The sequence below is a fragment of the Calidris pugnax genome, unplaced genomic scaffold, assembly GCF_001431845.1.
Source record: "Calidris pugnax isolate Ruff unplaced genomic scaffold, ASM143184v1 scaffold231, whole genome shotgun sequence".
Lineage (NCBI taxonomy): Eukaryota > Metazoa > Chordata > Aves > Charadriiformes > Scolopacidae > Calidris > Calidris pugnax.
In genome coordinates, this window is record NW_015090996.1 from 34316 (window position 1) to 178494 (window position 144179).

The following is a 144179-nucleotide window of genomic DNA, read 5'->3' on the forward strand; positions in this document are numbered from 1 at the left end:
AGTCAAAAATATAATTCAGCAAAGAGAAGGGTCAGGGGAGTACCCCTGCATCAGGTCTGGGGGGGGGTCCCAGGGAGGTTTTGGTGGTCAGGATGGGCTGACACCCTTCAGCATCTCTCCTCCCACTGCTGCTTCTGAGGGCAGGGGTTTTCAGCAACGCGGCACAAGTGTTGATTTCCTATCCCAAATAAACACGCAAGGAAAGGAAAGAAGAAGGAAGAAATGATTGCCCCATTCCTGGAGATGTTCAAGGCCAGCCTGGATGGGGATTTTAGCAACCTGGTCAAGCGGGAGGTGTCTCTGCCCATGGGCAGAGGGGTTGGAACTCGATGATCTTTAAGATCCCTTCCAACCCAACCCATTCTATGACTTCATGCATCCAGAAGGGAAATGGAAGACTACTTGTAAAGTCAAAAATATAATTCAGCAAAGAGAAGGGTCAGGGGAATCTGCCTTGTGGGCACCCTAAAGAAAGGGAACTGGAGGTGAGGTGGTTACGGGTGCAAAACCAACCGAATAGATGCCCAGCCTTGCTGCGGGACAGAAGCTGATGGTGGAGAGGTTCCACAACACCTTTTGCCACAACTTCACCTTCAGTAACATAACGCTATTAACACTTCTCAGTGGTCAGGATCAGGAAACTGCCTGGCACAGTATGACACGATATTCTTTTTCAAAGGAAAAAGCAAGATTAGTAAGTTTGATCTCCAGGCAGGGTACACCATAACCTTATTCTCCTATGTCGTCCTTCTGAGATGTTTGAATGCAAAAACTAGATGGAAGAGAGAGGTAAACACCTAAGACCAGTCTGTTGCAATTCTACATTCCCCTCTTTTGAGGAACTTAAAGGGAATGTAGTTAAAATCTTCAGATTAATGTTAAATATTAATTATTGTAATCAATAATAAGCATATTCAGACTGTCATAGCAAATGGTCAAATGGAATTTTATAAACAGAGATAAAGCAAAAAAAAAAAGTATTGGTACAACATTATTTCATTCTGTTTTCTGTCCAAAAGATAGATTTCTCCTAAGAGTCACCATAAATGGCAATAAATACCACAGGTCATACCTTAAGCACTCTATGCTAAAAATCACCATTAAAACATGAAGAATAAATAGCATTGAAGTGAGGACCTTTTTGGAAGCTTTAACCCAAGCAGTTGGAGAGTTGGTATGCAAGTTATGTGAGTTCATTTGGAAATAAATTTGCAAACAAACAGAGCTAAATGCTGGTATACTTTTTAATGCTGCCTGAGGTGGTAGACAGCACAGCAGCCCAATGTGGAATATCTCCTTTCCCCTGGCTGATATCCAGAGGACTGGATAGCACTTCTCATTTATCAAGTTAGTGTGCTAAAGATACTTGGTCCTTCCACTTGTTGCTCAGGACACGTGTATTGAAGAACTGTTGCTTCCATGTCTAATGGCTAAATATTGGTGAGATGCACTTGGACTCAAAATAACCAGTGGAATGAAGGTAAACAAAGCACTAAAGTGATTCAAATCTGTTATAGTCAGACTGTGGTTGAGAGAGGCGGGTTGGTCTCTTCTCCCAAGTCACAGGTGATAGGACAAGAGGAAATGGCCTCAAGTTGCACCAGGGGAAGTTCAGGTTGGATATTAGGAAATTTTTTTACATGGCAAAGGTTATTAAGCCTTGGAATGGGCTGCCCAGGGAAGTGGTTGAGGCACCATCCCTGGAGGTATTCAAATGATGGGTTGACATAGTGCTTAGTGACATGGTTTAGTGATGGTTTTTATCAGAGTTAGGTTGATGGTTGGACTAGATGATCTTGAAGGTCCCTTCCAATCTAGACAATTCTATGATTATATGATTCTGTGACTGTTCACTCTAAAGCAGTAATGAATTGGAAGTTTTTTTACATGGTGGATTTATTGAAAATGACCGTATAGCTTTGACTTAAAAGTTCTAGAGTATGTTCCCTCAGTGATTTATTGAAGCAATTCAATGTTGGTATAATTGCACAACACACTTCATCTCCACTCTGTAATATTTTTTCTGAGATGGTAAATCAGCAACAGATCTGGAACCTTCTTGATCAGTATCCATGCCCACCAACCCCTGGTAAAGGATAAAACTTTGAGGCAATTGAAAAAGAAAATGCAGCAAAATATAGAAATAACAGCAGTAATTAAAAGATCTTTTTTCTTTAAATTTTGGAAAAAAATTTCAAATATCTTAGTTAATTTTTTCTGCTCAAAATAATGGCAATTCTGCTTTTAAAGACCTTGCTGATATTCCAGTTCCTTTCCATTTCCAGAAAACAGAAAATATTTCTATGTCTAACTATTTTGTAACTGTAAAAGGGGAACCCAGTGTTTTGAAACAAGCTGATCAGTGAGTCTGGCTACATTCTTGGCAGCAGCTGACCTGCAGCCCCCCCCGGATGATTTCCACTTACATCTTATAACGTTTTGGAGTTTCACAGCCTGTGACATCCCTCCTGCCCTTCATCAGCACGCCCAGGGTCTAGACTATCCAAAGCCCCAGGGCTGTGCCCATCTGCCCTGCAGCGAGGTATATTCTCAATTCAAACAGATGCTGGAGCAATGCAAGAGCTGAGATTTGAAGCAGGTTCAGCTGAAGGGGCACAATAAAGCAGATTAGTGCAAGAACAAGGTTGCACCCATAACTGTAAGATGAACCAAATAATGGAAAAAGTCCAAATAAGACAGGGGAAAGCAGAACGTGCCAGTACTGGTAGGCACATTTCTAACATCAGGGATCATAAATGTTTATTTCCTGAGGCATGCATTTTAGAAGGACCTTTCCTAGCAATACTTTCGTGGGTGGATAAGAGTTGGAAAATACCTTTTTCTGTTGCAACAACATGCTCTGAAGTGTTACAGTGCTGCAGCTCATGGCTCAACTCACAGAGGAGAATGAATAAAACCAAGGCATATTTACTTATGGAAATAAAAGCTGTAGGTTTCTCCCTTCCCCCTCCCCTCCACCCCCATCCCCACCCCCACTGACAGTGCCAAGTCCTTGCACTGTTCAGTCTCATCCTTAAGCCTTAAAAGCAAACTTGGGGATGAAAAGTGTGCCTTTGTTCCCTGAAGTATCAAAGGAACTATGATGTTCCTTTCTCATGCCAATCATTATAACAATCATTAAGTCAGCACAATAGATGCCGGGCTTTCATGTCCTTAGGGTTGATGGCACATGCACAAAATATTACTGTTATTGTTTTTATTGCTATTTTTAGGCATATTCTTGTTAAGACTACAGCAAGCCTAAGAAAACAGCAGACGTTCAGTCGGTGGCTGTGGCTGCTGAAAGGTCTCTCTTGGGAATCTCCTGTGAAGATCCACGTGAGAGGGGTTAGGAGAGGCAGAAGTACCAGGTGAGAGTCCCCAGCAGGAAAGGAAGAAGCCAGATCAGCTTCATTCTGGTCCCGCTTCCACCGGGCTTGTGCTACAGAGGGGCCCTGTTGGCTTTGGTGGGACAAGAATCAAGCATCATCTAGCCTCTCAGTGTAACATACTTGGTGCTAAATTCTGCCAAGGAAAAGATCTGGCAGCTGTAACTTTCTTTTAAATATATTTAGCTGTTGTTGCAATTGAAAAGAAAATACTGTAAACAAGATTACCAAAACATATTGACTCATTCTCAGGTGTTTTGGGAAAAGAGGGGCAGATTTCTTTAGCGTAGTGGCAAACCAAAAAGCTTATCTCAACTGGATTTTGCTTTAATCTGATTTAATTTTTGTTTGTGTTTTTATTATTGGCATGAGGGAAATTGTAGATCTGGAACCTTCAAGGTGTTCTGGAGGGTGTTAAGTTTGAAGATAGATGCTTATGATTATTCATACAGCACAACTAAATCCTCAGATCTAGTCAACCCAAATCACCAGTAACAAAAATTACTCTATCAAGTGCATGTCCCACTCCTTTAGATTTATCTCATTTTACAAATGGAGAAACTGCAGTCCACTGTGGCTAAAAGATGCCAATAGTTGCAAAAGAAACCAATGGGGAATATAAATCAATTGTTTCAGGTTCTAGCTTGAAACATAATGCTTCCTCTTAAACACACACAAAAAAAACACCCCCAGCTTGTGAAAAGCAAGAGATCATAAAGTTCAAATGACTGAGCCCCAAGTTAGTAATACACACTCTCTAATTGCCACATGTACATGATTGCACTGGATTAATCTGGGCAGTGAGGTCTGCACATTGCAATACCTTGGCTGATCACATAATTTAGTTCCCAAAAGCCTGACATTGCAAATCCTTTGTTGACATCACAGAGCATCCAATCTGTGTAATCCCTGAGGGATAAAAAACAGTGGAAGCAGGTATTCCAATGTACCTTGTGAAAGTCAAGCCTCTGAGGTTAAGTGAAGGTCAATAAAAGTATGGGAAAAGGCAAAAGTAAGACAAAAGAAAGATTTACCCAGATGTGCATCTCTGGAAGACCTGACTGAAATGTCTTAAAGACTTTTCTCGTGGTCCTTGCTAGAGGTTTGGCACGGGCCTGAGGAATCCGTCCCTGTTTTTTAAATAAACCTCAATGCTTGTTGTTACAGGAGCCCACGTGTGCGTGTGGTCGCTGCCACAGATGTTTAGAAATTCAGACAGGGTGGATGACTTGAGGAGAGTTATTTGTTCTTTATGTTCGTCATTAAGTACTGCCGTATTAATCTGCGGTACCTCGTAGTCTGTGATAGAACATGTAATTTGACCAAGTATTTTTTCACTCCCCCACGTATGCCAGACATTCCTAGCCAGAACTTTCTACTTCCAAACATTATTTCCATACTCCACTCTATCTTGTACTGCTTTGGTAAGTGGTCATTGGCTGAACATAACAGAACAGTGGTGCCTGCCAAGCATAACCTCCCTGACCAGAAATGAAGGCAGCGCTCAGCTATCACCGACTGTTAAGTCATAAATCAGTTGACATGAGTCTGGAACACCGATGGATGATTTAATGTCTCAAATTTTGCAAATGCTTTGCCTCACGTAGTGTAAGTGATCTGGGTATGGTAAAGTAATACTGATTTAGAAAATCAAGATAACTTAATGTTGATTCTTTTAAAAAATTACCTATACAGGACACATTTAACCACAAAACTGTAACACATGACCGGCAGCTCTTTCTGGAAGAATTGCAGAACTAAAACAACCATAGGGTGAGCACTGAAGCAGCAGCATAAGGTGTAGCTGGTTGAATATTCACCCATTTAATCCATCATATACGTTTACAACGCAATTTAACAGCTACTCATGTTGATAAATACCACAAATGACATTTCACCAGAACATTGTCAAACTAGGCAAATCTCACATACTGAATGTTAGGTTCCTATGTCTCCTCATGTAATTATGTTGATTTCCCCCCACTCCTCCAGATACAAAAAGAAAAGGAAAAAGAATAAAACCCCTGCTTTGTCAGCGTACCTCTTATTCTGATGACCTTCTGCATCTCATCTGACAATGGAGTAGGGCGGAAGCCACGGAGAAGGAGAGCATTCTTGCTGGACCTTGCTACGCTTTGTCAGTGTAGCTCTTATTCTGATGACCTCCTGCATCTAACAATGAAGTAGGGCAGAAGCCACAGAGAAGGAGAGCATTCTTGCTGGACCTTGCTCAGAACATTGTCAAACTAGGCAAATCTCACATACTGAATGTTAGGTTCCTATGTCTCCTCATGTAATTATGTTGATTTCCCCCCACTTCTCCAGTTACAAAAAGAAAAGGAAAAAGAATAAAACCCACGCTTTGTCAGTGTAGCTCTTATTCTGATGACCTCCTGCATCTAACAATGAAGTAGGGCAGAAGCCACAGAGAAGGAGAGCATTCTTGCTGGACCTTGCTGGGTATTCCCAAGACAAGTTGTAGCTTAGTGTTACTCAGTCCCCATAAAACCTCACAGAAGCACTTTCCCATCCAGTCACTTAGAATCATAGAATCATGGAGTCATAAATTATTAGAATTGGAAGGGACCTTAAAGATCATCTGGTTCCACACCCCCTGCCCTGGGCAGGGACACCTCCCACCAGACCAGGTTACTCCAAGCCCCATCCAGCCTGGCCTTGAACCCCTTCAGGGATGGGGCAGCCACAGCTTCTCTGGGCAACCTCTTCCAGTGTCTCACCACCCTCACAGCAAAGAATTACTTTCTAGTACCTAATCTAAGTGTCACCCCTCGTCCTACCTCCCCTCCCTGATGAAGAGTCCCTCCCCATCTCTCCTGTAGCCCCCTTCAGGTACTTGATATACTGCAGAAACACAGCAACACAAAAGAAAATACATGGAGTCTTAAATGTCTCAGAAAGGAGATAAACAAATTGTTTATCACTTTTTGGCCATGGCTGCTCACTGGCCTGTAAGCAGCAGTAGGATGTAGGACAATACGCTTCCGGTGAATAGTAGCAGGTATCATTTTTTTAATGTATCAAATGGCACCCAATAGACATATCTTGCATAAAAGATGGAGCAGAAAAGAGTTGCCCCAACATTTGCTCAGAGTTTGCACATTTGGCTATTTCTTTGCCAGCTTCAGGTCTTTGACTCCCTGCAAAGCAGCTACAAATCACTCCAGGTCGTTACACAGAGAGCTACAGCTCCTCAGCAAGGACTTTAAGACACAGAGAGGTTCACAGGCAGAGGTTGCTTTAGAGCTGCCTTTGGTATAGGTTGCAGGCAGACAACATATGATCCCCTACCCCTGCCCTTACCTGACCAAATCTTCTACCCAGTCCCATGAGGACGTTCCTCATAAACTGCTTCACTCCACATCAGCAGGAACTTTCCTAGCTCAACCCTCCCGTGCTTCCCTCTGCTTCTCTCAAACCACGTGAAGCAGACCAGAAATGTCAGGCTTTGTGTTTTGATCATACAATTTAGCCTAACTTTTCCCATTGATTGATGGAGTAAATATGCATTTGTGTTGCCAGTATATGAAGAGTGTCTTGAAACATGTAGTCTTAGAGAGCTGGTACAATGCTCTCTAAGACTACATGCTGGTACAATGCTGGTACGATGCTGCAGTTCCTACTTCACAGAGTGCACAGAGAAAATAAAGCCCAGGTCTCCCAGAGTATGGAGAAACCTAACCTTTATTGATTTCCTTTGAGTCACACAGGAAGCTGCTGCTAAAAGAGAGGATCCAGAACCCAGGATAGCATCTTAATCACCATCGTCTTGCAGTTAATCCAATTATCCTTCCTATTTATACAGTACTTTTCAGTTGATCGCATACAGTGGAATGCTAGAATGTAATTTTGGGAGCTCAGCAGCCAATTGCCAGGCTATATCCACATTCACGGAGACCTATCAAGCTATTAAAATGCATTTTTGGAAATTGGAGACTGCCCTAGAAAAGGCTGCGCTGCAATTTCCATGCACTGTCAGAGTAGATCGATCAAGAGCAGCAGCTCGGGATCCTGGCCTACCACGAGGGACAAAGGAATAACCAGTTGTCCCTCTTTGCTAATCAGCTACCCCTCCACAGGCAGCTGGCAATGCAAGCAGGGTACCTAAGGGCAACCTGCAAAAAGATTATTTAATATTAATGAAATTCAGTAGCCTCTGAGGTAAACAAGTGCTCCTCAGAGGAAGGCCCTGGAGTCAAGCCCCTTGTTGCCATTTGGGACTCATTAAGCAAAGAAATAATCCAGTGGAAATGGCTGCTTGTACAAAACTGAAACAGTCTCCTCTCCCTGAGACAGATTTTGAAAGCCAGACAGATATTTCCCATGACTTTATGTGATTTATTGCAGCATGCTGGCACTAAGCAAGGGGGTTTGACGCCGCGTACATCTGATCCAAATTCTTCTCATAGAAATGATTTTTGATCTGTCGTGTCTATCTCCTAAGTTCAGAGGTCCCTGGGAGAATGACTTTGTTCAATGCAAATAGAAACAGTATGGAAATGAAACCCTTCCTCTTGTAAACTCTTCTGCAGGTTGAGACCCTCACACCGACTCATAGATCTCTAGTGTCAGACCTGCTTTCACATGCTGCTTAAGCATCACTCTTTACGAACTAGCACTGTGTTCAATATAAGGCACAATTTATCAGCTGACAGGTGGCATTAATTTGATGACGCCGTGAGAATGCTTAAAAAATTAAATTATTCTCAGCATTGGTTAAGAGAAAAAGAATACAGACAAATAGGCCACGGTAGAGACAACATGCATGAGGGAGAAGTTTCCCCCAACTTTTCTCAAGAAAAGAAGCCTACAGCATTGCAGGAAGTTACCCCTGCTCTCTTTGGGTTAAATGAAATACAAATATAATTATGGGGGTGAAGGCTGCAATGGAGAATTTTGATATTTTGTACTGGGAGCAATGTTTAATGGCCCAGTAAAGCTGTAATAACATACAGAGCCATTCATCTCCAGGCCTCTGGGACGAAAATAGTCCAGACGCAGCCACCACGAGGTTGTTATCTGGTGAACATCCAGTAAGACAGAAGCTGGACGTGTTCCAGACACTTCCAAATGAGCCCTGTGTGTAAAGCTGGTAGTTATAAAACTATTTTCAGTTTCTGTCCAGAAAGGTAACAAGGTGAAAGAGAAGTTCAAAGATCTTGCCTGTGGTCTTGGCAGACCCAGCGAGGGCTGCAGAGAAGATTGACTGTGGAAGTGGAGAATTTGGGTTGGAGGGATACCAAGAGTGTTTGTCTTGGGTCCCTCACACACCAACACGATTTAAACTTTATGGAGCACAACAAGCCTGGCACTGGAGCCAGGTTTATGCAGCTTCTACACAGGGTGACACGCAGCCCCAGAAGCACAGCTGGTGTCTGGCAAGACTGTGTGACAAGATGCACAAACAACTGCAAAAAATTTTAAGAAGCTATGACAAAGAAAAGGACCTTCTTACAAGCCACTCATTTTACACTTTTCTTGTAAACTTAAAAACCTGCAAGAATCGCACTTTGACCTTAAAAGTTGTAATCTCTGTTCCAGGGTGTTTTCTAGCTGGGATATTATAGCTACAACTCAGACTGGTCTGTTTGCCCAGAGGAAACACTGTCAGCAAAATGCTTCTCCAACAACTATACCAGATTGTCCTGCAACAACTACACTGTGTGTCCTTTCCCTCGCCATCGGCGCACAAATCAACACAAGCAACCCAGGGAGCAGGAGGGATTTATTTTGTAGCTGTTAGGACTTGCCTCTCACATGAAGGAGATAATCTCCCAAGATTTACTCCTACGATGGGATATTCCAATCATTCCATGGATTTCAGGATTAGTCATGTCTGAGGTACAATTTTTTTCTTTTTTTTTTTTTAAGCTGTTTTGAAATGTCAGGAGTGAGAGCTCTCAAAATTAACCGCTTGTGGGGCCAGTTGTGAAAGAGTTGAACTCAGTCAATACTTTCCCATGCTGTTGCACAACAAAAAGCAGTGGGACGGGCCTCTTATCCCATTTGGAAGCATCATCAGAAAAGTGCTGGGATGGGGCAAATCAACTTTGAATTTTGCAATGCACTTCAAGGCCTAGCCGAACATCCACAAGGAAAGATCTGGTGGTCGTTTCACCACGGGCTTCACCAAAAAAAAAGTGGGATAACATTTTCTAATTCTTTGTCTCTTCCAAACATAAGGGCCGCTTGGTGGGAGGGTGTTGTGTGCTTTGGTTTCCTGTCAGGCCATGGAGGGCCGGCTGAAGAAGCAGGATAAAGCATTTTCCTTTTGCCTCCAAGAACTTTGTGTTCACATCCTGGGTATTGTCTGAAGTGACATAAGGCCAAAGAGATTTTCTATTGACACATATGTTCCTTGTATCAAACCAGTGAACAAAACCCACCACAATACAACTGAGCCAACAGGCCACATCATTTTATTTTTTTTTTAAATAGGAGACAGTAACAAAACCAGGTGATCCACTTAAAAATCTGACTGAAGCTGGTCACAGACTTCTAGTTAGGTATTTCAAAGTAAAACATGAGAAACCAAGCAGCTTGACCTCACCTCAACAAATTTTACACCAAAACAGTTTGATTGTCCTCAGTCTAAGATATGGTGCAAATCTAATACACAGTTCACCCCCTAAGCTAAGTTCAAGGGGGAAAAGGGGTAGAAGAAAACAGGGAAAGGATCTAAAACCCCCCCAAAAGTACTCAAACCTGTTTTTTCAATTTTGTTTGTGTTTTTTTTTATTAATAGGTAGGTTTTAAAATGACAGTTGCTGAAAATATCTGGAGAGATTTATTTCCCTGTCTTCAGACAAGAACCTGTCTCCTTAGTTTGACAAACTTGACCCGGGAGGGTTCCCTCCTGCAACTATTTGCGTAGGAAACCGTGTCGAGGAGTCACCCCACGTGTTCAGGGAGAGGTTTGATTTTACTCAAATGATTCATGAAGTTACAGTGTTGTGTTCTCTTTGGATGTTTGATGTTCGTGCTGACGTAATTTTCATGTTTTGAAGTGTCATATCTTTTGTTTCTCCTTCTACCTGCTTGCTTTTGGGGTAGTCATCAGACAATGAAAATATTCCTCTAAAGGAGTACTCTGTGTTCTCATTAAAAAATACTCTAATTGTCCAGGCACTTGCACAGCCCAGCCCTGTTTATAAGAACCTCAGGACCAACCTCTGTGCCAGAAATAGTTTACGAGGGAAACTGGAAGTGTTTAAGCCACTCTATAACTTGCACAAGGTGAATGTAAACATTCCACCTGGGCAAACAGCAGGGGAGGAATTGCCGTTACAACTCTTGAACAAGTGACGCCAGAGAAAACAGCTGAATCCAGGAGAGAACAGTGTGACAGACTCCAAAGATTTCTAAAACTAAGCATTTAGGAAGATGCCCTAAATTCAAGGCAGCCAGATGCCTCTGACTGACACAAACCCTACTTTTTTAGACCCCACCTTGATGCTCCAGCTTTGCACTGCTGGTACTCCCCACACAGCCCCTGTCTCTATCCTGCAGCAGGACCCGTGGTGCCAAGATGGGGTCTTCAGGAGAAGCATGACCCAAGGCTGTGACAGAGAAGTCCAAGTATGCAGGAGAAGCTACAGCGCAAGCTGCAACAAAGCCAGGGTCCCAGGTCACCCTGGAGGATGTGTTCCCTGGTGTCACAACTTCTCCCCATCTTGCCACCTTTCGCTTTGGCCTCCCCAGCATATTTGATGCTCCCAGAGACATCAGAACTTAAGCATTTTAGACTGCTGGTCTACTTCACACATCCATACTATTGAAACAGCACATTAATCCAGGCCAATCCCCCGATTCTGCACAAGCAGAGATTGAAATCAATTCCCTTCAACCATTTTCACAAACAACATTTGTTTCAAAAAGCCAGTTTTCAGTTTGAAATTGAAACATGTGGGTGAGCTTCTTCCAAACCCTGGATCTGATTAAAAGCGCAGCTCTCCTTCTGCATCTCTTTAGTTTAGGTGAAGTAAAGTTGCTTTCTCATACTTCAGATCTCTTAGTTTTTCCCCTCTCTCTCTCAAATTTTATCAGTGCCAATATTGCTTTCCAATGCTGTTTTGGCAGTGGTGAAATGGTATATGCTAACAAAAATATTCGTTCATAATTTATTCATAAGTATTCCAACCAAACTTTCGCCTTCAGCCAAGGTAAAGAAATGGACAAACATATTCAGGCTTCAGTTTTCAAACATTTTATTCACTGCACTTGGAATCAGCTGTACTTCGCTTTTCTGAAAACATTCATACCCTCCATTTCTGGCAGGTGCTGCACCTTTGGATCACTGCAGTAGAGCATTAGAAATAATTCAGGAATATCCTCAGAAAGCAGGATGACATTTCTTTGCTCCATGACCTCTTCCAGTTCGTCTCCACCTTTGCAGATTTTTTTCCAGTGTTATAATCAGAAAAAAGAAAAGGTACTTCTGTTAGAAACAGCTGCATCTAGTCTTAGCATCATGGGCAGTGATGTGACATGCACAGATTTTGTACCCAGGTTTTGTAGAAAGACCTAAAAACAAAGCCAGAATCATTGTCAAAGTCGTTATTTACTCATCAGCCCAACTTTTCTGCGCTATTAGCTTTTGCTGGTTGCGTGTGCTTCTTTTCCAAGCCTGTCACATGCTTCCTACAGTGAAAGTAAGAGACCCAGGTTGCACCCCAAGGCTTCAAAAGGTATGTGTGCTTTGTGTCCAAGTATTGTCTATCTCACAATGGAGCTATTCCGAGGAAGCAGCAGAGCAGCCGCTTCTCTCCCCCTCCAGCCTTTGTAGAACAAAGCACAGAGCTCCTCAGGAGTCAACTTTGTTGTTTTGCCCTTGTACAACGAGCTGTCATCCGGCCACAGGCGCCAGTGGCTGTGGCCCCCCCTTACCAGAGCCAACAGTTCAAAAGCAGGGCTGGGTTTATGCAGTTTAATTTGATGTGTCAAGTGTCTTTATTGCAAGCCATCTTGCAATGTTTGCTGTTAACACTCAGAAAAGAACATGTACCCAATCCAGGGAGGACACGGGGAGGGATAGAAGACAGCTCTGGCAGCACCTATCCCTTGCTCTGACAGAGATTTTCAGGCCCAGCATGCAAACTACCAAGAGAATATTTCAGCATGCTCTAATATTGATCTTCTCTGAAGATCAGATGGGATTCCAACCAGAAGTGTTTGCCATCAGCAATCCAGTCTTTGCCCCTTCTTTATATGCTTGGCAGTCACTTCCAAGGAGAGAAGAAAAACCTGTTTGCAGATAAACAATTTGTGGCCAAATAAGTCAGGCCAGATGTGAGTTAAACTTACAGGAATCATGAGGGGCTTATACTCTCTCTCCAGGTGGCTGTTTACCTCCCATTCGGACTCTTGGGAACAGTATGACACAACGTCCCGTGCAGTAAATGCTCAGTAGAATTCCCTCTGCCAGAGATAACAAACTGCAAACATTACCGTGTTCAATAATCTCAGCATAGGAAGAGACGCAGCTCATTGGTGTATTCAAGGAACCAGAGTGAAAAGGAAAAAAAGTCTGGAGTCACAACAAAAAGCATTTGCTGACAGTTAGACCAAACCCTTCTGGAAACCTGTCAGCGTTTTCTTCTGCCATCTATTGCGCAGGCACCACGGTAATAAGTGATTCAGATGTATTCCTGATTAAATCCAAGAAAGATGACATACTTCATAATCACGATAAGCAAATGGACAGCATGATTTAAAAAGTAGCCTGTTCTTTCCTGTTTCTCACAATACCTCTACAGGTTTTGATTCACAGCTTAAAGCTCCCGGCTCCAGCTAATCCTTTCAGAAATAAAATTGACACACCAGGCGATAAGAGTCTTCATATAAAGGAAAAAGCTTTTCTTTTCCGTGAACCCATTGACTCACTCATCTTTCAAGTCTCCACTCCAAACACGTTTCTTACAGCAAACCCTCTGCCACTAACATTCATGTGTGAACTGTCTGTCACAACTACCAACAAGAACAGAATGAAAGCAAGCTGCTTGTTTGTACAGGAGAGAGAATGGTCCTGTGGTTAAAATACTTTGCCTGTGACTGAAGACATATGGATTCTCTCCTTTAAAAAGAGCCGTGATTTCTGTGTGAGTTTGTACCAACCATTTACCTCACCTCAATTTTCCTTCCCTCAAAGAGAGCATTATGATAACAGGGCTTTCAAACCACCCTGGGTCAATGTAAGTGTTTGCTTCATTTTGACAGCAGAAAACACTTTCAGTAGTTTTAGTTGCACATGTGAGCAATCAGGTTACCATAAAGAGCCATATGTTGCAATTATCCATCTACACCAACTTTCTTAACCAAACTTTCCCTAAAGTCTATATGTATGCTAAGAGAGTTGGGCAAGCAAACACCAGCTGAGCAAGAAGACCAAGCCTTGTTATGGTAAGCAGATAGACACCACCCAAGGAAGGTAGCCCAAGGCAATGGGCAGCTGGATAGAAAACAAAGAGAATTTCTTCTTCATAAATGAGCTCCTCCCCAGCAGCACACAGACAGGCCCAAACTGGCTCTCTACAGTTCAAAAAAAAACGCCCCAACCTTCCAGTCTTTTCTACCTGGCAACAGGCTCCCTTGCAGGGATTACACACTCCAACACGAGCCTCTGTGCCACCGTGTGATGATTCCCCCTTTTTCCTTCAAAAGACTAAGGCAAAAATCCCTAGTGAGCATTTAAAAGAGTACACCTTGCATCTTGTTATACCACCTCCTAACAGCGGCACACCGTTACCAGAGCACTGCCCAATCAGTTATTACATAAAATATGTCCTTCCCAGTACCAAGTGGAAAACAGGCTCCAGTGACCAAGCTCTTGGAATCCTTTCCAGCAAATATGCTTTGTCCAGCCTGATGGCCCTCCGTAAAACGGTGTGACTGTGACAAAACGGGGTTCATGGTCGGTAAAAGAGAAGGAAAAGGGGTTTGAGGTCTCTACCCCCAGATTGGGAGCACTTCACCTGACCCCACGTTACACATTTAAAAGGTAAGCAAAGCACTCTTCAGAGAGCTGCTCTGCCTGCTTATCGGAGCACCAATCTCACCCACCATATTTTTAATCACTCTGATGTCTGCAACCACGTGCTGCATGCCCCTGGGCTCAGGAGCCTTATCATATTGTCCATCTGTATAGAACCGTGCACACTCTCTATCTATAAATAACAGAGGTAATTATTACTAGTAAATAATATATACTAGCTCATTTAAAATGAATCATGTTCTCCAGTCGCCCTGGAGAATGAATAACATAGGCAAAGCTACAAGGCATCGCTTTAAAATACTCCTTATATAATTATTATGAAATTGCATTAGGCTATGACTCATTCCTGCAAATGCAGGGTTCATTGAGGGTAATTAAAATAAGTCACTCTCTCTTCAAGGTGGTGACTCATAGGCTGCTGCCCATAACGGAGTGCAGAGTGAAGTCAGAGAGAAGCTCCTCTTTCCCCACTGAAAAAGCAATAGCACTTTATTAAAGCAGTGGGTTTGGTCCATTTAGCCAGCAGGTGTGGATTTTTTTCCCTATCCAAGAAATTAAATCAACTACGTATTAACTAAGTGTCTTACTAGACTGTAGGGGAAAATAAGGGGGCTAAACACAACTAGGGTATACTCACACACTGTTTTGCTAAATAATTACAGAATCACAGAATGATAAGGGGTAGGATGGGACCTCTGGAAGATGATCTAGTTCAACCTCCCTACCAAACAGGTCCTCCTAGATCAGGTTGCACAAGAAATTGTCCAGGGGGCGTTTGAATGTCTCCAGAGACAGAGACTCCACCACCTCCCTGGGCAGCCTCTTCCAGGGCTCTGCCACCCTCAAAGGAAAGAAGTTCCTCCTCATGTTTAGGTGGAACTTCTTATGTTCAAGTTTGTGCCCATTTCCTCTTGTCCTGTCACTGGGCACCACTGAGAAAAGACCAGTCCCGTCCTCCTGACACCCTCCCTTTAAGTATTTATAGACTTTGATCAGATCCCACCTCAGCCTTCTCTTCTCCACACTAAAAAGACCCAAGTCCCTCAGCTGTTCCTCATCAGAGAGATATTGTAGGCCCCTCATCATCTTTGCTATACCCTCTTCAGCAGTTCCCTGTCCTTCTTGAACTGGGGAGCCCAGAACTGAACACAGTGCTCCAGATGCGGCCTCACCAGGCAGAGTAGAGGGGCAGGATTTAAAACAATTATGTCTGTATGTAGTGTTGTAGCTGTTATCTAATGAAAGCTGCTAACAGTAAGGTTCCATACTTAGTAGGTATATATGGACCTTATCACGTCCAAGTCAAGTTGCAGATGAGATTGAATTAAGCTCACCCAAGAGCTAAGAAAAGGAAATTCAGTGTCTTGTTCCTTTGATGCTATGGAAGGAATTACAGCAAGACAGGATATGTCAGCCTCTGCACCCAGGTATATCTGCACAATAGCTGACAAGACTTTATTTCAAAAAATCCACACCTTAGCCGAGTCAGGTTGGAATAATTCGTATAGTTTGGGAATTTGGTTGCCAAAATACAAAGCTACTGAAAAAAATGAGTACAAAAGACAGTAGAATGTAGCTGCACCGCTCTCCCACACTCCAGCACTAATGACAGCTCATAAGTAGTTCTTTGTTTATCTCTGCCATGCGTTTCTGTGCTCTACAGTTACTGTCCTGTCTTTTCTAGTATGCTTTGCTAAATGCATTTTATTTTTTAGGAGTATCATCTTTTCATGAGCTTTTCAGCTCTTTTGATGTGGGAAAAATCAGACATTCAATAATTTTCATTGGTATTCTTAACTATATTTCATATCAGGAGATTGCTGTCCACATGATGAGAATTAACTTAGGGAAAAGAGTACGCTTTCAATATATAAATTAATCTAAAATCTACCAATGCTGGGAAATTTATTTCTTGGGAATATATGATTAAGCTGATAGCATGTTAAAAGAATGCTTTCTCATTATAAACCCCTTTGTAATAACATAGATCATAATTGTAGGAGTCTGTGATGGTTCAGTATTAATTAACTAGTTTCTTTTCCTTAAAGCTTAGCATCCTCGCTAAAGCTTGCGAAAAGTTGTGGAATATCAATAATGGAGGACCAGCTGGCTGCTTTATAAACCCAATCAGAATGAATTTTTTAAGCAAGCTGACAGAAATACTGAAGGAGTTGCAGAGTTGATGATGTCCAAGCCAGGTCAACTTAAAACAGTGCTTTAAATACTTACCTTCTCTTCCAGGCTTGACTTGCACATCCCACGTAGTGAGTGGTTGCTTCAAGGAGTACCAAGGGGGACACTAATGCACCATCTCAACAAAATCCATTTGAATACAAAGCATGATATTGTACATTGGCCATAGACCCTAAAAGGGAGAGTGTAATTCATTTAGTAAGCTGGTTTTCAAAGAGGTTTAACTGCCAGTTTATTTGTTTTCCTGGTTGGGATCTGAGATTGTAATTGATAAAAGCAATTTGCTTTGGAATTTGTACCCAGGTTTGCAAATATTCATGATATATCACTGGATATAAGCCCACTTGTATAAAAAAAAAAAAAATGTGTAAATTTACATTTTCATAATTGTACTGAATCTGTCTGGGATGGAGTTAACTTTCCTCATTATACAAGCCCACTTGTATTAAAAAAAAAAAAAAAAAGTGTAAATTTACATTTTTATAATTGTACTGGATCTGTCTGGGATGGAGTTAACTTTCCTCATGAAAGCCCATATAGACCTGTGCTTTGCATTTGTGGCTTGAGTGGTGTTGGTAACACACCAGTGTTTTGGCCATTGCTTCACACACCATCAAGGATGTCTCTCCAGCCATCCTCACCATGAAAGCCCATATAGACCTGTGCTTTGCATTTGTGGCTTGAGTGGTGTTGGTAACACACCAGTGTTTTGGCCATTGCTTCACACACCATCAAGGATGTCTCTCCAGCCATCCTCACCAAAGGCCAATAGGGGGTGGACAAGAGATTGGGAGGGAACACAGGTGGGCAGCTGACCCCAACTGACCAAAGGGATACTCTGTACCATATGATGTTGTTCTCAGCAATGAAAGTTGAGAGAAGGGGTGTCAGGAGTGGGGGGACAGTCAACGTATTTGTCTTCCAAAGCAACCACTACACATCCTGAGGGCCTGCTTCCCATGAAGTGGCTGGACATCACCTACTGGTGGGAAGTAGAGAAAACATCTGCCCATTTCCCTTTGCTTCTGACTTCAGCCTTTGCTTTTCTCATTAAACAGCCTTTATCTCAATCCATGAGCTTGCCCGTCCTATTTTCTCACCCTGACCTATTAAGTGAGAGAGGAACTTGTAGGGGAGAGGTGTCTGGCAGCCAGCAAATGTCAAGGCACCACAATAATATTCTCTGACTTTTAACCTCCCATACTTTGACATGCCAGAACTTTCAGTTCAGGTAGGAAGAACTGGAAGGTCTTCAATAGTTCATGATTGCATCTGTCTATTCTTCGTGCCTCGTTCATACACTTTCTTATTCTTGTGGTTCAGGTCTTCATGTGATGGAAGCTCACACCATTCATTAGGTGTTGCACAGGTCTGTGAAACAGAAACATCACATGTTAACTTTGTGCCAGACCACTTTGCACAGTGGTTCTCTTGTATGAAACGAGTATTTCGATTCAAAGCTGTGAGTCATGGACACACAGCAGCAGTCTGAAAAGCAACATCACAATGAATAAATCTTGTGGACTCTTTCAGAGACAGGTGATAATTTTGTGATACAGAAATCCAGAAGATCACGCTATAATCCTCAGCTGACCCGCTTGGTCAATTGTTACGATATTTATCAGTGTTCTGGCAACTCTATCCAATGTCTCCTTCATATAAAATTAGTCCACTCCCTTTTTCCCTCTGAAATCTTTTAAAAGCACAATTGGACAGAGCAAAGCAGCTTACTAAAACATTCTCTGCTCTGTCCTCTTCTTGCAGGCAGGTGCTCAAGCACTCTGGAAAAGAATTCAACATTTTTCACTAAAATGAGTTCTAAATAGAGAAAAATCCATATTAGGGAACATCAGTCACCTAATAAGGAGGAAACCTTTGAAATACGCTCTGTATTTCTAAAAGAAATAGTCCGAATTCCAGATTCTTGGCTTTCCTGAAATATGCTGGATTTCCCTCCTCTCATTCACGTCCTTCATAAAAAACTCCCATTGTTTTGTCTCACCAGTGGAATTTCATTAGTATAGAAGAAGCACCAAAGCCATTATTGTGTATGAAATGTGTATGAATTATATATGCTTGTGCTCCAGGACCAAATGTGTATGAATTATATATGCTTGTGCTCTAAAGAACTCTATGAGATTGCTTTTATTATAGCCATTATCCTGTCTTTCCCACTCCTTTATTCCTATTTATGGTTCTGATTTGTCTCAATATCAGCTCTGAAGTTAGAGGCCGTGTCCCTGTGACACCTATGGCACTAGTGGATGGCACTAGAACAACAGTGACTGCAATGCCATTGCTTATAATGCTCATCCAGAAGACCTGGCAGCAAACCAAGCCTTACTCATCACAAGTACAAAATCAGCTAGGATTGACATAAGCAAAAAGTAAATTCCTTTTATCAATATATCACTTTTATTGGGCAAAACCGGACACTCAGCTGTCTGAATTGTGTCTGATGACTGCATTTAGTGCTGTTCTTCATGTTAACTAGTGTTACACTGAATATTAGGGCATGTTGGTCAATCTATATATGTCAACTTCCAAGACAAAGTGTTTTGCTTCCAGCAGCAAAAGAAGACTCAAGGCTAGAGCCTGCCCAAATCAACACAAATGCAATTTATGGAGGAGGATAACCTTTGAATTACTTGTACTACTTCAGGACAAACTGAAAACAGAAATTAGAGTTACTCTTGATTATATATGCTTTATTTAATCCAATGAGTTAAAGGCAGAAGTAACCTGTTCCCACTCTGAGTTGACATAACAATGGCTTTTGATTGGAATCAAGCTTTTATTTTCTCCTAGCTATGTTTATATAGCATGGCCAATGTTTTAATTGTTGTCATTGTGAAGCGTTGGCTTGATTTTCAGTGTAGTATCATGGGTATTGCTGTGCCTCAGACACTTGGGAAGGCATTCACAAACTCAGTGGTTCATTTATTTAAAGGTTGTGCTTTAAAATGTTTCTGTGTTACAGGAAATATTTACAGCTGTAATTTCAAATGATGCAAGGAATGTTTGAAAGTCAGGTACACGAGCACTGAGGCACGTAATTAGGTTTGGTCCTGGAGTTTTCAGGCAGTAGAGTTGCAACCCTCATTGTCACTTGGAAACACGTGCCCAGGCCCACGTGAGGCTGAGATGGTTTATCACTTCTCTCTTTCTCTTGCTCTGTGTCCCTTTTGGGTTTTTTTGATAATCAGAAAGATTCAAGGTGGGGAAAAAGTATTTTCTGATATAAGTGATTGGTTTGGCACAAGGATAGCTGAGTAGGCTGGGACTCTTCAGCTCGGGAAAGAGGCAACTCATGACAACAAATGATAGAAGTCTGCAATATTACAAGTGTCTTTGGGGAGACTGAAGAGGCATCAGGTTTTCACCCCCACTTAATAAAAAACCTAGTGCACATCAAGTGAAGGTGGTAGGAGCAAGGTTCATAACAATGAACAATGACAATGGTTCTTTGAACAGCAGGCGCTACAACTATGAAATTCACTGTGCAAAGAAGTCACAAAAACTCCAGTTTAGCTGAGGTCTCCAGGAAAACGGATGAGTACATGGAAAAAAACCCTTTTATTCTGAGGGCCCTGTCAAAGAAGTTTATATTTTTATTGCTGTTCCTGAAGAACTTACTTATGTCCAGTGTTGAAGAAAAGGTACAGAGCTAGATGGATCTTTTGTCTGATCTTTTTATAACTTTTAATACTTTTCTGCTATATGTTCTTGGGACTGGACTTCCTAGGAATCAAGACAAAAGCTCCTGTGCCACTCAACTGGTAGAGTCCTTAAAAACGCTTTGGAAGCTGTTCATCAGCTTCAGCCAAAGCTGACAGCAGGGACAAAGTTTCTGAATTAGTAATAGTGTACATGTTTTTTTTTTAAATCAGTGGCAGGAAGAAGAAACTGATCCAAATTATTCACGGAATCACAGAATGGTTGAGGTGGGAAGGGACCTCTGGAGGTCAAGCGGGGCCTCCTAAAGCCAGTTGCCCGGGCTTCAGGAAAAGAGGAAAAGACACCAGAGGAACAGTACAGAAGAGACAGAAGAAGAAAGATTTGATAGATTTTACAGCTCATGGAACTCAGTTCTTACTGCAGAAATTTTACACTGAAATATTTTGGGGAACAGAGGTGACAGGCAGTACAGAAGAGATACAAGAAGGAAGATTTGATAGATTTTACAGCTCATGGAACTCATTTCTTACTGCAGAAATTTTACACTGAAATATTTTGGGGAACAGAGGTGACAGGAATTGTACTTTCAAAATCTGAATTTGACTTTATCAAGCTGAGTAGCTCTTAATGTTCATATTTATCTCATTTCCTTGGCATAATTGCACTATGGCCTATGACTACGATGTTATAAATAAACTCCAGCTATAAATGACTCATAGCTCTCAAATATAATATATAATATCGAATTATGAATGTAATACAAACACAATGCATTAATATTGCAGCCGCATCCAAATAATTGCTGTGTTTTGAGTATATCTAAAAATACACAGATCTGACCACAAAATCCATTCCCATTGTGATAGTGCAAAATGGCATGATGAACTTTAAATAATCCTTATTGTCAGCTGCATGTGGAGCTTTCAAAGACAAGACATCTGCCTTGGCCCACAAATTCTCTTTTTGCAAAGAAAGCAGAAGCCTTTCTCTCTGTTGCTATGTCCAGGATGTTGATGGTTACCTAATACCCATTCAGCTTTTCTTCGTCATAATTTAGAATTTTACTTTAAGAAGTGCCCAGGGTTATTTCAGGTATGAAGGGAACAATTTAAAAATCTCATTTTTACTCTCTGCCATGCCACAGGGCAAAAGTAATAGCCTTATGCAATGTTGCACCACGTTGCACAGGCTGATGTGATATTACACAACATGTGGTAGGTACTGAAAGAAGCAAATGTTTTCAACATACACACAAAAAGCCCTAAACGCAGGGGGCCTTTCAGTGCCCTGAATGAACACAACAATATAGACCCTGCGAGCAACAAATCTGCCTTTCAGCTGAACTCATTCAGGCAGAGATGTAGGACCAGGGCTCCTGTTGCGTTCCCTTTGCCCAAAAGCAACCAGGAAATATTTTGTTAAATCTCCCAGCAAAAGCAACTGGATCTAACATTGTAAAGTGATGGGTTTTTGTTGTTTTTTTTTTTTCCATCAAGAATTACAATGTTCGTGAGTCCACACACCCTTTGATGATCATTTTTTTAATCTGCTATTTCTATTTCAGTCATGAAATTGGAATGGAAATTCAACGTCTGTCTACACTCCTGTGGAAAAAGAAAGGATGATCAAGAAGGAAGCTGTAATCTCTAAGAATAAAAGGCCAATTCCAAACATCTGCACAATGTTCCCTGCATGGGTTAACTCACTGCTGATCAAGCAGGACAGTCTGAGCTTCAGAGAATGACTTAACAATATTTAACTAAATTTGACCTGTTTCCTTGCTCTTTTGCACATGGTCAGGAACTATTTTACATCATACCTCAGTAAAAAGAAATCTTGCAGTACAATGAAAATAATTTTCCTGTATTAAATAAAAGCCCTGATGAAGTATATGAGCATGAAGTGTTACCTCTATTAGTGCAGACATTAAGGTAGGGTCTGGAGGCTCAAGGAATGTACTTCTACTGTACCAGGGAGCCAGCTATGAGCATCTCTATGAATAAAGATCTATTACTGTGTCCAGCTATGCAGCCCTCGGCACAAAAAGGAAGTGGACCTGTTGGAACGGTTCCAGAGGAGGCCACAAGGAAGATCAGAGGGCTGGAGCACCTCTCCTCCTATTACTGTGTCCAGTTCTGTAGCCCTTGGCACAAAAAGGACGTGGACCTGTTGGAATGGTTCCAGAGGAGGCCACGAGGAAGATCAGAGGGCTGGAGCACCTCTCCTATGAGGACTGGCTGAGAGAGTTGGGGTTGTGATAGAGTTGGAGAAAAGAAGGCTCCGGGGAGACCTTATAGCCCGTTCCAGTACTTAAAGGGGTCATACAAGAAAGCTGAGGAGGGACTGTTTGCAAGGGCATGCAGCAATAGGACGAGGGGCAATGGTTTTAAACTAGAGCAAGGTTGGTTTAGATTAGACATTAGGAAGAAGTTCTTTACAATGAGGGTGGTGAGACACTGGAACAGGTTGCCCAGCAGAGTGGTGGAGGCCCCATCCCTGCAGACATTCAAGCTCAAGCTTGATGAGGCTCTGAGCAACCTTCTCACTTATTTCTGCAGGGGTGTTGGACTAGATGGCCTTACATTCTATGATTCTATAATTCTATCTGGGAGCAATAAGACCATGATAGTTTCTAAGAATCAGACTTTGCACACTCTTGAGAGAAAAAAAATTAAAATGTTAGAAAACAAAATCTTAAGCCAAAGGTAAGACTCTGTTACGAACCACGCTCACTCCACAATGTATTTTCACTAACCCATTAATGCAGTCATGGTGTTAGAAAAAGACAGTAGAACATCTGGCTGATGTTCTCATGGGAGGTTTGCACACTCAGATATTGTAGCTGCCAATTCCTTCTGCATTTCACATCTTAACTGCTCAGCTACAGATAGAACAAATCTTCACTACACTAGGTATTTTACAGTTAATACTCTGTTTTTAATCTTCTTTTGAATATTCAATAATTCTGCCAGATAGCTTCTGATAACTTTATACTTTTTCCACACTTCAATCTTTAGAGCTAGGTATAAAAAAGTCTTGAAATAACTGAGAAATAATGTCTAACAGTCACAATTCAAGTCACCATTTTGATATTAAACTCAGAATTTAAACTCCGCTCTTACAAAAATAATGTAAACTATGGGAATATCCTGGATCTAATGCCCTAGTGAAGGGTATTATCAATCAGTTATAAAGCGATCATTTTTCAATGTGTTGGGTTTTTTTCACATGGATGATAGTAGAAAGTAGAAGTAGAAGTAAAATACAAGTAACATCTCCTGATAGACAAGTTATGGAAGGTGAAAATAAGAAGCAAAGCCATTCTATATCTGTGCTTCCTCTATCTTGTAACCCTGGTACCATGCAAAACAGCAACAGAGCAGAAGCAAATCTTTATGAACAAAGTTGAAGACACCACATGAATATTCATCTAATTAGCCAACCTAATTAGTATGTCCATTGAATTTCCTAAGTTAATTTCTTCAGTTTTCTTCCATGAGGTCTTGAGGAAGCTTTTCATGTTATAATTGCAAGGGTAACATTTACAGTAATAGTGAAAAAAGGTTTTCCTGCAATATTGAATCATGACAGATTCCCCAGGAATGGAGGTAAAAGGAAGACAAGTCTAAAGCATCCATGAAAGAAGTTATGAAACCTTGCATAGAGACAATTCTTCTCTTACTCTTTGTGAAACAAACTGTTATTGGTGCATTGTAGGTTTTTAAAGATATTTCTCTTTCCCTAACCTCAAAGAAAGCTGTTCTGATGATGGCAGCCAGAAGAACTCCTGAAAGTGATATGAAAAGTTGTCTTTTTCTGTAATACTTTTAGAAATCAATTCTATTTTTGCTATATTCTAGGATACTAATTCATAAACAATAGTGAAATGCAGCTGATTTCTGAGACTTATTCTTTCAAAATGATTTTTTTTAATTTTGTGCAAAATTTTAGTGCTTTTTTTTTTTTTTTTTTTTTTTTTTTTTTTTTTTTTTTTTTTTTTTTTTTTTGAGGATTGCTGAAGCTTTAACATAAAATTCTCAGGTAATCTGAATTAGACTAATAGAGATTATTTTCTGAGCTAGAAGAAAGTCACACAAGTATACATAAAGATACATAACCAAGAGCAGAGTTACTCCTAGAACCCCAGTCCGCTTACACACTTCAGTGTTACAAATAAGTGGTTAAATAAAAACTCCTCTAAAGTTTATCACTTCAGTGAAGTCAGATAACAATGTCCAGTGGCTGCCACAAATGCAAGTTCAGTTGATGATTTTACTTGTAAACCATTAAAAAGCTGCTTTTAGTCTATTTTATATTTAAACTAAGCCAAACCAGCAGTGCCATAACAGAGTGTACCTGAGAGTGATGGACTCGGTGTGATGGATGCCTCAAAGTCACCACAATTTGCATGCAAGATACCACCGCAAGGTTTAACGGCTGATTAATGACAGCTCTCTCTTTCACATCCCGACACAGGAATTCATCTGAACTCCAAGTTCCAGAGCAGAGAGTAGAGAAAGGTGATGTACAGACTGAAATAACAAAAAAAACAGGTTGGAAGGAAGCTGAAGACGTCACTGGTCCTTCCTGCTTCTCAGGGCAGGGCAGGCATATGGTACATAGCTCATTCCCCAGAGCTTTTCCCTGAGGGGCTCCCAGGAACCTCCTGGCACTTCCAGCCATTCCCCAACTCATCTGATCCAGCACTTTGCTAACGTTTTGAAGTAAAAAAAAAAAAAAAAAAGGGAATATATTAGGCTCATCTGATCCAGCACTTTGCTATCGTTTTGAAGCAAAAAAAAATAAGGGAATATATTAGTCCCCACAGAGAACAGCTATTAGTTTCATACAGCTTAATATATTTTCAGTGTCTGCAGATAAATCACAGTAACACAGTCTAAGTTGTCACAGTATCATGGTCTAAGCTAGAAAACATTACTTTTTCTTTCCAAAGAAAAGAGAAATGTTAGATCCTGAGGTGTTACTAGCATATAGGCAAAAGTTTTCTCATGGGTCTCCACCAGTCTGTCATAGATAAGAGAAAAATAACTTTGGCAGTAGTCATGTCTTGCTGCGTCCAGGTCCAAACACCCTGTTAAAGTGATTCTGAGCCGGAGCAATGCCCAAAAAGGAGGCTCTATCTGGTTTTTTTGTTCAGAAAATGATGAAAGAAGTTAAGGCTGGTCTGAACAGAGGCCCTCCTCTGCAGAAAGGGAGGTTACCCTTAATAAATAGCAAAATACTGGGAGCACAAACCAGAAGAAATATTGCAAAGTGGTGAGAAAAAGGGTAACACAGGAGAGGAGAGAACCACCTGGGATACGGTGGATCCAGTTTCACACTAACAACATTGTATAAATGAGGGTATGAATTCATCGTGTTCCCTCTTGATATCATTTGCTGTCCTGATTATCTTTAGTTATAGGCTGCATGAATTATGTAGGCACCCAGCTAGGCTCTGCAATTATAGCTGCAAAGATAAAAGCCTTGACAAAAAGCTTGCTATCCTTTTTCACTTATTATTTCCATCTCACTCTCCATTTATTGCAATAAACATGGGGACGTTTGAATCCTGTACAAACTAGGGCTGAAAAATCCCTTACTACAAAGGCAAGACAAGCCCCAACCCAACAAGGCAGTTACTTATGAGGCCTGACTGTAAGAGCACAGATAGTCCCACCGAAGCCAGAGTGACTGCTTGAGTGATGATACTGCTTAGTCCTGGGGCCTTTATGGGATGTGAGATGTGTCTTTGCAGTTACTGGAGGAAAAACACTAAATCATACCCAATGCTACCCATATACACACACTGTATTATTGTAGAGTACTGCAAAGAGCTTGGCCACACATCCTGCTTGCTTCCAAAGTGACGTGCTCATCACTGAAGACATCGGGGAGGCTACTAAACCAAGACGTACCACTGCCTCCCTCACCAGCCAGTGATGAACAACTTTCATTTCACTCACATCCCACCTTGTGCCTGCCACAGAGAGAGCCATTCCACTGCTCCGAGTGATAAAGGGACTACAGACACCATATCACAGCAATTAAAGATTTATAGTCGTGTAAATAATTAACACTCCCCCCTTTCCACTGAGCACAAAAGTCATGCTTAGATGAATACAAAAGCAGCAGTAAGCTCATACCAGGCGGCTGAAGCCAATTTATCTGTGATACATCTCAGAAGCCTCACACCCTCTCTCAAAAGAAGAACGTTTTTTGATATGTCAGGATATATTGGATATAAAGTGATGTATTGCATGTTTAGTTCTTTTTTCAAAGGAATAAAGATATCCCCTGTTTCAGGACTGCGGGATAAAACCAGTCTGTCTCGTGTACTGAATTTAGGCTCAACAGAGTGATGTGCTGAGCTCTTGAAGTACTGGAGACTATACCACTCCTCTAGGCCTCACACCAGCAATCTTGTTGCCATCTGGAAACTTCATAACAGGAGAAATATTTCTTTCTCCCTTTGGAATTTTAGGTGCTACTATATTAGGTACCACTATTTTCCCCAATCATATTTCCACCTGTAAAAATCACAACTGTAGGTTTTGCGTGTAAACTCTTGAGCAGTGCTTACCTCAAACGCAGGACTTAATTTTGAGGCATGCATTGCTATGTCCCCACTTCAAAAACATCTTTTCTCACTCATTTTCTTTGTATCCTAATGGGATGGCTTTAAAACCCTTTAGATTACACAGTGTGTTATCAAAGCACAGTTCCAAAAGCACAAAGTATGCCCAAATGAAAATGTTAAGGTTGCAAAGACCAGTGCTCAGAAGGGGTGAAGCAAGACCAGAAGGAAACCTTGTAAATTTAATATAATTAAAATTAAATAATAATTAAATTTAATTAAAATTAAATAATAATTTAATATAATTGCTTATACGCATGGCAATAAAGTTATTAGCTGCTTGGTCACTTGCTCTTTATTTACAGGCCGTTTCCTTTGGTCACTGCACAGAACTGAGTTGTTCTGGCAAGAATGAACTGTGCAATGACACAGGTTGTTCTCTGCAGTTCCTCTGCCTCAGCTTCTGCAGAAACTGGAGCTTGAAGAGTGAAAAAAATATGCCTAAACTGAAAATTTCTGTCTCCTAGGGAATTTCAATGTTCTCTTTTTCAGGTGTTTCAAGTTACAATTAAAAAGCAAAATAGCAGTATTTCCAGCAAGATGGAAATTCTGATGAGGTTTTGTTCTGTGGAAAGCAAAAAATCCAGGTAATTTGTTTCAGAAACATGTTCACAGCTTGCAAGTTTCTGGTTTCTTGAACGACAGAGAAAAAAATTGCCTCAAAGCTTCTCATATGCCAGCGCTGGGAAGAACATAGGATCACAGAATAGTTGGGTCAGATGTCTGCAGCCTCCCTACGGGGCAGCAGCCTTGTGGGACTGGGCAGCCCCTCGGCCACCACTGTCCCCTGCCAGAGCCAGACCATAGGGTTTCTCATCCCAAGTCCCTCAGGCACACTGACTGGTCCAGGCCACCAGCTGACACATCACTGGTTCCCAAGCAAACCCCTACTTTGGCTTCCCTGGCCAGCTTATTTCCCCCAAAACACAACTGTCTGCCCTCTCTGATGCCACTGGTGTATTAAGAACACCCAAGAAAAGGTAAATGATTTCACTTGACCTCATCCTCAGGAAAGACCAGTTTTGGGTTGACATGTCCTCATCTCCAAGATGCAAGGAAGGTGTGCTGTCTTCAACAAGTGTACTCGAGTACTCAAGGAGGGCTATTAGGACCAGTGGGCAGGTGTCCCCTGTGCTCTAGTAGCCTCAGGTCATGGTCTCACACCAGGCATAATGTGAGGTTTGGTGAGGAGACATGTCCACACTGTCCTATACTTGACTCTAGGCAAGAGGAAAGGTGACTTTATGTCCCTGTGTTTCTGTGGGGCCAGAGAGAAGGAGGAAGCCCCGTTCCTGGGGTCAAGGTGAGAAGATCTGCCCAGGGTGCCAGGAAGACATGCTGACTGGTGGAGGTGACGTGGAAGCAGTGCCTGTCCCAGGCTGTCCCTTCTTCCACAGAAGGGGTTGAGTGTTCTTGTGCCCGGTCCAGCATCTCTGTGCCAAAATCTGCCTCATGAATAAATCTCTGGGCCTTTCTCCTCCACCGGTTTCATTCTGCCATCATTTTTTTTTACAGACAGGGGAACAATATTTCTGCGAGGGTCCATTTGTAATATGTCTTTTTCCCTTTTCTCCCCTTTCTTTCTTTTTCACAGCGGTGGGACGTGACCCGTGGTCGCTGGCAGCTGTGTGCCCAGGGAGCTTGGTACATGCTGAACAGGTCTGGGAGTACCCAGGGGTCATATCCATTTCTCTTGAGACTTTCTCAAAGACATTTGATCCCTGTGACATTAGGCTCAACAGAGTGATGTGCTGAGCTCTTGAAGTACTGGAGACTATACCTCTCCTCTAGGCCTCACACCAGCAATCTCGTTGCCATCTGGAAACTTCATACAGGAGAAATATTTTTTTCTCCCTTTGGAACTTTAGGTGTTACTATATTAGGTACCACTATTTTCCCCAATCATATTTCCACCTGTAAAAATCACAACTGTAGGTTTTGCGTGTAAACTCTTGAGCAGTGCTTACCTCAAACGCAGGACTTAATTTTGAGGCATGCATTGCTATGTCCCCACTTCAAAAACATCTTTTCTCACTCATTTTCTTTGTATCCTAATGGGATGGCTTTAAAACCCTTTAGATTACACAGTGTGTTATCAAAGCACAGTTCCAAAAGCACAAAGTATGCCCAAATGAAAATGTTAAGGTTGCAAAGACCAGTGCTCAGAAGGGGTGAAGCAAGACCAGAAGGAAACCTTGTAAATTTAATATAATTAAAATTAAATAATAATTAAATTTAATTAAAATTAAATAATAATTTAATATAATTGCTTATACGCATGGCAATAAAGTTATTAGCTGCTTGGTCACTTGCTCTTTATTTACAGGCCGTTTCCTTTGGTCACTGCACAGAACTGAGTTGTTCTGGCAAGAATGAACTGTGCAATGACACAGGTTGTTCTCTGCAGTTTCTCTGCCTCAGCTTCTGCAGAAACTGGAGCTTGAAGAGTGAAAAAAATATGCCTAAACTCAAAATTTCTGTCCCCTAGGGAATTTCAATGTTCTCTTTTTCAGGTGTTTCAAGTTACAATTAAAAAGCAAAATAGCAGTATTTCCAGCAAGATGGAAATTCTGATGAGGTTTTGTTCCGTGGAAAGGAAAAAATCCAGGTAATTTGTTTCAGAAACACGTTCAGAGCTTGCAAGTTTCTGGTTTCTTGAATGACAGAGAAAAAAATTGCCTCGAAGCTTCTCGCATGCCAGCACTGGAAAGAACATAGGATCACAGAATAGTTGGGTCAGATGTCTGCAGCCTCCCTACGGGGCAGCAGCCTTGTGGGACTGGGCAGCCCCTCGGCCACCACTGTCCCCTGCCAGAGCCAGACCATAGGGTTTCTCATCCCAAGTCCCTCAGGCACACTGACTGGTCCAGGCCACCAGCTGACACATCACTGGTTCCCAAGCAAACCCCTACTTTGGCTTCCCTGGCCAGCTTATTTCCCCCAAAACACAACTGTCTGCCCTCTCTGATGCCACTGGTGTATTAAGAACACCCAAGAAAAGGTAAATGATTTCACTTGACCTCATCCTCAGGAAAGACCAGTTTTGGGTTGGCATGTCCTCATCTCCAAGATGCAAGGAAGGTGTGCTGTCTTCAACAAGTGTACTCGAGTACTCAAGGAGGGCTATTAGGACCAGTGGGCAGGTGTCCCCTGTGCTCTAGTAGCCTCAGGTCATGGTCTCACACCAGGCATAATGTGAGGTTTGGTGAGGAGACATGTCCATGCTGTCCTATACTTGACTCTAGGCAAGAGGAAAGGTGACTTTATGTCCCTGTGTTTCTGTGGGGCCAGAGAGAAGGAGGAAGCCCCGTTCCTGGGGTCAAGGTGAGAAGATCTGCCCAGGGTGCCAGGAAGACATGCTGACTGGTGGAGGTGACGTGGAAGCAGTGCCTGTCCCAGGCTGTCCCTTCTTCCACAGAAGGGGTTGAGTGTTCTTGTGCCCGGTCCAGCATCTCTGTGCCAAAATCTGCCTCATGAATAAATCTCTGGGCCTTTCTCCTCCACCGGTTTCATTCTGCCATCATTTTTTTTTACAGACAGGGGAACAATATTTCTGCGAGGGTCCATTTGTAATATGTCTTTTTCCCTTTTCTCCCCTTTCTTTCTTTTTCACAGCGGTGGGACGTGACCCGTGGTCGCTGGCAGCTGTGTGCCCAGGGAGCTTGGTACATGCTGAACAGGTCTGGGAGTACCCAGGGGTCATATCCATTTCTCTTGAGACTTTCTCAAAGACATTTGATCCCTGTGACATGAAACTAGTTACTAAACAACAAAGATTCAAAGATTAGAGTTAGAGTTTCTCATCAGGCCACCACCAGGCTGTGAGGGGGAGGAGGAAGGCAATAATGCCCCAGGATGCTGAGCCTGCAGGTGCCCATGAAAAGACTCATTATTCATCAGGATTTCGAGCTGAAAAGTTAAAATCAGATGTTTTCTGTGGCTGATACTGGTTCTCCCCGTTGCATTGCCAATGACAGCACAAGGTATAGCGCTGCCTTGCCAGCTCACTTCAGCTTGCCCATGGTAAGAAACAAGTAATGATAAATGTCCACGGTGATAAACAAGTAATTAAAGGCATGCAAGTTTTGGAGCACATACAGCTGTTAAGAAGCACATTCCCTTGTCTCCAGAAATCCAGGTTCTTTTCTCTTTCCCTTGTGTAACTTAGACATTCACATTGTTATTTTATTTCTTCAATATCACATTACTTATGATTTGTCATGCCTTTTTTTTTCCCTTTTTGCTGTTTACTGTTAGATTATTTTACCTTGTCTCCAGAAATCCAGGTTCTCTTCTCTTTCCCTTATGTAACTTAGACATTCACATTGCTTTTTTATTTCTTCAATATCATATTACTTATGATTTATCATGCCTTTTTTTTCCCCTTTTTGCTGTTTACTGTTAGATTATTTTACTAAAGGTTAAGCAAATAAAATACAAAAAAGTCCACCAGGAGAATCAGAGGAAAAATGACATCTGGAGGAATCCTAGTAACCTAGTCTGTGAAAACAAGGTGTATTGAATTGGTTACTCCTAAGATTATCACAGGAGAACCCATTGAAATGATTCAATGAAAGAGATTCTCCCCAGAATACCATGCAAACTAAAGGGGTACGGGACTAACCGCAGGATGGTAGAGGAAGGGAATTTGGAAACAGAGCAGAGGGAATTCTAGGACTGTGTAAAACTTATCATGGGATTTTCAGGAGAAAGACCAAAGTGGGGGAAAGGGAGGTGCCAAGGTGAATTAAGATTAGTAAGTACAGGAAAGTAGAGGGTAAAATGTATATAAAAGTATTGATCATAGTTGAGTAAGTGTTATTTTATATGCTTGCCTGACTGAGATATGTGCTTGACCGTTGCAGTTTATCCTATATTCCCTGTGTATGAACTCTAGATCATGCATGAATGATGTATCATGTATGAACACGCATGTGAGTGCTAGGAAAGTTCATGTTAGTTTAGCTTGCAAGCGTGATAAGGGGTCAGAGGACTTGCGACTGCAGGGAGTGACCATAGGTCTGAAGGACCCATGAGTCCAGGTGTCATCACCTGGAGGAGATCAGGGTCTGGGGGCCAAATATAGGGTAAACTGAGGCCTCAAAATCAGCTACGGGAGAGAGCATATTTATTCCAGGGAGGTATATATACTCCACTGTCAAACTCCCATCCTGATCATTCAGTGAGGGGGGAAAAGAACTGGGCTGCACTGTTCATGTTCTTGTAGGTACCAAGACAGACACTGCTCAGGCATGCTCTAGTGGCCAAGGTTGTACTGTGGGGGTCTTTTGTGTGTGCATGGTTGGACTCGGTGATCTCAGAAGTCCTTTCCAAACATGAAGATCCTGTGATTCTGCTCTGTGTGCTGGTGTGGATGTCTGCCCTTGCTCGCAGCATGTATGCCCCTGTAAAAAAAACCACCAGGTGCTAATTTGCTTTAACATGACTTTATCAGTGCTTTACTGGTGGAAGAGGATGAAGATTAAATAACTGTTAAGGAGAGGCTTTCCCTGTTCCCCTCAGACAAGAAGAGGTGTATGCGGAGAAGAACCTGAGAGACAGCCATTAAGATTGGGGTGAAAGAGCCCGTGGGCATGTTTCGTAACTTCTTGTATTGGGAACATTTACAATCTAAATCACAGCCCTAAATCCTAAGAAGGACAGGTTATCCCGAGCAGCAGCCCAAAACGGGGCATCTCTGCTTTTTAGAAGGTTCTGCTTTTGATTCCAGCCTCCCAGCCTGTCAGTCGATGGGTGCAAGGGGTTCCCCTTCCTAAATGTGCACAATGAGAAATATGTGAAATGTCTGAGGAGACAGCAGAAGTTTCTCTCATTTTAATCAGCGAATAAAAAACTGAAAGAATAAAAAAAACCCAGTGAAGCAAGCAGGTGTATATTTTTGTTTCCCCGCGACTGAAATGTTCTTCTTTTCTGCTGCTCAAGAAACCTCTGGAGCAGTCTGGAGATTCTTAAAAGCAATTCAGTAAAATCCCCTCAAATTATGGCATATTCTCAGTCATACCCTTCTGCAAAATGTTCAAATGCTCACATAATGAGGAAAAATGCCTGTAAGCGTGTTTTAGTTATCTGCAGTGAAAGTTCAGGTGTTTTGAATGCATGCTTTTCAGACACACATTCACTGAATCTCCTCCTTTAAGCACAGCAGACAATCCCAGTACTTCTTGAAAGCATCTCAAAAACCTTTATGAATGTACAGATTCATCGCAGAGGTTTCCCCTAGAGACAGGGGATTAACCTTACGAACATTCAGAAGAAGAAAGGACTGGAGGATTTTGCATTTTAGGCTTTTAGAGCACATATGAAAAAACAGCTGTGCCAAGAAGGCTTGGAAACCCACTTCCAGGGCTTTGCAGAGACCCCCTGGATTCAGCTGGTGCCTTCTGCCAGCTCTGAATCAGCTCTGACCATGGAATCATAGAACCATCTATGTTGAAAGGGACCTTTAAGACCGTGTCCCACGACCACACAGAGCTCCAGCAAAGAGCAGGAGCGTGTCCGCAGCTGATTGCTTAAAAAACACTGCCCACTTATATCCTTGTATCTTCAGATGTCCCACAACCACACAGAACTCCAGCAAAGAGCAGGAGCGTGTTCGGAGCTGATTGCTTAAAAAGCACTGCCCACTTATATCCTTGTATCTTCAGAAACTTGTTCTCCCACTGTGTCCTGCTGCCTCTTTACCCTGCGCTTGGGACAGCAAAGGAGCAGCTTTGAAAGGGTGTGAGAAGAGAAGCTACAGACTGTGACTAGGACCACACTGTTCTTGTACACACCCTTCATCTCAGCCACCATCATACCCAGAACAGTTTTTACAAATCCCATCTCCATCCATCAACACCCAAAAGGAACGTTTTTGCCTACAAAGTATTTTCCTAGCAATTCCTAAATAGAATTAGGAATATCAGAAATTATGCAAGGAGCCTGTTGATGATTCTGAGCGTAACCATGCACATCAAGGATGTCTGAATAACTTGAATAACTTGTGGTTTAGATTTCACATTCTGGCTGCACGTATCGTTCACGTAAACCAAGCTCTGCATTTTATCTTTTACTTGACACAGCCAAAAATACCTCCAAGCTGGTCAAACACATTTCCAGAGAAAACTAATTAGCTAAAAACAAAAAAAAAAGCATTGCTCTATAGAGATATAGTGCCTTCTCTTTCTCTTTGTCTGAGAGTTGAATAAAAATAATTAAAGCAATGTAGATATTTGAATGAGATGGCAACAGCCTGAAATCCTTCCATATGAATTACCACCATTCGTAGTGCCAAGAATTCCCTCAAAGGAGCCATAAATGCTGATGGCCAGGACTGAGGGATATCTTACTGCTTGGAGTCAGTTTTAAATTGTCATCCATGGGTGGCTAAAGTTCCCATCATACCGGCAGTTTTCTCTGGCTCACTGATCAGGAAAACAGAACTGGCTGGCTCTTCCCCTAATGAAGGATTAGGATTTCATCCTGCAGGCACCGACCATCCTCTTCCTTCACTACCACTCATTTCACAGGTTCATTGACTTATTAGCACTTACAGAAGAGATATAGTCAAGCAGCCCTCCCTCATCACCACTGTGTTATTTAACCCTTGATGATACTTCAGACCACTTTGAAACACAGAAAGGAGAGAAGCTCTTCAAAGAGGTTATGGCAGAGGCATACATGATTGACAGCCCCTTCTTATCTCACTTCACGCTTTTTGGGTTTGAGAACACATTGATCCCGTGATCCCTCTTGGTTCTCAGTTAAGGACATGACATTGGTACATCTCTCCTGAGACTTAGTTGCCCATCTCTTGTGTCATCTTCATTTTCTTGACAGTTTGAAAGATTCTTCAGACATGAAGCCAAGAAAATGCCTCTCCCTTTTGTGGTGATCAAATTATCATGCCAGTTCCACCTATTCAAATTTGTCTCTCTCCTGTTTCATATCACATCAGTGAGTCAGAATCTAGCTTTCTACTTTCTAAAAGCCGCTATTGTGCCCACAAAAGCACCTCAGCATCCCTTATAAGATCCCCTATCATCTCCTTCTCTCTTGTCTTTCGTTTCCAACCACGTGTGTGTGCTATCCCAGACATTGTTCCTTAATTAAAATTAATTGCGATCACAATGTCTTTGTCATTTAGTATGTGTAAGACATTGCTCAGGGGGAATTTCACCCCACTTCGGTGCTTTGCTCTGCACGTAGTAAGAATTACAGAATAAAAGTATGCACTGCCTTATCTTGACTAGGGTGGTGTGCTGAGGCCAAGGCAGAGATTTGCTATATTTGGGATGCAGAACAGGCCTTTCATGCTCAAGCTGCCGCTGTTGATACTTGGAGCTGGACCAGTTGCACTGTTTCTAATTTGGAGAATAGCAAGCGCAGGGGATTACTGGATGCAGCCACATGGTCTATATTTTCGCTCCGACACCTTTTCCTCTGTGACCTTAGTCCCCCCCCTCAACCTCCCTCCAAGAGTCAGACTAAGATGCTTCCATTAGATAAGGCAGGAAAAGATCCTCCAATTTTAGTAGCCGGCATATTTCTCTTACGTGAAATAGAAACCATACCTTGGATTTCATACAAGAGTAACTAGGTCATTAAATAACCTGGCAACCTACCCAAAGGACACAGGGGAAGTTTTTATGTAAACATTTCATTTCAATAGTGAAGAGCTACCATTAGGCCCCTAACATGCACTTTGCATAATCATCAGATAATGCCCAGTCTTTTCTCCTATTTCATGGCTTTTTTTAAAAACCCTTCGACACCTTTTCCTCTGTGACCTTCGTCCCCCCCCTCAACAACCTCCCTCCAAGAGTCAGACTAAGATGCTTCCATTAGATAAGGCAGGAAAAGATCCTCCAATTTTAGTAGCCGGCATATTTCTCTTACGTGAAATAGAAACCATACCTTGGATTTCATACAAGAGTAACTAGGTCATTAAATAACCTGGCAACCTACCCAAAGGACACAGGGGAAGTTTTTATGTAAACATTTCATTTCAATAGTGAAGAGCTACCATTAGGCCCCTAACATGCACTTTGCATAATCATCAGATAATGCCCAGTCTTTTCTCCTATTTCATGGCTTTTTTTAAAAACTCTCCTTGTCACCTATTATCCTCTCAGTGTATGTCTGCGTTGCCCTGCAAGGTCGTGTTGTGTAACCACTAGACAGATTACCCTGTTTTACAAACTGAGCTTCACTGTAAGCTAACGGGCAGCTGCTAAATTAAGTTTGTAATAAAGCCACGTCCATCACACCACTGGTTTTTAACTGTTGATGAACAGGAAATTACTTCACAAATGCTTTGCTTTTTTCGCTTTTTCCTTTTGCCAGGACACTCAGAATAGCAGCATTCATGCATCGAATGCATTATAGCACTGGGACACGCTGGCCTCCACTTTATTATTTTAATCATTATTCTACTTTGAATTTTTGGCTGTGCTTTATTCTCTGCAGTGTGAGATTCTAGTAGGTTCTTGTGATGAGAGGTCAAACTAAATAAAAATGGCCCTGCTGGCCCTGTCAACTAAATTCAAACATTACTGTGAAGCTTTATAGCAATAATACCTTTCGTGCTACTATATTCTGTAAGCAATTCCAGTGGAATCCCTGTTCTGAGTGGTTTATTATAGCTCAACCATAAAAATGTGCTTTGGGCTGAAAGTGGATTTATAAGATTTCTGCCCAGGAGCATACGCTTTGTAAAGTTTAATTTAAATCAGCTTAGCTATTTTTTTTTCCTTTAAAGACTGAAGAATAATAACAAAAATAGATTATTAGTCTTTTTCTTAGCAGAACCCCCCCCACACTTTTATTTCTGTAACAAGCAGGCGTTATTCTTGCCTTTCGTGCATGTATGTAATTCCATCAACTTTGGGGAAGATGTGGGGAGGGCCACGAGAGCAAAACTAGTCTTCCTTATAATAAATGAAATCTGGAGGCTGTCTGGCCAACTGTTTGAACTAGGATTTTCTATTGGGTAAAGGGAAACATAGAAACAGTGATATTGTTATTGGAAAAAAAAAAGAGGGTGTACTGCACGTAAATTACTTTTTGCAACAGTTAACAGCAGAGAGCTCTATGAAATGGTAAAAGGAAAAATCTCATTCAATTCAGTACAACTCAGCTCACAGACCCACTATTACTCTTGGAATTCCTGGACACAACTTTTTCTCTGCTCTGATAGATGGTTTGTGCAGAATTTTAGAGGGGTTTTTTTCAGTTTTCCATTATTTCCTAACATCTGGACATACATCTTGCTGAGAACTCCCAGAGAGAAATACAGCAACTGTTTCACACGTTACTGGTGGGTTAACAACCTGCAGTGATTCCTCCTGCAATCTTTAGGTGGTATTTATAACTTGGTATGGTATTTTGTGTTATGGTGACATTTACATAAAGGATAGAAAACCTGAACCTTCTGGAATAGAGGGGTCTGGAACAATGAAAAGAATAACCAGTCAGTCTGGTTATCTAAAAGTTTTATCATCACCACTGCATCATTGCATGGATGAATGCAGAACTGAATAACTGCATTGATTTGGTTCACAGTCACAAACTTTCTTTTCATTTTGACATAAAATATAATGTTTGGGTTGGTTTTTTTTTTAATACATTTACTGTGATTTTTTTTAACTTTATTTTACTTGAATGAGATTTTCCTGCCCAATATCTCCCCTTTCCCACTCAGACTTACCAAATAGCATCATTGACTTACAGAGCAGTACTCCATCAAACATATCCCAGTTCCTCTGACAATATCCAATCTCATGACAGGGCCATTGCTTATGAAGAACGACAGCTATAGCTATGGCTCATCTTCAAATTTTGTTCACTTGAAGGCCACCTTGATGACTTGCCAGAGGTCATGTAAACATTGAGCAGAGTAGATCGAAACGAGCAGCTCATCAGACTGGGCTCTGCTGTTGCATCTGAGTCAGCAGCCAAACTGCTCAGCAAGGAGCAAGGAGTTTGGAAATGTAGGAGTGATATTGCTCTTGGAAACTAGGAAAAAACCTGTCTGATGGCAGTGCATGGGACATACAGGGGTCCCATCAGTTCAGAGAGAACATGCTTTCCACTAACTTCTGTTTCAACACAGTTGAAGAATTTTTAGATCTCTCCTTCCGAGAGTAATTGTCATGTGTCCCATGTTTTGGACACTCTACTTCCAAACATTTGTTTGTAGAAGTTTTCCTTTCCATTTTCCCTTTCTTTTCCCTTTTCCTTTTTCCTTTTTCCCTTTTCCCATTTTCCTTTCCCTTCCCTTCCCTTCCCACCATAACAAAGTTAATCCAAACGTGGAGAGCTGCCCACAATTAAAAGATCACTTAAATCAAATGAATGAAACCCCATGTTGGGGAGCCACTCTTATCTTCACCTCTTTCAACGGTTTAGCTGTTGGCCAGCAACTTCCAGGGGAAACAAGATGAATTATAATAGAACAGGTGGAAAACAGTATAGACCGAAAACAGGATACATTCAAAAACAACTTGGGAATGAGGATAAGTAAATAAATGATGTCAAAAGAGCCTAATTAGTTTCAGGAATACCAAGATAAGAATATCTGGCAAAGCTATTTTAATATGCAATGGATAGTCACAGTCAGTATCATGTACCTATATATATACAAATACACAGACATGCACACACATATACATATATATGAATAGTCCTGATGTTATTTTAATCTTAAATTCATCTCAGATTTTAATGCTGCCAGGTGTTCAAGATGGTTAATCAGTATACTGTGTGCAGCTGATACATATCCGGGGGTAGGAAGGAAGGAACCTGAAGGCACCTGCCTTCCTACAGTGTGCTCACAGGCTCTGTTTGCTGTACGAGGCAGCACAACAATTCACTGGCAAGCTGGAAATAATAGCTAGCCAAGGTGACTCGGACATTGGGCAGCAGCAGTCAGTGGACAGGAGTCAATGCTGCATGTCAGAGATCCTGCAGCTGCATCATCAAATCCTGCAGCTGGTTCCAAACATCCATCTTCTACATATATAGTAGATTTCATAGTAGAAAAATAGGAAAGCTCATTCATGACTTAATTTACATCAGATGCATCAAAAGCCAACACGCATTTCTGCTATTTGTTCCAGACTGCTTTCTAAAGTATAGCTTTTCAGTCCATCCACACAGACAAAATATTCCACTAAGTTGTCACAACTCAGTAGCTCCCACATCCCACTTCTCAGTAGCATCCTTACCTCTGCCATGGACAGGTACATCTTGTTCCACTCATTTCTGTTCATACAGCTTGTTCTCCTATGGCTTGTGGTCATCTGAGAGATGATTCACACTTCTTCCTTTTCTCTGACATATGAAATACAGACAGGTTCTTTTTACCTTTATGGCTCTTCACGGGCCATCATGCCTCTTCTCAGACACTTATCAGCAGTATCAAGTGAAAAGAGGCAATGGGAACACACTGAAATACAAGAAAATCCATGTAAATACTAGAAAACACTTTATAATTTTAAGGGTGGTTGAACACAGGATCAGTTTGCCCAGAGAGGTTGTGGCAACCTGTGAATGACCCTGGAGATATTCAAAACCCAACTGGACATGGCCCTGGGCAAACTACTCTCATTGACCCTGCTTGGACAGAGGACTTGGACTAGATGATCTAAAGAAGTCTTTTCCCACCTCAGTGGTTCTGTGATTCAGTGATTCTTATCTACCACCTTTCATTCATTACTGACCTGATGACTCTTCCTTCCAAAAACATTGCCAACAGCTTACACCACCAAGGAGTTTTATTTCCAGCCTTGTCAGAAAATCTCCCTACAAACCTCTACAAAGATCCCCTTCTTCAAGACTCTTCTGAAAACTCTTCGTTGCGGATTATAAAACCTATAAAAATCAAATTTTGTTCACTTGAAGGCCACCTTGATGACTTGCCAGAGGTCATGTAAACATTGAGCAGAGTAGATCGAAACGAGCAGCTCATCAGACTGGGCTCTGCTGTTGCATCTGAGTCAGCAGCCAAACTGCTCAGCAAGGAGCAAGGAGTTTGGAAATGTAGGAGTGATATTGCTCTTGGAAACTAGGAAAAAACCTGTCTGATGGCAGTGCATGGGACATACAGGGGTCCCATCAGTTCAGAGAGAACATGCTTTCCACTAACTTCTGTTTCAACACAGTTGAAGAATTTTTAGATCTCTCCTTCCGAGAGTAATTGTCATGTGTCCCATGTTTTGGACACTCTACTTCCAAACATTTGTTTGTAGAAGTTTTCCTTTCCATTTTCCCTTTCTTTTCCCTTTTCCTTTTTCCTTTTTCCTTTTTCCTTTTTCCTTTTTCCCCTTTCCCATTTTCCTTTCCCTTCCCTTCCCTTCCCTTCCCTTCCCTTCCCTTCCCTTCCCTTCCCTTCCCACCATAACAAAGTTAATCCAAACGTGGAGAGCTGCCCACAATTAAAAGATCACTTAAATCAAATGAATGAAACCCCATGTTGGGGAGCCACTCTTATCTTCACCTCTTTCAACGGTTTAGCTGTTGGCCAGCAACTTCCAGGGGAAACAAGATGAATTATAATAGAACAGGTGGAAAACAGTATAGACCGAAAACAGGATACATTCAAAAACAACTTGGGAATGAGGATAAGTAAATAAATGATGTCAAAAGAGCCTAATTAGTTTCAGGAATACCAAGATAAGAATATCTGGCAAAGCTATTTTAATATGCAATGGATAGTCACAGTCAGTATCATGTACCTATATATATACAAATACACAGACATGCACACACATATACATATATATGAATAGTCCTGATGTTATTTTAATCTTAAATTCATCTCAGATTTTAATGCTGCCAGGTGTTCAAGATGGTTAATCAGTATACTGTGTGCAGCTGATACATATCCGGGGGTAGGAAGGAAGGAACCTGAAGGCACCTGCCTTCCTACAGTGTGCTCACAGGCTCTGTTTGCTGTACGAGGCAGCACAACAATTCACTGGCAAGCTGGAAATAATAGCTAGCCAAGGTGACTCGGACATTGGGCAGCAGCAGTCAGTGGACAGGAGTCAATGCTGCATGTCAGAGATCCTGCAGCTGCATCATCAAATCCTGCAGCTGGTTCCAAACATCCATCTTCTACATATATAGTAGATTTCATAGTAGAAAAATAGGCAAGCTCATTCATGACTTAATTTACATCAGATGCGTCAAAAGCCAACACGCATTTCTGCCACGTGTTCCAGACTGCTTTCTAAAGTATAGCTTTTCAGTCCATCCACACAGACAAAATATTCCACTAAGTTGTCACATCTCAGTAGCTCCCACATCCCACTTCTCAGTAGCATCCTTACCTCTGCCATGGACAGGTACATCTTGTTCCACTCATTTCTGTTCATACAGCTTGTTCTCCTATGGCTTGTGGTCATCTGAGAGATGATTCACACTTCTTCCTTTTCTCTGACATATGAAATACAGACAGGTTCTTTTTACCTTTATGGCTCTTCACGGGCCATCATGCCTCTTCTCAGACACTTATCAGCAGTATCAAGTGAAAAGAGGCAATGGGAACACACTGAAATACAAGAAAATCCATGTAAATACTAGAAAACACTTTATAATTTTAAGGGTGGTTGAACACAGGATCAGTTTGCCCAGAGAGGTTGTGGCAACCTGTGAATGACCCTGGAGATATTCAAAACCCAACTGGACATGGCCCTGGGCAAACTACTCTCATTGACCCTGCTTGGACAGAGGACTTGGACTAGATGATCTAAAGAAGTCTTTTCCCACCTCAGTGGTTCTGTGATTCAGTGATTCTTATCTACCACCTTTCATTCATTACTGACCTGATGACTCTTCCTTCCAAAAACATTGCCAACAGCTTACACCACCAAGGAGTTTTATTTCCAGCCTTGTCAGAAAATCTCCCTACAAACCTCTACAAAGATCCCCTTCTTCAAGACTCTTCTGAAAACTCTTCGTTGCGGATTATAAAACCTATAAAAATAATTTGTCAAGTTGTAGATAGATGCTGTGTCTACTTGTTACTCTGACTCTACTTCTAGGCCTGTTCCTCCCTTTATAATTCAGGTTGTAAAATGCCTGGGACACAAACTATATTTGGGTTTTGTACTGCACCTGCCACCACTGTTTGCTGTACATAAGTAGGACTGCTAGACATGCAATGAAAAGAAAAGCTAGTGGGTACCCCCAAAGTAGTCACAGTATGGGTCAAAATTAAAATAAAGACATTAACTACCATTTTCAGTGTTAAGGAGTTGTTTTGCTTGTACAAATACACAGGAACTGTAAAGTACCTGGCACATAAGGTATTTCTTTGTTTGCTATACTATGTATTTAAGTTTCACCAGTTCCATGGAATTTAACCTGAACTTTATTCGTAACTATGGTGACTAACTGTAATAAACAGAGTGATAAAGGTGCCCCAGACTTTATTTAATGGGGAATAAGAAGCAGCTAGAAAGAGAAACCTCTACTTTTCACAGACAGGTCATTCAGTCAGCCACTTACGTAGGCTGTTAATACACGGATGGGTTTTGAATCACTTGCCTCCACCTGTAGGAATACATCTGTTTCTCCCCTTCTTTACTGGTGATGTGCTGAGTGCGATGAGACAGGCAGATAAAGCTGGGAAGCACTTCCCACCAGTGGATGGAGTGGCACTATATCCCAGACAGACACATCTCCTCCAGCTTCCCCCATGGACTGCAGCGTGAGCCAGAGCAGGAGAAGCTGCCATCCCACGTGTTTCTGGCTCTCACTGGTGGCAGAGATGCTGCTGGGATGAATGTAACTATAATTATGCATCCTGCTGTCCCGTTTCTTTGATGCAACAGGGTAGGAGGGAAGACCTTGAACAGGACTGGAGTCGAGGGTGGCCAATTATCTGGCAGGATGTTTGGGGAAGATCCTTTTGCTGTTTACACTTCATTACCAACTGTGCAGAAAGCAATTAGCACCCGGCCCCTCTTCCTTCATTTTTGGTACCTAGATAAACAGCAAAAAGGCTGCTACAAGCAGTAGAAGAAACTCAGACTGATCTCTCTGGTGACATTTGTCTACTCAGTCCTGCTGAACCAAACCCAGCAACGTTCTCTGCTTTGTCTCATACTGATCTCCATTCAAATAAGGCAGCAGCTGGAACAGCCAAAAAACATCAGCCTCTTTGTCATGACGATAATAACAATACTGCCGCAGCTTCTAAAGTGTGAAACTAGTAGCTTGATTAGAGCAATAAAATGTTCTTTCGGGATTTCATGAGATGAGCAGGAGCACAGAAGAATTAGCTTAGTTTTGGCTGGGTATCAGAGTGACACGGTGCCTATGGTGACAGGCAGTGTGAGGTTTTGTTGTGTTTCACTGCATCCACTTGAGTATAAATACATGCATGTGCACTACTGTGGTGTAAAATTCACTGTGTGTATGAAAATCTGACCCTTACATCACCAGAATTAACTTCCCTGACTATGTTGGTCTCTTCTCAGTGCTCCACACCCAAAGTCCTTAGAAACAGCCCACTGGCACAGTTCTGTTGTGTGGACAGAGAGAAAAGACAAACCATCCTTTTTCCTAGTATATTACACCCATATACCCCAGAAACACCTCCTTACCCAAAACATAGAAATGCTCGTTTCCTCCTGCCAACCCCATTTCCTTAGTTTGGGAGTGGAGAGTCACAACCTGGCCAGGTCAAAGCAGATAAAGCTCTGGTGTAGGCAGAGCAAGTTCTGAGACTTGCAAACAGAGCATAAGTCATATGATTTTGAAATATAACCCGTGGCTTGTGAAATATGCAATAAATCCAGTGCCCAGAGATGTGGTTTGAGAAATAAACCAGCTCGAGTTCCCTGCCAGTATGGGTGGCACAACCCAGAACAGAGTTACAGGACTAAGAAGCTCAACCTGAAGATAGTTTGTGGCAGTGCCTTCCCCCAAGAAACACAACCATGAGGCACTGCTTTTATCTGCATTTCACAAATGGCCCAGGTTTTGTCCCAGCGAGCCCCTGACTCTGCTGGTTTAGAATCCTGACAAACTGGTATGTGAGATTTTCAGCTGGGAGGCAATAGCCCCAGCTCTGTTGTTGAGGAATTAGGCATCATCTTTGAGCTGAGACTGACAGCTGGCTGTGTCACACTCCTCTTCCACTTTACTCCAGCAGGCAGTCCAGCTACTGGTCTAAAACTACCAATTACTTTAAAACAATGTGCAAACTCTGTGCTTAATTTAGCCTTGGTTCAGAGTACTTGATTTCACCCTAAGTCTAAAGTGATTGGGAAAACACCTCTGCCCACCTGGCCTGGGAGAGCTCCCAAGTGACCTTTGAATGATTTGCATTTTTCCTCTAAGGCCCCAAAATAAATGTACAGCCTTAAAACACACACACACCTTGGGGCTTAAGCAATTATTCATGATACAACAAGAAAAACACAAAAGATACATCACTATAAATTCTTAAATGAGCTAGTTTTACTTTCTGATCTCAAAGTATTTTCGCTGTTTGATCTGTCATAAATATTTCTTTTAGCTCTTTAAATAGCTTTGGCTTATTGATGTATGTAGGAAGATGATTTATTGCAGTGGCAGAACAAATGAAATGCTCTGTTAAACGTGAGCTACTAAATGTTGCAAAAGAGAATAGGTTCTTCAATGCAAGATCCAGACCCCAAAGTCTCAGCAGTAGTTGCACAAGTCTGAAGGACAAATGTTAATGATGTGACAAAATGAATGAGGTCGCTGCTGAGATTTACTCCCTGGAGACTTACTTCCTTTCATCACTAGATTTTTTATTTTTATTTACTTCTAACAAGGAAAAAAAGTTCTGCTGGGCACCTACCTTTTTTTCACAGGCCTAGTGAATACGCCAGAAAATATCTATGGCTTCAATAACTATAAAATCTCCCCTCATTTCTAAAAAAACTCAGCTGAATGGGTCTTGTCTTATCACAGTGGACTTAGCATCTTCCTGCACTTTTCATTATATTGAATTCTAAACTTTATGTAACTTTTTAAAGGGGCTGGAGGGAAGAGAGAAAAAGCAAGTGTTTAAAATGCATTGAAATGATGCTTTGTCTTGATTAAATACATATCAGTGTCAACCAGCAACCCTGCGTTAACAAGCTACCTAGCAGCGATAAACCAGTACTGTGGGACAAAAATTATTAAAAAAAAAAAAAGCTGAGATCTCATTTTCTGATTTATACTTGCAGAATTTTTTTTAATACTGCTTTTTTAATCATATTTATACCAACCATTATTTACGTTGCAACTAGAGAACTGGGTAGCAAGACCTTGCATTTCCTAGGCTGCTCCTGTCCTGCTGGAGCTTTTCCACACCATGGCCTGGCTGAGACATCGTGGCTTCATGCCACAGCACCCTCAACTCCAGACAGCCCCAGAGGTCACTGCACCCTCTCCAGAGCCAACAGAGCAGTGCCCGGGGTGACAGTCTCCTCTCCTAGCTCCCTGCTGGCCATCATCACTGGCACACAACTTGCTGTCAGCAGCCCTGGGCTTGCCAAGTGTCATCCTCACCCACCTGAAGATGAGCTTTCCCAGTCCCATTGCTCCTCTATTTAAGCCAGAGGTGAATGATGTCACTAAGCTGCTAACCTGCCCTGGCTATGAAGGTCAGAGAATCACAGAATGACATAAGGTTGGAAGGGACCTCTGGAGATCATCTAGTCCAACCACCTGCCAGAGCAGGGTCACCCAGAGCAGGTTGCACATGAACGTGTCCAGGTGGGCTTAGATTGTCTCCAGAGATGGAGCCTCCACCACCTCTCTGGGCAGCCTCTTCCAGGGCTCTGCCACCCTCAAAGTCAAGAAGTTCCTCCTCATGTTTAGGTAGAACTTCTTATGTTCAAATTGGTGCCCATTTCCTCTTGTCCTGTCCCTGGGCACCACTGAAAAAAGACTGGCCCCATCCTCCTGACACCCACCCTTTAAGTATTTATAGGTGTTGATCAGATCCCCCCTCAGTCTATTCCTGACTAAAAAGACCCAAGTTCCTCAGTCGTTCCTCATCAGAGAGATGTTCTAGTTCCCTCATCATCTTTGTAGCCTCCACTGGACTCTCTCCAGCAGTTGCCTGTCCTTCTTGAACTGGGGAGCCCAGAACTGGACACAGAATTGCAGATGCATCCCCATCAAGGCAGAGCAGAGGGGGAGGATGACCTCCCTCAACCTGCTGGCCACACTCTTCTTGGTGCATCCCAGGACACTAGGTCCTTGATGTGGTTCATATTTATATCAAAGGGCTCTGTAGACACTGCAGCTGCCTCCAGCATCACTGTCCTACATCTGTGCTGCCTGCAGCCAGCACAGGTTTCTCTCTCCCCTCCCTCTCTGCCTCCCTGGATGTTTGACCAGATGCATTAATAACGAGGTTTCCTTCCTGTGAATCATGGCACCATGAACAGAAACCTACATTTAAAGGACCTGTGATTTGCTCTGCTGTAAAAAACTTTGTTTCTTGAAGGAGGAATGAAACTGAGGTTCTGAGGTTTACAGTTATACAAAATACATAACAAAATTTTCTTTTGGGTCTCTAAGGTGGACATTGAGGTCAGTAGGAATCACATCACACTGGGATCAAGGGTGATCAAGTTAGTTTTCAGAACTCATATGTTCCCACTCTCAAAGCCTGGTGAGGTAATAAATAAATCCTCTTATACCATCAACCAGTGTGCACGCCTACAGTCCAGGCTGCTCTGCTGTCCTTCAGCAGCCCATAAAAAGCCAGGCCATGATTCTTTTTCACTCTTCCTAAAGAAATAGAAGTCTTGACCTCTGCAGACTAGGGAGAAAGAAAGGACTGTGGGTCATACCTGGCCTTTCATTTTAAAAAAATATAATTTTTTATTAACAGTTTCATTAAAAAAATAAAAGAAGTGGGAAAACTCTTTCCTGCTTCTGTGTTTAGGTAATACAAAAGAATTGGAAAAGCTGTTCTGCAGTGGTGTTACCAGCTGAGACTTCACACACAATTCTGAAGCCATCTGATAAGCTTACATATTAATGCTACTGATTTACGTTAACACTTAGCCCCCGTGACAAGTACTCTTTGCACTCACTGCACACTGGCACTTTGTCTTTCTGCTTGCAAGGAATTCGAGGAGAGATTAGTGACGTTAGTGAGGAAGAATAAGAGGGCGGATGTAAGCAAAGCTTGAGATATTGGCAGGTATCAAATAAGTCTGCAAAGGCAGCAAGCAGAAAATACAGATTAACGCTCAACATTCGTTGCACTTTCATCAAAATGTAATGCTTGACGATTCAATTCTGTCTGGGTTTGCATGTATTCTTTAAACCATTGTTAAGCATTTTAAGGCATCCCATTTTTATTAATTTTGTTACAAATATTGGGATTTTTTTCCTCCTTGTTTTGTTTCAACACAGAAGTTATAAAATTCAAATCCCATTTCTATTAATTTTGTTACAAATATTTTGTTTTTTTGTTTCAACACAGAAGTTATAAAATTCAAGCCCAGAAACTGCCGTTAGATAGTAGAAGTCTTATAATTCAGATGCTAAAGCCCTCTCTGGAGACCCACAGGGTCTGCTTTTCTCTGAAGCAGAGAAGGTGTGATTGTCATTGCTGCTCAGAGTAGAGTAAAACAGTTTACTCTGCCTTTACTCTGCCCAGGATTTTGTTATTGAGAACAGAGAAGCCCACCTGAAACAGAAATATGACTTGGCCAAATTATAGGCACAACTAAACGTATCACCAACAGCAATTCCTTTGCCTGTTCCCTACTCCAAAACACCACCCTGTGCACAAGTTCCTCCCCAACCACAGGCGTGTGCTACCTGCCTCCCAAGGGAAAGCAGAATAAACCACTTCATATCTATGGCACATGTTTCTGCCAGGGCAATTAGTGCAAGGAAGCCACAAAGCTATATGCTCACACCCAGACTGAGACATATTTTGGCTGTGAAGCTGACCAATATTGAAAGGAAAGCACACATCACATGTTCTGCTCTTGGAGAGGACAGGACTGGGCTGTGGCAAAAACAGTAAGTTCAAGGGAGAGGGTAACTCTGAGATGCCAGGCAATGCAGGGGACAGGAGGTGGCAAGCAGTGCCAGGGATGCCATGCGAGGGAGGCAAAGACCTGCAGAAGACTCTGAGGCTGGTGGTCCTGAAGGGTTTGTTGGAGAAAAAGGCAGAAACTTTGAGTCCTGCCTTTAGCAAGAAATTAGGAAGCCCTGTCTTCGTTCCCACTGACTACACCGTTAGTCAACCATGTAACTGTGTCCCCAGATGAAAGGTCAAAAGCTAGAAGAAGAGACTGTCCTGTCATGGCTCACTTAGGGAGCAGCCAGTACTGGGCTGTGGCAAAAACAGTAAGTTCAAGGGAGAGGGTAACTCTGAGATGCCAGGCAATGCAGGGGACAGGAGGTGGCAAGCAGTGCCAGGGATGCCATGCGAGGGAGGCAAAGACCTGCAGAAGACTCTGAGGCTGGTGGTCCTGAAGGGTTTGTTGGAGAAAAAGGCAGAAACTTTGAGTCCTGCCTTTAGCAAGAAATTAGGAAGCCCTGTCTTCGTTCCCACTGACTACACCGTTAGTCAACCATGTAACTGTGTCCCCAGATGAAAGGTCAAAAGCTAGAAGAAGAGACTGTCCTGTCATGGCTCACTTAGGGAGCAGCCACTGAACCGTTTTCCTCCACCAGGGGCTCAAATCCATGATTCCTAAGGTGTTTCTGATTAACATTTTCTGCAGAGCCAGCCTGGGCTCCATAGCCAGGTAGTTGGCTCTAAAGAGCACGCTGTTGCTAGAGCTAAGGTTTACTTAGCTGCAGGTGGACGCCGGTGACGTTAGCAGAGACGGATAGGAGGGGAGATGGAAGCCAAGCCTAAGATACCAGCAGAGATTAGACAGGCATACAGAGGCAGCAAACACAAAATATCGACTGGCACTTGGCATAGGTCTGCACTCCCAAGCAAGAGCACTCAGCTCACTCAGGAGGCTGTATTTTTCCTCTCACGATTTCACTGGGTCACTTCAGCAGTCTTACCGTGTTGCTTCTTTCCCCTCTGGCAAATGAGAACAACCACCTTCTTCATAATGCCCCTTTCCCAAGCCAGAGAAGTAGTCATGGCCCTTCAAACTTTTGTCCAATTATTTTCCCCCCGTTTTGTCTCATACTGTTGGCTTTATTTGCCAATAATTTTGCTGATCTCCTTTGATCTCCCTGACGGTTGCTCAGTTTAAAAGAGAAATTTCCACGCTCATGTCAGTAATCTCATCCAGACCTTCCTCAGACAGTGTAGGATGGACCAACCAGACTACAACACACAGCTCCTGCCATGGTGTCACATCCTGGAAGTATTCAAAAGACAGGTTGATATAGTGTTTAGAGACATGGCTTAGTAATGTGGGGTTTTTGTTTGGATTTGTTTGGGGTTTTTTTTTTGGTTTTTTGCTTTCTTTTAATCAGAGTTAGGTTGATGGTTGGACTAGATGATCTTAAAGGTCCTTTCCAACCTAGACAATTCTATGATTCTATGATACCCTGGTGTATGATGTGGTAACAGCACGCTGGTACCTCACCCAAACAAGCACGTGCCATAAACCCTCAACAGCAGTGCCCATAATTCCTAGCCCTGTGGCCCACTGTCCCTTTGGAGCCGATGAGGCAAAAAGACCTCACCTGATTTCTGACCATCCATCGAAGCATGGCTGGTGAGGGTAAGGGATTCAGAGAGAGAGTAACAAGAAGGCAGCAGGTGAGACTCTGGTGACTGCTCAATAACAAATACTGACTGTCCGAGAAATTTAGCCAAAAGGATACCTTATACTCAGCCTCATTTGCCTCAAAAGTGTTGCCATTAAAGCAGAACTTTAGAACATTAGAGCAGGAAAACTAAGGAAACCTTTTCTAATTTATATTGATTAAAGCACTTCTCCAGGTGACCTGAGGCTTCACAGCTTAAAAACCTTTTTTGGTCTGCTCTTCCAAATCTCAAAATGACTGCAGAGGCCCTACTGTGTTCTCCATATAAGTTGTCCTGGGCTCATAGCTACAACGTATGGCAAAGGAGGATTCTGTTTACCTTGTGACTCCCTGGAGCAGCTTACTGAATGTCATTTTTAGCTCTTTCTGCGAGAAGTCTCATCCTAGAAGGATATACACTCAGATCCTCCAATGTATGAGGATTTCATTTACATTACAAGAACTTTTTTCACTGACATACCATCACAGACAAGCTGAGCACGTTTGCTTTTGGCAGCCCAGGTCATGGTGCCCTCAGACAGCTGCAAATGCAGCAGCAGAAACAGGCTTGGATTTGTGGAGGGAGGGACACAGGGCTGCAGTTTGCCAGCTAGTACAGGTCACAGAGTGTGTCTGTCTGTCTGTCTGTGTCTGTGTGTCTGTGTGCTCCTGACACAACCACAGGGACTTGCATACTGGGACTGTAGTAGACCCTGCTGAAACATAACCTAATTCTTCCCCAACAAAAGTGAGCTGAAGTAACAAAGGTATGCAAGAACCAATATATCTATTTAAACTATACCAACAGAAAACTAAGTCACAGCAATGCTACAGAAGACACTGTAAAGGGTTCAGAAAGCTAAAGGCCTCCACCAGGTCCTCCAGGACTACAGAACATCATCACAGAATTGTACTTTTCCACAGATGCAGCAGTCTCAATCAGTGTTAAATTAACTTCAAATTTCCTGGCCTCTGCCTAAGCCTCTCATTTACTAAAATATCAGATGAGGACCACTGGGGTTACCTTCCCCATGTGATTTTGAAGAAAATTGAAGAATCTTTCAAATAAATTGACATGCAGAAAAGACTCGTATTTTCCATCATCTGAGCTGGGAAGTGAAGAGTGATGGAGCATGGCAAAGGATAAAGAGGTTGGGATTCTCGATAGGAGGATAAAGAAAAATTATAATGAGAAAGCAAAACAAAAGCAAATGGTCAGAAGGGGAAAGAGACCTAAAGAAAGAATGTCTGGTGCTGCAGCCCAGAGGGAAGAGCTTTCTCATATTGTAAGAATCTTGCTTTCTCATATTGTAAGAAACATAGACAACATGAACTCCAGTGCCACTGAAGTCAGCATCCATCTCCTCAGCCCTAAATATGGAAAACATGACATTAAGACCAAGCAACAAGCATTGCATGACTGCTCTACAGAAGAAGGATGTAGACTGGAAGAGCAACCCATAAGAGAAACAAAGAGACTCTTGAACTATCTTCTCTCTGCCTTTGGGAATTCAAGAGCCCTTATCCTACAGTCAGCTGCAGAAATGTGATGTCTGCAGCCAGGTATGTAGGAAACTTTCAGACACTGGGGAAACAAAGCATATTAACAAAATATATGAATGAAAAAATATGCCAAAGTAAATTATTTTAACTTTTACAAGTCCCCTTTCATGTCCATACTACCAATAGCGGTCAGGACAGAACTTTATTTCATTTCTTGAAGATTGGAACAATACTATCTCATAGTTTATTCAGACCTAGAATAGGACCTCACTATTGTGGCTATAGGGGATGGATAAAAGGCCTTTTACTCCTTTTTAGTACCAGCCGTTGAGCACATGCTCCCATGTCAAAAGAAGTCAGTCATAACTGCAAAGTCCTCCCAGTTGTGTCAGGACTGTATTCCCACCCTCACTACCAGCAGAGCCAAAAAACCTGTGTCTACAATATACTGAGTAAGAGATGGAAAACATCTTTGTCCCTAGAGAGCTACAAAGGATCTGGACCAGGAGATCCTGTGAACATTAAAGGCAGAAAACTAACCTTGGGAGATACTTTAAAAAGACAGCGTGAAGCTGACAGGCCCTGGTTACCAAAACCAAAAGAAACAAACAGAGAAAAACTTCACTAAAAAAATAAATACTGGGAGGTCCATTGTACCTCTGAATACTACTTTAAGCATTAATTCTTTTCAGTTGAGCTACAGCTTTCTTTTTTTTCTTTTTTTTTTTTTTTCTTTTTTTTTTTTTTTCTTTTTTTTTTTTTTTCTTTTTTTTTTTTAGATTTCTCAAAGGATTTGGATGCTCTATTGTGACCAGACTATGATCTGGCTTCACTTCCCACAAATCAGTATCAAATGCGGAGAAGCAACCTGCTACACAGGCATTTTGCAGACTAAAATAGTGCAGAGCCTAATCAGGAATCTCGCGGCAGGAAACAGGCCTTCCTACAACAGGAAGCGTAGGAAAGACTACTGGAGACAGCCGTCCAAAAGCAGCCGCTTTGCCAAAAAAGACAAAATGGCTGTATACTGGCAACTCCTGCAGCAGGAAACCGCTGAATTAAGCACTCAATCTACAGAGCAATTTCGTATGTCATCTGCTTCCTGGCCACAGATATTTGGAATCACTTTTACATTGCGTTTCAGCTCTATCTCATAATCAGGTTGAGGACAGTGTCCTCTCCAGTAAGCAAAGAGGCCAAGGTCAGAGGCTTCTCTGAATCCTACCCAGAATAAATATTTTTAACCCCTTTCCTTTCTCCATTTTCATCGTTTTATCATTTCTAATTTAGGGGCCTGACATTCCTGTTTCTACTCTGATTTGGGGCCAGGGCAGACTGAGTCACTGATACAATGCCTGCCAAAGTTAACTGTAGCCTCCACGGGACTGTACAACAGAGTCTGGTAGAAGATAAATACCACATGCCCCAGTGAAACAGGGAAAAGGAGGCCAATGGATTCTCTCTGAGATTTGTCTGATGGAGGGTCAGGAAACTCTTCAGGAAGTTTCTCCTAAACATGTATAACAAGAAGGGAGAGGGACAGGGAGAGAGAGGTGGGGAGGGTTAGGGAGAGGGACAGGGAGGGAGGGAAAGAAAGAAAAGAGAAAAAGAGGGAAAGGAAGGAGGGAAGGAAGGAAAAGGAAGGAAGGAAAAGGAAGGAAGGAAAAGGAAGGAAGGAAAAGGAAGGAACAAGAGGGAAAGGAAGGAAAGGAAGGAAGGAAAGAAGGAAGAAAAGAAGGTAGGAAGGAAAAGGAAGGAAGAAAAAGGAAGGAAGGAAAAAGAAGGAAGGAAAAGGAAGGAAGGAAGTTTTTTCCATTGGGTTCATGTATTGATGTGGGCTGTTGGCAAATTGAGTTAATTTTTCAATATTTACCCCATTGTGACTGCTTGTTCATCCCACCGCAGACAGGAATTATTGTTTCTGTTCCTTCATTGGTTCCTTAAGCTTTACTGAAGACAGAATCATAGAAACACAGAATGGCTGATGTTGGAAGGGACCTCTGAACAACACATGGTCCAACCTCCCAACTCAAGCAGGGTCATCTACAGCCACAACATATGGTCAAAGCTCCCAACTCAAGCAGGGTCATCTACAGCCAGCTGCACCATGTCCAGACAGCTTTTGAATGTCTTCAAGGATGAAGACTCCATAACCTATCTGGACAATGTGTCCCAGAAGCTGTAAAGTGCCACCCACTAGAGACTTCAAGAGACCTTTCATATTTGGTGAGTCAGGAAACATGAAATCCATCTCAAACTGAGAGTAACAACAACAATAATCACCTCAATTCAACTTCAAGTTTTGATCAAAACCAGACAATTTCTTATTTTATCCTATAGTTTCAGTATCCAGAGCAGGATTTTATGACAAAAGAGACTGCTTAGCAACATTATATTTGGAGCAAGCAACGGAAAATAGGTTTCTGAAGAGAGCTTGCTCTTACAAAATGAGATGTGAAGTTTATAAGATGCATGAGCCAATTTGATCATGAACACTTCATGCTTTGATAGAAAGAAAGGGCAAGCAAATTTTGAGCTACGGCTTTGTTAACAAGGAGAACAAGTTTGCACCAAAACTTCAGAGAACAGTCTGTCAGTCCCAAAATTACAAAGAAAATGAGATGTGAAGTTTATAAGATGCGTGAGCCAATTTGATCATGAACACTTCGTGCTTTGATAGAAAGAAATGGCAAGAAAATTTGAGCTACGGCTTTGTTAACAGGAGAACAAGTTTGCACCAAAACTTCGGAGAACAGTCTGTCAGTCCCAAAATTACAAATTTGCTTCCATTTATTGTTTTCATGTCACATTCTTTTGTTTATTACTTGTCAGGTTTTTAAATGTTTCCTGTGACAGAGAAACACCCTCCTACAGCTATGAACATTAAACACCTGCCCTAGTGTCAGCGTCAGACTGAGGACCTGTACTTAAGCTAATGCTTTTGCAGCTGAGAGTTTTTTGACAATTACATATCACTTGGCAATTCTGCAGAAAGAGCTGACGTAAGACAGGACTTGATGAATGTCCGTGTGTGCAGGTTGCTGCTCTATCTTAGCACATACAGTTGGGGCTCTGCTAGGTGAAAAAATGAAAGCTGAGGGATTTTAGGACAGAGTAAACACTTCTGAAGTCCTGGCCTTGCATTAGAATACAATTTATTCAGTTGTTGTAGTTTACATTGTTTCTTTTCTCTCATATTCATCTACCTTTGCCTCAGAAATAGCTGTAGGAGGATGCGTGGTTCAGCAAGACACAGAATACAATTTATTCAGTCGTTGCAGTTTAAATTGTTTTTTTTCTCTCATATTCATCTACCTTTGCCTCAGAAATAGCTGTAGGAGGATGCGTGGTTCAGCAAGACACTTTTCCTAAGCTCTCTGTGAAGGGATGACATATGTGACTTTTCTTTCACCATGCACTGGATCTACAAAAGGACCTGTCTGTTGTCTTATCTCCTCAAGATCCTGTCCCCTGGGCTTGGAGACATCTGAAGTCCTCAGTGCTTCTTCCAGCTGCTTCCTACATCTCTCGTAGTTAAATTCTCCAGATAGATAAAAATCAAAGCAAGCCCAAGACTGCCTGTGTCTAAACAACCCTTTAGCTCCCTGAATAGTAGTAACAGGGCAGATAGAAAACACCTACCTGTTGGGTAAGTGACCCCCTAAGGACCTTCCCCTTGCCAGTAGCTGAGGTCCCTGATCCAGCTGAGCAGCCCTTACTTAGACTTAGGATCTTTTCTCAGCCTGAAAAATACCTAAGATTGCATGTTCTCAGTGAACACTTGAGACAGCCATAAAAGGGCAGCTCTTCCTGAAGTAACTCCACTTTGCATAGACCTATTAAATATTTATTGGATGAGAAACAGAGAGAATGAACCTACAGCCCAGGAGCTGGGGCAGTCTCTAACAGTAGGAGTTAGGTAAAACGAGGGCACCAGAAAACATTCAGCATTTTAAATCCAGTCAGAGTAGGAGACTCCTCCATGGCCCAGAATAAACTGTGCTTTCCTTTTCCTGGACAAGGAGCCTTGGTTGGCTCCACATGGGGCATTTCACCTCGCTGTGAGCTCTTGCTGACGTCGTCTTGCACACCTTATCCCACTGAGTGTAAAAACAGATGGTGCTGTGAGTAGAAGAAGAGGGAAAGGCTTCAAGCTGCAATGCTGTGAGCTCTTGATGACCACGTCCTCTTGCACATCTTATCCCACTGAGTGTAAAAACAGACGGTGCTGTGAGTAGAACAAGAGGGAAGGGGTTCAAGCTGCAACAGGGTAGCTTTAGACTGGGCACTAGGAAACAATTCTTGACAGAAAGAGTGGTCAGAGACTGGAATAGGCTGCCCAGGGAGGTGGTTGAGTCACTGTCCCTGAATGTGTTTAAGAGTTGTTCAGATGCGGTGTTGGGGGATATGGTGTAGGGGAGAACTTTGTAGAGTAGGGTTGACGGTTGGACTTGATGATCCCAAGGGGTCTTTTCCAACCGGAATGATGCTGATTCTATGAATACCGCAAAAGCTCACCTATTTCCCACAAGACACCCTGTTGATATAGCTCCGGCAGTACCGCAAAATCTCACCTATTTTCCACAAGACACCCTGTTGATATAGCTCCGGCTTTGGCCTCTCTTGACATGGAGGGGGATTTCCAATAGAGAAAAGAAATCACAGAATCACAGAATCACAAAATCTTCAAGGTTGGAAGGGACCTTAAAGATCATCTTGTCCAACCATCAACCTAACTTTGACAAAAATAGACACCCACACAACAAACAAAAAGCAACACCATCATTAACCATCTCTCCCACTGCTACATCAACCTGTCTTTTGAACACTTCCAGGGATGGTGCCTCAACCACCTCCCTGGGCAGCCCATTCCAATGGCTGATAACCCTTTCAGTGAAAAATTTTTTCCTAATATCCAGCCTGAAACTACCCTGGCGTAACTTGAGGCCATAATGACGGGAAATAGAAGAAACTGAAAGGAAAAGACAAAAGAAAGAATGATGGGAAACGGAAGAAACTGAAAGGAAAAGACAAAAGAAAGAGAAAAGGAAGCTTGGACTGAGAAGAGGATATGGAAGAGTTTCGGAAGAGGGAAATGTGGACAAGGTGTGTAAAGCCTGATATTATACTGCATCGCTCTAGCTCTGCCAAGACACAGGTAGGAGACAATGGGATATAAAAATATAGCAAGTATTCCTGAAAGAACTGATCTCTCTCTGGCGCCAGGCACGTCTCTAATTCTTTGCCAGCGATAATGGGTGTGTAGAGCTTGCAGGGCATGCAGAACACGAATGCCCAAGGTCCTACTCCATTCAAATCATTATCAGATCCTTTTCTGGCCTTTTCCTTCCTGGTAGACACAGAATTATACCAAAATCCCAGTATCTAATGTCCCTGAACCACAACAAAGTTTAGATTTGATGAATGATCAGCCTCTTACTTCAATGCGGCGTGATCGTTGAATTACACACGCGTGGATCGAGCCCGGATGTTGACCCAAATCAGGATTTAGCAAGTCGGAAACACTTGAAATTCAAAAAGAAAGTTCAAAATTACAAAAACAGCTCAAGTCTGTCCGCGTGTTGTGGGACAGATCTCCATTAGCACAATTTCACATGGAAACTAGGTGGGTGGGTAAAACGATTGAGTTCAAATGCAAGGGTGGATGACAAGAGGTGAATAGGGAGCTGAGGGTGGAATGTTACCAGCACCACCCTTGATTTCCTTTTAACCTACTGTAGCCAGGCGCGTATCCACCGAGCAGAGTAGCACGTAACAACTGACTCCTCCATCTGAGAAAAAACAGAAGAGAAAAATCTCAATAAGTTTTCAGAGCATTTTCTCGATGTTTTCTCTTCGCTCATATTTTTAACTTTCTAAGACAGCTTAAGGCAATGAATGCAAATGCAACGACCAATAGGGAATTAACAAAAGTGCTAAGTATGCTACAAATGCCACAGTTTACATCCGCATTGCAAAGGTATTGTTCCTTTTTAATACCAGAGCAACAGAAATTATTTTAACATCAGTGGTCAGTCTAGCCCTCCAAACACGGCCTGGTCCAAACAGGTAACTTAGAAATGTAGCAGAGCTATTCAGAGATGCTCAGCACTGAAGATGAGCTCTGAAGATGAGGTCTTCAGAACAGAACGTGGTCAATACTGAGCTGGGGCAAGAAGTCTCAAAAGTCACAAGCAAGGACTTGGTGCACCACCCGGAAAAGTTCCAGCACTTCATAGCAGGGGAATACCTGCCAAGTGGTGTCTTTGACAAACTTCCCCCTGGGTCACTTGTCGCACGTTAGTCATGATCCAGCCCAAGTGTCTCTAACCTATCACTAACATACTGGGTGAAATGCAGAAAGCACAGGAGGGATGTTAGAGTCGGAAATTGCAGCTGAAAGTCTCTCACGTCATGTAAACACTTCTGCAAGTGGTCTTCCACTTCCCAGACTGAGCCTCAGTCCTTTGAATGCCGTAAGGAAAATAGCACTTGGGCACAAACACATCTGGGTTCACACAGCAGCGACTGCATTGCAGAACACATAACTCTCAAAGGGTTTTAAGACATGAAATTACACTTTGCTCACCAGAAAAGAGAACAGAAATCTCCCCATTAGAGCAAATCACCAAAGTCAGTTGTCATAAAGAGTTCCAAAGCAAACCAAACCAGAAATGTCAGCACAACTGCAGAGAAAAAAACAAGGCAGATTTTGAGAAAAGAATCCTTTTGACGCTGTCTCCCACAACATCCTTAGAGTAAAGTTGGCAAAGTACAGGCTAGAAAAGTGCAGAGTGAGGTGGACTGAAATGTCAAGGAGGTGATCCCCTCTGCTCAGCACTGGTGAGGCCACACCTGGAGTGCTAGATCCAGTGCTGGGCTTCCCAGTTCAAGAAAGGTATGGACTGGACTTAGTGAAGCAAGTCCAGCACAGGGCCACAAAGGTAGTTAAAGGAATGGAGCACCTTTCCTCTGAGGAAAGGCTGAGAGAGCTGGGACTGTTGAGCCTAGAGAAGAACTGGCTTAAGGGTATCTTATCAGTGTGTAAAAACAGCTGATGGGAGGATGTAAAGAGGATGGAGCCTGGTTCTTTTCAGTGATGCTCAGTGACAGGACAAAAGACAATAGGTATAAACAGAAGAAATTGAAATTCCACCTGAAAATCAGGGCATTGAGTTGGAACTCAATGATCTTTAAGGTCCTTTCCTACTCTAACCATGCTAAGATATTTTGATGTATCTTGTCAGCCCCACTACTTCCTATCCTACTGATATTTTGATGTATCTTGTCAGCCCCACTACCACAGACAGAAATAGAGAAGCTGTGTTCCCTCCCATTAAGATTGCTCCTTGACTGTTTGTTTGATTTTTCCATTTTCCTTCAGAGAAGGAAAAGGCGGCATTTGCCTTTGTCCTGAGGACCAAGCTGTGGGTAGGCCGTGGGGGTCCTGCCTTCTGGTCAGATCCTGTTCCAAAGGGTCTGACAAGGACAGACTGAAACTCTCCCCTCCAGTTAGAAGAAAGACAGTTGCAAAGAAAGCACACTAACAACGTTAATTTTTTTGTGTGTTTAAACAGCTCCTATACAGATTTAACAGCGAAAGCCGAAGTAAGGCTTTCCTAGGCTGATCCTGGGGCCCTGAAAGAAAGATTTCACAGGCTGAGGACATTCATAAGTGGGAGAACCTCACTGCCTCAGAGGCTCTGACATTTCCTCCCTCAACCTTCGTAAAGAATCTCAGCTGTGGAAGCCACGGAGCGCAGAAAGCACAGCATGCCCTGCTGTGAAAGAAATGAGTCTGACAGCCAAGTCGGAAATTACAGAGCCACCCCGAACAGCACCGAAATCGTTGTGCAATATCTATTAGGCCAGGTGACCCGAGGGCATGGAAAGCTCTACCTCTCCTTGACTTTGGGAAACAAAGTCTGACACAGCAGGTTACTGCAACACGGAACAGCTGCTGATTTCATTTCTTCCTTCAACCAGCTATTCACGTCGGCACAAAACACCCGAAAGCACTAAACACAGGTTTATATGTTGTGAGTATAAGCAATAGTACTCGTTAGGTTTTTTTTTTTTTTCAGAAAAGCCAGAAAGGCCATTGTGAAAGCAGTTTGAGTGTTACAAATGAAAATGGAAAATTAAAAACTACAAGCATAGCAACCCATAGTAAGACCGCTAGACAAAATTCCTCAAAGGTCACAGAGCTGTTATCTGGCAAAAAAGTGCCAGCAGGCACCTTATTCCCAGTGACTGTTTGTTTTTTAAACACAATTATTCTTTTAAACCACATAAATAGTTCCACTAAGAAACAAATGACCACATCCACAAAGGCTTTAAATATACGTACCTTGTCAGCATTATAACACCACTTCCAGTTCAGCGGAAAAACTATTTGTAATGAAAATATCGTGACATATTCTTGTTCACAACCTTCTTAACTACAACAACGGATGCAAAAACCCACTGAACCAAATCCAAAAAATGTACTGAGATCTATCTAGTAGTTGCTGGAGGTCAAGGTCCCTATCTATCTATGTGTAAAGGTAGAAAGAAGGTCCCTACCTGCACCTGGGAGTTGCACACAGACTGTTTCTCATCCATGTTTCCTCTGGTAGAATAATGTTGGGGAATGACACTCTCACTTCTGATTAATATGCCCAAACCCTGAAAACATAATCAAAAAGCCCAACAAAATATCGCTTACATTCTCCTTACCCATTGGCTTCCAAAGTATTATTATTAATATGAAAAAACCATAATTTCATACCCAAACACCAAACTGCTGGTGGCTGGGTCTCTTAGGTGACTGCCTGAAAAGTCTGGCAGCCTCCCAACTTTTTTTAGCCCGTTCATTTTTATAAAAGGACATGAGGTCATTATTTGACTTACGCAAAATTTCTCTGTGTTTGAAAAGTCCGGTTAAAGCATAAAAAGTAATATTACGGATGCGAAAAATAAGCATATCACTTAAATAAAAAATAGTAAGTGCATGCAGCCCATTCTCCATGGAGTCTTTATGGCACACCTAAAACCTTTTAAGTCACATAATGCTTTTGTAGCTATTTATAGCCGTGTACGTCCATCATTCGCATCCTATAGTTCGGGGGTTTCTTTTCCAGATATAAACAGAGCTTCCTCCCTGGCTTTGTTTATGTGTCTGCCTGTCAGCGTAGCGCCAGCCGCTGTCTCTCCGCTTTGCTGCCGCTGCTCCCTCATCCTGTTTATAGGTCAGCCACGGCTGCCGATGCCTCCCGGCTGCCGAGCCCGACTTCCCATAGCACTTCAGGATGTTTGAGTCACTTTAACCTGTGCCGCCTGCCTGGAGCCAAGTGTCTACCCTCCGTGCTCCCGCTGTCGGAGGCATTCGCAGAACCACAGACTTAGTCTTCATGGTTGGAAGGGGCCTTTTGAGATCATCGAGTCCAACCATACACACACACACAAAACCCCAACAATCTTTGGCACTAAAGCATGGCCTGAAGTGCCACATCTACACCTTTCTTAAATACCTCCAGGGATGGCGACTCCACCACCTCCTAAGATCTAATCTAAACCTCCCCTGCCCCAACTTCAGACCATTTCCTCCGGTCCCTTCACTTGGGAGAAGTGAATCTACAACCTCTCTACAACCTCTTTTCAGGTACTTGTAGAGGGCAATGAGGTCCCCCCTCAGCCTCCTCTTCTCCAAACTAAACATGCCCAGTTCCCTCAGCCTCTCCTCACAGAATCACAGAATCTTCTAGGTTGGAAGGGACCTTAAAGATCACCTTGTCCAACCGTCAACCTAACTGACAAAAATAGACACCCGTACAACAAACAAAAAACAACACCATCACTAAACCATATCTCCCAGCACTACATCAACCCGTTTTTTGAACATCTCCAGGGATGGTGCCTCAACCACCTCCCCGGGCCGCCCATTCCAATGTCTGATAACCCTTTTGGTGAAAAAATTTTTCCTAATATCCAGCCTGAACCTCTCCTGGCGTAACTTGAGGCCATTTCCTCTCGTCCTGTCGCCTGTGACTTGGGAGAAGAGACCGACCCCCACCTCTTTACAACCTCCTTTCAGGTAGTTGTAGAGAGCAGTAAGGTCTCCTCTCTGACTTGTTCTCTAAACTTCTCACCAGCTTGGTGGCTCTCCTCTGGACACAGCCCAGCACTTCAATGTCCTTCCGGTAGTGAGCGGCCGAAATTTGAACACAGTACTCGAGGTGAGACCTCACCAGTGCCGAGTACAGAGGCACCATCACTGCCCTACTCCTGCTGGCCAAGCTATTCCTGATACAAGCCAGGAAGCCGTTGGCCTTCTTGGCCACCTGACCACACTGCTGGCTCATGTTAAGCCAGCCATCCACCAACATCCCGAGGTCCTTTTCTGCTGAGCAGCTTTCCAGCCACTCTTCCCCAAGCCTGTAGTGTTGTCTGGGGTTCTTGTGACCGAAATTCACCTCCACAGAACCCAGCTTTTGCTTCCTGGGAGGACCAAACCTTTTCAGCTGCCCCTGGAGTGAAAACACAGCTGGGTTTTCCCATTCGTTGTCCCATCCATTGCAAAGAAGGTAAACAGACACACAGCTGAAGAAGGGAAAAAATTCTCCTACCCCTTCAGTCCCCAGCATGAGCAGTTTTGCGGTGGGCAGCATCCTTACCAGCCACTGAACGTGGAGGAAAGACACCTGGCACCTCTTAGTTGGACACAGGGTTTTTAGTTTCCTTATCTAGCAGTGTCCAAGGTCATTAATACAATAATTCTTTAGGCATTTACTTCAGCAGGACGCAGAAAGGAAAACAGATCAGCAGCACCATGTGATGTGAACGCGCACAAGACGCGGCCCGGGAGGAAGAGGGAAATCAGCTGTTGAGCACTGAGCTTGTTGCTGAAGTGGAGCCAGAAAAGCAATGTGTCTAAATCCCCACAGCACGGGGAAAGAATTCTTCCCCTCCAAGCCAGGCAGGTGAAGATGGCTAAATCCAGGACCTCTGGTGCCCATTGAAGCTTTGCACGTTATGAAATCCATAGGAATAGGAGCGCAGCACTTGTACTTTTCCTGTTACAAACACATAATAGCAGAGAATCATTAGTAAACTCAGCATATTTTGGTCAGAGGTTGCTGAAAGACATTAGTGTCTGTCTCCATGGCCCACGACCTCCTCCATATTACTGGATTATAATTCAGGGTCCATCAGCATATGTCCAGCAGGAGTATGTAAATAACTCCTTTAACAACAAGCTCACAAAATCTGTTTTACAACACGCACCAAAAACTGTGTTCACAGTTGTTCCTCTGCTACATTGCTGCATTTTGCTATTTATAAAGGTACCCAAAGAACATACACTGTGTTTAACCTCTTCTTTAGTCTGGCAAACAGTGTGCAACAAATAAAAATAACTGTGAATAAGGCTGACCTGACCTCTGCCAGAAACTACTGCATGGTTTACAACCTCTGCAGAGGTTTCCAAAAACCTAAATTATGCTTACACACCTAGTTTCCACAGGTTTCACATTGCTTGTGAGGTCCTCAACTACTTGTGCCTTTAAAAACTTTCCTTCCTGGTCTTTAGAATAATGTGACACGTGAGAAATATCAACGTCTCGAGCTAAAAGTATTTGCTATGGACAATTGAGCAAAATGAATATATCATCAAAGCACTGTTGGCATGTAGATTGAAGTTAAGCACATGGCACAAATGCACATTCTTAGAAAAAAAAAAGGCTGATCTAATCGTGGTATTTCTTTAGATTCCACTGTAAGCTTTTAAAAACCTTTTAGTGCAATAAAAAGTTGATGATTCTGACATACAGACATACAGGCTTCCTCTGCACTCAACAGCCACTGATCTATGTGACAAGATCATAACTTCACATGACCCAGTGTGACCACGCTTTGCAGACGCCGTTATGAATCTCATGATGTTGTGCTTCTTCTGTGACAACACCAGCTCTTGGAGTCATATGAATGAGCATGAATGTGTTTGGGTTTCTCGCTTGAGAAAGAAGTGTACTTTCATCCCACATTTTGGGAAGATGAAGTTGAATAATCTGAAAACAGTAGAAACTACACAACAAGATCCTAATATTTAAAATCTTTTTTTTCTTTTCTTCCCCCACCTATAAAAATTCACTGTACAAGGAAATTGTCTCACTTCAGTAGCACTGAAGGAGCGAGGTCCACTTTGATTTAGCTCAACATCTTATCAGAAGAGTAGGGCAAGAGCTTCTTTCTGGTGTTTCTCATTGGCATAATTACAACACTGGGTTTCTGTGGCAGACACATTCGTTTTGTTCTCTCATATTGTTCCCCTCCTCATTTAGACAGATCTGTATTCATTTCACAAGCAGCTTCCCTCTGAATCTTTTGTTCAACTGTTAATTATCTTATGTGCCACTTTCCTTTCAAAGGCTCCCAACACATGTAAAAAGATTTGATGGTCTCAAGAGGTGCATATACTCGATATGTTCCAAGATTCTTGTCTATACATTAGATTCTTATTTTCCTAAAAAATAAGGAGAGCAAACCAGAAAAGATCAGTATACACCTGAGCACGCCCCTGTAATTAACAAGCCACTGTTGAGTGATGCCAAAATATTCTAAACTTGCCTAATGTCTCTGATGAAAAAACATAATGACAAGCTATGGAAAGGCAGAATGACATTTAACTCATTTTCCATTGCTTCTCTGCCAGCTCCTGATGGTGTTCACTGATACAGCCTGCTCGTGAGCCGAATTACTCTTCTGTTTATAGCCGTTCTCTGTGCCAAGGCCCGCAGATGTTCAGATTTTTCCCCATGTGGATGGGATACTAGATACGATCTTACCTTCACACCTAGTCTTGAGGGAAACCAGGGGTGAAGCCTACAAAGCAAAACGGCAACCTCCTTTTTGAAGAGCTGGGAACAAGGGGAAGAAATGGGGAGAGAGTCAGACTCAGGCCCAGAGCCCCCACTCAGAAATGGTGACCTGGGAGAATACTGGTTTTTCACTGACCTTTTAGAGCATTTTAGTCCATTTCTGCACACAGAATGACACCTGGCTTTCTCCTGTAGAGACTTTGGAGCAAAAAATGTAGGAAATTAAGTCAAGTACAAAATGTATGGATAGAAGGAGAGGAGAGGAGAGGAGAGGAGAGGAGAATTGAGTTCTTTTCTGCTTCAACAAGAAAGGGATTGGTGTTGTTATTTAGCCCCTAGCTACATCTTCTAGTGGTGCGATCTTGCTGATGGATGTGTTCTGCTTTCTGGAGATATTCAGGGTGTGTCCCAGGAGAGCAGAAAGCAGAGCAGGAGGTGCCTTATCACCTGCTTTTCCAGACCACATAAGTTAAGAGCAAAACAAGATCTGTCACAAGTCAAAACTAGTTCTAATGGACTTTTATTTTCGTACTCTTCTTATGATAAATGTAAGGAAGAGTTACATTTCAGTGTATACATACATATATATGTACATATGCACATACGTGTTGCATTGAATTCTTATTTGCTTATCAAAACAATTTCAGACAACACAAACCAGTGCGAGTAGCTAATTTTGACAGTTCAGATCAATCCCAATTGGCAGGATTTCATACAATACAAAATCTATTCCAAAACTCCTGTACCTATGAGGTCTGCTTAGGAAAAGTGGTATGGCCTTTGAGAAAGACAAATATCAGAGGAATCTGTGGAAGAGATCTGGCATGGATAAGACATCATGGTTTGTGGCTACTCACAGCTTTTTACCATGGTATGTCTCAACGGACTTTTTCTTTCCCCAAATGCAAATAACTTTATTTGTCTTTGCAGAAAGGTATTTACCTTTGCAGAAATACAGATTAATGCGTTTGCTTATTTGTTATCAGCTTTGCTCTGTGTCCTGGGATAGGACTATTTAGTGCTTTATTCAGTCAAACCCACCAGTTTAGCTCCAGGAACAGCTTTTCCCCGATGCAGACGGTGGTGTAAGAGCGCCTTCTACGCTTAGACAAAAGAAACGCAAACTCTCTCAGCAGAAATGGGACATTTACCACCAGCAAAAAATTCTGGGCCCCGTCCTCCCTAAACCTGGTACAAAAGCTTTCCATATTGCCCGCATTTTCAGGGTTTAGCCAAGCAGTCCCTTTATTCCACCTCTAGCTTGTGACACAGGTGTGGTCTGCTTTTGTCAGAATATTATTCTTGCTTGGGAGCAAAATAGACAAGATCTTAGACCAGCTAAAGGTACATTATGAGTGTCACTGGGTGTCATCTGAAATCCCCTCTCTCATTGGCTGCAAAAAAACCCCAATTTTTTCATCTAATCCCTAAAGGATGTTTTCTTCACAATTAATAAAGATTTCACACACACACGAAAGGGCAGGATATAAAAGCCAGAGTAAGGGCAAGTCACAGATTGTGGAACTTAAAGCAGCCCTTTCAAAACACATCTGTCTCAAAGGGGAGGAAAGATGATACTGGCTGAAAAATATAAAATCTAAATGATATAAGGCTTCATGTCATTTTATCCAGTCCAGTTTTCATATACGACACTGGCATTCCTATGGACATTCTCATCTTCTTAGGAGTTAATAAAAGAGGCTTTTTAAAAAAACATACCTCCATGGTAGGCTGCAGGCAATAGATGGTATGTGATCTGTTGTCAACTACAGTGGAACAGGAGGCAGAAAAACTGTTTCTATGCAGTTTTTCTTGGGCAGTTTTTCTTTTTTTTTCCTTACCTTTACTTTGTTCCACATTTATTACCTCTTACACAACAAAGAAGTTATTCACCCAGGGGTGTGCTGGAGACAAATTAGTTCTTCTTTTGAAAGCGTGATGAGAGGTGGTTGTTACGTGAAGTTCATAATACTCAGCATCATACCTCTGTTACTTAATTGATCATCACAAAGAAATCCAGCTTGATTTAATATATAGCATATTCATTATCATACAAACCCGAAACAAAGAAAATAAAAATATTTTTTCCCCTTTTCTGTCACTGACCTGTTGAGTTAATATTTGGGCAAGTAACACTGCCTCTCTCCTCCTCCTCTTCTTCACATTGTCTTGTTGATTGATGCTGAAAGCTCTTTGGAGCCAGATCTGGACTGTGTTCCATGTATGGGTCCCAACCAGGCAAAAGTGTCATAAGCTTCCTGCATCTTTCATTACATTCCTCTGCATCACTGTAAAATATTAATAATTAAATGTGTTTTAATAAGTTTTGATTTGAGAAAAAAAAAGATGGTAACCAGTGATTTAACCAGCAGTTAGTTGACTTAAAATTACTCTCTCAGTTCTCTTACAGGGTTAGTATAGTATACAGCTTGAGGAGTTTTATTATTCTTTTTAGCATTATTATTAGTATTTTATTAGTAGTATATTAGCAGAAATAATTCCAATTTAAAGCTTTTGTGGCAGAGAGGTAGAATTGAGAATCTGCCACATGGTCAAAACAGAAAAAAAACCCAACATAGTGTTTTCTCAACATTTTTTCAGGTGAGCATAAAGATGGATGGTTTTAATAATTGTTTCCATCAGAGAGATCTTGCTATTTAATCTTATGAGATGAGGGAATTACACTACACGCTATGAGCTACAAAGTTTCAATTACCTAATTACACAGCGAGTGTATTCAGAAATGCATAAGTGGATTTTTCAGCTTGCAACGCTATTCAATGAATCTTAGGAAATTATGTAAAAAGAGAGGAGCTCAAGGTTAATATTTCAAATACTAATGAAGTTTTAGATACTGAGGAGCTTTATTTGGGCCCATGAATACTTTTCACTCATCTCAAACACATTAAAAACCTGTCTCATATTAGGAGAAAACAGTCTAGTTTTCACAGCACTCACTTGAAACTTTGGAGATCCATAGTGAATTCATTATTCTGCCAGTGGGTACCATTTTCCCACTTATCAAGTAAATTTATGCAGGGTAAATCAAGAAAGGCTGGAGCTTTTAGAGTGAGAGTTATCTATTCCTAACTATCTAGAGACGTGAGTCTGTTCAGTCCTGCATTATTTGATTCATTTTTGAAGGGTTAGTTCCTTGTTTGTGTGTAATAGGATGCAAACCCACATCTCCTGGCACTGAGAGGAAAACCTTTCAAACTCTCTACAGAAGCTCTGCAACAATGAGGCAAAAAAATTCAGCATTCATTGAAACAGCCAAGGAAGAAGTTGGAGCTGGTATTCTTCCAGACTTACCTGGGACAAAGGAAATCCAGGTTTCAGTACTCTCACCTATGATGGTTTCTTGCATTTTCCACTACAAAGTTATTGGATAAACAAGCAGAAATTGGACCACCCCCTGTTTACGTACCCCCACTCCTTTGAAGTCTCAGCAGTAGAATCATAAGCAATTTTAAAAGTGAAATAGAGGAATTAGCCAATTAAGCATTGCAGCACTGAGAAGACCAGTGCCTGAGTATCTTTACAATCAATGGCCTTCTTTCTCTGGACCATGCCCTTAAACATCCCTAAATGCCTAAAGCTACCAGAAGACATTTTATGCATTTTATAACTTTGGAGATCTTTGGTCCCCAGATCACAGTACACCATCTACACAGTGTTGTAGGTGGCATCTGATAGAAATACTGTAGAATGCTCAGTTGTAAACCATCTCAATCATAAATATGAATTCTGCTTTACTTTTTCAGCTTCAAAAGACCATACAGATGTGTAAAGGTCTTGGGGGGGTGAATCTTTCGCAGCCTCAAACTGAAATTGCTGCAAACATTAAAACTACTGAAGCTCATTAAAATCACAGACTTGGATTCTGCTGGCACAATTATGGAAAAACTGGTTTCAGACCCCACCTAGTCCACAGCAGGTATATGCAGTATAAATTGGCATGGTCACAGTGGTGTTAATAACCAAATTAATGAGATGAAAGCTGTTGGTATGTCTGTTTGAAGTGTTATGGAGACATATATACATACCCTGCATCCCTACCCCACCTAAACTCCTGACTTAGAGATAATTCATGTGCGTGTGAAACACAGGTGGCTTCACTGAGTGGGAAGCCAACTCCTCATCCCTTTTTGTCAGCCCTCAAGAATGGTAAGAAAAGTGAATCGCAGGTCTTGGATGCACAATCCAAGATTGGTGCATCCAATGATGTTATCTGGCAGATTTTCTGCAAAAGCTGCCAAAGGCAATAAAGATAAACTAGGACCTGACATTATTAGTATAGAAAAGCAAATGAAAACAAAGAAAAAGTTCACAGAGAAGCCATAGTTATGCATTGCAATATCATAGCATAATGCCCACCTATGGTATATAGAACCACACCTTAGAAGATATAACAGACACACATCATGAACATTTATTTTACTGTTTTGACATGGATCTTCACAAAGGCCCTTACAAATTCCACTGTCTTAGAGCACAGGTAACCTAGAAACCATTTAACTTTGTCTAGGTAAGTAACTGCTTGATGAGGGTGCTTGTTTGTTTGTATTTCTTTGAAACAGTAGCATGGAATGTACCAGAGCATCAGACCAAGAAACATTCCTAACATTTTTGAAAAACTTGTTTTCATACTGCTGCTGTCAAGCTTTCAGATCACCATTTCGTATCTGTCCACACAGACACTCCCCCAAACAATGCAGGGAAACCCCACCTTACTGGTTATAGGTCTTATATACACCCACAACAGCACTGCAGGTAAATTCCACATACAGGAAACGATCTACATAAACTCAGTGCCATGCTGAAAAGGAATTTTATTTTGTGCAGTTTGACAGGTACTTCATTTTTATTAAATTTTATGGTTAACGTGTTTAAAGAAAAGTAGATGCGGAAATTTTCCAGCTCAGGACCATGTTTAAGATCATTAATCTGTTCCTTCAGCTGTCCTTCTATGTATATGCACCAAGAAACACTCTTGGAGCATGCAATCTTTGCTCCATTTTTCCAAACAATCCTGAGACAGCAGGTACATTTAACACACAACAACCCCAGGGCCAAGTCCCAGGACTGATGTGTTCCAGAAGAGGCCCTGCTTAATAGACCCTGGTCTCCCCTTGGTGCAGCTACCTGCAGAAATATAATTTCTTTTCACTTTCTTTCCTGTCTTTTACATTGTCAATAAGATTAATTACCACCAATTCCAGCAATCCTTGCAGTACTCACTATATTCATAAAAAGAAACTCATCAAATGGTAATTTCCAGTAATATTTTTCTGCCACAGTTGACCTAATCTGCCTTAGAGTTGTTCCTGCTGGCTCCTTTCCTACTTGAGGCCAGAAATTATAAGATATAATACTATAGTATTTTCTCACCCTAATGAATAGAAACGTAGAATCATCTAGGTTGGAAGGGACCTTCAGCTACCTGCAGAAATATAATTTCTTTTCACTTTCTTTCCTGTCTTTTACATTGTCAATAAGATTAATTACCACCAATTCCAGCAATCCTTGCAGTACTCACTATATTCATAAAAAGAAACTCATCAAATGGTAATTTCCAGTAATATTTTTCTGCCACAGTTGACCTAATCTGCCTTAGAGTTGTTCCTGCTGGCTCCTTTCCTACTTGAGGCCAGAAATTATAAGATATAATACTACAGTATTTTCTCACCCTAATGAATCCAAACATAGAATCCTAGACTTGTCTAGGTTGGAAGGGACCTTCAAAATCATCTAGTCCAACCATCAACCTAACTCCGACAAAAAAACATCACTAGACCATGTCCCCCAGCATCATGTCAACCCATCTTTTGAACACCGCCAGGGATGGTGCCTCAACCACTTCCCTGGGCAGCCCATTCCAGTGCTTGATAAACAACAGCAGCTTTCTGAAATTCAAAAAATTCTCATGAATTGTGAACTCATGAATTGTGAACTGGGAGATTTGGCTCTTCCCATCCCTTAGTATAATCAATGGAAAATAAGACAGTGAAAAACCATTCTTGAAACCAGAAGCAACACAAGTTCCTGAGACCCTGTTTTCCGTTACTGGTCAAATTAGTATCTCAGGTTGTGTGGCATAAGTTAAGACTTCTAAAAATACATTATTAGATTTGATCATTCCTTTTCCACTGTTGCCAGCCAGTGAGAAAAAAATCCACATACTCTATCCACAAGTTTTAGGGCCTGAAGGTAATACTACATTATTTGCTGTTCCCTTTAATGCATGATGGGATTAAGTTTCATCCAGTTTCCTCCCTAATAAACTCACAAAATTGCCAACAGAAAGACACTGGATTTTGATCTGAAGAATTTAAAGGGCAGCAAATCCACTTCCCAGCTTGTCCTGAAGGTTTATGTACTTCATTAATGAGTTGTTCCTCCTTCAAATTTGCACAGTATCGGCTGCTAAGCCTTCACTGTGTTGCCTTCCTTGCCTGTGCCTTTTTATAGTTGTCTTGTGCTTCTCATGAAGACGCACTGTAATGAAATCATCTCTCAGACACTATTTTCTATTTTCACCTGCAGGGCATGTTCTTCAGCCTCCAAGTAAGATTTATGCCTCCAGTTTCTCTTCCTTTAGAAGAATGGTCTCTAGGGTTGAATATCACAACGCGTCAGCAAGGTCACGAAGGGAGAAGACATCTGCCTGGTCTCACTGTTTGCTGGAGCCCAGCACAGCTTTAGTCGCTGCTCTCCATGGAGGGTGGCTGCCAAAAGGTCTCCACGGCCTCCTCTCCAGATCCAAAGCCCATGTTCCACAGCCCTGTCCAGCTTGTTTTGTTCCCAGATTATAAACTTTCATTTGAAAAACATGTCAATGGCCTTGCTTATCACATGATCATGATCACTCCATCAGCTGCCTCATCCTCTCCATTTAACAGTCTGCTGATCACTATATTATCTCCATATTTTCTCAGTACTGAACTTAGACTGTTGCTAAAAAAAAGCACTAGTTTCAGTCTCGTGACTGTCTTGACAGTATCTTGATTAGAGATTAGGAAGAAACTTTTTCCTATGAGGGTGGTGGGACTCCAGAACAGGTTGCCCAGAGAAGCTGTGGCTGCCCCATCCCTGGAGGGGTTCAAGGCCAGGCTGGATGGAGCTTTGAGTAACCTGGTCTGGTGGGAGGTGTCCCTGCCCAGGGCAGGGGGTTGGAACTGTATGATCTTTAACATCCCTTCCCACCCAAACTATTCTATGACTCTACAGAGATTTAAAAAAATAAAAAACTATGAGTGTTCCTCACTTACAACCACTTGTAGCATTTTTCATTTACCTTGTTTTTGGCCTATAACATTGTTTTGATACCAAACAGCACTAATAGGTAAATCAGAACACTCAGCAGTGCTGACAAAGCAGCTCAACAGTCATTGATCACATTGATGCCTGTTTCAGGTACACCAGTCATCCCTTCAGCCAACTTCTCTACCCTACAAGATAAGATTACTATAAGTTAACTATGCCTACTCATTTTAAAAGATTTGCCATACATATTCACTCTCATCCTTCTCAGATAGTAAAGGACCGTCAGGTTCTCCGTAGGGTGCAGATGAATTCTTCTATTCTTCACAGACACACAGAGATATATTTAATGGTTATTTTTCTCTTCCAAATCTCCAGCTAGTAATGGGCCTTCTAATTTTAAAATTTTCCTTTCTTGTTCAAGTATTTATGTTCTTTATCCTTCTTTTTCCTGGATCTAGATTTTTCTTTTGTCTAGTGTTTCCTTAATATTTTTTGTTGTTTCATAACCTGCTATTTATTTTGGTTACTACTTAATTTTATAATTTAGCTTATATACATACATATACAGTGCTTTTTTTTCACTTACTCTTTGAGTCATGAAGTCTTCTGGTACACTACTATCTCACAGAGTTAGCAAGCTACAGAGCTCTGTTGGGAACAGGGAAAGTAGTACTGTCTTAACCAACAGACCTGCTGTCACTGACACAGTCTTACCAAAGTACTGACATACTCTTACCAAAGTATTACCACTGTTACAAAAATAAGAACACCAATGACTGTGTGAATTTCTAAATTTCCTAGTTCAGAATATAACATAACATAGTTCTTGGGGATTAAAATATGCTGACCTACCCAGAACTACGTAACACAACAGGAGAGGAGGCTAAAGACCTTTCTTTCTCCTCTTGCCCCTCTAAAGGGCACAGATGTCCTCTCCTTGCAACCAAGCACTTCCAAACACCTGCTTACAAAGTCACTCACCTCCCCAAAGAGGTCATTTGCACTCATTAATATTCAGGCTGTACTGACACCACAAGAAAGTTAAATAGGTACACTTCGAAAGTTTGATTTGTATCAGCATAAACAGCGGTAGCAAAAAGAGCTCAGCTTCACCAGATCCCAGCTGTGGTCACTTTGAACTGGCATCAACCACCACAGCAAGGTTTGATGTGCAGAGACTGTGAGAAGGCCAAGAGGGACAGCCACGCTAGTCGAGGCTGAACAAAGTCTTTTAATACAAGGAGATAACTTCACAGAAAAAAAAAACAACCCACCACCTTGAAGGTCCATAAATTGTGAAACTGAAGTGGAAAATAACACGTACAGCTCAGATTTCATAGGTGACAGAATAAAGCCTTTGCTTATGCACTGAAATAAATCTTAAATCCAGTTTTGCAGTTGGACAACTTTTAATAGAAATAAGAAGAAAGCACTGAGGAGGAGGAGAAGCAGTGTCAGCACTCAGCAGCTAACCCATTTCTTGCCCAGTATTCAGCTTGCAGAGACGTGGGCAAGTTACTTTCCTCCCTGTGCGGAGAATGTCTCCAACAAAACAAGTTCTTCAGCACCAAAGTCCATCAAGGGGGGAATGAGTCCACGCAGTGAAGGAGGAGGGAGCATTTGACAAATTTCAACTTAGGTGCAGGGAGAGAATTGCAAAAGATACATTGCAAATCCTGTAAAACTATTATTAGGTCCACTATCAGCTTATCAGTGTCTGATACTGATTTATCTGTACAAAACAGAAGTTACTGATATGAGTCATGAATACCTGACCCACTCCAGTTTCCTCTGCCAAACCTCTCTCTTCACCACAAATTTTGTGAAGTTTTGACTCAAAACCAAACCCAGTTTTAACACTCGTTCTTCAGGCTTCTGGAAGAAATCTGTCACAGTGGCTTAATCATGTGGGAAAATGTCTTTGCCACATTTGGTGTTTGCCTTCATTATCAGGAAACGGAGTATTGAAAAAGGATGATAAATTCCTCCCCAGCCCTCTCTCTTACTCTCCCACCAGGATGTACAGATTTCTGAGCCCAAACACAAAAATTTGACATGTGGGAGAGCAAGAGATAAGCTAAAAGAAAGGCCAGGTGCAACAGTGACCCCCTTCTCTCTACAATCTTTGTTCTTCATAAACAGCCGGTACCATGGTCCAAAGAGGGGCCCTCCCAACAGTGCTGTCACGAGATTCTTCTGAGAACAAACTTTATCTTCATTGGGTCTTTTTTTTCTTTTTGCTTCTCTCTCCTCTCCTGAAGTTCTTGTGTGTTGCAATGCTTTTATCTTTTGCAGGCTCTGAGCAAAGATAGTTCAGGGGAAGTCAGGAGGCAAAATGTCTTCATTTTGAAAGGGCAAAAGTAATTACATTTCACACTCCACAGGGGCTGCACAGATGTGATTGCTGGTTGTGTCTGGGTTCTAACCAGAATTAAGTTGTTACAGTTCTGCCCACAACCACTTCCCCAAAGGAGGTGCTTTGCAGACCCAGAAGACAAATCACTGACCTGTCTCTCAATCATAGAATTGTAGAATTGTCTAGGTTGGAAGCGACCTTTAAGATCATGTAGTCCAACCATCAGCGTAACTCTGATAAAAACTGTCACTAAGCACTATGTCAAACTATCTTTTAAATACCTCCAGGGATGGTGCCTCAACCACTGCCCTGGGCAGCTCATTCCAAAGCTTAATAACCCTATCAGTGTAAACATTTTTCCTAATATCCAGTCTGAACCTCTCCTGGCACAACACTAGGCCATTTCCTCCTGTCCCATCACCTGTTCCTTGGGAGAAGAGACCGACCCCCCCTGGCTACACCCTCCTTTCAGGGAGTTGTAGAGAGCCAGAAGGTCTCCCCTCAGCCTCCTTTTCTCCAGGCTGAACACCCCCAGCTCGCTCAGCCTCTCCTTATACGATTTACTGTCCAGACCCCTCACCAGCCTCATTGCCTTTCTCTGGACAGAGAGTGCCAGAGGCACAGTCAAAATCACACCTGGATAACAAATGAAGATGTGTTAGGAGTACAGGTAGACAGAATTCCACTAGCTTTAACCTCTCCTTCACAGGGAACAACAGCTATTAAGATATGACAGCAGGGACTTCAGAGTCAGTTGTACACTGTACGAAGGATCCAGGAGATCGAGGCACCTTTTATCCATCCAGTAATTTTCTACATTGCCCACAGCTGCTAAATTGAAGGTAACAGGAGTTTCACCTCCCCTTGTTACAAATTGGACATTTACTCAGCTTTGTAAAAATGTCTAGTCTGACTGCAGCCTTGTGCAAACTCACTATCTTAAAAGCAAAGAGAAGGTTAACCTGTTCCCTTCCACCCCCGTGCTTTATTTGACACACATTATGAAACATGTGTCATCATTTTGCATCAGTCATTCTGAAGGAATTACAGGGAGTGGGCAGAGATGATGTGGCTGGAACAAAGTGACATGGCTTTGCAGTTATCCCCTGGCATACACTTTTCGTCACTGGCATTAGGAAATGAGAGCTCATCACATACAACTAAGCTGCTTTGGAAAAATACTCAGGAAACACGTGGAAGAGATATTAACAAAAGCTTTCCAGCCACCCCTCATAGTTGCCAGATGCTGAGTAGCCAGCAGAAGCAAATGATTTTTTAGGTGGCCTCTCAGCATCTCTCCTCGGGTCAAGAGTGGATGCCCTTCAGAGAGAGGAGGCAGAAAGGTCGTGCTTCTCCCGTAGATTAAGCTTTCTTTGCTTTCCTTTCAAGTACATGATAGTTTTCAATGACAGCACTCTAGAAGGGAGATGAGTTAGTGGACAGAAGCAAAGAAGTCAGAGACCTGTGAATACACAATTCACCCATTTCTCATGCCGATTTCTATTCCGTTTATCCAGGATTTTTTCTGCTATTCTCTATACATTCCAACATCACGTACTGTATCAGATTTCAGTGCTTATCTAACCAAAAAAATATTTCTTTATAGAGAGAGATATCTATACAGATCACTCAAAAACTCTGGTTAATTTTCCACTGGATCCTGTTCTGATGCTAACCTAGAAACAAGGCATATTTTTAAGACCATATACAAATATTGTAAAACCTCTGAAGACAAACTTCTCTGGACAGAACAGAGAGTGTGTGACAAGCTCCTGTGAAAGGAACTATTTAAAATCCCATGAGCTCTCATATTGAAATAATATGCATATAACATCAAAACTATGTATTATCAAATGTGCTTCATATATTGAACACACACACACATTTATATCCTTAACACACAGTAGCCTTAAGGCCTCAGTGTATTACACAGATTGTCATTTTCCCTTTAAGCCCAGCTATGCACAGGAATGTATAGGCCTGTTTTCACTGCCATTTGATGTGCAAATATTATTATTTGTACTTACTCCTATGCCGAGCTTCACATTACACAAAGAAGAGAGGAATGCAAGGGTCCTAGGGTGAGAAGGGGAACATTTTGTTCTCGGTTACTGACTCAGCTTGAGGTCAGCGGCAATCCAAATCTGTCTGCAGATGAAGGGAATTCAAGGGTTCATGTGAAATAAATCATCACTCTCAACGGTCAGGACCAGAAAACCAGTCGTGTTGCTAAAAAGCAACATGAAGAAAAGAGAACCCTGAAGCCCATCCTGCTAGGTCGCTTGCAGGTAACTCCTGTCCTGAGCAGCACTGGCAGGATGAGGAAGAGCAGCTGCACATCCATTGCTTTTCTTGGGACTACTCTATGGATCAAGAGATTTCCATTACCCAGGCTGTGAGCGTTCTCCTTTCCAGGAGCAGAAGACCTTCAAAAAATGAAAGGCTTATTTCAGAGGGATGGGATCTCATTTCTATAGACCTCAGGAAGTCATTTGCATCCACACAAAGTGAGTGGAAGACTCATCAGGAAATTCAGGGTAGTTACCCAGGTGTGGAGTGTTATAGTTATTCCGAGCCTGAAACTGTACAGGCACCCTAAATCTTTTGCTTTTCACCTGCTTATTTCTGTGGATGAGAAGTAAACGGGGAGAACTTTCAAGAAAGCTCAAACGTTCAGTGAGTTTTCCCACACTGCAAACTCTTGTAAAAGTAGGAAAATAGAAACGAATGTCCTCATAAACAGCAACAGTTCATTAGTTTACCAAATTCCCGTTCAGCTTCCTCTTGGAATTACAATTAAAGGATCCTAACAGCTTTTAATTAGCTCATCCCTGAAGTAAGATCCAAATCAGACTCTGGAGGTATCTATCTCCCTTAATTGTGGATGGTGATTCTGGTGAGTGGGCAGCCTTGATTATTTGCCCTAATATGGTTAGGAGAAATCAAGGTCAACACGTGTGTCTTTTAGGAAACATATGCCCTAAACTTGTATCCAACTGTTAAACACAATCTGTCGGTTTGCCATTGTTTTCCTTCTTTTCAGCTGAAGAATCCAAGCAGCCGTAACTACAACAGCCTAACAGGAAAAAACAAGAACATTTAAACCTCTCCTCTTGTTGCACATTTCCTGTTCATTTTCGGTGTGCTCATTTCCACACCATTACCAAAAATTTCTCGAAGCTTCCAACAGTACTGTCAGAATAGTTCAAAAAGCAAGGTACATCCAAGGCTGGCAGATGCCAAGACAGACTCAAATCTTTGTTTCATAAGTCTCTAAAAATAAAGCCCGTGACTCCCCACATACTGATGTTGCACAATGGCCCCACAATAAGCAACAACATATCCAAATTCTGATTATTTTTCCTCTAAACTACAGCCAACTCCCCTTCATGTGAGGTCTCCAGATTCAAACTAATGTATTCGACATACTGATAATATGTAGGAGTTCTTGACAGTCTTCTTCCCTTGATCTCTCTAAATCCTTCACTTCACTCCTCTTTGTTATGAATTTCTTTCTGCTTGTCTTTGTGGTCCTCCTCGTGCCCCCTGCTTTTCATCCCCTTTGCTAGATCTCATTCTTGCCAGTTACGTATCCTAACAAACTATTTTGCTGGGCTTTTCATTACCCTTTTGTCCTGTGTTTTTTTCTTCTCTGTCCATAATTGTTTCTAATATTGCCTCCTGACGGACATGCTGCTATGAACATGCATTTGTCCTAAGAACTCTACAAACCATAGATCTCCCCTAGAAAACCACTGACTGATCAAACAGGTTAAATTTAGGGAGAACAAACATTCTTGGGGATGAGATCGGGGTCAGCAGAACACATAGAAGAAGCAGCTAGTGTTCAATTCTCTCCTTTGAATATCATGTGTATGCTATCAAGTTTCTGGGAATAATAGTTTCCTTACTGTCTGCAAAATGCCTTATTAATATCAGTAATAATATTCCTAGTCATCATTCCTGTCCAGTTAATTGCAAATATCAGTCTTACAATTTTCACCTGAAATTTTTTTCAGGGAGGTTTTTCCAGACTGAAATTCAGGGCAGCAAAACCCCAACACTTTGCCACTTCTTCCTTCCTGCTCCTGGAACAGTCACCCTGCAGAGCATCTCATCCCAAAAGCCTGATGCAAGGAGAACCAGCATCTCCTGTACCGTTTTAATTGGCTGGAAAACATTTTCCGATTCTCAAGTATTTGAATTCCAGCTTTTCCAAACAAAGTAGTCTCAGCAGGGCCCCATTGGTTATTTCTGCATTGTTTTATTTGAAAGGCTCATTCACTTGACAATGAATTATAGCATTTGTTAGTAATTAGTTGCGGAACTCTCATCAAATGCTAAATAAATTCCTTGTGATCAAAATCATATTAGGTAAATAAATACCAAATAATTGATAAACAAAGGCTGCTACAGGAGTTTGTTGTATGAGGAAAACCTAACGGATGTGCTGTGTCAAGAGCTTACCCAAAGAATGGAAAAGCAGAAAGGCAGCAATAAAGCAGAATTAGCATGCTTTTAAAATGAAAACAGAAATTAAAACAAGAGGACTGAGGAGATAGCCAGAGGATAGGACTGGAGGAGGAGGCTGAGTCATTCAAAGACTTCTAGGCTTGGAGGTTACTTGATCATTCCTCAACCCTCTTTAAATGCACTCAGAAATAGTAGGCTAGATTTTCATTTAGTGCCAAAAATACAACTCTACTGAGACTGCCCCTTTCAGTAGGATAGTACTGACAGACACCAGGTGAGAACCTGTCCTACATATTAAAGTCTTGTGCTTGGCATTAGCAGGCTGTTTGCTGGCTTTACAACCAGACATCTTTACAAAAAGAACATAACTTGCCTTTAAATCCAGATTTTGAAATAAAATCATCCAAACCGATTTGCTTTTTAATTTTCTTTATGCTCCTTGCAGGGAATTTGGCGGGGAGAGTCACCTTTTGCAGAAGGATGACAAACCATTCGGTTCTTCAATATTGTGCTAAGAAGAAAATCAAGTATGAAACTTGAGGAGCAAATCTTCTCAGCTAGAATCAAAATCCACTGGACCATGATACAGCTTTAAATTACCCCTTTGGGGATTCATAAATCTTTGGTTAATTTGAGCAAAGATCCCCTCTAGAGGGATAATACTCCTAATGGAATTGACAAAACAAGTGGAAAATGTCTTTTCCAGTCAGATTCACACATTTCCTGACTCAGGGGTAATGAAGATGCAACTGAGAGCTCAAGGAAAGCAGTTCTCTTGAGGATTCTCAAGAACTGAAAGCTGGAATAATCATCTTAGTCTTCAAAAGGCGAGAATTTAATTGGACCATTCACGTCCTGATTTTTAGAAACATGGCATGCAATTCTGTCTGTAAGTCATATTTATTGCAGACAGTTCATGATGGCATCCAGACTTCTCTGTGCTTTAATTCTGAGGTCATTTGTTATTGAAGAGCCCTCCTGAAGCAGAAGAACTCACTGTCCAAAAGCTATTTTCTAATTTGAATCTGGCAAAATGAATATGCATAAATGCAAACCACTAAGGAACAGCAGGTAATAAAAAGCCTTTCAGTGAAACATTTATCGACTTATTGCACAAAGGTCTCACATCATCCATGTGAGAAAAAATGGTGATACTTTCACTGTAAGGATATTTCGTCTTTGGAGAGTGCTATTCAGAAGACTTCAGCTCCATCTCTGAAACAAGGTCCCTAGCTCTGAATCAAATGATGTCAAATTTATTGTGATGATGGGTTAGTCCTACAACAAAGAGCGTAAGACAAAGCAGCTCATTATCCTGAACTGTTGTCTCCCAAATCCTTTACTGCTGGGCATTTAGGAGGAAAAGCTTTTTAATTTTTAGCAAAGAAAAGGAATATTCCTTTAAGATGCAGAGGTGAAGAACTTGCTCAGTGTCAGGGTCAGATAAATCTGGCAGCTGAAATGAACTGTGCCCTTCAGTGCATCTGTGATCTTCACCACATCAATCAATATGAAAACATGCCCAAAATCTTGTTATTTAGCAACGTGCTGATTTTGTTTGCTAATAAATCAAGTCAGTGCATATATGAGGTTTTTTCTTATTATCTTCAGGATTCAAGAATAAAATTCAAATTCCTTGAATTATGTCTTCAAAACAAACAGACAAAATACATTTTTGGCAATCTTCTTACAAAGTAGAACCGTGGGCTGTCAGTGTGCTATACCTTGCCTCTTACTTGAGTAGAATATCGGAAGCTCCAAAGGCCACTTTCAAACACTGTTGCATTTAAAACTGAAATCCCAGGGGCAGCAAGGACATACTCAGAGTTAATATGGCCAAAGCAATTCTCAGCACCACTTCATTTTTCCCAGTCGCTGTGCACACTGTCTGCATGCCAATAGCCTTACACACCAAACCCTGCCTGCGCTGAATGACTCTCTAGGACAGCTCTCAGAGATGTTAGAATGACCAATGGGGAAGCTTTCGCTGCTAGGTCACTAAGTAAACACCGGCCTCGGGACAATAATAATGACTAATCTTTTTTACCTGTTGTTTTATGTGGTTTCGGCCCTTTTTCCAGCAGCCACAATGCATTTGCACAGTTGCGACCAGGTAGTTCTGGTTTTTTGTTGTGTTGAAAGCCTCCAAAGAGAGAAGGATGGAAAGGACTTCACAAAGAAACTCCCTTGTCAGACCTAAGTGTGGCAATTGCTAATCGTGATGGCAACATGCTGGCAGAGCAGCGTGGGTGAGCTTCAGGACTACCCATAAGCCTAAGTAGATGTTCCACACACTGTAATATCAGTGCAAGAAATTGTATTCTAGTTTCCTTATACCAGGGCCCAGGAAAATCACTCTATTCTTCTAGTGTCCTATAAAGGGGGTCATGGCCTATGCTCCCCCTTGCCCATCCCATTGCCCCACAGCAACACATGCAAAGTCCAGTCCTTCAGGGATGTCCTCCCTCATCTCCCATCTAAAACCCCTCTTCTACACTTTCAGCTCATCCCCATCCCTTCCTCTTTGGGGAAGCAAGAGCTTTGTCTGCATTTGGAGAAGCTCTGAACCTGCTCCTGCCCCAGTTAAATGCAGAGCTCACCCACCTCGTGCTGTGAATTTCACGGAATCACAGAATTGCCAGAGTTGGAAGGAACCTCTAGAGATCATCTTGTCCAACTACGCTGCTAAAGTAGGATTGCCCAGAGCACATTATGTCCAACTATGCTGCTAAAGTAGGATTGTCTAGAGCACCTTACTCAGGAGGTCTGAGTAATGTGCTGTAGGCAATCCTAGACATTCTAGACCAAGCAATCTAAACCAGGCAGGTCTTGAAGATCTCGAGAGAAGGGTCTGAGTAACATGCTCTAGGCAATCCTAGACATTCTAGACCAGGCAATCTAGACCAGGCACGTCTTGAAGATCTCCAGAGAAGGAGACTCAGAAGCACAACCAAGTCCTGTCAGCTCTTGGCAACCACCACTCGACATCTGGCCATAGAATGTCCTCTGTCAGTCAACACAAGCACAACCAAGTCCTGTCAGCTGTTGGCCACCACCACTCAACATCTGGCCATAGAATGTCCTCTGTCAGTCCCTTTGCAAAGTTTTCACTGTAAGAGTTCATTAAGTAATTATTCTAGGATGGTAGGTTTGCGGTACCAAACATAACATTAAATTCCATGTCTACACACAACTGTAAAGGAAACTTCTGATTAGGACTGTAAATGTATTTATAAATTCAATTTTAAATCCCATCAGTATCCATCTGGGATGATTTTTTTTGAATAAAGATTAAATTGCTACAAAGCTTCCTTCTGAAGACTTGACCTTGAAGTGAAATTTAAACCCTTACATGTCTAGACTGTGAACTGGAACCAGCTCCTTCGGTATCCATCTGGGATGATTTTTTTTTTAATAAAGATTAAATTGCTAGAAAGTTTCCTACTGAAGACTTGACCTTGAAGTGAAACTTAAAACCTTACACGTCTAGACTGTGAACTGGAACCAGCTCCTTCCTCTGCAACTTGCTAACTCCAGCATTTCTCAGAGGACCGCAATTGGAGAGGCATCTGGTGATGAGGAGTCAGAGAGACGTGTACACATTGGATATTTTCTGTCGGTGAGATTTCAGATTTTTCCTACATTCCTTTGATGAAAGTATGGAAATGTCAAGCTTCCAAAGTAGCGTGGGCTTTATAGGACTTTGGGCCTCTTGAGAAACAAGGGCACTCAAGACCTGGTGAGGAAATGGCCATTTGAAAAAAAATCCTCTGCAACTTGCTAACTCCAGCATTTCTCAGAGGACGGCAATTGGAGAGGCATCTGGTGATGAGGAGTCAGAGAGACGTGTACACATTGGATATTTTCTGTCGGTGAGATTTCAGATTTTTCCTACATTCCTTTGATGAAAGTATGGAAATGTCAAGCTTCCAAAGTAGCGTGGGCTTTATAGGACTTTGGGCCTCTTGAGAAACAAGGGCACTCAAGACCTGGTGAGGAAATGGCCATTTGAAAAAAAAAAAAAAAAAACCCACAAGCTGTACCCGGCAAAAGTTTACCTGCTTCAAAACTCCCACTTATGTAAAAGAAGAGGAAGAACAGGAGCTGTTTTCTGCAAAAGTTTACCTGTTTCAAAACTCCCACTTAGGTAAAAGAAGAGGAAGAACAGGAGCTGTTTTTCAATGCCAACACTGCTAAATCACATCTCATAAGCATTTCATAAAAGGAATCCACTTGACTATATAACAGCTGTAGACATTTACTTTGCAGGCACACACTGAGGCACCCCGGAGAGCCCTGCTCGCCGTTCCTCCCTGCTCACATGGAAGGTGGCAGCTCCTGTGGTGGCACATGTGAGGCACCAGCACTTGGCTGCAGCCCGTGGAAAGCTCAGCCTTTACATGTGAAGGTGGTTCTTCCCCGACACCAGATTTCCCCCCCTGGCTTTTCCCTGCTAGATCCTATGCTTCTCACTTCTTAAAATATTGTCATTTATTTATCACTGCTATATTGAGCTACACAACCAATTCTAAACCAATCTCAGCACCAACACAAAAGCATTTTCTTGAAAGAAAAATGCTCAGAGGATCCAGGGTGTCCGCAAGAGCCACTTTAGTGCCCAGGGAACCTTATAGCATAAATCCTCACAGGCTGCTTCATTAATTAATAATCTGTAAGCATTTAATTGGTACCACTGAATATTCAGAACATAGAAATGTCAGTCTGGGCAAGGAGGCACCAGGGAAAGAGCTGTTCCATGAACGTTTTTTCTGTGACTGTCCCTGTAACTTGTAGCTTGCCCCTTTATCAACAGAGCTCTCCCTTCCATGCAATGTCCAGAACGCTCCTGTGGGATACAGAAGTCTCATGCTTACTTCAGTAGATGCTATTTGTGTTCTTGGGGCTGTGGAGCAAGAAGGAGCATAATCAAACCCACCCTTGGGCCCCACAGGGGGCAACGGAAAAACCTCCCATTGACTTTGGACCCAACCTTGCCTTAGCCCACATTCAGGATGGCTGAGAGAAGGTCTGTTAAGGACTGGAGGGTCTGCTCCAGGGAAGGGGTTTTCACTGCAGCAAAAAGTCTGAACTAGCTAAAGGCCACGACAGTGCCCTTAAGATGTTTTTTTATTACCTAAGGGTAAGTGTCAGCCTTGTCAAGGACTGTTTCCAAAGTATCAAGGGAGAAGGATGAGCCCCATGGGACACAAGGACATCCTTTCCCAGCTTTCCTCTTGCTAAATATGTGCATGATCAAGAAGGAGGCATCTGAAAAAATAGGTACAAAATAGGGCTGCCATCAGTAGGACTGGAAATCTTTTAGAAAAACTCACATCTTTGAGTAAATGCATAAAATGTTCATTGTTTCAAAATCCTTCCTTATATTACTGCTTTGCTTCCCCTACAAAAGAAACAATGGCCTTGCAATGAGGCAGACTCCTAAGGACAGATCATGGAGGGTGTGAACCCAACTGGATGTCCCCGGTCAGACCGGTGGATGCCTCCAGTGCTGGAGTTGAGGGCTGGTTCTCAGAGCCACAGACTTGCAGGTGGTGGCCGAGGTGCCACCAGGCCAGCCTGGCACCCAGGCCAGTGATGGAAGGGAAGATGCCTCATACTTGAGATCTCTTCTCAGCTCCTTGCCTCAGAAGAAGGCTCACACATCAGGGGCAGGGCTCCTTCCCACCTCTCCAGGAAGACCCAAGAAGACTCACAGCTTTGCGCTGCTGCTGTGGAAGTTTGTTGAATCCAAAAGCTTTTAAACAACACACTAATTTCAGAGATGAGATGTGGTTTTGGTTAAAGTGCTTTGCCAGAAGGTTTCCAACTAGTTCTAGTTTTGGAGAAACCTTTCAAAACTCATTAGTTTATTGAGCTATTTTGCTAATCTGTCCCAGTACCTCACCTTCAATCTTTTTCTGGGCCATAGCATCACTAACACTGACTCCCTCTACTGAACCCTCTCATTTGAAATCTTCTCTGCAGTTTCCTTCTTTCCCTGTGGCCAATATGAAACCAAATTTAGCCTGTGTGCTTACATTATTCAGGTTATTCCTCCCTTACTGTTCTGCCACAAGGTCCACAACACTGCTGAGCTGCTGTGACCTCTGATTGCTGTGATTAGCTAAAGTGTTTCTGTCCACAAATATTATTTATTGGTAAGTTCAATATAATAATAAAAAAACCCATGGCAAAATAAGGAAAGATTAAGAAATATGGCACCCTTTGAGCACACATTACCACCTTCTGGAAGTTATGCAGTTATTAAACATACTTATAAGGGCTTGTCACCAGGCACTCAGAACATACCCTACCCAGTTTAGCTTAAGAGCAAATAATTATTTTCCTCAGCAGCAGTTATTGCTCATTAAAATGCCCTTGCTATTACACCTGTTTGGCATAACTCAGCAGGTATAAGGTAATGCCTCTGAAATGAATTGTGTAAAATTGTTAATCCCTTCTGGAGAGCATTCAAAGGAATGACTTTATGTCTTTACATTAACCTTATATTTGCCAGGCACTTTCTGCCAACCAGAAATGAGTGGGATTTCCTAGCACAAACTGTACATGCAACCTCTAAACACAGAGAGTGATACAGACTGCTGCCTTCCGTGCTCAAGGTGAAAATTAGCTGAAGAGAGACCTCCAGCAAACCTGCCTTCCAACTCAATCTTGAATTTGATGATCACCTCTTTTTAGAAGAGCACACCTCCTTCCCTGACTGAGCCTCTGAGCTCATACATATGCGGACAAATGCCCTCATCTGGGAAGCCAGGCATTTTGTGCTCACCTAAATTTTGTCATGACTCATGCTTGAGGCAGGGAAATGCCAATGTTCTGTATGAAACTCCAAAAGACCCAGCTGAATAATGGGGCCTTGAACAGAGGAGGACTTCAGGGCACGGCAAACTGATTTTCAGAGAATAACTTCACCGTAAGTGCATGCATTCCATGTGCTGGCATTGAGCAACCCAAGAGGATCAGCAGCCCCACGGCTCAAAGCTGGCCATTGCCCTCACCTGAAGCCCCCCCACTCTGTGCAGAGCAGCCCCCCATGCCTGCTGCTCAGAGTCACACAGGGAATGGGGCTCCAGTTCCCATCTCAGGCTTCAGGTGATGCAAGGTGAACTAGAGACAATTCCACATCACTTAGAAGCTGAACCACTCTGCACGTGAGAGTATAAAGCCCTTGAGGGAGAAGGTGAGCAAGAAGTGGAGAGCCAAAGCCACCAGGTCAGAGAGCATGGGGACACGTGTTGTAGTCATAGAATCATGGAGTTGTTTTGGTTGGAAGAGACCTTTAAGACCATGAAGTCCAACCATTAACCTAGCACTGCCAAGTCCACCACTAAACCACGTCCCTCAGCACCACGTCTACCCATCTTTTAAATACCTCCAGGGATGGCAACTCCACCACTTTCCTGGGCAGCCTGTTCCAATGCTTGACAACCCATTCAGTGAAGAAATTTCCTTATATCTACCTAAACGTCCCTGATCCCAGAAATTATTACATATTTCACATTAGACACTCATTAGATAACACACAGACACTTCACCTCCCTCAAAAAATCCCAAAACAACAAACTAGAAACCAAATCACAAAACCTATTTTGGTTTTACCCTAAACTACCTTTAGGAAAGCTGTTCAACAGCTTTGTCAGGAGACAATTATAGGCCATAAGACCACCAGTTAAATGCACTTAATGGCACTAAAAATAAGCTTCAAGCAAGAGAACAGATGATAGGAAGGCAGTAGAGAGGCAAAGTAAAAGCAGGTTTTAAGGACATTGGAGATTCTTTTTATAAATACTCTACTTTTTAACATATTGCTGTTTCTCACAGGTCTTTAACTGCATTTTAGAACAATTTAGCAAGGTTTTATCTCTGCTCACCTTTGTATTGCATGCTTCACATGCCACCGCCTCTCAGTACCTGCTTAAGAGTGTGGTGACAGGCTGCAGGTGCCAGGACTTTGGCCTCCAGCCCCTTGCTGAACTCCTAAAAGCAAGGGAGAGGGTAATTTAAAAACGGCACATCATAAAATACAGCCAACAACAAAAAGAAAAAAAAATCTGTGCAAGTTGTCACTGAGTAAACTCTTTCAGGAACCTCTTTTCCTCTCAAAAAAAAATAAAAAAAAAATCTGTGCAAGTTGTCACTAAGTAAACTCTTTCAGGAACCTCTTTTCCTCTCCTTGCTCGTGGCATTTGGTCCAGTGGTAGCTCATTTCCAGTAACAGCAGCTGCAGACACTGCTGCATGACTGGGTCACACGTGCGGAGCCTCCCCAGCCTGCCTAATTCCCCGTGTTTATCCCTTCTTCCAGCCTGGATAACTTTTTTTTTTCATTGACCCAATTTTTGGTGTTTAGTTTTTTTTCTTTAATTCAAAAAGCCTCCTTGCTTGTGGCATTTGGTCCAGTGGTAGCTCATTTCCAGTAAGAGCAGCTGCAGACACTGCTGCATGACTGGGTCACACGTGCGGAGCCTCCCCAGCCTGCCTAATTCCCCGTGTTTATCCCTTCTTCCAGCCTGGATAACTTTTTTTTTTCATTGACCCAATTTTTGGTGTTTAGTTTTTTTTCTTTAATTCAAAAAGCTCTACATGCTTTCATTCATCTGAGGACTTACATCAATCCTTTATCTGTGCTCAGGCTCAGCCCTGCTCTGGGGACACAGCTCTGAACACCCAGCTCTGCTCCTGGGAATACAGGCTAGCCCAGTCCATAAAGGTTTCAGTCAACTGAAAGTCCTTTCAAATAATCAGCTCCCAAATACTGAGACCATCTTCCTCTTTCTAGAGATGCAAGTTTTGGAAGTTGCCAAAACCTTTAATTTCCCAAGATTTCAGAGGTATCTGGACTCTGGTATCTGCAATGGGAAGGTTTCTGACTTAAGTTGTATCCACGTTTTGAAGCTAAGAGCATTACCCGTCTCAGCTGAAGTACCACCCCATAGAATGTTTCAGGTTGGGAGGGACCTTAAAAATCATCCAGTTCCAACGCCCCTGCCCTGGGCAGGGACACCTCCCACCAGACCAGGTTGCTCCAAGCCCCATCCAGCCTGGCCTTGAACCCCTCCAGGGATAGGGCAGCCATAACTTCTCTGGGTGACCCGTTCCAGTGCCTCACCACCCTCACAGGAAAGAATTTCTTCCTGATATCCAGTCTAAATCTCCCCTCTTTCAGTTTAAAACCATCACCCCTCATCCTATGGCTCCACTCCCTAAAAAAGAGTCCCTCCCCATCTCTCCTGTAGGCCCCCTTCAAGTACTGGAAGGGGCTATAAGTTCTTCCTGGAGCCTCAATAAGTGTATTATCTAGCCTTGCTGGTCATTGCCACTGACTTCTAAAGCTCACCTCGTAGCTGGTGTAGCAATTTATAGACACCGCTTCTGAAGCTGGACACCAACTTTTTCAGCTGTTGGTCCTACTCAGTGACAAAGATGCCACTCCTCCACAAACAAAGCATTTCTGCATTTTCTACTTTCTTCACTCCTGAATCTATAGCCCATTAATTCTCTTCTGACTGTACAAAGCTGATATTCATATTACATTGTCATGGTTTGGGCTGGGTTGGCCAATGACAAAACGTTTTGAAGCTAAGAGCATTACCCGTCTCAGCTGAAGTACCACCCCATAGAATGTTTCAGGTTGGGAGGGACCTTAAAAATCATCCAGTTCCAACGCCTTTTGAAGCTAACAACATTACCCGTCTCAGCTGAAGTACCATCTCATAGAATGTTTCAGGTTGGAAGGGACCTTAAAAATCATCCAGTTCCAACGCCCCTGCCCTGGGCAGGGACACCTCCCACCAGACCAAGTTGCTCCAAGCCCCATCCAGCCTGGCCTTAAACCCCTCCAGGGATAGGGCAGCCATAACTTCTCTGGGTGACCCGTTCCAGTGCCTCACCACCCTCACAGGAAAGAATTTCTTCCTGATATCCAGTCTAAATCTCCCTGAATGGGAACTGGATTGTAGAACTCACTGATGGAGACCAAGGTAGACAAACTGACAGAGTCCTCTTCATTGAAGAGGAACCCCTTGTAGAGGAGTCAACCTGACCCTCTTTGATCCCTCAGCCTTTATACTGAGCAGGGCAGATGGTCTGACCCTATTGGTCAGTCTGGGTCACCTGACCCGTCCTCTCCTCCCCACAAGTGCAACCCCTCCATGGGGTAAAAAACCAAGTCTGCTGACTCTGGTTGTAGCAATTTATAGACACCGCTTCTGAAGCTGGACACCAACTTTTTCAGCTGTTGGTCCTACTCAGATCCTAGAGCCTCAATAACTGTTATTATCTAGCCTTGCTGGTCATTGCCACCGACTTCTAAAGCTCACCTCGTAGCTGGTGTAGCAATTTATAGACACCGCTTCTGAAGCTGGACACCAACTTTTTCAGCTGTTGGTCCTACTCGGTGACAAAGATGCCACTTTTCCACAAACAAAACATTTCTGCCTTTTCTACTTTCTTCATTCCTGAATCTATAGCCCATTAATTCTCTTCTGACAGTACAAAGTTGATATTCATATTACATTGTCATGGTTTGGGCTGGGTTGGCCAATGACAAAACTGGTGCTCTCCCCCACCTCTCGCTCCAAGGAGAGGAAGAAAAGAGAGAAAGAGATTTATAAGTTTTGGAAAAAAACCCTAAACTACTTTAATTAAATATTAATAATAAAATAAAAATAAAATAATCATAGAATGGCTTGGGTTGAAGAGAGCTCAAAGGTCATCAAGTTCCAACCCCCTGCCCTGGGCAGGGACACCTCCCACTGCACGAGGCTGGTCAAAGCCCCATCCAGCCTGGCCTTGGATAGACACAGTATATATAAATACATACAAAACCATATCAAGTTCCCAGGAAGATATCACCATCAGGCACTGGGGAAATTCCAGACTGGCCTCAGTGACAAATGAGAACTGGATTGTAGAATTCACTGATGGAAACCAAGGTAAACAAACTGACAGGGTCCTCTTTGTTGAAGAGAAACCCTTGAAGAGGAGCCAACCTGACCCTCTTTGATCCCTCAGCCTTTATACTGAGCAGGGCAGATGGGATGGGACACCCTATTGGTCAGTTTGGGTCACCTGACCTGTCCTCTCCTCCCCACAAGTGCAACCCCTTCATGGGGTAAAAAACCAAGTCTGCTGACTCTGGTTGCCACGGCAACAAGGATAAGCAAGAGCATCTCTCTGGGGCAGTTGGTTCTTCTCCACCCCAAACCAGAAGATACCTAAAATCTTTGCTACTGGGCCCACCATTTGTTACAGAGATGTTCAAGAAGCCACTGGAGAAGAGCTCATCTGTCAACAGCTACTGCAGTTCTTTGAGCTTCTGTTGTGAGGAATTGTGCTGGTGTCTTTTGAGCATCTCTTAACACCAGGTTTCAAATTGTTCAACTAACATTATTAATTATTTTCCTCAGATCTGACTCACCAATATTGTACATCTGGTGCTGTCATTCACCACCCAAAACAGTGCAAAGATTATGAAATATTACCATTCTGATTGGTAACAAGCCAAGAGGTTCATTCTATTATTCATGGAGATTTATAAGTTTTGGAAAAAAACCTAAACTACTTTAATTAAATATTAATAATAAAGTTTTGGAAAAAAACCCTAAACTACTTTAATTAAATATTAATAATAAAATAAAAATAAAATAATCATAGAATGGCTTGGGTTGAAGAGAGCTCAAAGGTCATCAAGTTCCAACCCCCTGCCCTGGGCAGGGACACCTCCCACTGCACGAGGCTGGTCAAAGCCCCATCCAGCCTGGCCTTGGATAGACACAGTATATATAAATACATACAAAACCATATCAAGTTCCCAGGAAGATATCACCATCAGGCACTGGGGAAATTCCAGACTGGCCTCAGTGACAAATGAGAACTGGATTGTAGAATTCACTGATGGAAACCAAGGTAAACAAACTGACAGGGTCCTCTTTGTTGAAGAGAAACCCTTGAAGAGGAGCCAACCTGACCCTCTTTGATCCCTCAGCCTTTATACTGAGCAGGGCAGATGGGATGGGACACCCTATTGGTCAGTTTGGGTCACCTGACCTGTCCTCTCCTCCCCACAAGTGCAACCCCTTCATGGGGTAAAAAACCAAGTCTGCTGACTCTGGTTGCCACGGCAACAAGGATAAGCAAGAGCATCTCTCTGGGGCAGTTGGTTCTTCTCCACCCCAAACCAGAAGATACCTAAAATCTTTGCTACTGGGCCCACCATTTGTTACAGAGATGTTCAAGAAGCCACTGGAGAAGAGCTCATCTGTCAACAGCTACTGCAGTTCTTTGAGCTTCTGTTGTGAGGAATTGTGCTGGTGTCTTTTGAGCATCTCTTAACACCAGGTTTCAAATTGTTCAACTAACATTATTAATTATTTTCCTCAGATCTGACTCACCAATATTGTACATCTGGTGCTGTCATTCACCATCCAAAACAGTGCAAAGATTATTAAATATTACCGTTCGGATTGGCAACAAGCCAAGAGGTTCATTCTATTATTCATCCTGTTAAAATGTAGTCCTCTCTATTAATAACAGTAAAATTACTTCAGCCAACTAAACATTCACTTGCCTTAAAACTCATCTGTTAACTGCTACCGGTCCACACATTGCAGGTGAAAAATACCTACTTTTGTCCACGAGTTGAAGTGCAAGCTCACAGTTTGTGGCAGGAAAGCTTAAATTGGAGGAAGGCTTTTCACTGAAGTGTGTAGTGAAGGGGAATAATTTCCTATACAAGAGCTGATTGCAGATTTTGCAGAGCATTTTTGAACATCGCCCACCTCTGGGAATCAAAACAAAGGCATGCCTAGACTGCAGTCACTAACCTTGCTTCTCAAGAGCAAATTAAAGAGCCCCATGCTGCCTCATCTGCCCATGTCCCACCAGCCACTCAATTTGGCCACTATGACTGACATAACCTGGCTGGTACAACCCTGGCTGACAAACTAGTGGTTTGTGGTTTAGTTTTTCCACAAATAAATTTTTCCTTTTGTTTTGGCGCTGTCTGGCTTTCGATGTCTCGTTTAAATTGTGCTGAGTAATTATAATGTTCCTTTAATCCAGGCCCAGATGTTCCCTTGTTTGCGTCCTGTGGCACCCACTCACATCCCAACCTCCCCATCCTGAGCCAGCTTCACGTCTTACCCTAATGCTCAGCAGTCCCTGCCAGCACTTCCATTCCCTTGTACCAGCCCTGAGACCTCTTAGTGGATCCGGATGACTCCATAGCAGATGTCAGCCCTTAATAAAGCAGAGAGATGCATGGAAAGACTTCCCTGTACTAGGAGAAAGGATGGCTGAACGTATATGCAAACAGTATGGAAGTACCTTTCTTCCTGTCATAAATAACAGACAAAGGAGTACGGCAGCCTGAGAAAGTGAATTAAATTAAGACACGTTTTCATCACTGTTCTCTGCTCTGATCCTCCTGCCTTACAATCCTCCTTGGGAGTCTGCCTTCTTAAGAGGGGACTCCGCTGGTATAAGCACTTTATATAAGCACTTTACAGAGGCATCCACTTACTATCTGGGCTCCTATAAAGCACCTTGCATGAAAGAGTGTTCATTGCGAGGAAAAATCAGAACAGCTTCTGTTCTCTTCTGCTAAAAAGGAAGAGTTTTTAACGATGGAGAGCAGACAGGTATGCCTAAGGGAAAGTCCATCAGTTCCACTGGGTTTAACCAGTAAGTAGAACTAAGTAGAAGGGCTGGTAGTGAAATTCTAAGGTTAAGCTGCAACTTTTCTAGCTACAGGGATAAGTATAGGGACTTAAGAGAAGCAGAGACAAACATTTAACGTTATTTCATCTACCATCTTTAGATTTCTTAACACAATTCTGCATTTTTTTGACGTGTTTCCAATAAGAAATATAGAATCATAGAATGGTTAGAGTTGGAAGGGACCTTAAAGATCATCAAGTTCCAACCCCCCTGCCATGTGCAGGGACATCTCCCACTAGACCAGGTGGGAGGTGTCATGAGGTGTATGAAGATTTCATCTGGAAAAGAAGAACTGTTTTAAACTCTGAGAGAGCAGAGATGTGTAACTGTACACACTCATTTTACAGCAGGAAATATGGTGAAGCAAAACAACAGGGAAAACTAAAGCACACACATGGTTATCAGTATGAAATCTTCCCATTTACTTCCCACTGTGTAATTTATTCGTCTCATACCGTAAGGGTACATCAAGAGAAACAAGGAAAAATGTGTTTTATCAGAGTTCAATCAGGGTTGTGGAAAAAGAAAAAGCCATCTTTGTCCTTTAGGCAATCCTTCTTAATTGTGAGCACAGTCCAACAGTCTTACAAGGCTGCTCACTGTAACTTCTCAAAAATAATTAGTACGGATGATGTTCACAATGATCAATTTTAAAATGGCCGGAGGAACAGAGATGCCAGTGTGAATCCCAGCTTCCTACCATGCTGTTCTTTCTCACTCTTCCAAAGGCATCACAATTTTCTCATCATGGCAGGCAAGGGACACCAGCTCAAGCATATGGCGACTTCAGATACCAAAGTACTCGCAGAAATTTTTAAACTCTACATATCAATGACAAAGCCCGGTCTTCTGTACAAATCACAACAGCTCTGCAGCTTCTGCTGGTGGTTTTTAGGACAGCCGGTGTCCAGATAAAGTCTGAACAACATTGGGGAAACTGTATGTGGTAAAGACAGTATCTCTTTATTGAGTATTTTATGGGAGTTAGGGGTATCTACTCACTCTATTTCCTTTTTCTGTCTCCAGTGTAATGAAAGGAACTTCACGGCAGCAGAGAGTAGTGTCCAAAGAATTTGATTCCTTCATTTTTTATGCCTGGGAAAAGTTTTTAAAACCCTACTGCATAAGGATAATGCTATTTTCTACGAAAAGTGCATTGCTGCTGACAATGGCAAAGCATTGAGTATTCAACCCTTGCTTTTATCCGATTCCCCTCTGTAATCTCCTGGATAAGAGCAAGCAAAGCATTTTACTTGTAGACCCTTCATATCCCTCCTGGGAAATTAAAAGATGCAAAAATCCACCATGGGATCCTGTGGAGTTTAAGGGAGAAATAATGAACACTTGTTAGTGAGAAAGGAAGAAAACCCCGAGGAACCCGAGGACAGAACTGTAACAGAAGTCATCAGTGACTGAATGGCTCAGGAGGGTAAGATACCAGCCAGCGCCGGTGAGCAGATCATTATGCACATGGCCTGAAGTGACTCCACCCGGAGGAGACAGATAGCAGAGAAAATTTCTGCAAGACAGGAGGGAGACCTAAAGTTTCTGATCTCCTTCTTTCAGACTCAGGAGGAAAGAGGAACAAAGTACCCTGAGGGTGGCTTCACGCCGAAGGGCAGCACGAGCCCATCTGTCTTGCACGAACACTGGGGAGGAGGGTCAAACTTTTCAACTGAACTTCATTTCAAGGAAAGAATTCACTTTGAAGAGCCAGGCGGATTTGGCATCCCTTCATTTTTATTGTTGCGAGTTATTTGCCGCGGAAATAAAGAACAATGAAAGAGAGGATATAGACAGTTTTTGAAGGAATTTGTTATTATTTATAGCTAAGGAATGAACACCAAAATGCTTGACATTTCCCGCTTGCAGATGTCATTTGATGCCCTGCACTAAATGCCCGTGTTGCCCACTGCAGCCCACCTGCTGGGAAGTGCAGTGTGGAATTTCCCAAGAGTTTAAGGGGCTCACAGGGACCAGGGCAGCAAGGAGAGCACTGTCAGTCCATCCTACAGCACCCAGCACTGACCTGCTAATGAGACTGGAGGAGTGGGTGTATAAGGGAGGCTGAGGGAGAGTCTGGGAAAAAGACGTTGGGAGATGAGGGGCAGAAGGAAGAGCTGAAGGGTATCAGCTGGGAAACATCACCTGTGGGACCATATTCCTTATTTTTCATGCTACTGACTGTTCCTAGTAGTTAGTGATGTTGCTCTAAGGCACAAACAGCCCAGAACCATTTCAGGTGGGTCTCAAGCCATGAGTTATTAACGTTGAGCAATGCTCTGATGTACAAGGGCCAAGCAGGGTCCTGTTAAAGTCTGTGAGACAGGCCAAAAGGAGAAGTCAATCCTTCGTGAGTTATTAACGATGGATGTACAAGGGCCAAGCAGGGTCCTGTTAAAGTCTGTGAGACAGGCCAAAAGGAGAAGTCAATCCTTCTGTGCCTGTCTATAATGACATGAAGCTGAGAATTCAAACAGTATGCTATTGAAGAACAGACAGTCATTAGTGAAATATAAGTACATTTTTCTAAAACTTTAGACAACAGCTAACACAACCTCAATATAGCTTGTTATTGACCTTATTATAGTGATAGGAATATAATGAGTACTGAATCTAAAGATTAACGATTTCCCAGGTACACCACATGGATAAATGGTTCATTTCCCCCTGTACCACTTGCCATTGCTTCATAAGCAGGACTCATGAATGAATTGTAGGAAATCAGAGAAAGTCCTAATCAATAACGTTTACAATTCTGTTGCCAACGAGCTAATTTCCCAGCACTGAGGAAAATCAAGAACAAACTGGCTGATAACGATTAAATACTTCCAGTCAATTTGCAACCAAGCAGGAAGATTAATAAACAATTTTAACTGGATAGAAATATTTTTAAATCAGGAGATTGAGATAATTCATACCAAGGAGCACCAAGAGTGATGGGCGAGGTGTTAGCTGTTGATAAATTTTAAGTTACAGGTGAAAATTTCAGAAGCATGTCAGTGTTGCATTAGGACTAAACAAATAAAAATCCTGTTTAACTACAGCTGACATCAGTTTCAGGCAGAGTTATGGGAAAGCTGGAGCAGGAATTTATGACTAACAAGAGGATTGGAGTGCAAAGGCAAAATAAGTTTTGCCACACAGACCTGACCCCCACATTTCAGTGAGATTTCACATTTGTTTGATCAAGTTACTAACACTAGTGTATAAAATTCTGCCAAAATCAAGAGAAAGTAGTAAGAAACTTGTGCTGAAGAAAATTCACCTATAGCCCTCCAACCCCACCAGTAATGGCATCCCTGTCCCAGGGAGAATGACACAGATGTGGTTTTAAATGCACTGTAGAATTGGGTTGAAAATTCAGTCGAGCACTAAGGACCAGAGTGGCAGTGGCTGCCACCCTTTGAGGCATGGATGTGATGTGCATTCACATAGCTGTAGGATTAAGAGTATCATGGAGTATGGAAATGGGCTTTGCTGCCAAAGTTCAGATGGACACAAGAAGCTCTGGCAACAGCAGAAGGAAAGAAAAAAAAGGGAGGAAGATATGTTGAAAATTGCAAATTAACAGTTATTTATAGGAATGGGTTGGCTGATAAGAAGTGAAGTGTGTAGAAGTTTCATTGTCACATTGACAGATTTATATCAGCTTCATAAATCCTCCCCATTTGACTAAAAACCTTGGCTCATAAGCAAAAATCCTGGAGGTGTGTGTACAGCTGGGAAATGAGCTTTTTCCATGCACTGGCAGTTCAAACCCCAGAGGGGACCAGCCCCACGTGGGACTGGGACAGGGAAGCAGGGGGACACGTGGGACCTCACGGTGCTCCCTGCAGATGGGAATCTGAAAAAAAAACAAGCCAAAAGAGATCAGCAGCTGCCAGCTGAACCTGAAAGAGACTTAACCACAGATAAGATTTGAAGTATTCCCACTTAAGCAGGGAAAAGAGGGCTGACCTCAGTGCAGACTCAGAGGGAACTTACACCATTTGTGAAGCTGAGTTCATCCCCAGACTCAGTCATGCTGGTAATGCAGCAGTAACGGGGACTTTCTGCATATCTCGGTGGAGAATTTACTCAGATACTGAGATTCATTATTTAAAAAATGACTAATACCCTTTTGCTTTTACAACTGCACCAGGACGTGATTTCTCCGAGCACTGATTTGAGAAATATATGTGATATATGTATACATACATGAAATATATATAGCCATTGATTATGGAACGAAAAAATAACCTTCAGTTTCCACTTACAGTACAAACCTGCCACTGTAATCAATAAAGGCTTGTTAAATATTAGAGTAAAGGGAACAAATGGGGCAATAGCATACCGGAAAAATTCCAGTCACATTTCAATTATTTGCCAAAAACCTTCTCGTTTTAACCTGTGTCCTCCAGGAACTGGCATTGGCCTTTCAGTCCCTTATTTAAACACTTACTCTTTGAATGCCTGCGGCAGGCTGATGGGAAACATTAGGGGAAAAAAGATATTTGTGAAAAGGCCTTGCTGTGTTTGGAAGATCCCAATTCAATATAGCTATGTAGAAAATGTGATTTGAGAGGGCCACATACATGCTTACATTTTTATTTGTAATCACAAGCCCAGCAGGAGAAGAAAAAAAGGGGGGTTGTTTTCCAAACAGAATTTTAGTGAAGTGAGGAAAACTGACTGAAACCGGTAAAAAACAGTGAATCTGACCAGTATTGTCTTCTTGTTACCTCAGGTTCCCTCTTCTGCCTCTGTTCTTCCAGCTGCTGTTCCTATATTTAACACATGCCCAGACTGCAGAGCAGAGCGTAGCGGTGAATGCCTCCAGACTAACTTTGAAGGAGCTTCCCCAGGCAGCACATGGAGCAGGTTGTGCTGCCCCATGCTCCCACGCTGGAAAAGTCAGCATCCCCACAATCCCAGCAGCAAGACAGTTCTCTATTTCAGAGAAGAGAACAATTTTTCAGGAGGGAATTAGCTACCAACAGCGACGCAGGAACAGGATGCCCGGGAAAATGGTGGAGTCACCATCCCTGGAGGTATTTAGAAGATGGGTAGACGTAGTGCTCAAAGATACAGTTTAAAGGTGGTTTTTGTCAGTGTTGGGTTGACAGCTGGACTCAATGATCTGAAAGGTCCCTTCCAATCTCAGCAATTCTATGATTCTATAGGAAACAAACCAAAGCCTTACTGGAAGGGGCTTTTTTTAATCTGGATAATTTGACATTTAACAGCTAGGAAACACACCCTCAGAAAAAGGAATTGGGCCACTCAGGGTGGTCATTGAGAGCAGAATATTAGAAAAACCAAAAAGCAACTCACATTTCATAAACTGTTGTTGTGTCGCTCAATGGTTGGACTCGATGATCTCGGAGGTCCCTGATTGGGCCACTCAGGGTGGACATTGGAGAGCAGAATATTAAAAAAAACAAAAGGCAACTCACATTCCATAAACTGTTGTTGTGTCGCTCAATGTAGCAGAGCTCTACCAAGCCAGGTAAGATCAGGCTCTGTCTGCTGGGGTCAGATCTGTAGTAGCAAAGTTCTACCAAGCCAGGTAAGATCAGGCTCTGTCTGCTGGGGTCAGATCTGTAGGGTCTCCACATCTAACCACGTGCTAATTCTTTGTGCTGTCTCATAGGTTTTCCCAATCTACCCACCTCTGCACAGCCCTTTGCCAGTGTGGCTTTGCAGCGTAAATATTCAAAGGAAATATCTCTAATTCCTTGTGCAGTCCCATAGGTTTTCCCAATCTACCCACCTCTGCACAGCCCTTTGCCAGTGTGGTTTTGCAGCGTAAATATTCAAAGGAAATATTGTTCTTTGCTGAAAAAGGACCACGCTGACATTTCTTTTACTCAGAACGAGTGCCACAGTACTGCTCAGTCCAAGCCAGGAGCAAGGTACCCTTCAAAGAGAAGGAATCACTGGGCAGTATATTAAAAGTCTCCTTAAGGAGTCATCTGGACTGATTATGTGAGCCTCTGTGCTTGTCCAACGCTGAGGACACTGAAAAGCTCATTTGAATGGGAAAAAAAGACTGGATCTGACAAATCCACATGACTAAGAAAAACACGTCCTTGAGGAGGCTGTCCCTGCTGCAGCACAAGAAAAGCACATTGTGAAACCACCCCGCTGTGGGTGGGAGCAGCAAATTCCAGAATTAGGGATGGTATGCGGCAGCGTATTGATGGCGCCCCAACACAGCACTGCCTCAGCCTGGCAGGGGCAGAGGTTGCTCCAAGGGGGCAGAAAACATCAAAGTAAGTTCTGCTACGACACAGGAACCATTCTTCCAAACAGTCAGTTCATTTCCTGTGTGAAATCATAGAATCATAGAATCACAGAATGGTTTGAGTTGGAAGGGACGTTAAAGATCATCCAGTTCCAACCCCCTTGCCCTGGGCAGGGACACCTCCCACCAGACCAGGTTGCTCAAAATCCCATCCAACCTGGCCTGGAACCCCTCCAGGGATGGAGCAGCCACAGCTTCTCTGGGCAACCTGGGCTAGGGTCTCACCACCCTCACAGTAAAGAATTTCTTCCTAATATCTCATCTAAATCTCCCCTCTTCCAATTTAAAAATGTTATCCCTTGTCCTGTCACTACACTACCTGACAAAGAGTCCCTCTCCAGCTCTCCCGTAGGCTCTCTTCAGATATTGAAAGGCCACTATAAGGTCTCCCCGGAGCCTTCTCTTCTCCAGGCTGAACAACCCCAGCTCTCAGCCTGTCTTCATAGGAGAGGTGCTCCAGACCTTTGAGCATCTTCATGGCCCTCTGCTGGGTCCATTCCAACAGGTCCATGTCCTTTCTATGTTGAGGACTCCAGAGCTGGACACAGTACTCCAGGTGGAGTCTCACGAGCCCAGAGTAGAGGGGCAGAATCACCTCCTGTGACCTGCTGGCCATAGTTCTTTTGATGCAGCCCAAGATGTGGTTTTCTGGGCTCCCAGTGCACGTTTCCAGCTCATATTGAGCTTCTCATCCATGAGCACTCCCAAGTCCTTCTCATCAGGGCTGGTCTCCAGCCTTTCTCTGCCCAACTTGTATTTGTGCCTGGGATTGCCACGTCCCAGGTGCAGGACCCTGCACTTGGCTTGGTTGAACTTCATGTGTCCATTTTGTCCAAATTGTCCATTGCAGTTATGGTTGCTTAGTTTCTTCAAAAATTCTTCATACTCCTGGACTTTGAAACTCTGGGAACAGTGACAAGGACTTTCCAAATCAGCTGTTAAACTGTAATATATTCACTTTACCTCATTATATATAAGTAAGAGCTCTGTTTTTATAATAATGTAGATGCTCTTGTTTTTCTAAAGCCCTGTGCAAACTTTTAGCTGTGTAACACCAAACTTTGGAAGATTTAACTTTGTTCTTCATAACAACATCATATGATAGGGAGCTACCTCTAAGATGAAAGGCCCATAGTTCAATCCTTGCACTGTATTCAGCTGTAAAAGCAGTCTTCACGCTCCTCTGGAGAACTGTTGAGCTGGTTTAGCAGTAGATCGCCTCAAAAGGAATTGCCTGCATGGCCCACGGTGCCCACAGCTCTGTATTAGCTCAAACCGGTGGAGAAACCCAAAGTACACTCTGTTAAAAGGCCACCACACAGAGATGGGAGCAGACTCAAGTCAGACATAAACTTTCTGCTCCTCATGGAATGGAAAGGGAACTCACTGTGTTTGCCTGACGCTGAACGCCTGCAAACTGTGTCACATCCCCTGGCTCAAGGAACTTAAAACATGACAGCTACTGATGCCCTATTGAGAAACTGAACCACAGTCTATTAACCTCCTTTCTTTGCTTTAATCACCGAATTGTGCTTTCTGTGTTGGAACAGCTCCGTGAAGAGCGGGAGAGCTGGAACACAAACACTCAATGGCAGGACACTTGCTCCAATAGCACTTCACAAAAGCAGAAAGTGAAGGTGGGTTGACCCAGAGGAAAGAATATGGAGAAATGCAAGCGTGCTACGTTGCTGGAGCAGTGAGGAAACAAATGGACACCATCAAGGATTATTCCTGCTCAAAATGTAGTCACGACCAGGCACAAATGTGCTCATATAGGGCAGGGCAAACTTTTCACAGAATCACAGAATGCTATGGGGTTGGAAGGGACCTCTGGAGATCATCTAGTCCAACCCCCCTGCCAGAGCAGGGTCACCCAGAGCAGGTTGCACAGGAACGTGTCCAGGCGGGTTTGGAATGTCTCCAGAGAAGGAGACTCCACCACCTCCCTGGGAAGTCAATTTTGCAACTGTCAAGTGCAGAGGACCTCACAGACAAGGACTAGCACATAATGTGACCACTTTAAGTACTTCTGATGATGAATACTGAAAATTTCTACAGCCCAACTTAATTATTTGGCACTGAACAGCTCACATTTTTTGAAGTAGAAAAAAAAATTTCCTCTCCTAGTTCATTCTAGTGTCTGCTGAATTGTTCTGGTACTAATTTAACACATTCCTGTCTAGACTGAGCCACTCAGTACAGCTCACTGCAATACAGATGATCATATTATCCCGTGAAACTGCACTTTGTACACAGCGTTTATTACATCAAAGGCTTTTTGTTCAGACAGTAAACCCAGCTATAGATGGCACAACATGTCCCAGAGCCTTATGGGCTCGGAGGGGATAGAAAATTGCCCGGCAGTTGCTTCCTACCCAACTCAGCAGCACCCTGGGTGCTCTGGGAAGGGAGAAGTCCTGTTCCCAGATAGAAATATGCAGAGGAGAAAGCAGCCCTGTGTTGTCAAAGATCTTATTTATAGCACTCACTGGAGAGCTGCGAGCTGTAAAAACTGCAGTCTAGCCATTCCTCCTTCATATGGAATAAACACAAACACACAAACACTTTTTTTTTGCAGAAACCAGTGAGTCAAGAAAAGGTTTGTTTGCTGTCCGAATGATTCGGGAAGGCAGAGAAGAATGCTGGTGGGGAGTTCCTGGCACAAATTTCCAGCCTGAAGACAACAGCCTGCAATGGAAGCTGGGAAATATTTAGAAAATTTGAAAACAGATTGTGTTATATTGTTCCTGTCTCAGATGATGTGTGGACGATGCTCACCTCCCTGCGGGAGGGAAGGGGGTGCGTGGCCGAGGGGGGAGGCAGTGGAATTCGCACACTCTGGTCCTGCTGGCCTTTGCTTTGTTTTGGCATGAGAGGGGGATGGAGGGTGAGGAAAGGACTCTGCTTGTTCGCCTAAAAAATAAAGAGGCATTTTAACTAACAGGAATATATTGTCTTGCATTATAGTGTCTTGTACTGATGTCTTTTTGGTGGGAGAGGGGCAAGGTGGAGGTACTTTTTACCCCCGTGCTAGGCAACACAGGAAAGCAGACTTTAAAGACAGCCAAAATTTTCTACTATTTTAAATTTTGCTAAATTCGTACCTTGCCCATATTGCAAAACATAAGCTGTCACTGTTTTGACAGGAAGGAGGGAAGAGGGTGGGGTAGGGGAAAAAGTAAAGGAGAGAGGAAGACAGAGCACATGGGAACAAACACATGTAGCTCTTCCCAAACAGTTCAGACTCTGATGAAAAGTGACATTTTGACACAACTCAGATCGGTGACCGTGTTTGAAAGACCTTGGCTTTTTTGCTGTATGGAATCAAAGGACCTATCAAGACCTCAATAGATGCTCGAAAATGGGATAACCATTGTCCAAGAAGATCCAACTAGATTTGCTCCTATTAATATCAGGCAGGGCCTGAATATGAGTAAGCCAACAGGTACAAAATTTACACCCTGGTTTATACCATGCAAAACCCTAAGCCATTGCGTTGTGTTACTCATTGAGAGCTCATGGACATCAATTGCTTAACAATATAGTCTAGGGATGGCTTTTTTCACTGTTGGGTAGATGGTTGGACTTGATGATCTGAAAGGTCTCTTCCAACCAAGACAATTCCATGATTCTATAAAAAATTTGCCTGAACCTTCATGGGCAGCCGCCTGGATGCAAATAAAACAGTTTTCTTAATTGTCTCTCGAAACTGCTGTTTAGAGGCACTGCAGCAACCCACCACCTTGGGTTCCTGAAAAGCACTGAGCAGCACAAGTAACAAGCTCGCTAGGGTCAGATGAGAGGGAGGTAAGCAAACAGCCAAGTCAGTTCTCAGGTTTATAGAAACAGTTAGAAAGAAGCTTTGCACCAGTAAAAGTGGTTTCAGTCTTCTGGCTGCCCAGGCAGTTGGCTCTGGTACTCTCTAGGTGCAATGGATCATTTTCTACCCACACAAGAAGCCAGTATGAATGCTACCTGGCTGAGACCAATCTCTACTTTAATTAAAAAAAAATAATAAAATCTTGCAGCATCATATATATTTATATATATTTGTCTCAAACCTCTTCTTTTGCACAACATTTTTACCTCCATTGCTTAAGATGCACTGGAGACCTTAGAAAATTCAGAATATTTGTTTAAAAAAAAGACTGCTTTTTTTTCTGAATTTGATGGAAACACTCTCAAAAATAAATTTAAATCAGCCAAATATTTGCAAAAGTTTAGCTGAAATGCTATGAAGACAAGTTTTCAATTCCACTTCCAAATAAAACATGCATAGACTAAGAAGAATTATAGTATTTTAGAGAATTTTGGTTTTGATTAGGATAACCTGTAAGTTTATCCAAAGCAGCTAGTCCATAGCAACCCCTAGTAAACCAACACAAATTGTTGCAACATTACAAGAGGCTATTTTCAACACAAATGTTTGCTTTTCAATTACAATCAACGTTACCTTGGTTATATCAGGCTACCCTGATTACATCAAGTGTGGAGTAGAGCAAGGTCTCCAAAAAACCAAAGCTCAGTTGGCTCTGTTTCTAAGCAGAAAGCCTACATTTTGAGATCATTACAGTTCAGCCATCTGGGGCAGCTCAGCTCAGAATGCAATGGGTCTGCAGCAGCCCTGGAAAGGAGGCACGTTTTCATGCTCCTCATCCACTGCTGGCTGCTGGAGGAGAACTGAAAGTGCCACACTGAGGGCTACAGAGCAGATTGACTTTACACCACCTCGAGTGCTGTGTCCAGTTTTGGGTCCCTCACTACAAGAAAGACATTGAGGTGCCGGAGCGTGTCCAGAGAAGGGCAATGGAGCTGGTGAGGGGTCTGGAGCAGAAGTCTGGTGAGGAGCAGCTGAGGGAGCTGGGGTGTTCAGCCTGGAGAAAAGGAGGCTGAGGGGAGACCTTCTCGCTCTCTCCAACTCCCTGAAAGGAGGGTGTAGCCGGGGGGGTTGGTTTCTTCTCCCAAGTCACAGGCGATGGGACAAGAGGAAATGGCCTCAAGTTGCACCAGAGGAGGTTCAGATTGGATATTAGGAAAACATTTTACACCTAAAAGGTTATCAAGCATTGGAACAGGCTGCCCAGGGAAGTGGTGGAATCATCATCCCTGGAGGTATTTAAAAGATGTGTAGATGTAGTGCTGAGGGACACGGGTTTTGTCAGTGTTAGGTTGATGGTTGGACTCAATGATGTGTTAAGGTCCCTTCCAACCTTGGCAATTCTGTCATTCTATGGTTCTACATGGCTCTTAGCCAGGCCACGTACAGGCCATAGCTTAAGGGGAAAAACTCCTTGGTAATATCTAGGCATCTAAAATTTAAAGTTAGATGGATCCAGATGTGTGAACGAGTGTTTCAATGCCCTGTGCCATAGGGCACTGCTGCCTGAGCCTTCCTCTCTCATAGGCTTGGGTGGAAGCAGACACGTGTGTAGTTAATGCACGTGCAAGTACTCACCGTGTCCCACACAATCAGAGAGGACCAGTGCCAGATCTCAGTAACTGCTGCTTCCAGCAGCCCATCTCATTCCAGTTGCGTGATCCGTGGGAATCATTAGGGGTGTGTTTGCACAATCCAGTCTGAAAGAGAAGGCCAGCCAATGCTTATCTGCTGAGAAACTGGAAGCCCTACAAGCCCACAGGCACCAGAATTCATTTGCTCTCAAGATCAGCACCGTCAGATGTGAACCAGGCCAGGTCAATAACCTTCAGTTCAGCGTCAGTCTACATCATGGTCAGACTAGAATGGACACTCTTGCTAAATTTGATAAATTGCTTTATCATGTCTACTCTGGCATCTAATTTCCATGTTAACCCCTTGCTTACCATGGTTAAATTAGTCCTGAAACACTCATTTGACTGAATTCTGTATCCTCTGTGCCTTATCTATCATAATGACTTGTTATTAAATATGGAAAGAGTCAGACTTAACATAGTTAGGGAGATGGGAATGTTTCCAGGGTATGCATCTGTTTACTGCACACTAATAGGGTCACTGATGCACTGACAGACTCTAATGTATGTGATGTACCAGCTGGTGCCTTTCAATGTAGGATAAACCTACAGTCACATTAGGTATATCTGCTATTATGCCCAGCAAGCGCTGTGCAAATGTTAGACTGAAAAATCAGAGCATCCTTTAAAAAAAGTCAAGAGAAGTTGTCTTCTGCTGTGTTCACATCTCCCCATGCGCTCCTCCTGGAAACATTCAACCACCTACTTAATTAGCTTAAAAGATCTGCAAAGATGGAGTTTCTGCTTACCCGTGCAAGGATTTTTATATTTTACCTCTCCAGGTAGTCCCACCAGCGAGCTGGTGGCAATTATTCTCTTGAGTGCAAAGGAACAGTGTCTCTGATCTGATCCAAACTTTCGGCCCTGAGCTACAGAGGTTGCGTTTCGCATTCTCAGCTCTGAAAACGCAGGGTCAACAAAAGCCAGGAACAAGTTTGGGAAATCATTTTGATTGATGACGGTAAGTTCGTTCGCAGTCCATTGCCTCACCGAGCGGTAGGAGGTGTTTCTACAGGTATGACTCAGTGCCTGCAGCTGGAACTGGAAGCTAACAGCAGGTTAATACAAAATCTGACACAAAGGGATCACCAGGGGCTGAAAATCATGCTAGTACTTTCAACAATAAAAAGTGGACACAGGCAAGGGGCGCAGGTATCATGAGGAGTGTTCTTGCCACATATCCCACAAAAACATTTCTCCAGACTAGCACTGGGTGTACGTGACTTTCCAAGGAACCCGCTGGCAATCAGGAATCCCAGATGTTTATTTGGGGTTGTGATTACAGGGCTCAGCTCCAGTGCTCTCTGGAGTGAAGAGGAGCACACAGCGAGCGTCAGTCGCCTTGAACTCTTCCCATGCAAACTGTCATACTCTGTGAGATGTGTCTGAAAGCAAAAAGGGACATAAGCCTACGCCAGCATGAGAAATTAGGTGGCTAGATGTACATCAGGTTCTGTTTCTAGTGGGTTAGTAATCCCTTAAGGAACAAATAGTACGTTTGCCCTCAACTGCTCTCCTTCCTGAAAAGATCAGCAGAGCAAAATGATCCAACTTATTGCCTGTGCTTCCTCACAGCTCCTGCTTTCTAATGACCCACATTTTTTGGCACAGTTGTCTTGGCAAAATTCAGCGTTGTCAAATACTTACAACAGATGCACAGTCACAACATTTTCCATGATACTTACATTTGGATACAGACCTCTTTAATTTTCTCTTAAGGATGGGTTGTAGGTGTTATCTTTGTTATGGTTCAAAAAGTGAAAACCAGTCAGGTGCATTATTTGCCCAGACCAATTCCTCATCTGAATAAATACACAGCTTTGAATGAATCACGGGGCATTACCACATGTTTTACTTGCATATGCCTGCCTAATTTTTTCCACCTTCAGCATAGAATATCCATTGACTCAGTTACCTTCAGCCCAACTTACCAAATAATTCAGCAGGTAGAAACCTGCCCCCTTTCCAGTGAAGGCTGAGAGATCCGCGTCGGTTGGATGATCCCTGGAGTATCCAGCTTCAGAATGTTCTCATCTGTCCAGGTTTTGAGTTGAGATAATCAGATGAAACACAGTACATACTGTATTGGCTCTACACCAGAGCAGTTCTTCCAGCTGAAATGGGATAGCAAGAACACTCATCTGCCGAAAAAATGGTCCATCTGTAACGATGCATCATCATTTCTAGTCTGCTAGGAGCCACCCGTATGAAATGCATGTGTCAACCATCCTTTGGATTTGCTGAAAGTGGATTTACCACAGTTGTTTACAAAGAATCCACTAGATGAAAAGCCCATTCATTAAAGTACAGCCTTAATTCATTTCAGGCTCTTTCATGCCCTGTCATGTTACGGATATTCCCATTTCACAATCCGAGCAAGCAAAACAGAACAATCCAGCCTTTGGTTCGCCAAAACATTCACATGAGCTGATGACAAATATCCATCATGGAAGAAATAAAAGCTTTCACATGGCTCCTAAAAAAGAAATGTTCAAATGGAGTCACGTTAATAAACAATTTAAGTTATTTTGGACAAATATTTGTGTTCATCAGGAAATAAAACACTCGTTTTGTTTTTCAGCTACTCATTAGAAGCAACAAAAACAAGAAGAACTGATGGGAATTCAAAAACACCACCAACTCCCTTCTTTCCCCTGATGTTTGTAAATTGTCTGCAGCAAGTGTCCCACGTACACTGAGCAAAACTGCTGATCGCTGCCAAAAATGAGACAAACGGCACTACAGAGAAAGGCTTTGACTGAAGAGAACATTGACTCTTCCATCATGTGTTGTCTGAGAGAGGGCTGCTGCTGATTCCTGGAGAGGCAGAATGGGACAAAAGAGCAGCTTTTCTCAATTCTTGAGGCAAAAGGCTTGTGGCATGGTTTGTATCTCCAGCTTTCACTCTAAATGAGCGGCCAGAGTGTGCTGAGCTTCTCACTCACTGCTCCCAGAGCCATGCAGCAGATTTGCATCACCCCATGCCAAGAGACTCAAAAATGCAAGATAATAGCTAGCAGAATACTGACGAAAACCAGCGGTGTTTTAGAGCCTTTTTCAGAAGTGTCTCCTCTCCCCATGTGACTTTTTTTTCCCCTATCTTAATTTCCAGATCGAAGATTCTCTGGCGCTAACAGCTTTTGGGCTTGACTTTTTAAACCCTGCACAGGATGTTTTTTCTTAATTTCCAGATTGAAGATTCCCTGGCGCTAACAGCTTTTGGTTTTTGACTTTTTAAACCCTGCACAGGATGTTTTAAGCTCTCCCATCCAAGTCCAGTGGACCAAAGGGTTCAGCCATGAGGACATCACCTCTCTATACACAGCTGGGCAAGGATCCATCTGTTGAGAGGGAATCTCTGTATTACAAAATTCTGCACAATAAAACTTTGATTTCATATGCACTCCACTGCTGAGCTCCCACCATTTTCTTTAAAAATCGTTGTTCTTTCCTTTAATTTGGCCCACAGTTTGCTCATTTGTATTTAAAAGCCGTTGGCAGCAAAGGAAATTGGAGCAGAAGTACAATAAACAAATACAAGAACAGGAGAAGTGTCTTGGTACATTTTTTGGTCCTTATCTTGAAGAAGTTTTACAGCATATTTTGAGGTCAGCAGAAGGGTACTTATTAATCAGATTGGACAGTGTCACTTGAGCAAAACAAGTAATCTTATATTCATTTTTACTTTGACTCATAATAATTAATATGGAAACTTTGAAATAGACTCCTCTTGCCCTGAATCACCCATTAAATTGGCTAAAAAAAAAAAAACAGAGCAAGGGCCTGCTGTACCACAAAGGGATACAAAAGTCAGATAAGCAAGCCCAGAGGCAGCAAAATTACCCCCTATAATTTTTCCCTTGGAGGACATGCCCAAAACGCTCCCCAGCACAATTGTTTCTGTTGAACTGTTTGCAGAGGAGGATGCAGAGGATGCCTGTCTGACATCCTCTGGCCAAAGGTTTGTCTCACAACTTGACAGTCTCTACTCACCAACCCACCAATGGTTACATTTTGGGAAAGGGGCTCTGCAATGTGGGAAAGAGACTGTGAGGCACAAGTGGGAGGAAAAGAGACATCTTGGAGGCTCAAACACAGTTGAAGAGGCGGCGTTGGTTTCTCAGCTCAGCTCACCAGGGATAAAAAGGGAAGTGACTTTGGCCATTTCGTTGAGTCAGGATTGCATGAATGACCTCAGGTGGGAAGCATCAGGCCCACAGGGAACCTGATGAGGGATGGAAGAGGAAGGCAAGAAGTGCATATGGTGCTGAAGGAAGGAATTATTGCAACAGCACTACTCTTTCTCTCAGAGTTCCCCTGCTCTCCCTCCACTCTTTACTCCTTGCTTTTAGTGAGGAGAAGTGGAGACTGAAGTGGAGAGGAAGCAAGGCCTGGAGGGCTCCAGAAACCCGTGCTTTTGCTGCCAGCAATGAGGTAGGGAGAAAAATGAAGTTATGTAACTTCATGAACATTTTGCTTACACAGGAAATTTAATCAGCAAAGACATCATGTACTTTAGGACTTCCTAAATAGCAGTACTATCTATAAAAGGAATGAATGCTATTACATTAATTCCCCTTCTGAAGGCAGAAGTACATTTCATCTCCTCTGCCTCCTTGGCATACCTATAAACCCTGTAGTATTTACGGGTAATGAGCTCCAGGGCTACTGGACAGTGAATATTTTATTTAGGTAGCTCTTAACCTCTTAAGCTCTTCTGAGCACCATATGCTGTGTGACTCAAGAGGTGAGTTTTAAAACCTCCAGGTTCTTTCATGACAGTGTCTTCCAAGTCACCATTTGTTCTGTAGTTGTGGTAATGCAGCTCCTGCCTTCTTATATCTCTTGGAATTCCATTCTCCACTTTCAGAGTTACACAACTGAAAATCACATTACAAGTCTGAAATAACAGAGCCTTGTGCTCTAAACCGCACCATCCCCAAACATTGCCCTGGTCCCAAAACTCCATAAAGGAAAGAGGAGGCAAAGCTGTGGCCATCTGTTCCTTGGAAAGATATTGACCTTGTCAGGGTTTAAGTTCATGCTTCTTTCTCAATCTCTTATGCACCCAGGGGAGCCACCATGATGGAAAAAAAAAGGCTGCAATAAGCCAACTTATCCTGTATTAGATTCTTCGCTAAGGTTTTTACACAGCCAGGTTACTGGAGTGTTCTTTATGCAGCTCCATGTTTCTGCCATGCAGGAATGAGCTTCTTTGCATGTCTTACAGGACTCTGCAAGTCCCTAGTGCTTTACTACAAAAATTAAGATATTATGAGAAGACAGTTTATATCATCTTTTTAATATTCCTTAAGCTGACATTTCTTACTTCCTGCCTGGTCAGGGAAGGAAGAATCTAGAAAGAAATAATCTCATTATTAAATCCTTTGAATCTCCTTCTTTTTTTAACAGTTAGACTCTACTAACAGTACCTGTAGTATTTGAATGTGAACCTCGAATACATACCTACCCGTGTTATATATGTATAATATACTTACAATATATATGTAGGGGTATGCAAGCCAAGGTCCTTTCATGTATGTCAAATTAGTTTTGGCTTTGGGAGAAAAAACCTATCTTGACCTTTCAGTCCTGTTCCAGAGGATCCCTCATTGCTTTACACCCCCGCTGCACTAATTTTTAGGGTGTCCATTTCCAAGTTAATCCTGCCTGCCTATCGTGTGGTCTCTCCTCGCCTGACCCACTATGCTGTGAAGGATATTTGTGCAAAGACAGATGAAGACTTGTTTAGCCCCTCCTGTTATTAATTGACAGCCACTGTGGCTACTGCTGTGACTGGCACCCCAGCTGGCATTTATTTCCAGGGGGTCTAGAGCCAGGAGCTTCAATTCGGACATCAATTCAGCTAGAAAACAGGCTCTGCAGGGGACCTGCAGTGCTCTTCCACCTGTCTGATCCAGAGAGGACAAATAAAAGATGCTCCGATCCCGGGGGGTGAGAGCTGAAGCGAGGAACACAATGATGTCACGGGGGAATAGGAGTTCAGCCAGCGACCAAACGGAGAAGCAGATGAACTCACGGGCAAAACCCACTCTGTCTTCATGTAAAAGTCTGTGCGACTGAAAACAAACAGAAGACAATAAGGACTGTGGAGATATTTGGGCAGAATCAGCCGACAGGAGAGCACTCGATGGAGTCAGCAAGTCTTTAATAACAACATTGGCATTCTTCAGGCCGTTCATCAAATGAATGACAGAGTTCAACGTAGCCTTTTGTAGATGTTCTCAGTCCTTTTATCCACTTGAGCAATGAGCTATTAATCGTTGATATGTTATCATGTCAACAGTTCAATATGGATCTTATTACACTTACTGGGCAATTGCCCAACAAAAGAGATTTTCATTGGAAACTGTTGAGTGGTCAAAACCAAGAAGTTTTGGGCAGATTGTAGTCAGACACAGGAGTTTGTACGGAATTCATCCTGCTGCTTTTCCGTTGGGGCATCTAAACGTATCAAAGATTCCAGCATCTCAGCTTCTGGGACATTTTACCAAAACCAGCACTAACTCACCCATCAGATCACAAACTTTCAGGCTCCTCACCATTGATTTTGGAGCCTAAGGGAGAGCCTCAGCTACAAGTTCTCTACAATTTTTTCCTTCTCTGGACATTTTTCTCATATAGTCCCATACAAAGGTAGCCCAGATGATCATCTCAACTTATTTGACATTCGATTTCATTTTTTCAGGTCTGCATTTTAGTATTAAGAACAATCTATGTTGCTAAAAATAACCAAGAAGCTACAGCATGTTAAAAGCAAGAAGCTTTTTACTTGGGAGCAAGTTACCTCCCAAGACAGCGCAGGACAAACAATTGAGCACACTTCTCATTTTGCCTTATGCCAGTGTAATCTTTGCTGCAAATATCTGAGGAGACAATTTCTGCTTCTCTAGATGAAAATTAAAATGCATTAGGCAATATGCTGGGCAAAACACACCACACAGTTGTGTTACGGACTCTTAAGGCAAATGAGTTCTGTTTGTTAGAGATGCTGTTGGAAGAACCAGAATGGGAATTAGAAATGTTTGAAGAGATCCCCTCAGAGTTAAAAAGAACAAGTTAAACTGAATTTGACTTGTGCCATGAAAAACACACTACCTAGTGCCCTACCAGCAGAAAACCAGTAAATTAAAGCCGTGCTATGCTTGGGCACAGCATGTGAAACAGAGCAAACGTAGAGCACATAAATGACGTCCACGTAATTGATCATTAATCTGATAAGAGAGAAGTACTGTTCATCATTCTTCTACTTCAACGTATGTCATTAAAACAAATCAACACTTTCGTGAGCTTGACATCTTTGGAGAAGAAAACATTGTGTTTTTAAACAGAGAAATCCCACAGATTCCAATCCCACACATGCTAATGAGTGACAGAGAACAAACACAAGTCTTTGAGGCCCTGAGAATTAGAATAAATAAATGTCACAAGGGGAAGAACAGGGAGAGCTTCAGCATTCTTAATTGATTTTAGATTATACCAGGGAAAAAATAAGTCCAGATTTTTATCTTAATCAAAAACCGGCAACTTTACCCAACTATGCACTTTGTGCTGTTATTATTATTATTTTAATTCCTGTTCTCAGGTGTTGATATAAAATTGAAAGAGAAGAATAGAAAAGAAAAGTTACCATCCTGGAATCAAGAAAGGATTTTAACTGTTACTACACTTTGCTACACATACAGCTATGACAAAATAAAAATCATTTGTTTAGTAACAGCATCATAGTGTAAAACAGAGTGACCTCAAGCCTCTTGGTAAGTTTCCTGAGGATTGTATTAGTTATCCTTACATCAGTTGTTAAAATGTGAAGCTGAAAGACAAACAAAAGCTCTTCAGCTGGTGAATTTCCTCTATTATAAAGCAATATGAGTGTGGAAAAAACCCACACTGGATTTTTTTTTCCCAAAAAGTGGCCAATTATGACTTCTCTTTGCCATTCTCTGCCACCTCCTAAAAAAACTAAAACAAAACAAAAAAAAGAGGGAAATTAAAGTTTTAAAATACCAGTATTTAATATCCCAGAAATGCGCCCTTTCCAAAAACTACAAAATGAAAATTATTTTGATCACTTCCATTAGGAAGAGGTAGATGTTATTTTCAATATAGCACTAATATTGCAGTTCTTAAACTGGAATAGACCTTTTATTGTGCTGCTCCCAGTTTATTGATCTCTTTATTGACCTCTTCTGAAGCCCCCATCACACACCTCCAAGCACCACACAATCTGTTAATCTATTTATCCTTACAGCACCCCGGAGAGACAGCAAAGCTCTGTTATCCCCATCTGCCAGGTGAGCTGATGCAGGGAAGCTGGTCCCTCGCCTGCTCATGCCCTTTGCCGAATTGTGGACCTGAGCCCCCAGCACAGGCAAGAGGGAGAAGCTGAGATTGCTGCCACCAAACCCCAAACGTGCCCTGGGTATCACTGGTGCTCACTCAGTCTTTCAGCAAACCACTGGGGCCATGGGTTTCTGGGGATGCTCCCAAGGCACAATTCTTTCCCTGGCTGTTCCCAGCAATTAGACCAGAGCTAAGCCCTGAGCAGCCCGAATTCCAAGGGTAGAGCGATACCTTCCCAAGCAAAGGGGCAGGGAGACATTATCCATGGCTGCAGCACCTCCTCAGGATGAGGAAGACCTTGGAGCCTTTGCTCCCAATCAAGCAAAGGAAAGAACCAAATTCCTCTCAGTCATCTTGGCCCCTTTGAGTGCAGCTCATCAGCTACTCGTGCGTCTGGTTTGACACCACACCTCTGCATTCGAGCAATTAACCCACGTCAGGAAAAAGTGTCAACAGATAGGAATCCTGTGAAGTAAATATTCATCTCTGATGAGGCCCGTTAAGCTGGTACCTAAAACTTTTCTGTGGGCTTTGCTCGTGGTTGCCTCTCTGCAGGTGTCTGCTTCTCCCTGCGCAGGGCACAGGAGACCTGCACTTTCCCCTTAGAGCTTGGAATGGCCATGAAGGAGTGGGATCTTGCAGTGCTGAGGGGAAAACCCAAGTGCAAGCACCTCTGAGGGTCCGGCCCTGAGCAGTTTGCCAACAGAAATAGGAAAAAGGTGGTTGAAGGTGAAGCAGGGACATAAATTCAGACGTTCCTGAAATTGCTTACAAATTCAGGTGTTCCAGCCCCTGGACTATACTCACTGCTGGGTTGTATAGATTTTTGAAAGGAGATAAGAAGCATTCCTGTCCTGACCAACCAGGACTGCTTTTATCCAGGAATATATTCAAAATCTCCTCTCTCGACCATCTGGCAACAAGATGAGCACACATGGGGTGGGAATGTTAATCCATGACATTAGTTTCCTTCACCTCCTCCAACTGATACAACCTCAGCGTATACAGCGTATGAGAGTCTGATTTATGCAGAAAGATTAAAATCATTTAATGTGTTTAGCTTGGCCAAACAACTTCTAAAATGGGAGGTGGCTGTAAGCATTAAATAATTTGGAAGGCATAAAAATTAAGTAAGGAAATTAACTGGTTAGGCTAATCCAAAGGAGTGGAAATTGTCCCATATGGAAGTTAAGTGCTGTCAGTTTTTATACTAGACTAATATAGAGATTAAAAATGAGGAAAAAAAGCCCTGATTTCTCTTACAGACACCATTAAGACATTGCTAGATAATGTTTTCAGAGTTTCAGTGTCAGGCTCACAAAAGGCATAAACAAAGGGCAAGTGTAAAGCAGAGAGAGAGGGAGGGATTACACTTCTGGACCAAAATACTTAATTATTAAAGGGATCACAGCTCAGACCGTGCCAACAAGCAAACAACTTCACGAGCAAGAAGCAAGTGTTCCTATCTATCCCACCACACTATTTTAGGTTTTATTTTTCCCTTCTCCATGCTCTTCTTTATTTTCCTGTTGTGTTTAACAGAATCACAGGATGGATGAGGTTGGATGGATGACCTCTGAGGATGACCTCTGGAGGTCATCTCTTCCAAACCCCCTGCTCAAGCAGGGTCATCTAGAGCCAGTTGCCCAAGACTATGTCCAGATGGCTTTTGAATAAATATATTTATATTGTCTAAGACCTTTAATCAGCAGGAAAACCTAAACAAAAAGTAAGGCCAGCATATATCCTAGGAGGTAAAACAGTGATACTTCTAGGCATAGTGATCATTTAAGTTACAGATGTCCTTGGAGAGTCCAGCTGTGGTGTACTCCACACATAGCAAACAGCTATCCAGTTCAAACAAACTTGAATATTGATTGTTATTGACTGTCATCTAAGTTATATTCCGTTTACATTCAGTCTAGAAAGATACAGTTGATGAAAAGAAGACCTGCCTCTGAAAGTCACCTGAGATCTTAGGCAATCTTGATGGATTAGACCAGAACCTCTATGTCCCAAGATGCTACAGTGTAAACAGACAAAGCTAATGAAGATTAAAAAGGAAAACAAAAAGCAGGAAGGGATGTCTCTCCGATGTTTCAGGAGGACAACGGCACAGAGAAGAGGTAAGCTTTGAGTAACTTGGTCCTAGTTCAATGCCTTGTACATGACCCCAGGCTCCTGGATCACCCAGTTTGAACTCCTGGAGACACTCTCACAAACCTTTATTTCAAAGCTGTTAAAAATTATACCGCTTATCACTAAAATATGATTTTAAATAAGCACTGAAGGCACAGACACATCCCTTTTATGAATAGTTGGGTGAACACACGCTGATGGAGCTTTCCCAAAGATTGATCTGAAAAATCACATTTCCCTGCTATTTGGCCGTCCTTTACTAGTGCGTCTGGAAGCTTTTGCACTGAATCTTACACCACAACAGGCCACAGGTTTCAATCAGTTTTCTGCAACACATGCAGCACTTTGTTTATAAAAGTTTGTTTGATCAGGAAAACATGCCTCCTGAGCATTAGAAGCAAATTAGCAGTGAGCTTTACATGTGGGCACAGGCAATGGCTATAAAGAGCACACTAACATAACAGAATCAACAGGGATCTCACAATTGATTAACTGGTTATTTAAACTGGCAGCAGCAGTTCTTGACAACAGCAGCATGGAAGTTTCCACAGGAGCTGCTGGAAAAATCCCTCATGGTTCCCAAAGGGCAATCAGGAGTTGATAGGATTAGCACCCAACACAACCATGCTTGTAATTCCAGCACAAACATCAGCAGCTTGGCAAAATGAGGTAGAGAGCATTGGATTAGGATGGAAGAAAGGCTAGATCATGTTTACCCCTGAGGTGAAAGGAGAAGAGCAATTAGGGAAGAGGTGTAGAATTGGAGTCCTCATTTTGGCAGAAAGGAAAGGAAGGGGAGGAAATAGGAGCCAGGAAGTGAACTGTTGCTTAAGGGTGCTTAAGATTGGGAAGGGAAGACAGGTGGGAATGGAGTCCTGGTTTGGGAAGCAAGCAGGGACATGCAACCTGCCCTGAGAGCTAGTAACTTCTGCCTTGAGTTTCCAAAAATCCAAGCCTGGAAACCCCATTTCCATCAAGTTCAGCCTGGGTCAAAAAGAGTAGAAAGCAAATTGCAGAACAAAGGGATTATGGCAGACAACTCCCTGCCCACTGTCCCCTCCCTTTGCTTTTATAGGAAGAGGAATAAGGAGAAGGGCTCAGAAACGTGGCTCCTCTCCCAAACCATGTAGTGTCAGAACCAACAACCTAAAAGTGCACCCCTGGGACCAGCAGGAGCCAGAGCAGCTCCAAGGACAGGGTGTCTATCCCACGCTCCCTCTCAGGTATGTTATTTACTGACATAGAATCATAGAATTATAGAATCAAAGAATCAAAGAATGGTTTGGGTTGGAAGGACCTTAAAGATCATCCAGTTCCAACCCCCTGCCCTGGGCAGGAACACCTCCCACCAGACCAGGTTGCTCAAAGTCCCATCCAGCCTGGCCATAAACACTTCTAGGGATGGGGCAGCCACAGCTTCTCTGGGCAACCTGTGCCAGTGTCTCACCACCCTCACAGCAAATTTCTTCCTGACATCTCATCTAAATCTCCCCTCTTTCAGTTTAAAACTGCTAGCCCTTATCCTGTCACTACAGTCCCTGAGATAAAGAGTTCCTCCCCATCTCTCCTGTAGCCCCCTTCAGGTACTGGAAGGTGCTCTAAGGTCTCCCCAGAGCCTTCTCTTCTCCAGGCTTACCAACCCCAACTCTCTCAACCTGTGATCATTTTTATGGCCCTCAGCTGGACCCATTCCAGCAGGTCCTTCCTGTGCTGACTCCAGAGCTGGACACAGCACTCCAGGTGGGGTCTCACGAGAGCAGAGGGGCAGAATCCCCTCCCTCACCCTGCTGGCCATGCTTTGTTTGATGCAGCCCAGGATGCACTTGGCTTTCTGGGCTGCCAGCATGCACTTGATGCTTTTACTTTGAGACTGGACTGCTGTCAGAGTACTGCAGGGTAGCTTCCAGGTCTACAAAAGCAGAGCTATCACTTGCAATAAAAAGGAAGTTAAAAAAAAACAACAGAGGTGTATGCTGGAAATGATGCCAGGGAACAGCAGTCATCAAAAATACATATACTTTTTTCCATTGACCACTAATGGACATTAGGAGGATTTGGTATCACTGAAGAAAAGCCGGCTCCCCACCCCACAAATACTTAGATGTACTTTGGCCTAGTTAAGCCGGCAGCTCTTAGTAGACTGACTTCAGTAGAAATCAATGCTTATACTCATCCATAAGCATCTGCAGGATCAGATACTGTGTCCCCATAGTTCGCTTTTTCCAATACAGTTCACAACCCTGCCAGAGAACCATATTTAAGACAGTATTGCAGTGTGTCCAATCTATTTAGCTGGTAACTCCGGCATCTCAGGATATATAATTGCCAGAAAATATTGCTGAGGATTTGCTTTTCTGATCCCCGGCTGTCCTGATCATCTGCCTTCTTTTTTGGTCAAGATGTGACTCACTAAACTGAAGAGACTCTGATTTGCTTTATGTTCACATCAGTCATTCCTGCTTTGCTGAATTCCGTTTGTGTATTATTTGTGATACGTGTAATGTTTGGAAACACATGAGCAATACACTCACTAAGGATGGAAATTACCAGCTCCAAAGACACAAAAATGATGTTCATTCCATTATCTAGCTTCACTAACAGAAATCTCATTGATGAACTCCATTCTAATACACAGCCAGATAAGCAATCTTATTACCTCATAATGAGAGCTGATTTCTCCTCATCTAAATCTCCATTACTTCTGCCATCTCCTTTTTATGTAACTTCCTTCTTACAGATGGTTCTATGTTAAATTTCCCCAAGCAGACAAGAGAAATTATGTTTGTTTGATATCTATTGCAAAGTTTTTTATGTGGAATGAAAACAAATGTAGAAAAGCCAGAGGAAGGTTTTGTGCCCTCATGTACTCCAACTCTACATGTTCTACACTGCGGAGTAGAACTCTTTTTATCACTGACCTTGACACCAAAAAGTAAGAATAGTGCAATGAAATTCATAGCTGACAAAGCTGGGAGGCACTGCTGACAAACCAGGGGATCACTGCTAATGGGGAGGAGGACCAGAATATCATCACAGAAAGACTGAATGCTCTTGAAGACTGGAGAAAGAGAAATTGGGTAAGAAATAGAACAAATATATACAAACTAATAAAATAATCACAGTCTTGCTATAACAGTGGGGAAGCAGCATTTGGAAAAAACTGACAAAATAAAAGGCCTAGATGTTTAATCTCTGGGTAACCATAAAATCTATGTCAAAACCAAGCAGGCTGAGAAGCCTAAATAAAGATATTTCCCCAGAAAAAGGGTAGAAATGTACTAATATTATTGCCACTGTGCAAGATACTGCGATGCTGTATAAAGTTCCAGCAACCTACATTCAGCAAAACCCACTATGCATCAAAAGGGGCATAGTGAGCACTAAATTAATGAGGTGAATGGAAAAACCTTCTTTGTGAAAGGAGACAAGGAGAACTTAGTTTATTTTAACCTAGCAAAATAAAGGCGAGGAAAAAATTTATTTAAACTAATGAATTGTGTTGCCAAAGAACAAAAGGCTTTGAATAAATTGAATCTGGAAAACAGAAGGTATCTTAACCAGCAGAACAGTGAGGTCCAGGAAAATTCAAATAACTCAGCAGAAATTAGGGAGAAAAAATTTAGCAAGGCTTATGAGGAAGGCTGAACATTCTGTGAAAAAGATTACAACATGGTGTTCTCTGTCAGGTTTCTACTTCACACTCTGCTTTAGACTACAGCACAGGTCCCATCTCTGAGATGCTCTAAATGATACTGGAGACAAGACTAAGTATATCAAGGATAGAAGGAGAGATGGGGAAGAACTCTTTATGAGGGAATGTACCGATAGGATGAGGGGTAATGGTTTCAAACTGAAAGAGGGGAGTTTTAGATGAGATCTCAGGAAGAAATTCTTTGCTGTGAGGGTGGTGAGACACTGGAACAGGTTGCCCAGAGAAGCTGTGGCTGCCCCATCCCTGGAGGGGTTCAAGGCCAGGCTGGATGGGGCTTGGAGCAACCTGGTCTGGTGGGAGGTGTCCCTGCCCAGGGCAGAGGGGTTGGACCTTGATGACCTTTGAGGTCCCTTCCAACTCTAAGCATTCAATGATTCTATGAAAAGTCACCAAGTTTCAGGGCGTTTGATCCTACCCTGGGAGAGGCCATCCTAGGTAAGAGGAAGCAGTGAAGCAATTGCTATCTTAAAGCAACTCTCAACTATATATAGCTGTATACGTGGAAGAGGGAGTGATCTGAGAAGCTCTTAGGCTAAGGTGACCACCCTGGACTGAAAATATTAACATTGATCTCTCTACCAGCTGTTCTTTTTTTTTTTTTTCCACCATTTCCTCCACTAACAATGACACCAGTTAATTTAATTAAACTCAGACAGCCGTGGACTGTGTGATGGTGCGATATGCTGAATAGAATTAAGAGATATTTTTTCATTTGTAGATCTAATTTTTTTTAAATAAATATGCTCAGTTTAGAGTAGTCAATAGCATTCAGAAGGGTTAAAGCAGTACTGCCCCAATGATTTCAATGGCTTTGTTGCTGCTCCAAACACACCCCTCCAAAGTCAGCTTCCAAGTATCTCAGGTTCTGCACCTGAAAGGAATGTAAGCATTTGAAATAATGGTCATTAGCTGTTCTTCAATTAAAGAGTAACACTAATCACTGCACGATGTTGAAGAACAAGAGAGTATGTATGACTCAGATAAGTTCACCTATGTGTTTAGGGACTCAAAAGAGAAGGGGTTTTGTGCCAACAGGTTAGAAAAACAGTATGAAGAACATCCTGAGGGCAAATGATCTAACAATTGTGTCATGACATGTATTTTAGAAAGAAAAAAAAAGATTAACTGCCATGGTGAGCTAAGTGATCATTTAGACAATATTGCAGACAAAGGAACTAGTTCCCTGATGAGTTTTTAATGACTTGAGAACAAAACAGTCTCCATTTAGACACCAGAAGCATTTGACCCAAACAACCCACTTATGCTGGGTTCACCAGGTTGTTCCCATAATGCCCTTCTAGTTCAGTGTTGAAGTGAAACCCTGACTGTCTCAATTTACCACCTGCCAGTTGGGTTTGCAGAGTGGCTTTAGCACATTCAATCTAGGTTCTCTGAGGAGGAAACTCATCCAAAAGCTCTCCTCCATCCACCTAAACACCAAACTCACCCCAGTCCATGATGGAGAGGACAAGTGGCTAAATCGGTGACTTGTCCTTCAGACAGCCTCAAACCATGTGTGAGATCATGATATCAGGGGACAAGATTAAATCTAGTTCAGAGTAAAATACCTGAATCATTAATAATTTTTGATATGGCAGATATTTTCCATCTGCCCCAGTCTACTCATCTGCTTCTTTTGCACAGGATTACTTTTTTATGTAAATATGGCCACAGAGAAAAAAACATCATTTCTCCAAGTGAAGGTTGTGCGTTAATAGCTCCATCAGGTCTGTGATCAACATTGGTTTGAGGCATTTTTTCCCAGAAGTGAATAGAAACTCACTTGTACTTCAACAAAGTGATAATTAGTGTCTCTTCTTCCTAATGGATGTACTCCTGACCAAGATTTAATAATGTGGACTATTGACTGGACATCAGTTTCTCCAGCAGACACCAGTACAAACAGAGAGCATAATGACAAGGATGCTTCTTACTCCAGCAACTGAAACAGTTGTTCTGAAGAATTTCTTTGCATTTTCTGATCATATTGCATGATAGATACCATTCAGAAAATATAACAGCTCATGTCACAGATCAGCAGAGAGGAAAGATTCCCACCACTGAATGATCAAGATTGCTGTGGGAATGAGAAAATCCTGTAACAAGACTTTGAGGCACCAGAGATTAGGTTTAGAGTTCCTCACCCCAGTTTCTACAGGCAGGGGTTCGGAAATGTAAATTGCATTTTGGCATTGGGAATAGCCCTCAGTGCCCCTATTACAAAACCCTAATGCACTCCTCCATTTCATCTCTTTAGCAGATTTAGCCTGGTTTTTCTCCCTCAACAACCAGTCTAGAGTTACTCTCTCAATATTGCAAAGCCGGGTCATTTCCGATTCTTGTTTCACCTTGTCCATTTGAGTTGCAGCACCAAATCATGTTAACTTCAGACCATGCAATTGCTTATCCACATGGAAGGTAAGTAACCTCACAAGCCATATAATTGTGGGATCCACTTGGGGCTTCCTAATGCCAAGGTACCCCTGCACCAAAGTACCAGGACACCCCTCCTTGCTGCTGCTCCTTGGCCTATCTCTATCTTCTGTGAGTCTTCCCTGCATCCCAATATGGGAATAAAACTCACAAAATGAGTTTATTTTGCAGCTGAACAGATCCTGCATTCATTGTGCCTGTAGCTCTCCTCCTTGTCTTGCACACAACGTCCCAGTCTCACCACCATCCTCTCTTTCCCCAAAACACTTCCCTCAGACTGCCTTAACCCAGGCATTCTTGGATGTGGGTCTGCAACACAGCTTGAAACAAAGCTCTGCACCAGTTTGGAAAAGCATCGTAACGTACCTGCAAAAGTCACATGGACCTGATGCATGGGTCTGTGCATCACCAGGTGTCTGAACACGTAGCCTTTGATAGAACCTGTAGCAGATCCAGGAGATGTTCAAGGTTGAGTGACCACCAAAACCAACTTTTCCATGTTACCTCTTGGTTGCTGCCCTCAGAAGCATCATCCACGGGAGCTCCAGGTGAGGACAACATAGGGCACCATGAGGGCAGACTCCTGGAACTGGCTTCCCATAGCTGTTGTGTGCCAGCCCGCACCGGTGCTTGACCCATTTACAGTTGCCATGGAGAGACTGAAGCACTCAGAAGTATCTCATCCCCCAACTGCAATGAGATCTCACAGAAATAAATATCTATTTGTGGATTTAAAGGGGACATATAATACAATAATTATGAAAAATCTATGTCCAGTGACTGCTGACAAACATGAATTATTTGATGACCCTAATCTCTCATCCTTCCTTATCAGTAGGCTGCAGCTCTGGCCTAACCAACCCCCTTAATAAGGAAAGAGAAGAAATTTGGCACAGTTGTGGCACCTTTCCTTTTAAGACTTTCACCTTTAAAACTCAAATATTTTTCATCTTAATGGTCTTGCAACACAAAAACGGATTAAAGCAGCATTAAGCCAAGAGTCACATTTTTTTGTGTGTGCAGTGCAATTTCTCGCAAATTTTCTAAAGAGGTTATTCTCCCTCCCGACAAGGAGATTTCTGCCCTCTGTAATTGTGCTGCAGCTACAGCAGCTACTAATGAGAACAGCACAATGATAAAACTGAATCTCTGAGATGGCAAAGAGGAGCTTAAATGCCCACTCCTTCCAAGTGGTACTACTTGGCAAGGTTTCTTGAACGAAGAAACATTAAAATACTAAGATTCGCTGAGCCGATAGGAAAGGACCAAAACCTTTTCATTTGGGCTTCAGACCAAGGTAAACATTTTATGCATTTTAACACCTTTTTTTTTTTTTTAATCAGTTTATTCTCTTTTTCAAATTGCGGATTCATGGATCCCAACTAGGTATAGAAATGTTAAACTATTGCAATCAACTCTGTAGTCATGAGACAGCCCAATTTTGCAGGCTTGGTGGCTGAAGGTAATTTTGGTCAAGCCTCTGATTAAGGTTATTGGCAGCACATAATAACAATAATTTATTGCAACTACGGCTCAGTGAACAATGCTATCTATCCTTGTGTGTCAGTGGATGGCTCTCAATTAGCCAGTTATGTGCATGTAGCTTAGCATATCCATTTATTATTATTATTTTTTATTCCCAAACACACCCACATTTGAGGGTCTTCAGCCAAACTAAACATCCAATCCCACTTTTTTTTCCACCAAACCTTCCGAGTCTGTTGCATTGGCGACAGCAGGTAGAGAGAAACAGGCTAAAAGAAAAAGATATAAAAATCAAGTCATGTAAAAAGTGTATTATTCTAAGCAGAAGGTCCCCCAGGCAAATGATTCAGGGCTAGCACTCCTGAAGCTAGAGAGGGAAACTGTGCTAAAGCACATTTTATTATCACAGAACCAGCTTCTATATTTTTTCCCATTTTTTTTTTTCCCCCTGGTGAAGAGTTGAAGCAGACAGCTGAAAATAAAGATGTAGGCAATACCTTTTATCTGTCCTGGAGAGAGGGAGGTGGCTTGTCCTGCAGTGATGCAGTGCCATCTAGTGATTCCTTCCTTCAAGGAAAAAACAAAAACCCACTAAATTACATCTTCAGGTTAAAAAAAACAACAAACAACTGCCTAAATTACACTTTGGAGTAGGGGGAGGAGGCTGGCAAGTACCCCATTCCTATAACAGAATGTGGGTGTGAATAGCCTTCCCCCTGGCAGGAAATAAATTGGGGGGGGGAGGCTGGAAAGTACCCCATTCCCATAACAGAATGTGGGTGTGAATAGCCTTCCCCCTGGCAGGAAATAAATGCTGGGAGATTTGGGTTGAAAACCATCATCTCCTCCACCAACTTCTACAAGGACAGGGACCCAAGGTGCCACCTCAGTGGCTGGTCCCAGGCTTTCCCCATCATCTCGCCAGCTTCAGGCAGGCCTGCACATAGTGACACCCCGGTTTTAAGGGTCCCCAGGTCCCCCGTGACAGGCAGCACAACCTCGGTAGATGTAGCTGAGATTCACTTAACCAGCCCTTTGCTTCCCAGGGTTTAATTAGTGGCTGCTGCGCTAAATAACAGCTCCCAGGAGGCAGCGACATGTCAATGGTGTTACCAATGAACTTGAAGAAAAGCTGCAGTTTGGTGTCAGGAGTAAAGAGGACCTTCTTTCCACCCCTCCTGCTTCCCACCTTCTGCTCCTCACCCTGTCACCTGGGGTTGAAAATACAAACTTTTTCATTGAATGGTGTCCAAGCTCTTCCACAGCTTTCTAGGCTTCTGGTCCCTTGTTCCATGTTGACTCCTGGTCAGTTTGTCCATGTGCTAGTTTTTTTCTGACCAGAACAGGTTTGCTCAGTTTATTTGGGGGTTTGTTGTTTGGTTTTTTTTCAATAAAATCCGTGACTGAGACATTAATGTGTGATTCCAAAGTCCTGGAGAAAAATATCAAGTATTGCCAACTATCCTGATTTTCACCATGAGCTTTGGAACACTGCAGCTTACCTGTCTCAACTACATATAGCTAAACCCCTGGCAGGAAATAAATGCTGGGAGATTTGGGTTGAAAACCATCATCTCCTCCACCAACTTCTACAAGGACAGGGACCCAAGGTGCCACCTCAGTGGCTGGTCCCAGGCTCTCCCCATCATCTCGCCAGCTTCAGGCAGGCCTGCACATAGTGACACCCCGGTTTTAAGGGTCCCCAGGTCCCCTGTGACAGGCAGCACAACCTCGGTAGATGTAGCCGAGATTCACTTAATCAGCCCTTTGCTTCCCAGGGTTTAATTACTGGCTGCTGTGCTAAATAACAGCTCCCAGGAGGCAGCGACATGTCAATGGTGTTACCAATGAACTTGAAGAAAAGCTGCAGTTTGGTGTCAGGAGTAAAGAGGACCTTCTTTCCACCCCTCCTGCTTCCCACCTTCTGCTCCTCACCCTGTCACCTGGGGTTGAAAATACAAACTTTTTCATTGAATGGTGTCCAAGCTCTTCCACAGCTTTCTAGGCTCCTGGTCCCTTGGTCCATGTTGACTCCTGGTCAGTTTGTCCATGTTCTAGTTTTTTTCTGACCAGAACAGTTTTGCTCGGTTTGTTTGGGGGTTTGTTGTTTGTTTTTTTCAATAAAATCTGTGACTGAGACATTAATGTGTGATTCCAAAGTCCTGGAGAAAAATATCGAGTATTGCCAACTATCCTGATTTTCACCATGAGCTTTGGAACACTGCAGCTTACCTGTCTCAACTACATATAGCTAAATCCAAACGATTTTTCTTTCACAGATGTGGAAAACTACAAAAAAATGGGAAGGAAGGGTTTGGTTCCTTTTTTTTAAGGAAAGTAAAAACAAAATTTCTCAACACAGGAGACTTCAGGAGCAGTCAGTGATCTCTGGTGCTGGCAGTTGCTCACTGTCTATCCCTGTCCTTGTGAACTGAGGTTCAGGTGTTGGTGTGGGTGCCTTTCAGAAGCCACATGTTCCCACAAGCACTACATATAGCTAAAACCAAAAGATTTTTCCTTCACAGATGTGGAAAACTACAAAAAAATGGGAAGGAAGGGTTTGGTTCCTTTTTTTTAAGGAAAGTAAAAACAAAATTTCTCAACACAGGAGACTTCAGGAGCAGTCAGTGATCTCTGGTGCTGGCAGTTGCTCACTGTCTATCCCTGTCCTTGTGAACTGAGGTTCAGGTGTTGGTGTGGGTGCCTTTCAGAAGCCACATGTTCCCACAACCTGAGCACCAAGTTGGATGTCGGGGAATATATGTTTCTGCTTCCATCTGGCCTGAAGAAACCCATCCCTTTGTGTTGCTGCAGAGTTGCCCCAGGCCAGGAGACCACTGAAGGCAGTTCATGCAGGTGGTGGACTGGGGTGCAGTTGCATGGTCTCAACATCAGCCACTATGTGTGTCCACTGTGTCAGCAGGTGCTGATATGGGACTACTGCCTCTCTCTCATCAATAAATCACTGATTCAACTTCTTTATTACTAACTGAGAGGAATATTAGTGAGAGGAAGACTAGGCAGCCAGCCTGGGATTTAGGAGTGCCAAATACAGCTCCTTGCCCACCATAGACCATGGTGACCTGGGCACATGAGGCACAGGGGTGGTGCTTGACTCCCACATCCAAATGCACTCTCTGGCCACATCCAATCCTTGCTCTGAGGTATGACCCCGAAATACTTCATTTCCCTTGCCTGTCTTCTTCCCCTGTTCCCCATTCTCCCACAAAGAAAGCCCAAGGCACCTAGAAGGGAGTAGAGAAAGGGAATAGAGGGCACAAGGCTCTGACCTTGAGATGAGGGAAAGTTAAGAATATTGTCTTAATCTGCAGATGGGGAAAATAAGGACCAGAATTAAAAGGCAGCCACCCAAGGGGATAAGATAACCAAATCAGAATCAGGACCTCGAGGTCCTAAGGCAGACAGCTGTGCCTCCTCTGGCAAATGAGTGGTTCCACAGGCAAATCTGAAGTAGTTACCTGACATGTATAATATATAGATAACCAGATACACTAGGCACATCTAATATATATAAAACAATAGCTTAAGGTAAAGTATGTACCTTTAATTAGGGTATTCCTACCCACTTGAAATTCAAGAAATAGCAAACCAGACCTTCCCTATGGGTTTCCAGCCATAAACACCAGAAGATGTTGAGGAGAACAGGTTCTGCCAGTCATTGCATCCCACCACAAAGGTGTGCTCAGCGTGCAAGCAGCATGTGAGGGGAGGCACTGCCATTCCTCAGGAATCAGAGGCTGCAACAGGGTTGGAAGCCATCAGGATCAGCACAGGACTGTTTGGTTTATTTTTGCTCAGTTGTGCTGAACGCACTGTTCCAAACAGCACCGTCTCTCTCACGGCTTGCCTAATAATAGCACTATGAAACTAAAAAATGAGTAACAAATTTCCTGAAAATTGAACAAAAATTGAAAATTCATGTTTTGAGGAGCAAATAATATCCATGTCAACAATTTCATGTCTCACACATACTCAAAAAAAGGTCTTGTTTTATGTTTAGAGATAAAAATTAATTGGAAAGCACGAAAATACTGAACATTGAGCAATATATGACCTTTAAAACCATTAAGAACATTCAAGAATACTAGTGGTACCATTCATTATCACTTTCATAGTCATGTTTCATGTTAAAAGTCAAAGCCCTGAACTCATGCATTGCTAAGTCTTGCTAATACGGTACCAGAGTAAGAGGAGGAAGAAGGACTCCTTACAAACAGAAAGCCTGCATCTGAGAAAAATGTCCCTTCTTTCTTTCTTTCTTTCCTTCCATCCATCCATCCATCCATCCATCCATCCATCCATCCAGAAAATGTCCCTTCTTTCTTTCCTTCCATCCATCCATCCATCCATCCATCCATCCATCCATCCATCCATCCATCCATCCAAGGTTGATGGATGTTTACTGTCCGTGTGAAGACTTTGGGATTAACCCAATACTGGAGAGGGGAATCTCCCACAGGAACATGACTTTTCTCTCTCGTCATTGGTGAAGAATGAACATATTTGTGAAAGAATTACTGGTAACTGTTCTCCTATATTTTTGCAGTGGTAAACAGCAATATATCCCAGCAGAAGTCAAACTCCTGACGCAGAACCAAATAGGAGCTTGTGGAACGTTTGTGTTTGAGCTAGTTTTCCTCACCGATGCTGTGTTTACCTTTCCCTATTGCTAACATTTTTTCCCTTCATCTGGAAATACTTTTCTGAAACCCGTAGTTTGTATATTGGGCCACAATAATGTCCTGGTCATACAGACTCTGAGAAGGTCTATTAAAAACAATGAAGAAAAGGCTTCTCAATCGGTAGAGGTCCAGCTCCTGAAGGCTGCAATATTTCAAAGCTGATCTTTGTTCAGCACTAACATGTAATTCTTAAACTTCATGAGGCACAGGAAGCAGTCTTTTGCTCTCTTCTGTCCTGGCAAGCTCCCACTTGGACACGGTAGCCAGGATTGAGTGTCACCTTCTCAAAGCATGTGAAGAAATCCAGTGAAAGCAATTGAACAACAGAGATCCAGAAAGTATGACATATGAGGAAGACTTGCATGGGGTAAAATAATGTAGCAATATACAACAGGCTAGTGGAAAGAGGAGAGACATAATAAGATCTTCCTGTCCATCATGGATGGGAGGAAGATGTAATGACCTTCATTTGCAGTTAAGAGAATTCAGGTTGGATGCTAGCAAAAAGCATTTTATCAGTATAGATAGTGAATCTGGAATAGGGTGCCTGAGAAGCCATGGACTCTCCAACGTCAAAGGTTTTTAAGGACAAATTTAATCAACATGCAGGTATAATTACTCTGGCCTGAAGCAGAAGCAAAGCCTAGACAAGTTCATGAGGTTCTTCAAGCCCTGTTGCCCTATGAGCCTCTGATATTAAAATTCTAGCCTAGAAAAACATGAGCTTCCTTCCAGCAGCAAACACAGAATCAAATTACAAGTGCAATTTCACACACAGTAGTGTAGATCAGGAGGTACTGAGCTAAAGGTAGTGGAATTAAGCACAAAAAGATAGCATTCAAGATCATTAAGCTAATGGATTTTAATGTAACACATGGCAATTTCAAGGTATTTTTTGTACCCATTCTAGTTTATTTGTTCTGATCTATTCTGGGTTTTTTAGCAATAACACATCACCACCTTATTAGCCTGGCACCTGAGTAGTGTAGCATGGTGGGAAAAAATATTAGCCAGAAGAAAAATAAGCAGATTTGATGCCCTTGCACCATGTTTGAAACCCACTGATGGAAGGTTTGGAGATCAGTACATTCTTTATATAATTCCGCTTAATAAACCAATTTCTCTGACTTCTGCAGCTAACAGCTCCACATAACTTTCTTTTTTTAACTGGCTAATTTTGTGCATGGTAAGTGTATTAATTAAAAACGGAACCAAAGGGCCTAGCTAAACCTTTGATCTTCTCTGTGCCCCAGTTTCCCCTGGTCTGTAAAGCAGAGATCGTATTTTGCTCGCCCCAGACGTCTGCTGGATGATTAGTTCATTAAGATTTGTAGGCTACTTTGCATATCCCCAAATTACTAAATTAGATCATAGCAGATATTCCAACCACTATTTTAGAAATTAATTCCCATTTGTTGGACTTTTTGCTAGAATTCAGAAAATGGCCAGGAGACCTGGTTTTTCTTCCTAGATACACACCGTCACCCAGCTGAGGAGTCTCCCAGCAGCCTCAGGGGGAACGGGATCAGCTCACACTTCCTCACTTTTTCTCCAGGATGCTTGATTCCTACGGACACAGCCAGCACCCTCCAACAGGTACCTTCACTTCTGCATTTGCATCCTCTCCTGGGAGAAATCCCTTACCCGTCACCTCCCAAAAAGCAGGGCTGCCCCTTTGTACATGCAGAGGCAGTTCCGTTGCACACAGGGGCATTTAAATGTCCCTTCTATTTAGCATGAAAAGCAAGATAATCAGTACAACGTCGGTTTTAAGGCAATTTACTTATTGCCAAGGACCTGCCCACCCTTGCTGGATAGAAATCAACCCTGTTCAGATGTAAAGTCCCATGAATGCCACAGAGCATCACATGTAGTAGTGATTATAATAACTCTCCATGTGTGGACACTCTTATCCTAGAAGTAACAAGGGCATTTTCCTGTTTAACCCACTTCTGAAGGTGAATGTTGAATGTGAGTAAACTGAGCAGGAAGAAGAGACTGCCAAGAGATGAAGAAGGGAAAGTTTATCAGGCTCAGCATGAAGACAAGTCCAGACACACCTGAAGATGTGGATATCAAAAGCCCAGGCTCAAGGCACGAACAAATCACCGAAAAACACTTGGTCACACATGTGTAGCCAGCACTCCAGGAAACAGGAATTTGGAAGCGTGAGGCAATGGCCACTAATTCCCCAAGGGAATCTGGGATGGTTTAATCACTTTCAGCTGCCAACATCTTTGACTCAGGACAGCTTGACTTGTCGTGGGTGAAGCTATTCATATGTCCACAGCTGAGAGGGTACCAAGCAAGGACAGCTTCCACTGAATACTGCAGCAATACTCTTGTTTGAGTAGTGCAGTAACTTCACTATTTCTCACATTATTTGGAAATCGTGTCCTATATTTCTACTCCAGCAAACCTCCTTATTTTCCACCATTTCTAAATACAATATAATTCTGAAATAAGCAAGCATTGACTTCAGGTTATTAACTTTGAATGCCAGATTACGGTTTCCAATGTTTATTGCCATAACAGACTATTAAAGAGGCACCTCTTCTCAGATTAATTTAAAGTTTTGTCTTCAGGCATAATAATATCTCTAAGAGTTGCTCGACTCTATAAGGTATTTAAGCATATACTTAAATTTAAGCATGTAAGTTGTGCTCTGAGGTCAGTTAGAATTTTGTTTAAAAATAAATCTGTGGTTAACTGAGTATCCAGACTTTTCTTTCCCAAGACAATACAGCTACTATGGCAACAATCAGTAGCATAGCACTTGTGGTGAAAGACAGTGTGTTTTGATTATTGAATAAAGATTCAAACCTTTAGAATTAATTTTTTTTTTACTATCAGCTAATGTCCCTCCTGTTGGTTCAACAAACCACAATGAGTCTTTATTAGCTCTGATAAGCAGCACCAAGACAACGATTGTACAGCATGCTCTAAAAGACCACTTAATTTTGCAGAATAAACAGGGCATTGATTCCCTGTACAACAGCCCAAAGATGACACTACAGAACAGTTATTTAATCTACAAGGAAACTATCTTTGCCTTGGTGAGGAAAACTCCTCATTCATCTCCTCGAAAATTAACATCTAATAGACTCTATTATGCAAATGTTAATCATGATCAAAGCAGGTATAAGGGATATCCAATCCATGATCATAAGTCTGTAGTTTTATTGTGTGCACACAAAATGCATTTGATTTCTATCAGAACCTTGTAGAGCAAAGAACAAATATAGTATCAACTTGTCCCACTGAAAGTAGAGAAATATCCCCAAGTAAAGTAGGAAAGAATATACAACAAATATCAATGAAGACAGAATAAGAAGGGAGAAGTTACTGTTTGGCCTGAAGGTCACAAGCAAGTTTGTACAAATTGCTGAAACTATTTTCTGTGCTGAAAAACCTCAGACCTTCTAAATTGCCTGCTCTCAAGGAGATCTTAAGGAGATGCTCTCAAGTTCCCCAAACTAACTTTTGGAAATTTTAGGATGTAAACTCACTTCCCCAACCATGTCTCCATGACTCAGCTGAAGGATGGTCAGGCTTTTTCAGCTTCCAACTATCCCCTCTGACTTTTTGGTGATCGTGTCTGTTAGAAAAACATCAGATGTCTTTCCCTGATGTCACTCTCGGATCATTTCTACCCAGTGTCTTGTCATCACCTGCTACAGAAGCATACAGGATTTACACACAATCTGAATATACGCTGCTACAGGAGACAACATCAGCAGAAACAGTGAGGTCCCATGGGTGTCTTGGGATTCAGCATGCTCTGATACTCTACTTCAAAAGTAAAACAGAGAGAACATCTCTGAAATTTAATTCAAAAACATCTCTGATAGCAAGAGGCATACACTAAGTCTCCAAGAGTATAGCTGAAAAACAGTAGTAGGCACTTTTCATAGCATATTCCCAAAGGAATTTGCATTTATTCTGACAGTTTTCATGTAAAAGAGCAGTCAATTGTTAAGAAAATAAGTAAAAAGACTGGACAGCATTCGTAAGTGTTACCTCCCAGTGGATCCAAAAAGCCAGTTTAACTCTGCTTAACTAAGCTGGCTCCAAGTAAAAAGACTGGACAGTGTTCATAAGTGTTACCTCCCTGTGGATCCAAAAAGCCAGTTTAACTCTGCTTAACTAAGCTGGCTCCAAAATGGAAACACATGGATGGAAAATTCTTTTGGCTCTGCCACCTATTTTTGGACTGGTCAGAAACAGGTTCTCATAAAATCAACCCTATCACCCAGATTTTTTTCCTGTTTTCAGCTGATAACACATTTATTGCTTTTCCCCACATTCTTCTTGGATACTGCTGTGCTGCTTCACACACAGTACCTGAGCTTGCTGTACTTTGTCCAGCCTGATGTCTACAGTCCAGTAGAGAGGAATAACATCATGGGGAAAAGCTGAGACCAAAGGTTTTGAATATCAGAACCAAAATCTGGTTTGAGAAGTTGGTGACCTTCAAGTAACTACTTCTTTTTAATTCTTATCCATGTTTTTAAAATATTTTTAGTCTTTGACTGTCTTTAACACTGGGCAGAGATGCCTGTGATAAAGATCAGTGGGCTATGAGATGGAAACTAGTATTTCTTCCTTGTCCAGAGGAACACTAGAGAGCTACTTGCCAGGAAACCCTCTTTGACGGGCACATGGGGAAGCCTCAGGAAATTGTTTGTCACAAACCCTGTGTCTCCTGCTCAAAACTAGGGATGCCCTCCCAATACACCTTCCACATTTCTAAAGGGTTGTAAGGGATCAGTTATGAGAACTTGATGTTCCTTTTCTTTTCGACATTAATCAGCTTTTGCAGAAGTAGCAGAACACTTTCATCCATACCCTTTTTGATTTATATAAACATTATATTTATACACATGTAACCAATCATTTTGCAGTTCTGAAACTTCAAGTAATACAAGACTGAAATATAACTTAACACAAGACTGAAAAAAATCCACCTTGTTGAGAGAAGATGGGAAAGAACTAGGAGAACTTTGCTCTCCTAATATAAATGATCAGTCAGATAAGTTTTCTATAGCTATCAACAGCTTTGGTGCAAGAAGACTTCACTTTGCAATTCAACACTACTAAAACACCCCATAAACTTAGTCCTCCTTGTCATGTACTGCCAAAAAGGCTTATAACTGCCAGAAAATATGCTTGCTCTAGCAAAAATCATGAACGTACACCACTGAAAATTATTTAATCGGTAAAATTCTTTGTGGTGCTTGATAGAAGAGCTATCAAATGGTCTTAATTCTGCAGACTAAGGCAAACTGTTCCTCAAATAAACAGCAACCAGGCAGAAAGGAAAATTCATTGCTTGGCTCAGAGGTTTGTGAACGCTGAGAAGGAGAGGAGACCTCCGCGGGCAAGGGGAGTTCCTCAACCTCCTCCCATCCCATCCAAATCAATCAGCACGACAGCTCTCCACACCCTTCAGGGCTGATTTATATTTAGAACTTAATAAAGAATAAAAAATAGCAAATCGTACACCCACTCCGCTGTGGGGAAACAAATGTGCTAGTCAACGGAAGATATAAATAATCACACGATGACACAATGAAACGCCTCATCCGGAGGCCACGGCGCAAACTGCTGTCCACCAGCCAGCAGAGCTGCTGGATGTACTCCATTAATCTCTTTTCCAAAGTGACGGATTCTTTTTTTGGGAACTAGCCCAGTTCACTGAGGAGTCATTTTTTACTCCCCCCCCGCCCGCCATCAGCTGAGATCAGTCACCAGTAACTCATCACTCCTGATCCAGGCCCCTGTTCTTCACTTGTAACTGAGATTTTCCAGCAGGGATACCACAGCTGGCCTGCAGGAAACACCTCCAAACCCCCTATTCATAGTCCGGGCAGGGCGGAGGAAGGAGAGGGCAGGCAATCAGATAACGGAGCGATAGGGAAAGTGTGATCTTCCTCTCCCTCCGTAACAGCACCATTTTCTCCCCTCAGCTTTAACCTTTCGAAAACTTTCGAGAAGCCACGTGAAAACCCACAGCCCCATGCAAATTTTTGGACATAAAGCAAAGCCCATAGTGCTGGGCATGGACAAACAGGCCAGAGAAAGTGAGTGTGACCACTCAGCTCCAGGGAAGAGCAAGTCTGGGTTCCTCCTCCAGCAACTGCGGGCATTTCTCTTAAAAACTGCTTTTATGTCCCATTAGACAAACTAGACAGGCTGTCCTGGAAGGGAGAAAGTGAGAGGTTTGTGTACCTGGCTCTCCCACTGTGTCACAATTTACCTTTTGGGAATGTATTAAAAAGACTTTCGTGCTCCCTCCCACCCATGTGCTTTTCACGTACCTTTTAGTGGTGATTTTTGGTCTGGGGTCCTCTAACAGGTTATTTGGATTCTTTCTTTGGGTCCATGCAGGCCGTTGACTGCCCTTACCTTGTTGATTTGCAGACTCCTCTGAGGGTTGGAGCCTCCTTATCTTCTGGTTTGTGCTTCTTGTGCACCTTGGGGAACTGAAAAGTCCCAGAATTATGGAAAACACTGCCAAAACATCAGTGTGTTATCAAAGTTTTTCTTATACTAAAAGACTCAACACAGCTCTATACCAGCTGCTAGGAAAATTGCTAAGAAAATTAACTCTATTGCAGCGTAAAGGCTTCAGCAAGTCAAGCTCCTCATGCTAAGCAAAGCTCAGCAAACAGCATAAATCACACCAGGTTATAACCCTAAGTAATTTATTCCAATTAAAACTTACTTGTTTAAGCTAAACAAATAATAGCTCTCAAGATACACAGGTGAAAAGATCGAGAAATCAACATGTTGATGCTAAATGCAGAGAGGACAGCGGGTTTATGTGGTGGCCAAGCAGGGCCTTGGGAAACTGCATCACAAAAACTTACTGCAAATAGCCCTAAAGTCTTACTTTGTCCATCTAAACCTTTTGGTGAATCTGTCCATATAAGTCCCCTCAGCACCACAAGTACACACAGACACAAGTGACAGTGTGAGGGCATTAAAACAGACCATGGTGTATTTTTGTCCCAGTAGAATCCCTCCTGACATACCCCAAAGAAGGGGGTCAAACTGGTAACCAGTGCAAACCAGTCAAGCTCTGACCAAATGGACCAGCTGTGGTTCAAAGCCCTGTCACCCCAAATGTGACCGGAGGTGCACAAGAATAGAACAGTGCAAAAATATGATGGGTTTATAGGGAGGGATATTTACTGCTTTCCAGCTTGTTTAGGAGAAAAGAGTGGTCATATGGCAGGTTGTGCTCTCAGGGAGCTCCTCAGTGGGGTGGAAAAAAAATTGTGGAGTTTATTTACAAGCTCAGTTGCTCTCTCTGACCTCTAATAGGAGCAAAAGCAGCATGAAATGAGGTCCTGGCTACTGTGGAGAATTGCCAGATAATGAGATTTTAAGGAAGAGTCCACGTGTTTATATACACACCTCAGAAGTTAACCACCACATCAAGCAAAAAATATGCTGCCACTTCATTGTCAGAAGGAGACTACAAAGACCCCAGCACAGGATGAGTGTGTAAGTGTGTACACACACCTGCTTCTTCTGGCGGCAACATTATTTTCATTGCAGCTTCCCAGATACCTCAGAGCCCACCATGAACTGCAGGACCTCTTGTTAGTGCCATAGCTAAAAAGCTGGTGCTGCCCAATGTCTTTTTGATGAGCATCATACAGTAAATGAATTGGATTCAACCTTCAGCAATAACATGACTGCTGGCACCTTTGCTGGCAGTTTCTGTGCCCACTGGGAGGAAACAAGTTTCATAGACTCATAGAATGGTTTGGATTGGAAGGGACCTTAAAGATCATCCAGTTCCAACCCCCTGCCCTGGGCAGGGACACCTCCCACCAGACCAAGATGCTCAAAACCTCATCCAACCTAGACTGAAACAACTCCAGGGATGGGGCAGCCACAGCTTCTCTGGGCAACCTCTTCCAGTGTCTCACCACCCTCACAGCAAAGAATTTCTTCCTAATATCTCACCTAAATCTCCCCTCTTTCAGTTTAAAACTGTTACTCCTCATCTTATCACTCCACTCCCTGGTCAGGAGTCCCTCCCCATCTCTCCTGTAGCCCCCTTTAGGTGCTGGAAGGCCGCGCTTCAGTCCAGCAGGACAGAGCTGATGTCCTACTGCAGAAGTTATGGCCTGATCTGCCTCCATTTGTGGAGGAGCAAATTTAGGTCTCTTGGACTATTAAATCTTCATAACTTCCAGCCAGTTTCCTCAGAATCAGGGGTGGTGGAGGAAACAAGTCAAATAACCACAATGCGAACATTTTACAGTAAAAGAAAGCACCACCCTGAAAATAGCACGGAGCCATCATTTTAAATTACACAGAGCAAGAGCAATGAATGCCCCTTCGGAAACCGTAATTTCAAGGTAATGAGGGTGTTTGTGGAGGAAAGAGCGTGTGACCCTGCCCATATTTCTTCTCCAGAATAGTTGGGGATGTGCCATGAATACTTGTTACCAACGGGAGCCACTCCTCATTCCCGCAAAGCATCCTCTGCCCTGCCTTGCCACCAAGGGACAAGGTGCAGAGGCTGCCAAGGACATTCTGTAGGAGCAGCTCGGAGCCCATTTATCCTCCTGAACCTGTGGCAGGGAGCCAGAGGTGCCAAAAGGCAGAAATAGCAGTGCTCCTTTCATCACCCGGGCTCCTTTTATCACGAGCGGGCTTCACGCCACACAATGAGGTGCCAAAAGGTTCATGGATGGGGTGGGGAGATTCCCTTCACAGCCCCTGATCTGGGATTGTCACCTTAAAACAATACTTTGGCCATGCAGTCTAACGAGTGTCACTTTACCTTTGCCCCTACCTCACTCCGGGCGGAGAATCTCAGTGGAAAGTTCAGAGCTGGAGCTTCAGATTTAAACTGTGCTTGGCCAAACTTCCTATCATGATGACCTGAAGGAAAGCAAGGAGAACTGGCTGAGTCCTCTCAGTTCACCAGGGCTGGTCTGACCTTCGCAACTATGCCCACCCATCCAGAGCAGAGCTGCCCCTGATGGTAGAGAGACAGCCTAGAGAAAAGGAGGCTGAGAGGAGACCTTATTGCTCTCTACAACTCCCTGAAAGGAGGGTGTAGAGAGGTGGGGGTCGGTCTCTTCTCCCAAGTCACAGGCAACAGGACAAGAGGAAATGGCCTCAAGTTGCTCCAGGGGAGGTTCAGGTTGGATATTAGGAAAAATTTTTACACTGAAAGAGTTATCAAGCCTTGGAGTGGGCTGCCCAGGGCAGTGGCTGAGGCACCATCCCTGGAGGTGTTCAAAAGACGGGTTGACATAGAGCTTAGTGATATGGTTTAGTGATGGTTTTTTATCAGAGTTAGGTTGATGATTGGACTAGATGATCTTGAAGGTCCCTTCCAACCTAGATGATTCTATGATTGTATGACATCCATTTATGTCAGAAGAACGAAATCCAGCGTTCTCCCTAGGACCAGAGAGCACTTTCTCCATTCATACTTTTCCACTAACAAAATATAGACCAGTCTCCCCTACAGAGTAAGAAGAACTGCTCCCATTCTTCCACTAACAAAGTGTAGACCAGTCTCCCCTACAGAGTAAGAAGAACTGCTCCCATTCTTGCTGTTTCAGACATCAAATGTTTTGCGTGGAGATCTGCAGGCTCAGAAATCAGACCCATAGCTACTCAAAGCATGGCAAATTGTTCAGGACCGCTCAGAAAAAAAGAAAACAGATTTCACATGAGGCTTTATGAAACCCTTCTGGGCAACTTCCAGTTTGGTTCAGACAGCACAACCCCAATTTGGCATTGCCTAATGCTCCCGCTGTGCTGACCACGCAGGGCTTACCTCCATGCATGATCACTGCTTTGAATGATCACCTTTCTTAAATTCAATGCAGAGAATACCTAAGTAGTCTGCACATGGAAAAAGAAAGAATGCTGTGAATTAATTACAAAAATGATCTGACTTAGCTTCAAGGAACAGAGCTCTTTCAAGAGCTATCAAAATCTGACAGCAACCCAATGGCAGCTCCATTAAGTTAAAGTCCAGCCCTTTACTGGCGGTTTCCTTAAACCAAAATAAATTAATCTCCTACACTACTTCATGATGGTAACATACAAATAAAAATTTAGTGTTGCTCGGAATATTGCTGTAGATTTGTGATTTTCCCATCCTGCACGTGGATGAGAGTCAGCAGTCACTTTTTCTTTGTGTTCATGATTTGACTGCTCCCAAAGGCAAAAGCCAACACCACCTGTAAAGCCTTTTTTTTATTTTTTGCTTTTCTGGCCTTCACCTGAGTCTAGTTCTCACTTATAGTCTGGGTTTTTTACAGCTATGAATTCTCTTGTGGCATAAATACCATCTGTTGTTCCTTTAAGGTTTCTTTATGATTTAGAGGTATATAAATGGATTTACAGGAGTCACCTACAGTTAAATAAGAATTGGCCAGACAGACTGCCTGAATTAAAGCAGTCTGACCTCCCATCTTTCATTGTTACTTCTCCTACCTCTGCTCTGCTCCATCTCATCCCTACCAGACACCCAGCAGCCTGAGTACATGCCAGCCAATACTTTTTTCCTGGAGTTCCAGCAGTGAGAATATTCCAGGATGCTTGGAGACCACATAAACCACATTACAACCAAAGAAAGGAATACACAAGAACATTTCAGCCAGGAACCTTCTGCCTCCCCCCTCCAAAGTGACTTTCTTCTCTGGCAAGGTTATTCAAGCCCTTCGGGGGATGACTGCATGAGGGAAAAAACCACCTTCAGATCCCTTTGAAGAAAATATCTTGCGGGTATTAGAGTATATTCTGTCCATAAATTGCCTCAGCAGCAAAATGAAAAATGCTTCGCACTTCCAGATGTAAGATGTGTGAAGAGGCTTAATTAGCTAAAGTTCATATACTGCTTTGAAGATGGGAAGACCTCTGAATGAAGTGCTAAGAACAGATAACTAGAATCCATCTTTTCTGGTATTAAAAAAAAAAAAAAAAAAACCAACATAAAAAAGCAGATTGATGTTGCACAGAAAATATATGCCAGAAAAATTGTCCAATCATAGGATTATTCATCAAAGTTTTACTTGGAGCCTCAGGGATTGTTTAGATACTGCTATTTCCAAACTGTATCTCAGCTGGGAATGTGATTTCACTACCTATTTTTGACAGGCAACTCAAATGGGACATCACAGTAAAAATTGCCAGAGCAATAGAACATTTTCTTTAACATTCAGGGCTCATAGTTTTGATGTTTAAAATACAGGAGATTTCTGACAACTTCCTCAAAAAGGGAATTTTTTTTGTGTCTGTCCAAGTACATAGCAGCCCAGCTAAAAATGCTGTTCTGAATCACAGCATGTCCATTAAATAATTCATATCACTGACTAACACTAGGGAGAAATGGTATCTAGGAGCCAAACAACAACAAGTGAATCTAAGTACATGAAAGCTCATTTCCAAATATTAATTAGGAAGAAAGATTAAGCACATTTAGACATCAGACCTCTCAGTACCTCTTGATGAATTTTGTCCTTGGACAGAACATTATTGTCTTCATGTCCAAACTGCAAAAACCCAGCCAAACTTCAGGAAGAGTGACTGGAGGAATGACTTTCCTCCCCCAGTGGTGAAAAGCCACATATCTAAAGCGAAGAAGAGTGAGGTGGTGCTTTGGTAAACACCAAAAATATTCTGTCCCCACTGGGAAAAAGTGGTATTAATCAGACACTGGGAGGAAAAGCAAAGTGAGCCCTAGGCAGGATGCCAGCAAAACCAGGACCAAACCATCAGGATCAAAAGTAGACATTGGTTTGTATCAGCTGAGAGGAACGTGACCTCCTCCAGACCCTTGTTCCTAAAATAAGGGAATTTTATTATTTAGATGAGTCTGTGGTGCAAAGCACTTCAAATAAATAGCAGGTCGTGCTATAAAGAGCTCAAGAATCTGAAAAATTGTTTTTCTTTGAGGCTGCTCATGGAAAGAAACTGAACAGGAAGGTGAGGTCTCAGACCAGAGAGAGATTTTCTTTGGAAGCACATGGATCAATAGCTCAGCTTGCCCTTCTTACTGGAGCATCACGCTGTGGAAACTGCATATCTGAACAGTTACGCACATCCACACATCCACAGATTTATTTTTTAAACACAAAGCAAAGGTTTCCAAACATATCACCAACGGAGGAAGCAGCCTGAAGCTCCTTGCAGGGGTCAACTGATTTAGAGGAATCTCACAGTGCTGTAACAGCAAATTTCTCTTCAAATCGCCAACGCACACTATCCAACGTGTGGCTGTTGCAGGATGCTGGTTTTCACCCCTGTCCCATATGACTCAAAGTCCAGAGACACGTTTTATAATCAAAATCTTCCACCCTCCACACTGTGCGTTTGAAGAGGTAAAATTGACAGCACCAAAAAAAAAAAAAATTAAAAAAAATTAACTTTAGGAATATTAATATGGGCTACGAAAGTATCGTTTCCATCTGCAAAAAAACTTAGTGCAGTTCTGGGAGCAAAACAGCACAGGAAGGAGGTAATTTACTAATCAGACTTCTAAGACTATCTTATCATAGTTACTCAATGTCCTCTACATGGAAAACCAGCTCCAACGTCTCCTTGGAAAAGGGTAACTGAAATACAGCCATTAAGCAGGACTGAAATTATCTGTTTTCAGCTAACAAGTACTCATGTGAAAACATGGATATCTTAGCACAAGATTCTCAAGCAGAATCCCAGACTGACATTCTGCTGTTTCCACCAACAAATATTTTTGGCGCTCCTCCTGAATTAACACAGTTAATTCACTCAAGCCAAGTAAGTGTAAACAAATCCATTTTAAAAATTTAAGGCAAGATTAGGAAATGTTCCTTTTATTTCCCTTTTTTCTTTCTTTTTTTTTTTTTTTTTTTTATTAAATCAGCCCTTGAAAATGTTACTTTGCAGCTGCAGAAAATGTGACTTTTGCCTGACTTTTGTGTTAGGTCAGCCAAACTTGTAGAAAAACAAGAAATCTCTCTGTAACCAAGGATAAACACTCTCTTTAATATGCACAGCTCCCAAAGTAGAAGAAAATTCAATTACCAGAATGGTAGCATAATCTTTTCATTATTATTTCAGGAGCTTAGAGTTAATTGGACAAGTTTAGCACCCTGTGAGCGAATGTGTGTCCTTACTTCTCCACAATAAATGGTCAATAATTACTTCCATTTCCCTGAAGCCAGGAGATAGCTCTCATTAGCATTACTCTGAAAAGAAGCCTTTTGCTCTTTTGGGGACTTAACCAGGCCCCCTCGTTATCATATCTGAGCACTCCACAACACCTCTCATACCCAGGGAATTTCATCTTGCACCTAACTGCGCAAAGACCCACATGGCCACAGTGAAGTTAGAAGAGTATTTATGCCTCAGTCTTGACCATGGCTTAGACTCTTTACCGGTGAATGTAGTGATAGAACAAGGGGCAATGGTTTTAAATTGAAAGAGGTGAGATTTAGATTAGATATTAGGAAGAAATTCTTTCCTGTGAGACACTGGAAGAGGTTGCCCAGAGAAGCTGTGGCTGCCCCATCCCTGGAGGGGTTCAAGGCCAGGCTGGATGGGGCTTGGAGCAACCTGGGCTGGTGGGAGGTGTCCCTGCCCATGGCAGGGGGGTTGGAACTGGATGATCTTTAAGGTCCCTTCTAACTTTAATCATCTTATGATTCTATGATCTGCCCCTGCCCTCACCTGAGCCGAGCTGTGAGGTCCAGCATATCTTCCCAAAGCCCAGGACAAATACTGAGTGGTTGCAACCAGGTGAGAAATCCTGGCCTGATGCACCTCACAGGTTACACGTCCTAATATCCCTCTTTCCATAAACATCATGCTTTAAACCACAGGCTGTAGCTCATTCAGGGCACCTGTGGTCCCTACTGTGGAAGCATTTGCTTTTCCTAGGAAATTATTAAGCACACCTTGTTCCAGAAACACCATAAACCAGGCTGTGTCATGGACAACAGAAAGGACACCTGTCAGGTGTGCTCCACCACCTCCTGTGTTTTAGAAGACAGAACTTGCTTTTCCAAATACCAGCCCCATAGTGTGCATCTATCTGCCCCTCTGGACTCATCAGTGACCCCTGTATTTGCTCCCCTGCATCTGAACACACGCGCACACACCAGTGTTCCTGAAGGCAAAGGACATCAAAACAGAAGGTCCAAGGACTAAAACCCACGAGAGGGACTTCTTTCAAAACTGGGAATCCTTTTCCTCCCTCCACATCCTTTAAAAGAAATCAAAAATAGATGCACAACATGACAGTAATACTACATGCAAAGGTAACGATTACTTGCACTTTCAGCCCATTTCTGCTTATCCTCTCCAGGATCCTGCTGGCTCCCCCGTTAATTTAATGATGGAGCAGAGCTCATGCTGAGTTTGTCTCCGTCAGGCTGATCTGGCTGAGCTGGTATCCTCATACTGATTGTGGTTTCCCTCGTGATCTCCAAATCCTTTCCAACTGCTCCTTTTCAGGAGCCAGCACCGGGTACATACAGTTTCTGGATGCATAACTAGCTTTCAGCAGCATTAAAAAGCAGCCAGTTTACCCACTTATAATGCTGCAGGACTTCCCTCTTTCTGGTTATACATCACTCTTCACCCAGAGTACAAGTGCTCTATATATTCCACAACCACAGAACTAGTGCATTGAGGCCCCCTAAGTACGAGCATCACCCTCCAGGTGCAAAAGCAAATTCTGGGAAAGGAGAGGAAGAAAATTCAATGAAGAAAAAGGCCCAGTCACCAGGATTTCCTGCAACTATTCTGGGTCTCCTCTATTCATTACATTTTGCTTTCTACAACATATTTAACTACTAACTAAGGTGGAGAGTGGGACACAGGTCTTCTTCCAGCCTAGGAAAATTTCATTCAGTTTTCATTTTTCAATCTCTCACCACACAGAAAGTCCATGGGCTTAATGAGAACCTTGAAGTCAAGTAGTTGGACACTTCAGGTGACATCCCTTCTAGAGTTGAGATGTGTGTGGAGCAAATGTCCTTCCAGACTGAGGAAAAATATACCTCAGCCCTGGGAACAAGCCTGGTAGGGAAGTCCTCACAGTTCCCCCTCAGGATCCCACCACCCTTATTTTTTCCTCTTCTTTCGTTGTTGTTGTAAGAGGAAAGTCTTAGGGATAAGAGATCTCACTCTACCTCTGAGCTAAATTAAGCTAATTAAGCTAAATCTTAAGGTGTAGCTTTCTGAAGTTTTGAAACCCAAAGCGTAGCTTTTTAAACTAGCTTAACTTACATTCTAGCTGTGCACATTTAAGTTAGGCATGAAACTGACCCAGAACTTCAAGCCTGTTTTCATCCCTGAGAGTTTTATAAATACTTTTTGTTTTGCCTGAGTTACAAACTCTGTGGGAAAAGGGACGCAGCTTGATTTGAATATAAACATTAGAACTGATGTGTCTCCTTTCCAAAGCACACCCAGAGTATCCCTAAGCAAAGCTGCTTTCAAGCATTATACAATAGCTAGATACAGATATAGAAGTGCCAAGAAAATATCTGAAATAGAAGAAAAATAACCCTGTGCTAATTGAGAGCTGTAAAATATGGCAAATCTATGACTACCTACCCACGTAAAGTAATCATCTCACACCAGGGAGATAATCTTTGGGTGTTAAACAGAACTGTACTCGCTCCATCTGTAAGAATTAACAGATGGAGCAACTCTTCGGGCTTTACGTAACAGTAATTAAACAAATCCTCACAATGGCCACATGATTTCATGCACAAGCCAGGGCAGTCTACAAAAATAAAAGCTTTGCTGTTGGGTTGGAAAATTCCAAGCCCAGAGAGCTCTGTGAGAGCCGTCAGGATGCTTTGGATCAGCCTGCCTCATCCTCCAGGATATCCTCCACGGGACCGGCAGCAGAAAATCCAGAAACAAAGCAGCTGCACCAGGCACCATCATCATCTGCAGGAAAAAGTTCTTTGACTTCTTCATCTGTAAGATGGGAGACAGTCATCCACACACCTCGCTACACTAGAAGCCAGTCTGAATAAAGAAAATATGGGAAAGCTGACAGCTTTTGGTACATATGAGAATTCAGTGTCCCCACAGACAGCCCCCTGGGACACCTCTCCCATGTCACCTGCTCACAGCCACCATCACCAGCATGCCACTGGGCTAGAGAGGCTGGAGGTGGGCACGTGAAACTCAAGAGTTACCCAGTACCACAGGCAGGACAAGAAATCTCCCCACCAGGTAACACACACGTGTGTGTACATACATGTGCGAAGCTGCTCATCTGTGGAGCACTGCGTCCAGCTCTGGAGGCCTCAGCACAGGAAGGAGATGAACCTGTTGGAACGGGTCAAGTGGTGAGGCCACGAAGGTGATCCAAGGGCTGGAGCACCTCTGCTGTGAGGACAGGCTGAGAGAGTTGGGGATGTTCAGCCTGGAGAAGAGAAGGCTCCAGGGAGACCTTAGAGCCCCTTCCAGTCCCTAAAGGGGCTACAGGAGAGATGGGGAAGGACTCTTGATCAGGGAGGGGAGCCACAGGATGAGGGGTAATGGTTTTAAACTGAAAAAGGGGGGATTTAGATTAGATATTAGGAAGAAATTCTTTCCTGTAAGGGTTGAGAGACACTGGAACAGGTTGCCCAGAGAAGTTGTGGCTGCCCCATCCCTGGAGGGGTTCAAGGCCAGGCTGGATGGGGCTTGGAGTAACCTGGTCTGGTGGGAGGTGTCCCTGCCCAGGGCAGGGGGTTGGAACCCTAGGATCTTTAAGGTCCCTTCCAACTCTAACCATTTATGGTTCTATGATCTAAAAGGGCATGAAATGGCAGAACAAGCAATAACTTAAACTGCCCCTTCTCCTTAACAGGAGAAGAAAGGAATCCATTGCAGATGGAAAATACAAAGAGGGACAGTACTTTTTATCTTCATTTTGTTTTTCCATCCTGCTCAAAAGTGAGCATCCTCGTTAGCACCAGCAGACCTCCCTTATCTCTGAGGTGCTGGACACAGGGATGTCCAAATGGGGCATCCCAGGAGTTAACCTCTGAGAAACCCTCAGAGCTGTGCTGGACATGAAGCCAGTATCTCCATGCCCCTCATCTGGGGATCCTGCAGAGCTCTGTCCCCTCCCCACCTACTACTCCACATCTCTATAAAGTATCACACATATCTTGAGCCAGAAACACATAGATTACACACAGGCCTTTGTCTCCTATACATGAAAAATATACAGAAATCTCCCATCACATCTAATACCAAGCCAAAAACAACACCTAGAAGAAAATTCAGCTCATTAAAACTGAACCTAGACCAGATCCAGGTGGGGGAAGGAATCCATCCAAACCTACTAATTGTGTAATATCCCATCTGCTATTGCTGAAAATTCCTGCTCTGCAACCTAATGAAGAATTTCACAGCTTTTGGGTTCTTTTGCTCTTCCAAACAAGATATTTTAGGAGAAAAAAAACCAAACAAAACAAAACAAAAAACCAACCCACAAATAATTGGGAGAATGAAACGTGCACTGATACAGCTCTTCATTCCTCTCCCAGCAAAATGAGTGACTGGAGGATATAAAGCCAATGCAGGTGTTCTGCTGCCACCACACGGTCACGAATAGACCTAGGCAGAGTTTTAAAATGTAAAAAAAAAAAAAGTTAGTGCTTCTTCAGAACACATCAATTCACCGAGCCTATCGGTTTTCTGCATTTCCTTAACTCCTCCCCAGTTGGGGGTACTT

General features: G+C 42.6%; 2 long non-coding RNA genes across 4 annotated transcripts; both read right to left on the reverse strand.

Moving 5' to 3' along the window:
* Positions 1-11597: 11597 nt before the first annotated feature.
* Positions 11598-31464, reverse strand: LOC106895778. 3 transcript variants are annotated; one of them, XR_001413507.1, is made up of 6 exons: positions 31173-31464; positions 24625-24800; positions 17795-17961; positions 16627-16762; positions 12711-12824; positions 11598-11930 (listed from the first exon to the last, which is right to left on the reverse strand). It is a non-coding gene; the product is annotated as an uncharacterized LOC106895778 (long non-coding RNA). The 3 variants fall into 3 exon arrangements; XR_001413508.1 differs by having other exon boundaries at positions 24625-24979; XR_001413509.1 differs by lacking the exon at positions 31173-31464 and adding an exon at positions 26852-27949.
* A 297-nt stretch (positions 31465-31761) lies between these two features.
* Positions 31762-120897, reverse strand: LOC106895779. Its single transcript, XR_001413510.1, has 12 exons — positions 120639-120897; positions 105556-106100; positions 103569-103690; positions 85978-86083; positions 66097-66278; positions 64127-64188; positions 63958-64029; positions 61789-62187; positions 59699-59800; positions 56870-56925; positions 41239-41459; positions 31762-32310 (listed from the first exon to the last, which is right to left on the reverse strand). It is a non-coding gene; the product is annotated as an uncharacterized LOC106895779 (long non-coding RNA).
* Positions 120898-144179: the final 23282 nt, after the last annotated feature.